Source organism: Rutilus rutilus (genome assembly GCF_951802725.1).
Source record: "Rutilus rutilus genome assembly, chromosome: 16".
NCBI lineage: Eukaryota > Metazoa > Chordata > Actinopteri > Cypriniformes > Leuciscidae > Rutilus > Rutilus rutilus.
In genome coordinates this window covers 20,467,344-20,581,985 of record NC_140224.1, presented here as the reverse complement: position 1 = coordinate 20,581,985, position 114,642 = coordinate 20,467,344, and the positions used below count along the sequence as shown (strand labels likewise).

General features: G+C 38.6%; 6 protein-coding genes across 8 annotated transcripts; 4 read left to right on the top strand and 2 right to left on the bottom strand.

Moving 5' to 3' along the window:
• Window positions 1-12,995: 12,995 nt before the first annotated feature.
• Window positions 12,996-20,139, top strand: ercc4 (excision repair cross-complementation group 4). The gene is made up of 11 exons (XM_084435044.1): window positions 12,996-13,472; window positions 14,612-14,792; window positions 14,898-15,093; window positions 15,199-15,406; window positions 15,560-15,740; window positions 16,340-16,462; window positions 16,568-16,675; window positions 17,295-17,871; window positions 18,118-18,210; window positions 18,312-18,424; window positions 19,109-20,139. The coding sequence occupies exons 1-11, from the start codon at window positions 13,296-13,298 to the stop codon at window positions 19,837-19,839; spliced, it is 2,688 nt and encodes an 895-aa protein (XP_084291170.1). The 5' UTR covers window positions 12,996-13,295; the 3' UTR covers window positions 19,840-20,139.
• A 247-nt stretch (window positions 20,140-20,386) lies between these two features.
• On the top strand, window positions 20,387-52,460 carry mrtfba (myocardin related transcription factor Ba). The gene is made up of 16 exons (XM_084433459.1): window positions 20,387-20,558; window positions 33,624-33,838; window positions 40,139-40,204; window positions 41,345-41,400; window positions 41,669-41,744; window positions 42,541-42,702; window positions 42,796-42,965; window positions 43,090-43,227; window positions 43,476-43,726; window positions 44,209-44,377; window positions 45,217-45,999; window positions 46,092-46,211; window positions 47,646-47,813; window positions 47,894-48,013; window positions 49,876-49,936; window positions 51,303-52,460. The coding sequence occupies exons 2-16, from the start codon at window positions 33,703-33,705 to the stop codon at window positions 51,794-51,796; spliced, it is 2,970 nt and encodes a 989-aa protein (XP_084289585.1). The 5' UTR covers window positions 20,387-20,558; window positions 33,624-33,702; the 3' UTR covers window positions 51,797-52,460.
• A 4,135-nt stretch (window positions 52,461-56,595) lies between these two features.
• LOC311305649 (uncharacterized protein) lies at window positions 56,596-66,431 on the bottom strand. The gene is made up of 7 exons (XM_084433460.1): window positions 66,120-66,431; window positions 62,249-62,399; window positions 61,779-61,910; window positions 60,803-60,898; window positions 60,658-60,690; window positions 60,368-60,509; window positions 56,596-57,629 (listed from the first exon to the last, which is right to left on the bottom strand). Exons 2-7 carry the CDS (start codon window positions 62,385-62,387, stop codon window positions 57,521-57,523), a joined length of 651 nt encoding a protein of 216 aa, XP_084289586.1. The 5' UTR covers window positions 62,388-62,399; window positions 66,120-66,431; the 3' UTR covers window positions 56,596-57,520.
• Window positions 66,432-83,148: 16,717 nt separating this feature from the next.
• On the bottom strand, window positions 83,149-95,394 carry ubald1a (UBA-like domain containing 1a). Its single transcript, XM_084434527.1, has 3 exons — window positions 95,150-95,394; window positions 94,571-94,630; window positions 83,149-84,774 (listed from the first exon to the last, which is right to left on the bottom strand). Exons 1-3 carry the CDS (start codon window positions 95,255-95,257, stop codon window positions 84,475-84,477), a joined length of 468 nt encoding a protein of 155 aa, XP_084290653.1. The 5' UTR covers window positions 95,258-95,394; the 3' UTR covers window positions 83,149-84,474.
• A 916-nt stretch (window positions 95,395-96,310) lies between these two features.
• On the top strand, window positions 96,311-109,010 carry mgrn1a (mahogunin, ring finger 1a). Of its 2 annotated transcripts, XM_084434526.1 has the most exons (17): window positions 96,311-96,721; window positions 97,036-97,154; window positions 97,242-97,330; window positions 97,445-97,591; window positions 98,461-98,578; window positions 98,740-98,806; window positions 98,899-98,942; window positions 99,714-99,761; window positions 100,087-100,155; window positions 100,302-100,461; window positions 101,158-101,270; window positions 102,075-102,286; window positions 102,380-102,494; window positions 103,073-103,118; window positions 103,340-103,456; window positions 107,133-107,175; window positions 108,160-109,010. In XM_084434526.1, exons 1-16 carry the CDS (start codon window positions 96,634-96,636, stop codon window positions 107,168-107,170), a joined length of 1,590 nt encoding a protein of 529 aa, XP_084290652.1. In that variant the 5' UTR covers window positions 96,311-96,633; the 3' UTR covers window positions 107,171-107,175; window positions 108,160-109,010. The 2 variants fall into 2 exon arrangements, with proteins under 2 accessions (XP_084290652.1, XP_084290651.1); XM_084434525.1 differs by lacking the exon at window positions 107,133-107,175 and having other exon boundaries at window positions 96,316-96,721.
• Window positions 109,011-109,907: 897 nt separating this feature from the next.
• Window positions 109,908-114,380, top strand: foxj1b (forkhead box J1b). Of its 2 annotated transcripts, XM_084433518.1 has the most exons (3): window positions 109,908-110,124; window positions 110,265-110,856; window positions 112,931-114,380. In XM_084433518.1, exons 2-3 carry the CDS (start codon window positions 110,305-110,307, stop codon window positions 113,729-113,731), a joined length of 1,353 nt encoding a protein of 450 aa, XP_084289644.1. In that variant the 5' UTR covers window positions 109,908-110,124; window positions 110,265-110,304; the 3' UTR covers window positions 113,732-114,380. The 2 variants fall into 2 exon arrangements, with proteins under 2 accessions (XP_084289644.1, XP_084289643.1); XM_084433517.1 differs by having other exon boundaries at window positions 109,908-110,856.
• The last annotated feature ends 262 nt before the right edge of the window (window positions 114,381-114,642 follow it).

Here is a 114,642-nt window from a genome sequence, read left to right as displayed (position 1 = left end):
CAGATTTAATAGAATTAGATTTTGAATTCTGTACATGGTTGTATTTTTGTACTGTACTTTAAATAACAATATAAAATGTAATGCTTTGTTGTCTCTATTTTCTCTGTTTATGATTTGAATATAGGGCCCCAGAACGCAACTACAATTCACATATTCAAATGTGCCTGAAATAAATATTTGCAGCAGTCGTTAAAAATCTAGTCGCCACTAGCGAGATTTGGAAATATTTGTGCATCTGGATAGTTGCCATAGTTACTGTGATACACTACTGGGCCAAAAATGACAAAATATTTAGGTCCTTTAATGGTCTTAATCATTTTAATCGCATATCACTGGTCAAGAACTTAGCAAGAATTACATTAATACTGTAGATAAAGTAACTTAACACAGAATATCCTTCCCCAACTTGCAGACGAAGAGTCAGTGTTGTTGCACTCAGTGTAATGGCTTCAAACAGTTCATGAGTAGCTGAAAAATGTCTCCCAGTTCAATTGAGTTCATTTGAATATTCACTTTAGGATTTAAATCTGGACTCTGACCCGGCCAAAACATGAACTTGTTCTCAAGCCACTTCTTGGTTGTCTTTGCAATTTGGGCAAAAGCGTTGTCTTGTTGAAAAATAACATCCGATCATTCCTCTTTATATAACATTATTCAGCAATATTCTCCTGTACTACAAAGCATTAAATGACTTTTCACAGTGAAGCAGCTCACCAATACCAATAGCTAAAAAGGCTCCTCGAACACTCACACCTCTTCCTGTGGTAGAGATGCATTTATTATTATTTCTCAGCAGATTTTTGAAGACACCGCTCTGGATCATCACCATGCAACTCGTGCTTCATTGTGATTCATCACTCCACACATAACTTCTCATATTCTGCCAAAAACTTCATTCTGTCTGGGCTTTTTAAGTAGTGCATTCGCTTACATTTTGCTTTTTCATACCAATAATTTGTAGTTTAGGAGTGTACAGCTAAAGAGTCTGCACATGTAATGTCTGATTCACAAAGCTTCAAACTGGCTTGTGAGTTTGCGATTTGAATCAGACTCACTCGCTTAATAAATAATTAGAGCTGTTACTGAGTTCACAGCTGACTCCCTTACTGAACGGGTCATTTTTCATTCATGTCAGATTGAAATTAACCAGAAACGGTCACTGTCTTATGTAAGACTTAAATTATTCTATTTCCTGACTTCTTGTTGACTTGACACAATATAGTGGCAATATATCAATGGTCAAGACATTCAAGACATTCTTTTTACTAAAAATATTTCTGGTCATTGCTTAGAGAGGTCCAATGGTTGAAAAGAAAACCTTGGTTTGGGAATAAAACTAAGGTAGGTGACATGTTGAAACACAATATTTCACTTTTTTATTCCAACAAGCAGGAATATTGGTAACACTCTACAATAAGGTTTCAATTGTTAGCATATAACTACATTAGTTAAAGCGGGGCTCAGTAGTTTCGGGATTTCTTCGCTGTATTCTCGCTTTTTGCTCGCAGGTTTCTCTCTAGAGCTCCCCCCACAGCTTCGGAATAGATATTTGACAACACCGTTGTAAAAACTCGTTGGCGATTCTCAGACAGCAGAGGCTAGTAGATCAACGACATCAAAGCAGATGGGACATTCTTTAAAACGTCTTCTTCATTCGGGTTCGAACAGCGTGAGGGAGCGCAATAATGACAGCATTTTAGCAGATTTCTTTTGGCCGTAAAGCAATTGTTTACATCGCGAGACCTGATATCACGCGATACTTCCTGACGCAGCGGCCGACGGCCCGCCGGCTCAAAGTTGCAAGTGCGGATTTTCTGCTCACGGGCACCAGGGGGGTGCGAAACGACCACCATTCAACCCGAAATAAGTAATACAACCATTCCAATGACTCCGAAGCTGTTCAGTTAAGGTAAAAAAAGTTACTTAGTTCACCTTTAACATGAACAAACAATTAAACTTCTCCTGCATTTTTATCTTTATCTTAATGTTAGTCTCAACATTTAGCCAATAATACATGTTTAAGATCCAAAGTTGTATCTGTTAACATTAGTTATTACACTATGAACTGGTGATGGGGACGAGACCGCCTATGCCGAGTCCGAGTCAAGACGGAGTCTTTGAAGGGCCGAGACCGAGTCAAGACCGAGTCTTTGAAGGAACAAGTCCGAGAAAGCAGAAATCGGTCTCGAGACCGGTCTCGGACTCGAGTACTACATGAACTAGCAAGAACATGAACATTTTTATTAACAAACATTGACAAAGGTTGATCAATGCTTTATGACTATACTGCACATTGTTAGTTCATTAGTCAATACATTAACTAATGTTCATGAGACCTTATTGCAAAGTGTTACCAAAGTATTCTTATGATGATATAATTATATTTAAATGGCACAAATACAATCAAGATCACACGAGTGACAGAATCAAATTGGGGAAAAAATTGTCCATAAATGAATCGGCAATAGAGAGAAAATACGTTTCAGTGTTTCATCCATTACCAAAACAAACTTTCCCGTTGCTAGTAGCAGCTCTACAAAGACCTGATTCAGTGAACCTAGGCATAAAATGTCCCTTGTCATGTTTCCTTATGTTCTCTCCAGCTTCTTCCTGTAGCAGCTGTTGTATATTGAAAGCATCACCCTGTGCTTTTTGTTTTGATCTCAAGCCCGAGGGCAAGTAATCAGCATGTCATTCTAAGATAGCATGCAGTACTCAAGGATGTACAACATAATACGATTTGTCCAGGTCAGTGACTACAGTCGTAATGCCCTCTGTTCTTACATCGATAATTTGGATGTCACAGTAAGTCAGCTGTAAAGAGTTGCACAGGTTTCTCTGTTACGGAGTTTTTAACTTAAGAAATGATTAGGCCATTGTCAGTTCCTAAAGCAGTTTTTCTTGCCCGTCCCACTTCTGACATAGACAGCATTGCATGTAGATGAATTCAGCTTTAGAACAGGAGGACATCTGACATTTAGCAGGTTGGTTTTCTTCACACAGCAGAATGAACTCCTACACTGAGTAAATCACAGGGCATCAACAGCCTGACATATAAACCACCAATAATAACCACCTGCCGAATGGCCAAAACTGGCTTTATAGCGGCCATATTGAAGAGTAAAATATCCTTTAAACAACAGTTAATTCCTGGCCTGCTAGACCAATCAGATTCGCAGAAACAATTACATTTGATATTAAATCCATCAGTTTGTGAGATTCTAATTTGTGACACTTCTGCAGGTTACAGCAGACGCCAATAGGTGTTGGCAAGTGAATGGCTGTCCAAAAATGTCAGAAATTCACAGTATTGAAAGATTTTGTATTTTCAGTCATCAGATTCATTTACATTGTGACTGCGTATCAGATGTAATCCACTCTGTCTGTGTCTGCAAAGGTGTGTGCCAAATGGCCCATACAGATGAATGGCCCATAGAAACTGATTGGTGTGAATGAATAAAAAGAATCAGCATTGCTCAGAGTGGATTAGCAAGTTAGATCGATCTCCTGTGGGAGGTCCTAATAGGTTTCTATTGTTTGTAGCCCATAGGCTATGTCTTCATGTATAAAGTTTTGTCTCACAAACAGAACTTTGGGTTAAGATTGTTGAAGACATGCTAACATCGCTGCTGAAGGACTGCTACACTACAAACCTTCAATATATTCTTCTCCCTACAAGAACTCTGGTCAAGCTTACTTATTTTATGTATTGGAGAAATCTAATACATTGGCGAGCCACCCAAACCACTGCTCGGCCAAATACACCAAAATCTAACAGTATTCATAAAAGAGTAGGCAAAAAGTACCCGGATGACCTACTTCTTCCATACTACTACACACATTCATACTATAAAGAACGTACTTTTTTAGTGGCCATGAAGTAATTATTCAAAATAAGTACCTACTCAAGAGACTATGCGATTTCAGATGCAGCCAATGTCTTTATGAGCGAGTTACTCAACTGATTCGTTCGAAACACTGATTCAGAACACTGTCTTTATGACTGAGTCAGTGAATCATTCAGACAGATTATTTAAATTCACCATGAAATCAAAAATGGACAATTCTTGTTTTTTTTTTTATGAAATATCGCAGTAGTTTAGTAATTCTAAATGATTTATCCGTTTACCTTGTAATCTTTAATCAAAATAACTTTCCCTCCCTCTTGCAACGACATCTCTTCTCTGATGACACGTTTACTGGTGCGAGGACGGGACAACCTGTCACTCACATGAGATCACCGCAACAGAAAATGACAATCCAATAAATTCCCGATGGTACCGCTCTACATTTGTTCTTGTTTGAGAAGCTGTTTCACTTAGATATACTTCACAATAGGGACTAAAAGACTATTGCAACCTCCATTTCATGCCAACTTTAAAAAAAGCAATGATTAATTTAGGTATGAAGTGAAATATGAGTCATCATTAATTGAAAAAATGCTGATTCAAAACAACACTGTATGTTGCTCTGAAACGTGCAACAGTTCTATTAATGCTTAATGCTAAAGGAGAGGAAGTTATTTTGATTAAAGATATAATCATAATTTGATTAATATAAAAAAAAAAAAGAAAAAAAAAAAGAATAGTTAATTTTGATTTCATGGTGATTTCAATACCTGGAAAAAGCCATCCTTTAGCATTCTCATTCAGCCAGCCAAACCTTGACCCCTCGTTGTATTCTAACTAAAATTCCCTCTTTTCCATCAAAATAAAGTTTCTGAAGCGAGAACTTTCCACAAGCCAACACTTCAGGTTGTCAGTCAGCCCCTCACACAGAATTTGACAGATTGCTGCACTGTCTGCCCATCTGCACACGCTATTTCAGTGGAGTTGGACAGTAATAGAGTCATTTTCAGTATGCACATTAGCAAAAACACACAGACACACACTACATCATTAAGATGCCTCATTGGCATTGCAAAATGACTTGGCCTATAAATACCTGTCGAGATAAGCCTAGAAAACCCTATTCATTTTAGATGGATTGAGATGTTTAACCTCAAAACGTGCTTCTAATGCTGTGGAATGTGTGAACTTAAATGTGACCTTGTGTATTTATCCTTCTAAGCTCTGTGATTAATGTTGTATATTTAATTGGAATTTCAACTCATTTTTAACACAGAAATGACTTGTCTTATTCAAGCAGAAGGTTTCTATATTTTACATTGTATGAACATTAATCCCTTTCTTACTGGTTCTTTTAAAATCCAGTAAGAATGTTAATGCGGATAATCTACCATCATATTTTCTCACACCGGGCAGCCTTGATTTTCATCCTCTGCCTCAATTAGATTACACATGATATTAATATTTGAAATAAAGGGAATTGCAGAAATGAGCTAATGTTTTTTATAAGCGCCTCTAGACTTATCAGCCACACTGCAGTTTGGTTTCAACACTAAGAGCTCTGTTTTTAAATTCATTGGCACAAAAACCGTCTCATCAAATGGAGCAGCTGTAGTAATTTGTAGAAATACGAAATGTGTTTCCACTTTCAACCACAAACTATTTTGTGTTTTTATTTGTTCTACTGAAATGCACTCTCTCTATTAGTGACTCACAGCAGTTCATTTTGAACGTGTGAGATTTTCCCCAAAACACTCTGTATTACTGATCATTTATCATGTAACTAGCCATGGTGTATTTTGTATGAAGGCTTAAATTCCCACGGGAATTTTCCCTCAGTTGTTTTGGAGTTTACTTCATCAGGATCGCACTGTTCTCACTGTAACTTCATTTGGTGATGTGCAAACCAAATATACTGCAGTGTTATTCATGCACCTTGGTGACTTTAATCCAGTTTGTAGCAGACTCTGTCTTAAAGTTGATGTATCCTTTCAACTGACTCTCAGTCTCTCCCAAACATTTAAAGAGAAAGTTCACTCTAAAAATGCATATTCTGTCATTATTTACTCACCCTCATGTCTTTCTAAACCTGTATGACTTAGGGATTCAATGTTATTTTGGACCCCATTGACATCTTGTATGGACAAAAACCTCTTCATTAGGTTTAATCTTCTTTTATGTTCCACAGAAGAAAGAAAGTCATACAGGTCTGATTTTTTTTGGGGTGAACTATCCCTTTAACCATATAAAGCCTACTGTATCATATTTGATACGCAAATATCTAAGGCCTCTAAATTATCAACACGATAAAAACTTTGCTGAAAAACCTGCAGTCCGTAATCTACTACATGCCTTCTGTTGTCTGATTGATAGTTTATACTTTTTTAGCAAGCCAAAGGCCTTTTAGTATAATTCTAAAAACATCCTCTGTCGGGTCATGGCATGTGTCTTTTCGCTGTGAAATCAGTAAATGTAGGAACAACTTTTATATTGAAATATTTTAAGATGAACATTTACTGGATTGAAGCAATTTACAGATGTGTTGGCAGTGACATACATGTTGTGTTCAGTTGTTGTGGCATTTAATCAAATTGTTTCTAGGTTAGTGTGCAGAGTGCAATTTTAAATAATTGCAAAAAGCTTCATTGGCAACTTTATCACAAAAACACAAATTTACCCTGGCACAAAATGACCAGCTAACATAATTTCACTAATCATATAATCAGCACATAGGAAACTGTGAACGAGTACTGGTCAGGAGAAATTGCTCTATCATTCTGACTGGATTACAAGAACAGAATGACTGCTATAAATGGAGGGAAGAAGAGCTTCCATTTCACTGTGTTAGCAATGGTTACCTCCAAAGACAGACAAGCAGGGAATATCGCTTTGCATCAAAATGGCCTCACATGCAAAGAATATTGCACCTGAAAAAAACATTTATCGGATCACCGAGAAGAGAGGTTCAACTGCAGTGAAGAAGGCTTCAGGACGTCCCAGAGTGTCCAGCAAGTGCCAAGACCGACTCCTCCTGAGGTGTCTGAGGATTCATGTCACCACCAGTGCAGAACTTGTTCAATATTGAAAGCAGGTGTGTGTGAGTGCATCCGCATGACAGTGCTTTTATGTCAAGAAGGGCAGTAAAGAAGCCTCTCTCCAAGAAAAACATCAAGGAAAGACTGAAATTCTGCAGGAAGTCCAAGGATTGGACAGTAGAAGACTGGTGCAAAGTAATTCTTTTCTGATGAAGCCTGATTTTTTTGTGACACGTGGAAAATTGATTGTCCGGAGAAGGAAAGGTGAACGCTACTATGAGTCCTGTGTCGTGCCAACAGTGAAGCATCCTGGGGGGCTTCATCCGAGGGAGGCTCTCTTACAATTCTGCCATGAATAAAGACTGGTATCAAAACGTCCTGCAAGCGCAACTTCTCACAACGATCCAGAAGCATTTTGGTGATGATACGTGCATCTTCCAGCATGATAAGGCACCGTGTCACAAGGCAAGAGTGATAATGAAGTGGCTTAGAGATCATTATAAAATTTTGGATCTGTGGCCAGGCAACACCTCGGATCTTAAACTCATAGGCTGTTCCAGTCTTTAGACACGCACTATATGTCCCTAAGCACTTCCCCTCGGGGGAATCCCTGCCGCCATTTTGAAGTGCGTTCCACTTCGTGAAGTGGACGAGGGAAGTTTATATGGACAAATACAAGTACAAATACTGAAGCAGCAAACTTTGCGAAAGACAAAATTGATGTCACTGCCAATACTTTTGGCAACAGCTGTAGGTTTATCTTATCTTTTTAATATCTTATCTTATCATACACTGTAAAAAAAATTTCAATTGGCCCAAGTGAAATTCTTGTTGCAATAGTCTGTTAACATTGGCTCAATGAGAAATAATACGTCAGACTAATTGAAAAATTTTGATGTTATCAGTCACTTGAAATTTTTGACTTGGGGATGTAATTTTTTTTTACAGTGTATTAAAATGTATAAAATATGAAACAATTAATAATAATAATCATATTCTCCTACATCATAATGAGCCATAAAAGCCTGGTGTATCAAATATGATACTATATGATCCGGGCCGTTTCCAGATCATATGGTGGATCTGCGCCTAGACAAGAACACAACGCATCCCTGAAGTGTCAGCAGAGATTGTGTCAACTAGACTCTCCTCTGTGAAGGCCTCATCGACACGACAGCCATCAGCACTGATCCTCAACAAACCCGTCTCCATACCGGCGTGATGACTCCGATCTTCAACCAGATGGAACTGGATAATATTCTGAATGTTCCATTCCAATCTGACTTCTGACCTGTAATGCTGCCTGAATCAAAATCATACACTGTTCGTTCGCTGGCCAGAGGAGAACAAGGTTCTCACAAGGTTTTTGATTTAATTTAATATTCAACAATAATATTGATCTGCCTGCATTGACACCATTATGAGAACTGAACTTAGCTGGACGATGACATCACGGTTTTCTCCAGAGCAGCTATATATATATATAAATGAACTAAATTAATAACTTGTGTACAACAAAACTGAAACATCACTGAAGCTGGACTGTGATGCTATTTTCTTCTTGAAACAAACTTTGTTGCATTATTTTCCTGTTATCTCTGTAAAAGCTGCTTTGAAACAATCTGTATTGTAAAAAGCGCTATATACATAAATGTGACTTGATAATAAAAAATAAAAAAAAACACATAAGCAGACTTTTTAAATATTTTGTCTAAAGATTCAATAAATTGTTTAATTTCAAAAGATTTTTCTGTTATTTCATACGTCAGGCTTTACAGGGTTAAAGCGGCAGAGCAGGAACCCTGTTTACAGTGAGTGGAACATTTGGACTTGTTTTTAATGAGTCATTGACATAACTCTGTTTAAGCAGCGCACCTCATGTCACCCTTTGAAAAGACTGATAAAATCCAGCTGCTCTCCGAGCCGCCGTCTTTTCCTGCCTCCACTAATCTCATGCTTCTTGACATGACCAGTCAGTCACTGCAATGCTCCACTACTGATTGTTTGTTTGCTTCTTCTCTCTCCCCTCCACCTCATCATTCTGACATGGTTATGCTTGAGAATGGCTCATATTAAACTTTGAACCAGGTGGAATAAACGGTTCATCCTGCCTTACTTGCACTTCCACCATTAGGGCTTCCTCTCCTCGAGTGCTTAGTCAGTGACCTCAAAAAACAAAACAAGCTCTCTGAAAAGCGGGACTCTTATTTTTTGCTTTCTGCCCCTCAGAACACCCAGTTACACAAAAATGGACCAGTACTCTTTCATGTTATTTGAGGTTACATTTCAAACAAGAAACCAGAGCACTTGATGAGATAAGGGCTTCCTGAGACACATTCTGTACATGTTTTCCCCTTTCTATTCATCTTTAACAAACAGCAAATATGCCAAATAAATAATGAAAGTGTCAGGCTGACAGAAGAATGCACTCAAGATTACTTGATTAACCTTGAGAGATGCAGACCTGGAATCCACTATTATTTTCACTTCACCATCTATCTTGACAAGATATCAATATTGAAAACTGAATGTCACACCTTTACATTTGCATGGATAAATACTGTATGAGTCTGGCATGTGTGATATAGCGGTTATACATTTCACATTCCTAAAAGTGTTCAGAGAGGCATGGAGTCCAACTGGAGTTGGTGGATATGGAGAGTTTCTAACTAATTCATCTGTTTGCATAGGTTTTCTGTATTTGCTACAGCATATTATTGAGTAATTATGTTGACTTGATAGCAATGTGAAAATCTTTTTCTCTCTATTTTCTCTGAATGGAAAAAAAAATAAAAAAAATCTATAAAAACATCCTGGTACATGCTATACTCTTCATAATAAATCTTTAAATCCATTTCCTATTTATTTTGAAGCATGCCCCACTTAAACTGTGATAAATACTCTTTCAGCAGCCCTCTACACAGAAGTGCTCTACTGCTCTCTCAAGGCCATTAAGTAGCAATGCACACACTCATAGTGATTCATCATGATTTCTTCAGCCTTCTCAAATATTTGCAGGGGAATAGACTAGACTAGACTAGACTAGAATAGAATAGAATAGAATAGAATAGAATAGAATAGAATAGAATATTGCAGCTTTGGGACATACATGAGACATATAGGGTCTGATGTACAACATACTGAGACATACAATAAATGCTTACTATATAATCCGGAGAGTTGGTGGGGTGAATAAAGAATATTTAAAATAAACATAATAAATAAATAAATAAAAAATCGTGCTTGGTAAATCATAAGTATGACATAAAAAAAGTTAGTTAGTTCTGATAAAAATGTCATAGTTGTGACTTACGTAAACTTTTATGTCAGATGATGGTTTTATCTATTATTTTTACCTCATAATTATTACTTGTTTTCTCATAATTTATGTGATAAGGTGATCAATTATCTCATATTTGACTTTTTATGTCAATGTTGACTTTGTTGAATAATTGTGCCTTTTTATGTAATAGCCTATTTTAACTTTCTCGTAAGTTTATGACTATCTATAAAGTAGGCCTATCTATTTTTCTCATAGCTAATTTCGACTATTTATCTCACAATAATGACTTTTTATGTCATAATTATGATTTAGCAACGCATGATTTTCTTTTCTTTCGTGACAGTAATAGGCTTGCACACAGAGCCTAAAATTAACACTAAAATCGGAGTTGGCGAGTATATGAAACTGCAGTCGTCAGTTGGTAACACTTATTTGAAGTGTAATGCTGTGACAACATGAACGTGATCAAACCATGGGATGAAAAGTGCACGACGCTCTCTACAGTGTAAGTTATGTTTCAGAGTGCTGCGTCATCATGAAAGTTTCAGCCTTTCTAATGTAAATATTCAAGAGCTGGAACACGTTACTCACGTGCTGTGTGGGAAGTTTAACATCCGAAGCGCGCTTGAAAGCCGAGTCTCTCAGACAACGCGTGAAGTTGAGCTCTCTTCCATGCCTTCCTGCGCTTTAATGGACAAATTCACTAAAAATTTCGTCAAAAAATGCCCGTCTTTCCGAGTATCCTAATAAGCATAGTCGGTTATGTCTTAGGTGAACACGTGAGTGCATTCGGTCTTAAAGTGGCAGCATCCTAATAATCCTATACTGTCTGCTTTTTTAATGTTAATCAAACAACAGTGAGAAAAGGGGGGATATAAAGACCATGCAGTATTAGATTAGCCTACTTTATATAGCCTAATTCTGGTACCTGAAAACTAAACCTTCCTGAAGAGCACTGTTTATTTAATTTGTTGTATTCATTTGTTTCATTTGTTCTTTGTTGTATTGTATTTATGTGTGCTTTTGCTTGTAATTTGATTTTGTTCTTATTTTATTAATGACTGTTTACTTGTCTTTAAAAATGTTGGCTATTAAATGTATATTAGTTAAGCTAATAGTTTTAGCTGTGGTATCAAATTGAAATAGAGGATTGTGAATTTTCTAAACTTTTGGTGTCGTAACTGCCTGAAAGTGTGTCATGGCTGGTAAAACATATTTTTGGCCGGTATTGGCAGGTGTGGCAAAAAGTTTAACCCTGCTTGCATTCATAGCAGTACTTTAGGAGTAAAAAATAAAAATTCCAAGCAGGAGGCCATAAGCACTTTCTATGAAGTTCAGGGGACTGCAGATGAAAATTAGGCTTTGGCTAACTCTTGTACAATGCATGAAATGGAAACATTTATGTAAAAAATTGTACACGGTCCCTTAATAAATAAATAAATAAACAAATAAATAAATAAATAAATAAATAAATAAATAGATAGATTTCGGCTATGGGATTGGATCAAATCCTGAAAATGGATTGTTCAAAAGAAAAAAAGGATTCTGAAAATTGGATTAGATCACAAAATCCAATCTTTGATCGGGATCAAATTGTCAGTTTGTGTTGTTCAAAACTTTTTAGTAAGATGATTGGGATACCTTTGATAATAATTATAAAAAAAAAAAAAACAGGATTATCCTAATCCCAGCAGAAGGATGGATTTCAGTGACAGAAATGTGATGTAATTTTTTTTCATTCATACATATGAATATGTATATATTTTAAAATATTTTGTATTTTATTTTGATTAGTTTAACTGTTAAAGTAATAATGTAGAAGTAGACATTAGGCTAAGCCTTTCAGTACAGTAAACTGAAAACAAAAAATTATTTTGGCCCCATAAAATAATTACCCAAACAGGCAGCTATCAATATCAAACAACAAATATTTAATTTTAAGTGTTTTTAATCATTAATTGATAATTTAATCATTAATAGTCATGTATTCTGTAGGCTATATAAACTACATTAGCACAATCTTCAGATATGATCTAGTCGAAAGTAGTTTCTAACAATTGCATCCCTTATTGAATGTAGCCTTTGTTTGTTTTTGTTGCGGGTCATATGAAACTCTAAGGTGATGATCCACAGGGCAACTTTTTGAGCAATGTTGCTGGGCAATGTTGCCGTCAACGGGCAACCAGATGAGACACAGGGCCCACGACTGATCTAAATTATCCAGATAGAAATGTATTGCCCATTTTCAATGGGAAAGTGCCCAAGGCAGCAACAATCGCTCGGCAAGATTGCCCAGCAACATTGCTCAAAAAGTTGCCCTGTGTATCATCACCTTAAAGGGACATGGTGGTGGGAGGAAAAATATTAAATGGGAGAGAACATTTATTTGAATGCTTTTGCGTTCAAGGGAAAATTGCTTTTGTGTTCTCTCGCAAATGTTTTGCGTTCCCCCAAGAAACTTTGCATTCACTCTCAAAACTTCGCAAATGAACATCTCTTGTGGGAATGCAAACCTTTTGCGAGAGATTAAAATATATTATTTTCTCCTATGTCATTTTAGTGGCTCCGTAGGGGTCTGATTGTTTAAAAGAAATCGAAAATGCAAATGTACACACCCACTGGTAATCTGAACAAGAGTGATCCACTTTCTATTTTGCTTTGAAAAATCGACACAAAAGTAAGATGGATAACCTGGTCCTGGATAGCAAAACATGATACAGATTAAACTTTTTGAACAACTGGGCACTAAACGCAAGAAATAACTGCCATTTTTGTTTGTTTTTACCTCCAGTGCAGCAGGTGGCGCTACAATAAAACAACATTCTAAACAGCGCGAAATCACGTGACACAATACGCTTTATTTTGAAACCGTATCGAGGACGAGTCAAACTTGTGTGATGTAAAGTAATATTAAATAAAGTAACCAAAATACGTTTTGCTCAATTCTTTTTGTGCGTACTACCGGCAAAATATAAGCAGTAAATAGTAGGTTTATTCCTCGGCTCGTCCTGTTAAAATGCAGTAGATGAACTGCAAGGAGTAACGTTATGTCTTCATGTCACCCAGCATACCAGACAGAATCGGTAACGTTATTTCCGTACTTGAACTCTAGATCATTGCTTTAAAACGATGTCGAGTTCGCTGCTGGAGTATGAGACGGAGATGTTTGTGAGTGTGTTCAGCACAGACGGGCTGCTGATCTCAGCTGAGGGACTCGGGATCGACCGCATCCTCTTACACTTCATGAGGGTGTATTCAGAGGAGGGCAGTCTGGTGCTCTTATTAAACACAACCACTCCTGAACAGGTGCGACAGGCCGATTTATCCTGTTATACTGCTACTGATCTACAGAAAGAGAGGATAGAGTTTATTGTTATGGCAAATCATGAAGTGACAGCAGTGTGGTGCACGTATTTTACATTTAGCTAATTCTTTTATAATATATATGCATGCAGTTTTATATCTTCATAAGTGATCTGTAAAGAATCTAAAAGGTGATACAAGTGATTGTATTGAATGAAAGGTTAGAAAAGTCTACAGTATACACACTAACCATTTTCATTATATGCACTGCATTGTTGTACTTTAACACATTACTTAACCCTGACATATGAAATAACAGTTTTTAAAATCTAAAGAAAAGTTTGAATATGATCACAGCATCTGCTCAGGCCTAAATATGATACAGTAGGCTTTATTGGGTTACATTGAATGGAGAATATTTAAAAAAAAACATAAGAAATAAGAAAACAAATCATGCTTGGTAAGTATGAGATAAAAAGGCATAGTTATGACTTAGGCTATGTCATAATTATAACTTTTATGTCAGATTATGACGTTTTATCTCAGAAATTCTACTTTTATCTCATATTGACTTGGTTTCTCATAATTTATGTCATAAGGTGGCCGATTGTCCCGTATTTGACTTTTTATGTCAAAGTTTACTTTATCTCATAATTTCGCCTTTTTATGAAAAAATTTTCATTCATAATTATTACTTTTTATATCATAATTATGATTTAGCAAAGCATGATTTTTTTATTGTTTTATTTGGAAATAATAGGCTTGCATGCATACATAACAGTACTTTTTAAATGAGTTTTAAATAATCCAAGCAGGAAGCCATAAGCAAATTAAGTAGCCTATCACTTCATACAGAAAATGCTTGTATTGAATGAAAGGTTAGAAAAGTTACAGCGTCTACAATATACACTAATCATTTTCATTATATGCACTGCATTTTTGTATTTTACCCATTACTTAACTCTGACATATGAAATGACAGCTTGTAGAACCTTTGGACAAAATATTTGTTTTTAATGTAAAAAAGTTTGAATATGTTCACAGCATCGGTGCTCGGGCCGTAAATATGATACAGTAGGCTTTATAGGGTTAAAGTGATCCAATAATAATGATGAATGCATGAATGTGTATGCCTGTTGAAGGAGTATTTTACAGAGCAGCTCCGTGCTGAAGGAGTGAGCCATCTTCCCCAGACTGTGACCAGTGATGTGCAGAGCGCTGACAGATATAATGTATACACTAAAGGAGGAGTTCTCTTTGTGACCAGCCGCATCCTAGTTGTGGACTTCCTTACGGACAGAATTCCTTCTCACCTCATAACAGGTCAGAGGAAGGTTGTTGGGAAGATGAAGCTGTTTCCATTACAACTGAACTATAAAGAAGTTGTGTTTCTGGACTGAATGATATTATTATTGTGTATTTGCACAGGAATCTTGGTGTATCGCGCCCATAAGATCATTGAGTCTTGTCAGGAGGCTTTCATTCTAAGACTTTATCGGCAGAAAAACAAGACTGGGTTCATCAAGGCCTTTACGGACAAGGCCACATCCTTCTCTTCTGGCTTCTGTAAAGTCGAGCGAGTCATGAGAAACCTGTTTGTGAAGAAGCTTTTTCTTTGGCCAAGGTATGATGGCTTTATTTTTTTATTTTTTTTCATAGAGTATTTATGATTTTTGGAAGTGAATGTTTTCTAAATCTTATGTATGTGCAACATGATTTTATTTGCTAGATTCCAAGCCTCAGTAAACACAACGCTAGACAAACACAAGCCGGATGTGGTGGAGCTGCATGTGTCTTTGACTCCAGCGATGAGAGCCATTCAGAGCTCTATTTTGGACATCATGAATGCCTGCTTGAAAGAGCTGAAGCGCTACAATCCTACTCTGGAAGCAGAAGACCTCTCTCTGGAGAACAGCCTGGGCACTTCCTTTGAGAAAGTGAGAAATCCTCATATTAATTTTGTTTTCTTTCATTTTTACATTTTTGACTCTATACCTTTTGATCTTACATCTTAAATGATGACTTTGGATATTAATAATGACTATACATAAATATTCTAAATTACAATAATCATGTTTTTCCATATGTAGACAATTCGTCATTACCTTGACCCACTGTGGCATCAGCTTGGGTCCAGGACCAAGTCTCTCGTTCAGGACATGAAGATTTTAAGAACTCTTCTTCTCTACCTCACTCAGTATGATTGTGTCACCTTCCTCAATCTGCTGGAGTCTTTGAGAACCAGCCAGAAAAGCTTTGGTAGTAATTCAGGTACAGTCAGCTGATCTGTTGCTCTATAGCCCCTTTCACACAGCGCTTTGTACCCGGGAAATTGCCGGCAAATTGCCAGAGTGCCTTCTGTGTGAACCCAAACACGACCCGGGATTGATGCCGGGATCGATGCCGGGTTGGGGACCTAGTAACATTGCCGTGTTCAGTCCCGGAACGCGCGCTGTGTGAACAAAAGCCGTAATAATGCCGTGTCGTAATGATGACGCTGAAGTGCGCGATCGTTCGCCAGCTGTGAAACGGTACGTAATGCGCAAGTTTATGATCGAATCAGAGAAAAAAATGCACAAGCGTGGCTCATAAGCAAACTTAAGACGGTGCTGACACATTACAAGTCACATCGATGTCACGTGTCTTTACGGGATTTTTACAGGTTGTGTGTGAACGCACTCTCTGATTGCGGAAAATCACTGGCAGTGTGAATGAACCAAAATCAAACGAACCCGTGTCAAATCCCGGGTCACTTTATCCGTGTATTTTCCGGAATCTCTGTGTGAAAGGGGCTTATTTGAACCCTTCGGACATGGAACAAATCATAGTCTGAAAAGTCACCTGATTCTTTTTGTTCTATTCTGAATCAGGTTGGTTATTCCTTGACTCAAGCACATCGATGTTTGTAAATGCTCGCAGCCGTGTGTATCGCATTCAGGAGTCAAAGAAGAAACTGAAAGTTGGAGAGACTGACCAGAAACTAAGTGCCCTAGGTACAACATGTTTGATGTATAATGTTTCTTTTAAAAGGTGTTTACATATTTCCATTTTTAAACACACATGCTTGTATCATCTTTTCTATTTGTGTATAAAACTAGCCCCTCCAAAAAGAGAGCTTGTTCTTGAGAGAAATCCAAAGTGGGAAGCGCTAACAGAGGTGCTACAGGAGATTGAGAAAGAAAACAGCAGCTCTGAGCGTGAACCAGGTAAAATCATTTAACAGTGAAGCATTTCATGACTAGCGTTCGTATGCAAAGCATCAAGGCCTTGTTTACACCTGCTATTAAGATGCATTTTGGTTCCAGTGTAAACGGGGTCTAAAGCGTTTTGAGCTTGTCCGCTTTCAACCACTCCCAGAGGATTTCGACCGGATTGCTTTCGTAGTGTAGACGCTTTCATGTGGTCGAATGCGTTCGAACAGCTACAAAATGACCTAATGCGTAAACATTATGGGAAGCGCGCAGGCCAGACGAGATTTAAACTTTGTCGGCCGAAGACCCAAGTTTAGTTTGAAGACGAAAAACATACCAAGCACAATGTTCTCTCACCATTCCTGATTTCTAACACGCACTCTCAGAGTTCAGTGTGGTCTTGCGGTTTTCAGAGCAGCTGCTGCTCTCCATATGTTTTTCTACATATGTTTACCCACCCATAGACCCTCCCCTCAAAGAAATCAGGACAGAAGTGGTTGAAAGTGGACAAAAAGAGACATCAGGAGTAATTAGGAATGTGTCTCCCTCATATCCTTGTGATCCGACTGACCAAATTGCATCTTAATACCAGGTGTAAACAGGGCCTAAGTCAAATTTGTTCTCTGTACATCAGGCCGTGTGTTGATATGTGCCAGTGATGACCGAACATGTGCTCAGCTGAAGGAATATATCCAAAAAGGAGCAGAACACCTACTGAATCGCCTTTACTCGCGCACCATTGGGAAAGAAGATCCTCATCCTGATCTATTGAAGCTTGACAAAGGCTGGCCCAAGAAGGACTGCGCTAAGAGCAAAGGGAAGAATGGGCGGCCGAAAAAACCCAGAGCCAACTCAAAGAGACCAACAAAGATCGAGAGACCGTCGAGAGTCTCTCAGATGGAGGGGCAGGAAGCTAGAGCTGAAAAGGACCTGATTGGAAACAGTGAAGATGAAGGAGGACTGGCGGAAGAGGTGGAGGAGGAAGAGGAAGAAGAAGAGATTCTTCTCGATCTCTCTTCGGATGACTACTATGGAATTCTTAAAGAGCCTCTGACTGTCATTCACCCACTGAAGGGTTGCAGCGACCCCTACAGTTTGACACGGGTGTTGCATGAGGTTGACCCCATGTTTGTTGTTTTGTATGATGCTGAACTCAGTTTTGTGCGGCAGCTGGAGATTTATAAAGCTTGCAGGCCAGGAAAACCTCTCCGGTGTGTATATTGGCATGGAGCAAATGAATATTCTGCAACATTATAAATGTCTTTACTGTCACTTTTGATCAATTTAATGCATCTTTGAGGAATATAAATTAAAAAAAGTATTCATTTCTTATATATATATATATATATATATATTAATTTAACTGGTTTATTTATATAAATCAATTATATAAAAAATATGTACTATTTATATAAATGTAAATAAATATTTAACTTGAATTCTTTTTTTCCTCTTAGTGTGTATTTTCTTATATATGGAGGCTCGACAGAAGAACAGAGGTATCTTACAGTCTTGAGCAAAGAAAAACAAGCATTTGAGCACCTCATAAGGTTAGCTGAATATATCCTGTTTTCATTGAGAGTTCAATGCCATTCGTATCTTTTTTTGACACCACTCATTTTAAAATCTGCTTTTTTTCTCTTTAAAATAGGGAAAAAGCCAGTATGGTTGTGCCAGAAGAGAGAGAAGGTAGAGAGAACACCAATCTAGATCTAGTCCGCAGTCAGGAACCCGCCAGTGCCGCCACCAACACCCGCAAAGCAGGTAAACCTCCACCATTCAACCTGAAATATTCACACAATACATTATACTATACATAATGCTGTGATGCCTAAGTTCATTTGTAGAATTTTTTACATTTTATTTAGAATTAAAAGGGGTCATGAATTGGAGGATGAACATTTTCCTGGATCCTTTGACATGCAAGAGTCATTGTACTATAAAAACTCGTTTCGGATTTTGTCACATTATAACGTAATAGCGCACTGAAAAAAACTCTCGCCAAAAAAGGTTTCGAGAGAGTTCCACATGTAATACTTATTTCATATGCAAAGATGTTAGCCAATCACAGCAGTGGGCGTTTACATTGAAGTCTCACAGCATACACACTTTCAACATAGCGTTCAAATCAGAGGACTAAAATCAGGGTTGAAAATTGCCTTTTATATCTAAATTATGACCATTTTTGATGTACAAATCATCACATAACATTATAAGTGCACCTCAGGAAACATTATAAAATCATTTTTAAAAAATGCCGTTCATGACCCCTTTAATTTAGACAAAATAGTCAAGAAGAGAATTGGAATAGAATTGGAATCTCAACCATTTATCGGTTATGGGCCAAAACATTAATGTTATTATCAGATTATTGGTTCCTGCCAGAATAACAATTGTGCATGCTTGAAGTTGAATACCTTTTGCAAACATTTTTTCTTCTTTAATTAGGGGGTCGTGAAGAGGTTAAAGAGCCTCATCGAATCATAGTTGACATGAGAGAGTTCCGCAGTGAGCTCCCTTCCCTTCTGCATCGACGTGGTCTCGACATTGAACCGGTCACCTTAGAGGTCGGCGACTACATATTGACTTCTGAGATCTGCGTAGAGCGCAAAAGTGTCAGTGACCTCATTGGTTCCCTGCAGAGTGGGCGTCTCTACACACAATGCCTCTCAATGTCTCGATTCTATCGTCGCCCTGTGCTGCTTATCGAGTTTGACCCCGCAAAGCCTTTCTCCCTTGTGGCCCGCAGTGACTTTCGTCAGGAGATCTCTGCCAGCGACGTCACCTCCAAACTGACCCTCCTCACCCTCCATTTCCCTCGCTTGAGGCTGCTCTGGTGCCCGTCTCCCTATGTGACAGCAGAGCTGTTTCAGGAGCTCAAAAACGGCCGCCCAGAACCCGACGCCGCTGCAGCTCAGGCCATTACGGCGGAGTCGGAGACCGTGACGGAGTCAGCAGACCTGTACAATCCCGGACCTTACGACTTCTTGCTTCGTATGCCTGGAGTCAATGTAAAAAATTTCAAGAGCCTTATAAAGCACGCTTCCTGCCTGGCTGATCTTATAACATTTAGCCAGGAAAGGCTAAGCGAGATATTGGGTAGTAGCAGCAATGCCAGGCAGCTTTATGAATTTCTGCACAATTCCACGAATGTGGTGCCTGTTCAGAAGAGCAAGTAGACATTGTAAAAAAAGAAAAGAAAAGTATTTTGCTCTGTATTCTCAAGTTTGGTAATTTTGCCTTGTAAAAGGGGTTTTATATTCATATTTATTATGAAATTGTTGTAAAAGAAGCAGTGAATGAATTATTGTATTCCTGAATATTTAAATTTTCAATTGTAATTTTGTAATGATTTGTGATGTAGTATGTAGTTTTAGGTGTGTACTGTTGATAACTAGACAATTTTGGCATTGGCTGGAGGGTAATTTCTACATATTTCCACACTTAGAAAATTTTAAAATAAAGTATTTCTGCAATTATTTCTGTGTAGTCAACATGTAACTTAGGTATAGTCCAATTCTGCCATTTACTCGTCTTTGTCTTTGACTACTTTCATATCAACTCACTATTTATATACAAGAAAAGTTTAATAATTTTGGGGGTTAACTGTAACTTTAATTAATATTATGTTAATGAACATATTTGTATTATAATACATTCATATACATATAACAATAGCGCCCTCTGATGGTGACTGGCTCTCACACCTCTGTTTTGCGTCACTGAGTTCAGACTAACATACCAGCAGCGGCCATCTTACTTCCTCAAAAAAAAAAAGAAGTCCCAAAGAAAAACAGAATCAATCCTTGGATACATGGGTGACCACATCAGGGACAGTTATGGAGCATTAAATCAAGGCGCTACGACAAGCAAGCTAGACGCAGCTATAGGGAACAGGGTAAGAAGCGACATCTTTTGACAGTAAATGGTTTAATGTGTAGCGCTGGAGTTTTCATGATAGCCTGTTTGATGATGCGAGAATTGAGCCATTGACACGTGACTGTAATTTAGTGATATACACGCGAAAACAAAAACATTAACGCGATAATAGTTTAAATATTCCTGGCTGAGCTTTAAATTACTTGTATATCGCGAAATACTGGATACTTGCAGTAGGCTAGTAACTTAGCATGCTAACTTACAGTATAATATTGTCTGTAAACATTGTGCTGTGATGTGTGTAGATCAATACTTGATGTTTAAGGTAAGACAGTGAGGTTTACATGTTGAGCACTTCAGTGTCAGATACTGCAGGCCCGGGAGGAAAGGTCTGTTGATGATGATAACCATCTGCATGTCAGAAAGGTTAAACAGATTGCAAGTTTCTGCATCATGTTTATATGTCTTTGACTCTCTCGGTGAAACTGGAACTCTTGAATGAGCGTAAACAACCTGGCTGCTAATCATAGGTGTCATTTACACTGGGGACGCTGGGGACATGTCCCCACCACTTTTTGAAATGGCTGATTTTGTCCCCACCACTTTTTGAAAGCATTTGGTTAAAATGTTCTGAAAAATGAAGCGAACCAAGAAATGTTAAAGGTTTATTTATCAATTATCACTTAAAATATTACTAAAATCCATATTGCTATCACACGAGCCAATGGCAATTAAATGCACAGATGCATAGTCAGATTAATGATTCACGAACAGAATATTGTATTTGACTTATGCTGCATACACATACGCAATGACAATTATGCCTACTGTAAATATAGAGTTACAACTATGATTAGAGTTGTTTGCATAAAATGCACCGCAAACATTCACATGTTTGCCCTGTGATAGGCTACGATTTATCTCCATAAATACTATTTTCTCAATTCTGCGCATATATTTTTACTTTCATCAATTGCTCGATCAATATTATCATCACATATTTTACATTTACATTTTTTACTGTAGGTAGGCTACCTGTAAACAATTTAATATAGGTTAATAAAGTTGTAACCTTTAATATAGGTTACAACTGTTTAACTCCCCCAGAGTTAAACAGTTGAGTTTTACCGTTTTGGAATCCTTTCAGCCGATCTCCGGGTCTGGGGGTACCACTTTTAGCATAGCTTAGCATAATGAATTGAACCGGACAGGACCATTAGCATCTCTCTCAAAAAAATGAACAAAGAGTTTCGATATTTTTCCTATTTAAAACTTGACTCTTCTGTAGTTACATCATGTACTAAAACCGACGGAAAATGAAAAGTTGCGATTTTCTAGGCTGATATGGCTAGCTATACTCTCATTCCTGCGTAATAATCAAGAAACTTTGCGGCCGTACCATGAGTCCAGCAGGCGTAATGATATGACGCAGCGCCTGCCGCCTGATAATAGGCTACCGAGCTGGGGACTATTTTCAGGCGCTGCGTCATATCATTACGCCTGCTGCACTCATGGTATGGCAGCAAAGTTTCTTGATTATTACGCAGGAATGAGAGTATAGTTCCTAGCCATATCAGCCTAGAAATTTTTTGACTTTATTGATTCTGCTTTTATTCGTAACGCAATGGACCGGTCAACGGGACATAAATTAATCCTTAAAGGATGGGACATTTGCACAAAAATAATAAATAACTTACCGTAGCCTATTTTATAAGTCGCTCCAGAGTCGCATATCAGTCAAAAAATGCATCACGAGGAAGAAAAAAACATATAGGCCTATAGCTTAAGTCGCACTGGACTAAGTCGCATTTTTTTTAGAAATTTATTTCACACAAAAAAAAAAAAATTTTTTTTTTTTTACAGACAGTTCTCCATTATGGACGTGAGCGCGTCTAAAGCGGCACTAAACGAATGTTTTAAACTTTCACAGAGACCTCAAACTGAAAGCACAAAGCCTGTCTTTACATTTAATTTCGTTTTGTATTAATTGTATCTTAATTTTAATCGATGTTTCATCAACAAATTGTCTGGATTTAATAAGAAGTAGCTAAATATAGGCTATTAGAAAATAGATAATCAGGACACGGAGGCGCTGGCGAACCTGGAGCTCGTCTCATAATCAACCGAAACTCAGCGTAGGCCTATAAGGTAGCCTATTGCCTCACAGACCTGAGACATAGATAGCTTGAAATGTCTACTTTTAAGCAGAACAATTCAAAACGAAAGAAAACAGACTGCGCTGCTTATGTAATTCGTATGAAATGTGCATTTCTCTCTGGCGCTGCGAAGATCGCGATTCGTCAACTTCATGGATAGCCGACACTGACATAAAAAAAAAAAACTGTTTTATTAGTAAACAATTAAAATGTATCCTGCTATATTTTACATATTTGCCTGTTCCTTACAAAACACTGAGGTTTTTGACTTTTTTTTTTTTTTTTGCAGCTGCGGACAAATTCTTTCACACACACACAATACACTCTGCGCTTATGTTTTAAAATCATAATTTAACATATATAACAATTTTTAAATAGCCCACTTAAAGTGTTTATTACAAATAAATTACTAAATGCAAAAAAATATATATATATTTAATGAACTAACATATGCGTTGCATTTACAATTCTGTGAAAACGGCACCCCCACTTCCCGCGTCCCTGACTCTACGTTGTTAGAACGTGTTAGAAATTCCATGGGACTACCGCTCCTTTCCAGCTTCATGGATTTGCGCTCTGGCCTGAGCAGGAATGGATGGACATGATGTGCTACGTTCAGACCTCGAAGTGTAGGGGAGGAGGTTTCATTCATCCATGTCTTAGCCAGCTAACATCGTTAGTTCTTCTTGAAAAATTTTCAACTTTAAGAGAAGATGTTGATCAACAGTACAGGGGAGTTTTTATATAGCATATATTTGCACTGTGATTGATTTAGTTAATTGTAGCCGATTAAGTAATTTACAGATCAATAAAAAAAAAATTGGCTTTGTGTGTGTGTGCATGCGAGAGAGAGGGCCTGCGTGCCATCTTATAGTTTTAAAATAGTTTGGATGTTAGTGTTTTTTTTTTTTTTTTTTTGTGGCATATGACAGTATTTGTCTGGCCTACGCTATGCCCATTTTTGATGCGCCCTTATTCAATATTTTTCCCGTCCTGCTGTAATGTTTTTTCATCAGATTTTTTGTCCCCACCACTTTTCAACACAAACTGACGCCCCTGCTGCTAATAGATCTGCAGTCTTCAGACAGCTCGTGAGTCATACACAGCAGGTGTAACTTCATACGGGAAGCTCTGTGTGGACACTAGACTCCTAACATTCTCCACTTCATGCCATCGCAAGTGATGAATGTCTGAAATCAATTTCTGTGGTACTGATTGACTGTATGCGAGACTTATGCTCTTGTGAAGTGTTTTTGATTTGAAATGAATTGTCGGCAACCAAAACAATATTTCATCAGTGACCAGCTAAAAATGTTTCTATGATATATATGCAAATGTTGTTAATGCAATGCAATGTGGTGTCTAGCATTTCTTTATACTTTTTTTTTTTTTTTACCAATTACTAAAAATGTAACTAAAATGAATATATATATATATATATATATATATATATATATATATGATTAATAGTATATATTAAAAATATTTTAAAAAGCATTTTTAAATCCAACCTAATAATCTTTTTTTTAGGTTAGCTTTTTCCCAATGGTTTTAATTATTTTGTATTCCAGTGTGTTCTTTTGTTTTTTGTACGCTTTGTATTTCTGTCTGTGTATTTTATATATATATATATATATATATATATATATATATATATATATACATATATATATATATAGCCTAATTTTTTTATTTAGGCTATTTTTCTCTTTGTATTTTTATTGTGTAAAGGGCCTTGAAAAGCTGCTTTAAAGGCGCTATATAAAATAAAGTTTATTATTATATATTTAATACTAAAACAGCACTGATTTTGCTGCAGTTTAGCTTTTACTTTGGCTTGGGTAACTTGATTTATTTTTGTTTCATTTGTATTTAAATTTTTTCCAATAGTTTGTGATATAATAAATGGCAGACCCCCATCAGTACCGCAATGGAGCCCTTGGCTTTTGACCTCACTTGACTTTGGGATGTGCGCTGTGGCAACTCAATGTAAATTGTAGATTTATACATATCTACAAACAGCTAGGACTGATTGCCAAAACTTTTTATAAACGTTTCATTGATTCCCTACACAGGTAGTATTAATGGACCATTTGTAAATAAGTAATCTTAAAGTTTGCCATTAACCTTTTTTGAGGAAGTTGAGCACAAGCGCTTGGCTGAAGTAAACTAAACATTTATCCTGTTCCAGCCCACCTTGTTACTTTCCTTTGATGAACACATGGAAGTCATTGCTCATGTTTCCAGCACGACACATGAAAAGGATCAAGCATCTGGGTTTGCTTTTTAATTGGAGTTTGATATTTTCCAGAGTATTTAGTCATGGCTCATAGTATGCTTTCTCAGCAGAATCAGATTTAGATCCTCGACACTGAAGGAGAAGCTAATGTGCTAATAGGTTGAATGAGGAACTAGTGCTCCAGGGCACACCTTCTTAAGGAACACCAAGAGTTTTGTAATTTCCTTACTAGAACAATGCTTATCGCAGCAGATATGAAACAAGAACTTGTTTAGTTATTAAAGTCACTTTGTGGCCAATTGATGTTTGATCAGTTTGTTGGTTCAATTGAAAATCAGAAATCATCAGGCTATGATATATTTCATTGTTGTTTTTAACAGTGTTGTGTTGAACAGTGTTCCTGACATTGTTACACTGGTAGTCATGTAAAATATAATCCACTTTAAACTCAAATTTAATCCCTGAAATGAAACGTTGAGATTTAGCAATGGCAGTTTTTTTTGGTTTATATTTTTGAATGGTGGCACTGGCTATGTCTCACCCTCATGTCGTTTCAAACCCATAAGACGTTTGTTCTTTTTCCGAGTGCAAATTAAGATAATTTTAATATTTTCTCTTAATTTTGTCCATCCGTTGAAAGTACATGCACACGCTACCAAAATTTCCAGCTTCATAAAGACATTGTAAAAGTAATCCAATCAGTCTTTTATAATTTAAGTCTTCTGAAGAGACACAGTCAGATTTATTTTATGCTTTTATTGTCATAAACATTGATCAACCGACATATAGAACTCATCAAATAGGGTAAAGATGGAAGCTCAAACATGCTTGCTTGACGCGCAAAAAAACAAGGTTTGTTCTCCATTATCAAGTATGGTTGAGCAATGTCTTTATGTACTTGATACTTTAAATTTTGGTTATGTGGACAAAAATGATGAGAGAGTGTCAAAAATACTCAACATTTCTTTAGTAGAATACATTTGTTTTCAGAATATGAGCAAAAGTATGGAACGACTTGAGGCTGAGTAAATGATGACAGAATGACATTTTTTGATTGAGCTATAAACGCAACTACTCTTTGACATGTCCTGGCGTAATTATTTTTAAGTTACATGTTTTTTATTTATATTAATTTGTATTCATTTATTGTATGTTTGATTTCTCTTGCTTTAGATGTTTTGTGAATTTTTAGTTGACTATCTCTGTTTACTTGCTTGAAAATTTAATTTATTGCCTTGCTCTTGAGTTTCTTAAAATGCTTGTTATAAAAAAAGAAAAAAGAAAGAAATGTCCTGGCGTCATTGTGAAGTCTGGTCATTCTCAGTGAGGTGCCATTAGCATGACATCTCTGAGTGTTTGGCATGAAAATGGATATGACAATGTTTAGGGCCCTATGATTTCCGTGAGGCGGAAAATGCAGTAAAAATCTACTGTAATGCGGAATTTGTAACATTTTTGAGATATAGCCAGGGTTGGGGAGTAACGGAATACATGTAATGGCAAATCATTTATTAATGATTATATATTGAATAAAAATCAATTATTATTATTTACATTGTAAATCAAATCACGATATAGTCTGTGAATATTAAACCACAAAAATACTTTTTTAAATATGAATTCTGGATGTTCTGTTTGTCTCTGTGTGAATGAGTGTTTTCATTTCCCACACACACACTGAAGCACACGTGACGCTCGCTGCGTTCTCAGCGTCTGCCGTCTCACTATATGAGGACACAAACTCTTTCTTACACAAACTCATCGCTTTGCTTCAGAAGGTCTTTATTAACCCCCCGGAGCCGTGTGGAGCACTTTTATGATGGATAGATGCACTTTTATGGACTTCAAAACAGAAATGGCCATTCACTGCCATTATAAAGCTTGGAAGAGCCAGGACATTTTTTTATATAACTCCGACTCCTACACCTGAATTGAGGGTGAGTAAATTTTTGGGTGAACTATCCCTTTAAGCTAAACAAAGTTGAGAAATGTTGCCTCAGCAACTAGCTGAAATAAAGTACGTTTTTTAAATATATATATTTTATTTCAGTTAATATTTAATTTAATTATCTGAGGTAATGAAAAAAAATTTTTTAATGATGTTTTAGTTTTAGCTAACAATAATCCTGGGCCCGTATTCTTAAAACTTCTAAGAATCCTCTCAGAAAGCTCCTAATTTAGCTTAAAAACTTCTACGTAGGAGTCTTAGCTTAAGAGCGATTCGGGACCGATTTGAGAGCAACTCTGAGCGAGGAAAAGACAACGTTCTTTTATCTTAGTTAGGAGGCGGGGCTGACCCCATTGCTACGTATGACACAGTCTTTTGAAGATTGTTATTAGTTGGTTTTCCAAGAAGAAGGGGAAAAAAAGATATCTTTTAAGTAAGCCTTCACTTTGAAATTAAAGGCGTAATTTTTCCTGTTTCATTGTACTCACACACGCACACACACATTATATGTAGGCTATATGAAGAGTTCAGATGCAAAAGCCTCTATCTGAAATTTTCTTCTAGAATGATCGTTTGTATCAAGCTCGCAGTAACGTGCGGTGAAATCTTGTCATGGGTAGGCTGTGACCTATCAATGTGGCATATATGTTTATATATTCATTCGGTTAATGTAGCAACCCAAGTTCATATCAGGCATCATCACGCTGCCTGCATACAGCAAAGTCAGTCATATGTGAGGCTAATGCACAAACAAATCTAATAATCAAATTAATGGACACATCTATCTTATGACTTATACAACAAACAAATGTTTTGTGCGGGAACCCAGTTACGTTAAGAGAGGGAGGCGGCGCGGTGTCAGCGAACTGACAAGCAGCCTAGTCACTATTGTAGTTTGTATTAATGCCATGGTTCAACAAATAATGTAAAGGTTAAATAATAATTCACTTAGACTTTATAAGAAGCAATTGCGACTTTATTTCACACAATTCTGACTTTATATCTTGCAATTCTGACTTTATAACATGCAATTGCGACTTTATTTCACGCAATTCTGACTTTATATCTCGCAATTCTGACTTTATAACACGCAATTGCGACTTTATTTCACGCAATTCTGAGAAATAATGACAAGATTGCGAGATGTAAACTCGCAATTGTGAGATAAAAAGTCGCAATTATCTTTTAAAATGTTTTATTCTGTAGCGGAAACAAGCTTCCATACCTCCTGGCCTCTTCCTCCCATCCATCCTCCCTGACGCGTTAGTAGGGCCGGCCCAGCTATCGGTAGGCGCCGGCGGTGCCGCGGTAGCCTACTCCTGAGAAAACGTTTTGGAAAAGACGGGCTATGGACCCAACCAACTCTATAGGAGGGTAGGGGAGAACTCCCTCACATGGTACAACCCATGCAGAGGCTGCGCGCTGCGGTGTCAGAATGCGGAACGTCCGAACGTGTGTAGCCTAATGTAACTAACGTGACAAATGTGAAAAAAGAAAATTTAAAAGTGAAGCGGCCCACCGGGAATTCTCCCGATTACCCACCCCGGGCCTGTTGACAGCCAACGCTAGGCGCTGCTAGATCGGGAAGCGCGGATTGAGTGAGAGCGAGTGGATCACGTGACATGAAGCAAGCTCGGTCTCTGCCTCAATGTTGATAATTCAAGACAGCATGAGAACTGACTGCGCATGCGCAAACCTACATAAACTACGTTCTATGGACCAAAGAGGCACTGCTAACCTCTGCCTCAATGGCCATTGCCTTGCATTTCCTGCATGAAACAATGGTTTTAGGAGCAAACAATGGCAAAATGAGTATATTATATGTGTATTCCTGAAAATTTTTGTTACAAAAATTAATATTTGGAATAAAATAAATGCAATTAATAATGTGGTGAATTAATAAAGTTCTTGGAATTAATAAATGTAATGTCAACATTTCCTTTGGTGAGGCACTGCCTACCCTGCCTACCCTGACCGCACGTCCCTGCAAGCTCGTATATTTAAGTTCAGTAATTTCACTTAAATGGCAATGAAAATGACCTTTTAATTGTCATTTAAGTGAAATTACTGAACTTATTACTATATGAGCTTGATAAAAATGATCATTCTAGAAGAAAATTTCAGATGGCACTTAGAGGCTTTTGCATCTGAACTCTACATATATTCTTTAGTTTTTATTTACAATGTTGTTAATGTCGTACTTAACGTTTTTGATAGGAAATGAACGAAAAAGTACTGTAATTGTTTGTGTGATCACTTTGCTTATAGAAGGTTGTGACAACCAAATCATCACTGCTGTAGGCTATAGTTGCATTTTTCCAGTTGCCAAATAGCCTATGTTAATGTAGTGATTACTTCCATTTCGCTATGGCATTTCTGCGCTGTGTCGGAGATGTTAGGTGTCTCTAAGATCGGTCACAAATATGATCCCTGCACAATCTAATATTTAGCATCTCATTAACTCACTGTCATGCATTGTGCGCAAGCGCAACACATTTCTTCTTCCTCTTCACGTTTCACCCATTTTCTCCGCTGCTAAAGAAACCTCAAGCCTCTTAAAACAAGTCCTCGTCCGTAGGCTACTCCTAATTTTGAACCTTAAGACCTCTTTTAAGGGTTAAGGTGCTTTCTGAATTACTTTTTTCTTTACTAGGATCTTTTCTTTAATTTAAAGAGTAAACGCCCACATTTCTAAGAATATTCTTAGAAGTTTGTCACTAGGAGCTTATCTTTGCATTAAGATTTTTCATGAATACCAGCCCTGGTCTTTTGGGTGAACTACTACACCCTTAGTCATGATAATTACCTTTGATAACTTTACTGAATCAATTTTGATAGATAGTTTGCCATTCAGTGGTAAAGTTTGATGTGTGTGTGGTTTGAGGCTTGAATGAGAAATGGTTTAGCCATGAGCTTGCCAGAAACAGCAGACCACAGAAGTAGCACAGCCCCTGGCTCTATTCTTATGTAAGATTTACATTGTTATTGTAACTGTCCTTAGAATGGAGAGATGAATTTGTATCTCATAGATCACTGTACCACACATGTAATGTGGTGTAAGCCAGATGTGGACTGTTTGGATGTTTTTCTTTGACGCAATGGATCCACAGTAATTTTAAGCTTTGTTTAATGGCCTGGGTTGTATATGGTGGATGACATGCTTTTGTACAGTGCCACAACTAAAATATTTCTATTATGACTGAAGAATATACTGATATTTATTTAATTTTACTTTAATATACACAAACATAGGCCCTATGTTTTCTTAGAAACAATAGTGTAAAGGTCAATTTTGCCATGGCAAATTCACAGTTCACGGTCAGCTTGTTGCTCTGTGTTGCGTCACCGTTGCTCTTGGCAGTGGATATGCCACAAATTAAGCTAATCATATGCAAATATTCACATGTGACATTAAATAATTTGCTCATAAATGCAGTATATATTTTTTTTATTTTAAAATAAGCAGCTACACACAATATTTAGTATGACATTACAAATGAACATCAAGTTAAGAGATTAGAGATTAATTAATTTTAATTATGTGACAAGTTACAAAAACATAAATAATATTCTTTACCAAGTCATCAAGAGTTGTAGAAATTTATATAATATATTCACAATGATTTCATTCTAATAACTGTTAAGCATCATTGTGAATCTCGATATGCAAAATGAAACATTTTAAATCTGTTAGAAAACAATGGCTGGTTGGTCAAAAGGATCGTTCCTCTGAGAAAAGTTTTGAGATTGCAATTTGAGAGCAAATACATTTAAATGCAGCAAATATTGTGTTTTGACTGAATATTATGGAAAGTTTGAAAATGTAGGTTTTTTAGCTCTAACACCCAGCCCTATGTACAATACGGATATATATAAAAAATGTTGTACAAAATGTTTTTAAATAATGAAGCCATTTAGTCTGTCAATACTTTACTCATCTGCTAAAATAATGTAATGTTTGATATAGTTAAAATACGTTAAATAGAAACATTTCCTTCTTTGTCAAAAGTGTTACAATTGTTTTTTGCTTAAAGGGGTGGTATAATGCCCTTTTCACAAGATTTGATCTCAAAATACCCCACAGATATATTTATATAGCATGTTAAAATTGTACATTTTTGAGGTTTTTATTTTAGGGTGCGTCAGAACGCACCATTTTGTGACTGTTCCTTTAAATGCAAATGAGCTGCTGCTCCCGGCACAGAGGGCGGAGCTTCAAGAGCTTGCACTCACACAGACATGCACTGAAAATTTCAAAAACTTTTAGCCTTTTATGTTCAAATCGGATTCAGACAATGATGGAGAGACTCGAGAAGAGGTTACAACATGTAGAATGCAACAGGACGTTTCTGAATGGTTAGTTGATGAATTTATGTAGCTTATGTGTAGTTAGTCACTGATTAGCATATTTTGTCTTGATAATCTATAAATCGTGTTCAGGGGGCTGATAGTCACTAACCCTGGAGGAATGTCGTGTAGTCCCTACCAGCCGTTTGTTGTAGTCCTTAAAAAGTGATTTCTTTAAAAGCAGATATCTCCCTTTGCTTTGAACTTTGAGCGTTGTAACGTTACAATATGTTGTTTATTATCATAATCAACCACCCCTTTAATCTTTTATGCATACATATTCAAATACACGCTAAACCTTTTCAATGTAAGTTTATATTTGACCCTGTCCTATATGATTGACTGATCACTAAACAGTGTACTGCAGAGAGAGAGAGAGAGAGAGAGAGAGAGAGAGAGAGTGTGTGTGTGTGTGTGTGTGTGTGTGTGTGTTTATGTGGGATGCTGCTGTATCCTAGCAACAGTGACAACCAAGGACTAATAGCAGACTTCATTACACATGCAGTGTGTGCTGAATGTTGGCACACTGCCTTTCAAAACATAATCAATTTGTGTATTGTGTTGTCTTTCAACCAAAAGATGTTACAGTGTTGAGAGTGTAAGAAATTCAGAAATAAAGAGGATGAGTAGATGACATTTGCTGGTGTGTTATGTAAGAATACACTGAGGCATGGCCTGGTAGTGTTGTATCCGCACGGTTTTGTGTGCAAGTGTTTGTTTGTAGTATGTCATGTTCAGATACTTGGTTTATCTCGATTTGGGTCATTACTCATTATGTATACTTAGGGTGCTGTGTATTTTATTTTTATGCACATGGATAACATCCTGTTTTCTCATATGGAAAGATTTCCTAATGCAAACATTTATTTTGTTAATAAAAATACGAGCAAAGTAGCAAATTGCAAACAATAAGACTAAGATAAAAATCAAATAAACAATGCTTTTCAGATAGGTATTCAGGTACAGAATATTACAGAATTTGAATATTTCAGTTTACAAGTTATTTGGTTAATAGCAGTGAGTGCTTTCTCTTTTTTCCTCTTTTTGATTAACAGAAAGGGCATGCAAATATACTTTGTGTGTATTTGACCATTTAAACGCAATAAGCCGCAACTGAGAACTCAATTCGGGACTGCAGGCTGACAGACGGGTTTCTGTGTGTATTCTTTTTCTCGGCTTGTTGCGCTTAATAACCCTCTTTAACATCATCATGTCCCACTCTTTCTCATTCATGCATGTTTCTTATCACTTATGTTTCACTCTAACTTTAGGTAGTACTATTATGACACTTTTGTGATCATTCTACAATTGGAAAATGGAAACTTTTTTTGACCGTTGAGTTGTTTTTAGTCAGCGATTGCAGAATCAAAAAAAATGGGAGGACTGGTTAATAAGTATGCTAACGTTCTCTTTACTTTAGAGAGGTTATATCAGGCCATGCTGTTTTCTTCCAATACTATCCGTCTCCATGTACAAACATGCTTTTGGATCTTTATTAGTTCAGTGACCGCATGTCCCACAATGTTTTACTCAATACATTTTTGTGTAAATGGCCTGAGTCATTGATAACGCAGTAAAAACAGCTGGCATTCCTATTTAAAAGCCTGCTTTTCCCTTTGAAAAGCTTGATCAGATCTTATATGCAGCTGAAAGGGACAATTATCTGCAATTTTTATTTATTTAATTATTATTTCTTTTGATGGGGGTTGAATTTAGAAACCTCATTGCAAAATAGAGTTCGTTAGCTAAACAAAACCCATCACAGTTCCCTTGTGTGGAAATATTCCTGCATTTTATGTTTGAGATCAGTTGCTGAATTAAACTGCCACTGAAATTTGTATTTGTTAAATTAGCAGCAGAAAAATTAGCCTGTAAATTTCCCATGTGACTGGAGGTTTTGAATGTCGGATGTTTCATGGGAATGAATGATTGTGGTTTGTGCTGATGTGGTCTCAGTGTATTCTGGCATTTTACAGCACCATGGTGAGCGCTGTGTTTATGTTTTTATTGGCTTCACGTCTAAACCACTGGGATGATGTAAAGTTGAAGTAATGATAGGCTAGCAAACACAACGTCCATTCATTCACCGTCTGTGGGAGAGGCTCATTTTTATTATTTGTTAGCACTTTGATAGATGTTCAACAGCAGCCACTGTATATGCCGTAGATTCAACACATCCTCTGTATTTTCGGTTGTTCCGTATGGCTAAAGTGATATTGCAGACCTTACCACATCCTTGACCTATTACATCGTTCCCAAAAGCTCCATTCCAGTTATGTTTTCAAGTGTTACTAATACACAGCCTGCAAAGCTTGGACCGAGTTCCTTTTGTAACTTTTTAGCTGTTCACCTTTTTCTTCTCCTGAATATATATACTGAATTTGTCTTTTGCAGAAACTGAAGTGAGGAGCTTCCTGTGACCCCATCTTCTGCTGATCCCCAGCGAGACCCTTGACTCCTCACTTGAGGAGGCATGGAAGTCCAGGGAGATGCTGGGATTGGGGGTTTGTTGGCACCCAGCCCACAAAGTGAGGCTGTAACCCACGAGATGGGCGAACTGACCCTGCACCCCGGCCAGAGGCTGCCCCCCCTCAATGAGCGCAAAAATGGTAAGTAAGCTGCGAAAAAATAGTTGGATTGAGTCTTTTAAATGAATTAGGGATGCACAATATAGCATTACCATTTTGGTTATTAGCCAATGTTTAATACATATTGGCTGATATTGAATATTTCATTGTGCATGCTTGCCGTCATCAACGCTTATATAAATGTTTAAAATCTTAAAAACGCTAATAATTTAAAGGCGTCATATAATGCTTTTTAATGTTTTCTTTTCTTGTTTAAAGGTATAGCGGAGGATTTTCCCGAATTTTAGAAAAGAACCGCCCTCTCCACTTTTTGAAAAAATGCACATGCGCAGCACTCTATTGCCTACACCTATTAAACGTGTGCACGAGAGAGCATGCACGAGCCTAGTTCTCCTCGTGCACGCTCTGTTTACAAGTTGCTGTTGGCATGGCTCATACAAGCCTACTTTCCTTTACCTGTCGAGTAGAAACTTCGCGACTGAGGCATCAGTGGGAAGCCCAACCTGTGCTTTTAGCGCACGCCAGCGTGTGAAATATTCTCCCAAAAACACTCTAACTCAAAAACATTCATGCAAGACAAAATGTCAAATGCCCTTCCGTGTTTTATTTACTTATTATACTGATCGATTGAGTGAGGACTCAAGACATGATCTGCAATGGAGAAGTAGCTTGTTGCATTAGTGTAATAAATACTATGTGAACACAGTGGAATTATCAAAAATGAACACACAAGGTTTTAGAACATTTCAGCGTGATACCTTTTACCATTTGGGCATAATTACCTTAGACAAATTGAGATGTTTACCGTGTCTGCGCGGTGCGTGACTTGTGCCAGGGCTAGCATCGCTAATCATAGCTTACATTAACTTTTACTAGCAGTGATTTTAAATGGATTTCTCCAAATAGCATGCCAAACTTTACCTGTCGAGTAGAAACTTCGCGACTGAGGCATCAGTGGGAAGCCCAACCTGTGCTTTTAGCGCACGCCAGAGTGTGAAATATTCTGCCAAAATCACTCTGGTCTTGTTTCTTTCTTCAGAGGCCTTTCTCTTCTTGTCATACAATTCGTAGACACTTTTTCTCTTGCGACCCTCAGACATTTTGAAAAAACCCGGTGAGAACGGGCGAGCTTCAATGAATGGCTGAAACCGCAGCTCACCACACACATACACCCGAAAGTGCGCATGCACAGAAAGCGAAAACTACCTAGGGATGAGCACGTACGACGGCCTTATGTAAACATATCACCAGAATGATTGACAACTAGGAGGACCAATAGTCTTGATGATCCACCCGGAAAAAGAAAATCCTCCGCAATACCTTTAATGTATCTGTGCATGCATACGAAGCTACAAAGCTCATAGTCTCACACAAAGCGATTTATTCTATCTAACACTGATCCAGACCTGCCTAAAACGCCTCGATCGAAGTCCATGCAGGTATTACTTCCTCAAACGTCCATGTCCCAATGTGAAATGTTAGCATAATGCCCGTCCAAAGGCATAAACAAAGAAAGAAGTTTAGGTTTTGGTGAATTCAGATGTTGTCATGTCGCAGAGACGCTGTGTGTTTGGAAGCTAAAGCTTGTGATTATGGTAAGGGCCGTTAAATTTTTGACACAGGCTTGAAGTGTTCGGCCAATCACAACACGCTGGGTCAGCTGGCCAATCAGATCACTCTTGAGTTTTTCCTGAAGGAGGGGCTTTGTGGAAATCAGAGCGTTACAGACAGACTGGGAATAGAAGAGCTTTACATTAAAGCATGTTAACCTGTTCTGTTACACCCAGTAATCAAAATAATGAACTTTTGAAATAGCATCATATTACTACCCCTTTAATAACACTGTTAAATGTAATCCTTTCGCAAATCTCAAAATAAACATTTTCAGACTGTTTATTATAGTGTTAAAACAAAATAATTGATTTTATTTATTTGTTTGTTTTTGTTTTGTTTTTTATACACTCGTTCAGAAGATTGGGGTCAGTTTTAAAATAAGTCTGATTTAATCAAAAATATTTCAATTCAAAGTATCTGTTTTATATATTTTAATATATAAACATATAAAAAATATGTATCATGATATTTCGGATATCATTCTAATATGCTCAAGAAACAGATTTTTATCACAGGTGAAAATGTTTGTGCTGCTTTATATATTTTTTAGACATTTTTCCAGGATTATTTAATGAATAGAAAGCAGAACAGCATTTCGTTTTTTGGGAATATTCTTTTGTAACATTATAAATGGCTTTACTGTCATATTTGATCAATTTAATGCTGCAAGGATGCTGAATAAAAAAAAAAAAAAAAACTTTTAAACTGTAGTGTATATTTAGACAAAATAGTATAGCATTTTAATATCAACTTTTTATCAGTAATAATGTGAAAATAAAAAACAGGTGGTGGAGATATTAGTTTACCTACAGCTCAGACAAATCAGTATCTTAAAAAAAGCCTGTTTTATTCTTGGCACATCTAAAACTGGGAAATGGCAGGCTCCTGAATATTTACTAAGTTCTTTGTCGGCCAACAAAAAGATATTTAGATGTCCCTCTTGGCTAAATGTTCATCGTCAGTGTTTTTTTTTTTTTGCCCATTTTTGGTGAATTTATTGTGAGGATTAAAAGTTGCCCATGTTCTGAAATGGTATTCATTTGCCCAGTTGTAATCACATTCTGCATAAATTCCACTATTTCATTTTGGCAATTCACGCCACATCCTGTTTAGTTTTGCCTCTATTTCCAGGTGATTAGATAATGTTTTATTTCTGTACCTGTTGAAAAAGAGAAGCTATTTTTCCATTCTGTCACCCTCAGTCCTCCGTGCACAGAAGCAGCCTCCACAATCCTGACGTTTCTTTGCCTCTTAGTTTGGGTGCAGACATTTGATTGACATGTGAAAGGTCACAGGACAGCGCTGTGTGCATGCGGTGGCTCGCAGCTCAGTGAGGGCTGCTCCTCTAGGTCTCTAGCTATGCTGAGGTCACACCGTCACAGTGAGTGGAAATGTAAACCAGTTTGGCAGAGCATGGCCCGTGTCAGTTACTCATCCTCTGGTTGTCTGTCAAACAAGATGCTTACTGTTATTTGGGTTTTTTGCTTCTTTCAAATCTTAAAAATAAAGCATTCATGATCCATTTGACCTTATAGAGAAAGTTAATTGTTCTTCTATAAAACTTTTTAAAAAGAGAGGTGCACTTTTGAATGATTTAGAAATGAACTTTTAGTGGCAGGGAGGGGTTAAACCTAGCCTGGTCTTTGTGCTCCCTCCTTGCTGCTGGTAGAGCAGAGATGTTGTCTTTTCTGAGGGAGCCCCAGTTTCGCTGGAGCTACTAACGGTGAATGGAGAGTCCTGAAGAACGAGGTCCTTGTGCTTTTTTCACAAAACTCTGGTGCCGTCAGGAGCCCACGCTGAGATTCTCTGAGCGTACGGCGGGACGGGCGAACGGCATGGCCTGCTTAGGACTGGAGGCTCACAACACCTGCAGAGGAAACATCATATCAGGTTCTGCGGCTTGCCGCTCGACTCTGAGAGGTGGTTGTCATCCTGTCGCTGAGGGCATATAGGTTTAGTTTATTTTGATTAGCTTTTACTGGCTTCATGATGCTTTGTTTATTAAGCTTAGGTCTAATGGAAATTTGCATGATAGCGTTAGAAAAAAATAAAGCTAGAATTGATTGGCTGTTCATGAGAGAACTATGGTAATTTCTCTGCGGATAATCAAGGTTGAGTGCCCATCAGATGCACAACAGGGAAGTTAAGAAATTGTTCTAGATAATGGCATCTTCATCTGAGCATTAGACCCGGCATAGATTGGCACGATAGGGATGTATAAAGCTACTTATTTTCGAAATCAACAAGTTGACTAATAGGTCTTAAGGAAGTCCTGTATAATTTGGCTGGTTTCACGTTCCCCTGAGTCTGATTGGATGCATTTCGTAGTGGTTGTTTACATAAGATGTATTTCTTAATTGCTGAATGGAGTGCAGGAGTCTCGAGATGAATCATTTTTCACGTGACGCTCAAAACACCGCATTAGATGTGATGCGACAACCAAGATGTCCGTCTGAATGTCTGTTTCTGTAGTAAGGATTAAGGAATGAATGTAAAGAGGGTTTTACCATGCAAACTGTCTAACAGGTAAAGAACAGTACACTGATTAAACAACCACACTAAAGATATCAATATCAGGATTATTAGTTAGTCCCAGCAGATGTATCAGCTATATCCTGTCTTCAGTGTCACATGATCCTTCAGAAATCATTCTGATATGATGATTTGGTTTCCAAGAGACATTTATTATTATTATCTTTGTTTGCTGCTTAATATTTTTGTGGCAACCATGACACGTTTGTTTTTCAGGATTTTTTTTATTAATATAACGTTCAAAAGAACTGTATTTTTTTTTTAAATGATAAATGTCTGTACAGTCCCTTTTGATCAACTTAAAGGAATAGTTCACTTAAAAAAAAAAAATTGTCATCATTTACTCGCCGTCAAGTTTGCTGAACACAAAAGAAGATATTTTGAAGAATGTCGGTAACCTTCGTAAGTTGATGAGATTTAAAAAAAAAAAATTTTTCCGGTAACTCTTTATTTCGATTGTCCACTTTAGGTATTCGACTAACTTTAAGTAACTTTGCAATTACATGTCAACTAACTCTCATTAGAATATTAGTTGACCTGTATGCTTAATATCAGCTAACACTTTATTGTGATGGTTCCCCAACAGACATTCTACTGACTATAAGTAACTTGGCAACTACAAGTCAACTTATTCTACTCACCCGAACCCTCACACCTAACTGTAACCTAACAGCCTACTGACAGTCAACTACAGTTTACTAATACTCTAATGACAGTTAGTTGACATGTAGTTGCAAAGTTACTTATAGTTAGTAGAATGTCTAAAGTGGCCTATTGAAATAAAGTGTAACCCTTTTTCCTACTATGGAAGTCAATGGGGTCCATCAACTGTTTGGTAAAAGTACTAATTTCTTTTGAAAACAAAAAAATAAATCTTACTGACCCCAAACTTTTGAATGGTAGCGACATATATAATATTGTCCCTGTTTTCAAACCACCGAGTCACTTTGTTTGCCATGTTTGAACAGACTGTCAGAACTAAACAAATCTTTGAAAGGATCTGAAACTCAAGAAAGTATGATCTCAACCCTCTTTCAGATCCCTTCAAAGATTTACACCAAGATGATGTAAGATGTTTTGCTCATCATGTGGAATAACCCAACCTAAAAAGCTGCAATGTTATGCTGTGCAGTCAAGATGATTTTTGCTGTGCCCCAAGTGTAGTCAGGGCACCGGGAATGCAGAAGGCCCCATTATTATCTCCTTCATGGTACATTCTTTCTTCCTCTCAAAGCTGAAGTGTGTCATATTTTTTTTAATGCAACATACTTTCTCAGTCATACAAAGTATTTATAACTATTAATACAGTCATTGTTTATACAGTTCCCTTTGGTGTCACAAGTGGTGCAAAAAGTTATAGTGCAGTTTCATAGTGAAAATGATTGACTTCAAATGATGTGTCCTCAGCTCCCTCCAGAGTTTCGTTTGCTCGACCTCAGCTGACCTTGTTAGCAGTTAACTGACTCATAGTGGGTGAAAAAAAATATTTTTCAGTCAGACTTAACCTCTCTGTTCCTGCATTTTCATTTGACATTTATGCATTTGACACTGGCAGATTTAAAGTAAATATTTTATCAGTATGCATAATGTATGTGCATGATGTTGCTAGTGCCATGTTGAGCTACAAGAACTGTACATTAACAACAACAAAGAATTGTTTAATCTTTGACTAAAATTATATCACGCTATTGGCACGTGTGACGCGCAGCTGTGTTGCACCAGCCGTCATACATTTATAAATTCTCAGCTAATGGTGCTCATGATTCTTGATTAATGTCAGACGTTATCATGTTGCCTTTCTGACCAATTTGAGCTGTTTTTATAATCAGCCAAGTAAATCCGGGAGGCTCAGCCAAGAAGGCAAAGAAAAAATGTCTTGAGAATTTTCCCAGGAAGTCTTCCAAACAGCACCCTTCAAAAAAGGGTCGCTCAAGAGCCTTTTGTTTTGGTAGCAGGAAGAACGTCTAGTTTTTTTTAATGGATGCTCTTATGTAATGCTAGAAAGGAAAAGTGTGTGATTTCAGTTGTGCAAAAGGTTAGATTTCCCTTTGTTGTCTATGTGGGTGTGTAGTTGTGCTAATCAGGTGGAAAAGTCCCATTCTGTGTGTAGTGTTGACAAGCCTGTTCTAGAGGTTGGGTCAAGAACATAACACTGCTTCTGTTTCTCTCCAACAGTTCTCCAGCTGAGGCTACAGCATAGACGCACCCGCGAGCAGCTCGTTGATCAGGGCATCATGCCACGTGAGTACAGCCCCTGCCATCTTGCACTGCAGCGTATACCAGCCTAGAAGGGAGAAGATGATTCATATTAACCCTTTGATGAAAACTAATTCTAAACATCACTTGTTTAACTACATATGTTAAAATGTGAACGTTTAATGCCCTGAAATGCCATTTTGCTGCCCATTTTTCCTTTATAATCAGAAAAAAGATTATGGTGGACTTAATTTTATCCATCATGAATTCATTGGATTGTGAAAAGTGGGTGGAAAGTAAGAGGCACTCATGACATCAGCTGAAAAGGACACTTTTAAAAGGCAAAGCATTACATTTTTATTGCAGAAAGTTCACTTTGGCAAGTTGTTTCGAACTCCCGAAATGAACACTGAACGAACTTTGTTTTGGCCTGATTTGTTCGAAATGACATCACACCAGTTCGTTCTTCGATTTCGCTTGAAGTATATCGGGCCTTAAATGTGAATTTTCTTTTCACATTTATTTAAAATTATTTAAAAGTGACATGTTACTCCTGATCAAATTTTGAAAATGCTTACTTAAAAAAAACATGCTTTAAGTCGTGTGAGTAAACCTTCCTGCTTTTGTGTTTAAGAGAGGAAATCAGTTGGTGCTGTGGGTTTTTTTTTTTTCACCACATCTGCTTTTGAATCAGTTGTTTATTCTCGCTCATCATCGTAGTTCTCAGCCGGGCATGGCTGACCAATGCACATGGTATTTTTGCAAACGCTCACCTCAGCTCATTGTGTTATTGCTCATAACCACTTTTCCGTTCAGCTAAGTCACTGAGCAGTGTGTGAGATCTCTCACACTCAGGCTGAACATACTTTTTTTTTTTCTGGCCATCTCCGAGCTGATTGATGGGATTACACTGCATTCTGTCTCATAACTCAGTGTAATATCAGGCACAGATTCTGCTGGGATTAAGAGGTAGCTGTCTGACCTGAACGGCACAGTGTAGTCTGTGTGCTAATCTCTGTGTGGGCCCTCCACATCCTTTCTGAGTAATATATGAGACAAGGCGCTGCAACTTTTAGAAAGACTGGGGGAGATGAAAGAGCCGTGTCTGTTTGAAGTGTGTGGGTGATGGCTTTGTGTCCTCATGAGACTGATTCTCTTCTTGTGTGTATCTGTGTGACTTTACAGCCCTGAAGAGCCCTGCGGCGTTTCACGAACAGATCCGTAGCCTTGAGAGAGCCAGGGTAAGAGCAGGGCACCGAGCCCCAGTCCTCCTCCATTTTCCTCAGCCATCTGGGGTCTCTGATCCTCCATGAAACCTCTTCAGGGGTTCCCCAGCTCTCAGTAATGGGACACATGTGAAACCTTTCAGTTGATTTGGTAGCTTAAGCCTTCTGTAAATGTGTTTGTTATTTGCAAAGCACAGAGGAGATTATTATAATGGTTACTTTGTGATCCCTGAATTACAGAGGGGTTTCGTTTTCTGAAACTCTGTATCCTTTCTTTCTGTAGACTGAAAATTTCCTAAAGCACAAAATACGCAGCCGCCCAGAAAGGGCCGAGTTGGTCCGCATGCACATTTTACAAGGTAATCCTCCATTCATGAGACATGTAATGGCTGCTAATCTGCATGCTGGGAATGTTTTGTTGAATCTATTATTTTCTAAACAAAGCGGTAGCTTGTTAGTAGAGCCAGGCATCAATACAATTAATTCAATTCTGAATCCATTACTATTGATTCAGTTTGATTTTAGCCATTTCTGATGCATTTGGGTATATTTCATTTATATGTCCATTACAAGTTATGAATACGTTATGATTTTACTCTAATGCTGATATATATATATATATATATAATATATATATATATATATATATATGAAGAACAGTAACACATCTTTTTGAAATATTCATTAAAAGAATCAGTTTATAATTGTCTTTTGTTTCAGGTCTCTGGTTAGCAGTGGCTACACTGGCTGCGTTTGTGAATAGTGAATATTGAATAGTGAATGTTTTTGATTCACTAAAAGGAACTGCAAAATGTTTCTTGCCATTATTTTGTGGATTCAACAGCAGTGGCATACATTCAGTAGTTGTGAGAGTGCTGAAACTGATACAGGGAGCCTAACTTTATGAGAATTATGAAAATATTAATTTCCCTAAACTATGCAGATAAGTTTGTTCAGCATAAAGCTGTGAGAAAGCAGCCTAATTTCATGAAAGCAAGAAGAATTTATGTTCAAAAGGGTCAGCCAGGTTCAGTACGTGTCTTGTTTACTGCTGTGATTGAGTTGACCGTTGTGTGATTGTTGTGGTGTTTGAGGACAAGTGTGGGTTTGAGTGATTGTTGCACTGATTGTCATTGGTTTTTGGTGGTTTGGCAGAGACTGTGGCGGAGCCTTCTCTGCAGGCCACCCAGCTGAAACTGAAGAGAGCTCGATTGGCTGATGACTTAAATGAAAAGATCTCTCAACGCCCCGGCCCCATGGAGCTGGTGGAGAAGAACATCCTACCTGTGGACTCCAGCGTCAAGGAGGCCATCATTGGTGAAAATGCACACTATGATTAAGGAATTAAATTGGGGGTAAAATTGCATGTTTATGAATTATGCTACATTTTCCTTTGTGTTCATCGGGTAGATGGTCAGATGCAGTACCCCAGAACTCTAGAGGAACAAGCAGATGAGGACAGTGGAGATGCGTTTTCACCCGAGCAGCCAGGAAGTCAGGAGTCCCAGGGTTCTGCAGCCTCACCTGGGGAGGTCCGGACCATAGAGGGGTCTTCACCAGTGCCCAATAACTTTTTACAGGTAGTTCTCTCTCCCTTCTTTTGACTTCAGGGATCGAACACTGGGAGCTCATGATGCAAAAATACAGAATTTGGTGATTCAAGGTTTGCAGTATACTGAGATTCATTATTTGTTTTTTTCACAGCACTTTCCTGCAGTCGCCACCACTTCGACAAATTTCTTCAAGCCTTTTTCCAGCAATGAGCAATCATTTAGCCCTCCAGCATCCGTGCCACAGCTAGTCACCGTGGCCCATGTGAAGTCTGGGCCCACCCTAGTAAAGGTCAGTAAAGAACTGTGGCTTTTATAGTAAGGGAAAAACAACAAAAAATTATTAAACCCCCTTGATCAGTGGATCTCAGCCTTTTTTTACTTGTTTAACGCTTGTTTTGCCTGGTTTTAAAGTATTTTAAGTCATCTTGAGGCCCCATTTGGCAGTTTGTTGAGGATCCCTAGTGGACCCTGGCCACATGGTTGAGAACCACTGATTTAGATGTAATGCATAATGGGAAATCTCTGTTTAATCTACAGCAGAGTCAGCCTAAGCTACCTGGGGACAAGAGCCGTAGCAAGAAGAGCAAGGAGGCCAAGCCACGTGTGAAAAAGTTGAAATATCATCAGTACATTCCCCCAGACCAGAAACAAGAACCCGACCAAGCCCCGATGGACTCTTCATATGCTCGATTACTACAACAACAGCAGCTATTTTTGCAGCTACAGATCCTGAGCCAACAGCAACAGCAGCACTACAACTACCAGACCATCCTTCCTGCACCTCTCAAGTAAGCAAAGAAATCCAGTTCTATGTGTCTGTAATCTGTGTATCAGGCTCTGTTGTGTTCGCTATGTACTGCTTTGCCAATTGGTGAATCTGAACCATTTGGCAAAGGTCATATTTTGCTTTTGAAGCTAGCCAGGATGTGTTTTGTTAACCATTAGTATAATGACTGCACTAGAATGGTTTTAGGTGGAAAATGTCTAAAAACATTTTTGTTGCTGGTGGCACTCAGGACCATTACCTGTTTTCCAATAACAAATCCTGTTTAGTGATTTACATTAATGGTAGGAAGTCGATGAGGTTATTCCTCTGCTTCCTTTTCCATCTCTTGTGCAAGATTTATTTTAACTGTCATTGTTTTCTGCTGCTGCTTTGTTCAGTGGTGTTTATTTTTTTGAGAGCTAAGGTCAAAGAAACAAATTGTTTCTGCTGTGATGTTAAGTGTTGTTCCTCCCCTCTTTTCCCTTCTGCTTCCCTCCTCGCCAGGCCTGTGATAGATGGCAAAAACAGCAGTGCCACAGTCGCTATTAACAGCACCAGCAGCCTTCCTGCCTCAATCGTGTTGTCTCTGCCCACAGCAACACCTGTGCGGCCCAATAGCACCCTTTCCAACCGCAAGGCTGGCACGCTACCAGCCAACCTGGAGGAGATGAAGGTACCGAGAGATTCTAATTATACACAAAAAATATCATCAATAATAAAAACACTACTGTTAAAAAAGTTTGAGGTTGGTACATTTTGAAAAGAAGTATCTTATGCTCATCAAGGCTGGATTTATTTAATAAAAAATGCAGCACAACAGGAATAATGCGAAATATTACTACAATTTAAAATAATTGTTTTCTATTTTAATATATTTAAAAATTTCATTTCATATTAGAATGATTTCTAAAGGATCATGTGACACTGAATACTGGAGTAATGGCTGCTAATTTTTTTTTTGCATTTTCAGCATCTATTACTCCAGTCTTCTGTGATTTGATCCTCAAGAAACATTTATTATTTATTATCAATGTTGAAAACAGTTGTGCTTTTTTTTTAATATATTTGTGGAAACTGTGATTTAGTTTTATCAGGATTTTGATGAATGCAATGTTTAACAGACCAGCATTTATTTGAAATTATAAATAAAATTATAGATTTCTTCACTGTTAGTTTTGATACATTGAATATACCCTGCTGAATAAGAAGCTTACTAGCCCCAAACATTTGAACGTTAGTGAATAGTAACTAAAAGTACAATAAATATTTAATAATAATAATAAATAAAAATTAAAAAGCTAATATGACTTTTCCATTATGCAAAATTTTATTCAGTTGGTTTGTCTTTGTGTAAATATGCATCTTATTTATTAAGTGTGGTGGAATTCTAATTATTTTGAACAGTTTAAATGGTGATATATTTGGTAATCCAAAAATTACTTTATTTTCTGTATTGAGCTAATATTTTTAGAGCTAATAACTGATGTATTAATAATGGGTGTATTTTGGTAGGTGGCTGAGCTGAAACTGGAATTAAAGTTACGTGGTCTTCCAGTGTCGGGAACGAAAACCGACCTTATTGAACGACTTAAGCCTTTCCAAGAACACCCTGTCACTACTTCACCCAACAACTGCAAAAGACCTAACACACAGCCCTGCAGCACACCTATGGAGGTGTCCAGCACCACTACAAGCCTCTCCCCCATCCAGCAGCCCCTTGAAAATATGAGCTCCACTCCGCCTGTGTCTCCTGTTTCTTCAGAGCTTCATCGCAGAGAAGACACATCCATGCAGGGACAGGCAGAGGCCCAAAACCACAGTTTAGTAAAGGCAGCTCCTGTTCCTGAAGAGCAGGACCGGAGACTACACGAAAAGGAGCGACAGATCAAGGAACTGCTGCGTAAACTGGAGCAGGAGCAGAAGCTGGTGGAGAAACTGAAGATGCAGCTAGAGGTGGAGAAAAGGAGTGGACAAGTCATTCCACCTGCAACAAATGTTTCCAGTCCAACCACCATGTTGGCATCTGTCAAAACAGAAAACACTGTCCCTCCCAACTGTACACGAGGTTCACACACTACACCAACTCTGGTGAAGCTCGAGGAAGCCCACCCCAGCCAGGTGACAGCTACCCCTCTCCGTCAGTTCATTATCAGCCACCAAGGGGTGCCACAGGTCATAGGGCAGCCCCAGACTCTGCTAACCACTCCGCATGGGGGCACTCAGATCCTTCTTCCAATGCCCCTGGCGAATAATACCACTACCATCCAGCTGCCCAACACTAATGTCAAACTACAGGTAACAAAATACATACAGACTGCTTTCCATATGTTATATACTTTATAAACTTATGTCAATACTAAATATAATTTCCATGTCTTTTTTTGTAGCCAGTCTTGCAGGCTGTTTCTCCACCAGGCACAGGTCTAATTCAGACCCCCCAGCAACAGCCCACCAAAGCAGAGAGTCCTACATCACAACAGATGCTCAGTCACAACCACTTAATTCAGGTCAGTCTCATGATTGAATGTAAAAATGTAACAAATATAAGATAATTATTATTATTATCTAATATTATTTATTTTTTCTATTATATAATTTGTAAATTGAAAGTGTATCACAGTTTCCACAAAAAATATTAAGCATCACAACTTTTCCAGTTAGAAGAATAAATTACATTTTAAAATATATTTAAAAATAATAAGCAGTTATTTAAATAATTTCACAAATTATATTCCTGTTTTACTGCATGCAGGTGAGCATAAGAGACTTTCAAAATATAAAAAATAATACAGACCCCAAACATTTAAACGGTAGTGTATGTGTAATTTTTATAATTTATTTTATTAACTTACTTTACTTTTTTATATTATATTATATTATATTATATTATACTATATTATATTGGTAACACTTTACAATAAGGTTCATCCTTAGTTAACATGAACTAAGAATGAACAATACTTCTACTGCATGTATTAATCTTAGTTAATATTAATTTCAACATTTACTAATACGTTATTAAAATCAAAGGTTGTATTTGTTAATGTTAGTTGATGCACTGTGAACTAACATGAACAAACAATGAACAGCTGTATTTTAATAAATACTGTAACAAATGTATTGATCATTGTTAGTTTATGTTAGTTAATACATTAACTAATGTTAACCAATGAACCTTATTGTAAAGGGTTACCATTATATTATATTATATATTGTTAATTCATAGCGTCATATGAACATAATTTTATGTGGTTGAATCTCAGTATAATTGAGCTGATATATCTACAAAATGTCCAACCACTTACCGGACAAAAAAGTAGCAGACACTGTTGTCAGTGATGTTGATCTCAAAATTACCAAATGACAGCCAATTAATCATCCTGGCTAATATATCACAACTTTTATCCACACTACAGAGTTTGTTTTTTAACAGAGTATTGAATGACTGTGGAACCTGAGTGAGAACAGGATCAGTGCCAGCAGGAGCAATCAGAACAAGTGAACATTATCTGTGAGCTCTGGGATCATCAAGTTTTTGTCTGTCCAGCAGAGTCATTCATCAGCAAGATGGATGGGAGTCACTGCTCTCATTTCTTTCTAGGCTTTCACTCTACTGTAATTGGCCTGTCCTGGCAACAGTGCACCATGCTAAGGTTTCCCAGCTAGATGCCCATTCCTTTGGCATAGTGAATGAACCTGGCCTGATTCCTGGATGACCAGAGTAACTAGAGCTCATTGGTTGTGATGAGCTGATAACATTTTTATTGACAGCTGTGCAGTACGGACACATGCCAACATGACCTGAGGTGGCTTGTTCTTGTACGGACCAGCCTCTGATTAAGGGCGGACAGAAGATTATAACATAAACCAGGCATATGCTCTCTATGATGCTAGTGGGTGTTTCTGAATGCTCATGGCCTATTGGTTTACTCTTCACACAGACTCTGCCTGTGAGCACCGCCGAGAGGTCAGGTTTCCAGCACGGTACCAGTGAGAACCCAGCAGGCCTGGAGATACCTCAGTGCTTCCTCAGCAGCTCCCCAGAGAACAGGATCTCGCCTCAGACGTCCCCCACCCCATCAGCCCTTATCAATGGGCCACTAAGCAAGGTAGCACATCCTGCTCTTATTGAGATGTTTAGTCTGTTGCTGTTCTGCTCTGCCTTAAATGTTCATTCACTTTTTTTTAGTCCCAGACCTACATCCAGCAGTCCCTAGTTTTCAACCAGACGCCCAAGAACAGAGAGCCGCCCCGCTATGAGGAGGCCGTCAAACAGACCCGCAGCCTACAGAATCACGCTGTCTCAGAGGTGATGTTTTCTACACATCTTAGCATTCTCGTACACATACTGTGTTGATTGCTTGGTTGTTTCAGCAGGCAATCTTATACCTCAGCCAATGATTAACTGTATTATTTTCTCAAATTCTCATGCAAATGTCTGATCCTCTGTTTTTCATACATGGTTTGGGGATGGTGACACTTTCAAGCTCCAAAACATAGAAAAAAAGCACAGTAGTCCATGTGACTCATGCGCAAAAGGGTCAGGTCATCTCAAGGGGTTCTAATGGAGGTTGCTTGACCATTTTTAACCCTTTCATTCGGAAATGTAAAATATTCTAGCATGAGTATTTTAAGATGATTATTGTCACATTACTTTTAAGGCTGGTAATCTTTATGCACCTCACAATCTGATTCAGAATCAAGATCCGATTCTGAAACAATTGTTGTTTAATTTGAATTTGACTTTGAATATCAACTTTATGATTTTTATTGCATTACTTATATAATTACAAGTACTTTTTAAAATAACTACAAATTAATAATAGATCAAAACAATTGAATGTCAATAATTATTTCAAAGGGGAACAAAGAAACACATTACAAGCAATAAACAAAAAGTTCTTTCAGTATCAAATATTGTTTTTAAGTATCTGAAAGTTTTCCAGATGAGGGCAATGAAGGATTTTCCCAGCAATATTGGCGTTTAATTTTAATGCACAGATCTGTTTTAAAATATCAGTTTTGTCCTGTCTTTAAGACATGACTAAAGTTTTGACACATCGCAGCTACAATAGCTTTGTATGACTTTTTTATTCAAATTTTATTCAAAATATTCACACGCTTGTTGACTAGATTATGAAATATCTGATATTACGATTCTCAAATATTTGTAAATAAATGTCTTTTTTCTTTTAAACACATTTATAATGATCATTTTAGTTGATCAGCACCGTCATGTTAATTTACACTTCAACGCACTGTGTAGAATCAAGAGTCTGTCGGATTTACAACAGGTAAATTCGCCCACTCCTCCCAAAAGACATGAAATGAATTGGCCTTCACAATAATATTCTGACAAAACACAACATCAAATAACGTTTGCAAGGTTTTTTCCCCCCAATTATTTGCTGTAGAATTTCTGCTTCCATAGACATCAATGTGTACTTTCTTTTCTTTTTTTTTTGCTAGTACTTGTATGTATTCAAATGTCTGAAACCTAAAATAAACATTATGTGGTTGAAAATATTGAACGGTGACATATGCCAAGCGCTAGGTGAGTCTCTCTCTGGCTCAACACCAGTCAAAGTGTGAAAGTAGGTTTGAATTTAGCAGTTCTAATCACACTGTCTTGCGCTCCAGGGACCAGGGAATGGAAAAGTGCAGTATGTAGTGTAGTAGTGTAGTCTACCTAAGCTCTCATTTCTCTCATTTTCTGTTACTTGGAAGAAAGGAAATAATACGTGGTCAGAATGAAACGAAGATGAGTTAAGGTCTTGTTTAACCATTTATATTATATAGGAGGACAGGAATAAATTACAGAAGATAAAGAGATAAATGAACCAATATGTATGAAAATATTTCAAAGCATAAGGATCTGACATTAATATTATTTGAGTTCAGTTTTATTTTCATATTTAGTTTTTTCTTGTGTACTATCGTATTATTGTATGACGTTATGGTTTCTGTAAAGAATTCTGTTAATGCTGGTAAGGGTAATACTTTTTATTTAATGAGAACTGTCCCTTTAAGACTCTTTGTTTGCATTTAACCAGAGGCACTACTGTACTTGTCCATTGTTTACTGCTGTAATTTAGTTAATCATTTGTTTGCCCTTTCTTCCGTGCTGTCCTTGAATTGGAAAGTCATATTATTATTTTTGTCGGTCCACAGATTCCCACAGCGACAAGTCAACAGATGGATGATCTCTTTGACATTTTAATAGAAAGTGGAGGTGAGTTTGTCATATTGTTGCAGACTACTTCCATTTCTCCACAACTCTCACTATAAATCCAGATTCAGATTTTTTTGGGCAGCCACATTTCCCAGAAGCCCCCTTTTCAGCGCCGTAACAGCCTGACGTCTCCAAGATTCAGGGCCAAATAGACTACCATTAAAAAGTTTGAATAATATTTTTTTGGGAAGAAATTCATATTGTTATTCAGGATAATCAAAAGGATGCATCAAAGTGACATTAAAGGATGCATTAAAAGTCTCATTAAAGATATTTGTAAGGTTCAAAAGATTTTTATTCTAAAAAATGCTGTTTTTTTTTTTAACTTTCCATTCATCAAAGAATCCTGGAAAAAATGGATCACAGTTTCCACAAAAATATTATTCAGCACAACTGTTTTCAACATTGATAATTAATCTTGAGCACCAAATCATTTTAAAGGATCATGTGTCACTGAAGACTGAAGTAATGGCTGCTTAAAAATTCAGCTTTGCCATCACTGCCAAAAAACTATATTAAAATAGAAAACAGATATTTTAAACTATAGGTATTTTAAAGAACTACCGTTTTCTTGTATTTTTGGTCAAGAGACTTTTAAACGGTAGTGTATGTGTAATTTTTATATTGTATTTTATTAACTTACTTTACTTTTTTAGATGATATTATATTATACTATATTATATTGGTAACACTTTACAATAAGGTTCATCCTTAGTTAACATGAACTAAGAATGAACAAGACTTCTACTGCATTTATTCATCTTGGTTAATATTCATTTCAACATTTACTAATACGTTATTAAAATCAAAGTTTGTATTTGTTAACATTAATGCACTGTGAACTAACATGAACAAACAATGAAGAGCTGTATTTTTATTAACAAACATTAACAAAAAAAAATTGCTCATTGTTAGTTCTTGTTAGTTAATACATTAAATAATGTTAAATAATGAACCTTATTGTAAAGTGTTACCAAAACGTTTTGAAATCTTACTGAACTTAAACTTTTGAATGGTTTGATGGAGATTATCTATTAAACATATTTGTAAAAAAAAAAATATATATATATATATATATATATATATATATATATATATATATATACAGGGTGGGCCATTTATATGGATACACCGTAATAACATGGGAATGGTTGGTGATATTAAAGTGCTGTTTGTGGCACATTAGTATATGTGAGGGGGCAAACTCCTCAAGATGGGTGGTGACCATCACATATACTAATGTGCCACAAACAGCACTTTAATATCACCAACCATTCCCATGTTATTACGGTGTATCCATATAAATGGCCCACCCTGTATATTAAAATGTCAACATTCTTGTTCCACCCCATTTTGTTTTCTGCAGAGATTACTCCCTTTAGTCAACAGGACCCATCTGTGCCTAAGATGATGCCCGTCACGGCCAACATCACCACCCTGCCTATCAACACCGCCCTGTCCCGACCGCCCGCCCAGGTGCAGATGGCACCCCCTCCGGCGCTCATGGTGGAACCCCTGCCCAGCCTCGCCTCCCTGGACTCCGACAACCAGTTGGAGGCTTTGCTGGAGGGCACGCTGGTTGGGGACACAGAGCCGGAGCAGAGGACTTTGGGCCTGTTAGAGGAGCTGCAAAACCAGATGCTGGAGCAGCCAAACTCCCCAATGGACACTTGTGAGCTGGGTTTCACCGACCCGCCTCCGCCTTCCTCCTCCGCCCTGTCCTTTAGTCTCCAAGACACCTGCCTGGACAACATGGAGTGGCTGGACATCACTATGCCCGGGTCCATAGGTGGACTCAACCCACTGGGCATCACCTCTGAATTCCTGGACACTCATGATCTGCAGTTGCACTGGGACTGAGAGGAATCGCTTCAAACACGATTATGCTTTCACTCGCACAACAAGCCGTTTGTCTTTGGGGCGTACAGTAGGGGAAGTAGGGATCATCTTTGTGGCAGTGGTTCACATCTGGCAGCTTCATGTGACTAGACTACAGCTCAGCTGTACACTTCACTTATGCTGGTTCTATGTTCACCATCTGTTCTTGTTCACATTAACGCTCTTGTTTGATCAGAATAGACACAAGAGCCTTGTGGGTAATGCTGGCTAGGTCCTGAATGTGCTCTCTTTGCTGTGCCATACTGAGAGGGAGCTGCTTTCAGGCAGATTGAATTCTGCTGTACTGCTAATTTGTTTAGATTTTTATTCATGTGCCATTGACATCAGATTGGTTGCGGTCAGTCTATAAATATGGCTAGTTATAAGGAAGGGAAGGCAGTGGATTCCAGACACAGTAGACTTTGCTTTGTTTGCACAAAATTGAAAATGACCTTGATCAACAATGCCATTATTATTATTAACAATGCCCCTTTTTCAGCGCTGACTGCAAGATTTGGTGGCAGATATACACTACCGTTCAAAAAAAAAGAAGAAAAAAAAGATTCAGCAAGGGTGCATTAAATTGATCAAAAGTGACAAAGACATTTATAATATTGCAAAAAAAAATGCTGTTCTTTTGAACTTTCTATTCATAAAAGAATCCTGAAAAAAATATATTTATATATCACAATTTCCACAAAAATATTAAGCAGGATAACTGTTTTCAACATTGATGTTAATAAGTTATTATGCATCAAGTCACCATATTAGAATCATATCTGAAGTATGTGACACTGAAGACTGGAGTAATCACTGCTGAAAATTCAGCTAATTTTTTTTAAATTACATTTTAAACTATATTACTAGAACTATAAACTATATTGACCTGAAAAAAATCACAATATTACTTTTTTTACTGTATTTTTGATCAAATAAATGTAGCCTTGTAGACTTATTTTAAAACATCAAAAATGACCCTAAATGTTTGAACGGTTTTAGATTTTCCCAATCTTTTTGGGATTTAATTTGAAAGACAATCACATTGTTTGAAGGATGATTGACTGCAGACCAGATAAATCGATTCATGATTTATGTAGCTGGAATTGCAGATTTTCCTTAAGCATGAATGGCCAATCTTGGATGAGTTTGCAAAGAGCATTTGGCTTGAAATGGATTGAGATTCATTTCTTCAGTCCTAGACACATGAAAACTTATTTTGAAGACTTAATTTGTCACGGATCAGCTCTCGATTTCAGCCAAAAGAAACAAAAAACAACGTCCGATTTTGATTAACAGACGATAAGTTATAAACTGTTGTGAGACAGTCTGAAATCAATCAAATTTTATGTAAATAATCTATGTGTGTATGTGAATTGTGAATTGTGAAGTTTGTCTGTGTGTGATTGTTCGTCACTTCAGTGGAATGTGTGTGCGTGTTGAACTCAATTGATTTTAGGTGCATCATACTGTAAGGAAGTTCCTGGTTTTTCCCACACTTTCTCAGTTCGGTTCGCACAGTGGTCACTATATTTTGCGTTATTTGCTTATTCTTGATGCCATCGAACAAAGTTAGAGGCTGCTTTTAGAAATGTAAATTAAGCCAACAGAAGTGACAACTGACACTACATACAATAATCTCACTATTTGTTGTGTATGAACATACTGTTTATTCCTGTTTAAACCCCTCTCTGGGGTTGTTTCACAAGCAAACCGGACAGTTTAAGACTGCATGTTAAATGTCACTGGCAGCTTAATAATTCGTTTGTTGAGGGAGTCTGAGAACGATCCGGATTTGTTCTGAAGTTTTTAGCAGGTTTTGCTTTGTCAGGTTCTTGTAGTAAATATCTGTGTGGGTGCATGTGTTTGTATGCTGGAGTGTCTCTGTCTGTTTTACTGCTTGTTATCCTGTTCAAAAAATAAGACCATCCAAATGAAATATGTGTAAACGAACAACATTATGTATATATGCAAATATCTTGGCAGCATGTGAATAATCAAATTGATTTGATATATTTCAGAGAAACTTCCTCTTGTTTTTCTTCTGTTTAGCCCTTTCTGATTGTATCTATGCTTTCCTTTGCAAAAATCGTTTTATTCATATGTATATATCCTGCTCTGACGTGACTCCTTTCCGTTCAGCGAGGCAATACGTGTCCACTGGCTTTGAACTCGCCTCTCTCAGATCCAAAGGGGGTTTCAGTTATACGTGTTATTTGTATATAAGCACTTTCCTGCCGCAGTGATGAACTGCTCATCACAGTGGAGCTTTTAGAAAAGAAAAAAGCTTCAGTTGTACGCGTTGTCTGCTCAGAAGTCGGACGATTATCGATGCCCATCTGCTTTGTTTTTAAGGCTTTGTACTGTTTGCTCTGCATACTGTCCAAATTGTGGCCTCTCCAGGGACGAAAAAATGCCAAATACTAGTCTCAACTAGTATAATCATTCACTGCTATAGCTGTGGGGACAAATGTAGTCCGATAAGGAATAATGCATTTGTCTGACTGTTCAGAGGCGTTTTTGGCATTACTGACTGCTGTTATAATGCAGTCTGATGCAATTATTATGTACCCTATCATGCTATTATTCTGACAAGCAAGTGAAGGAGAAAGAATAGGATACACTGACCTAGGTTTCCATCATGTGATGCCTCTTGTGTTTTAGAGCTTCTGTGGGATTAAAACTGACCAAAGAGGCCAAATATTGTACTATGCCACTTCATGTAGATAGAGACACTACCTTCGTAAGTTTGGGGTCAGTTTTTTTTTTTTATAGAAATAATACCTTAATTCAGCAAGGATGCATTAAATTGTTCAAAAGTTACAGTATGAGACATTTACAATGTTACAAAATATTTCAAATACAGACCCTTTCCAAAAAAAAATTAATATCATGGAAAAGTTTATTTATTTCCATAATTCCATTCAAAACGTTAAACTTCCATAGATTATAGATTCAGGGCCCACAACTTAAACGATGTCAAGTATTTAGTTGTTTATTTGTACATAATTTGGGCTTCCAGCTCATAAAACCCATGAAAACAGGATTTCAAAAAATTAGAATATTACATGAAATCACACAGTAATTACACAGTGATACCATGGTCATTGAACCAGGTTTTGGTTCTTTTGGCAGTGTGGGCAGGTGCAAATCCTGCTGGAAAATGAAGGAAGCATGAAGTGCTCTGAAAAGTCCTGGTAGACGGCTGCGTTGACTCTGGATTTAATAAAGCACAGTGGACCAAAGTCCTCTTTTCTGATGAGAGCAAATTTTGCATCTCATTTGGAAACCAAGGTCCCAGAGTCTGGAGGAAGAATGGAGAGGCACACAATCCAAGATGCTTGAAGTCCAGTGTGAAGTTTCCACAGTCTGTGTTGGTCATCGGCTGGTGTTGGTCCACTGTGCTGTCCACTCAACGCAGCCGTCTACCAGGACATTTTCAGAGCACTTCATGCTTCCTTCATTTTCCAGCAGGATTTGCACCTGCCCACACTGCCAAAAGAACCAAAACCTGGTTCAATGACCATGGCATCACTGTGTAATTACTGCGTGAGTTCATGTAATAATCAAATTTTTTGACATCCTGTTTTCGTGGGTTTTATGAGCTGGAAGCCCAAATTATGTACAAATAAACAACTAAATACTTGAAATCGTTTAAGTTGTGGGCGCTGAATCTATAATCTATATCTGTTTAACGTTTTGAATGGAATTATGGAAATAAATAAACTTTTCAAATTTTTTGGAAAGGGTCTGTAAATGCTGTTCTTTTGAACTTTCTGCTCATCAAAGAATCCTGAAAAAATCCTCAAAAATATTAATCAGCACAACTGTTTTTAACTTTGATGATAATGCCAAATCATTAGAATGATTATCATATCCTGAAGGATCGGTGACACTGAAGACTGGAGTAATGCTACTTTGCCATCACTTAAAGTGATTTAAAATAGTAATATTGTGAAATATTATTACAGTAAAGGCTGATCAGATAAATGCAACTCCTGTGAGCAGAGGATACCTCTTTGAAAAACATTGAAAAATCTTACTGATCCCAAACTTTTTAGGTTATTGTAGGTGATTATTGTTTTTTTTTATCTGTATTGAATTTAGTTGATTGTAAAAAGGTTAGAGATGAAGTCAATACAAGTGTCCCTTCTTCTGTTTAATAGTGCAGTTGGAGAGTAAAGCAATAACTTGCATTTTATATACAGTGCTGTATTGTATACAGTATATGCAGTAGATGAGATGTCAGAGCTTCACTTCAGTTTTACACCGTCTATTTGCATGGACGCCTGTTGCGGCTGAGATCTAGAAACCCGTGGCTTGTGTTTTTGCCATTTAGGATGTCAAAGCTCAGCTCCTGTCAAGCTTCATGTAGATTTAGGATTCCTAGTTCCTCATTTTCAACAACGTCTGCTGGACTCATCTAGATGTCATGCTCTTTATCAAATATTAAATGTATATTATGTATCAGTGGTGATGACACTGGGCGATATTTCCCGCCGCCTTTTGAACATCCTCCAATGCGGGAGATCAATCATCATTTGTATGCCATATGTTTTGCACATTGTGTATATATTTTAATGGATGTAATACATATTTTTATACATGTCTGGCGCATCCATGAGCTATATTTTGTGAATCGTTTTAAAGATATGAGTATATACGCCATCACGTGTCAATGAAAATGTATGTATTGTGAAAATACTGTCATAAAGGATGTTTTAGAGTCTCTTAAATATATCAGAGGAATGACATGCAGAAACTGTGTCTGTTATTGTTTATTTGCCACAAGATATGGTTTTCTATTCTGAATATATAGGCTGACACATCTTTTCAAATTGTAATTGGACTCTTAGGGTCTTCCTTTATGTATTTAGAAAGTTTCATGTACAAAAAAAAGTGACATTTAATACAATATATTTCCTATAACTGTCCTTAAGGCTCATTTAGCTGACTATTACATAAATGAAAACTAGTGATATATTAAGACCATTTCTATTTGAATATATTATGCTGTTAAAAAAGACATTAGGTTGATAAACATCTAATGTCTCAAGGGCTTGGATTGTTATCCAGATCATTGTTACTGTCCACATTGTTCATGCCTGTATATATTTCAAATATTGGTACTTTAGGAGTATTTTAATTTTGGGGAAATTTTTAATGCACTACATTTAAAAAAAAATGAAATGAAGAAATAAAGACCCACTCCAAGGCATGATAGTGATGTTCAATTGATTAATGAATCTTTTCAACTGGTTAAAGCGATTCACACTAAGTTTAACCCATTCAACTATATAATAGCAAACAACTCTGTTTCAATCTTTAGGAATGAGTCTTGAGTGGTTAAAAAAACATTGATTTGGTCATACCTGACTCAAAATGAGCCAATATGCTACACAACTTGTGTACTTCTTCCATACTCCTGACTGACTATATCACCCTAAAAGCATGTCTATTGGAAGAGGTTAATACAAATGACTGGTGGCCATTAGCACAGTTATTAATTGCTTGACTACGGCTGAATTCATTTGTATAGTTTCGCCACATCTCAAAGCCTACATTGACTTCCCAAACAATTCTGTCAATAGAATAGATATAAAAATCCCTTTCTCTCAAAAACAGGCTCAAACAGCCCTGACAGTGTCTTGTGCTCAGGCTCTTCTGATGTCTTTACAGTCACGGTATCACAGATCAGGAACATTATGCTCAAAGCCTATGTACTGCACAGATGTCTTTGTGGCAGGACGGACACATGTGGGCGACATCTTTGAAGCGATTCATACAGAAGGGGATCAGGCAACATCCGGCCAGACACCTGGGCCAGAAACAAAAAAAGGACAATGAAAATGTTCTTTACTATTCTGGCATTGTAGAAATTTTGTTAAATTGCCTGCTTAGCAGATCCACTAGAGAGGAACTCCTTGAATGATGAAGAACAGTTATTCAATAATGAACAAAACAACTTGTACATGTGAGGAATAACAACAAGAGTATTGGTTCTTGAATCAGATTCACACAGTTTGTGTTTCGAACTACTGTTTCGGAGCCAGATCAGTGTTCGGAGCTTGTATCAAACTGCAAAAGTCATGTGATTACAGTAAACAAGGCTTTGATAGCTTTAGAAACCGCACTATTTTACTTTGTATCACTCTGCTTGTCTGTGTTTGCGTTCCGGACCGACTGTCAGTCTGTCCATCATCAGTGATGGGGATTTTTCATAATTCTTTCTGCTGGTTACATTGATACATAAGTAAGTGGTGACAAATAAGTCGTTGAATCATGCATCAGATCGATTTGTTCAAGAAAAACTGATTCATTCAGCAACAAATTAAAGGGATAGTGAAAAGAAATGAAAATTCTGTCCTCATTTACTCACCCTCATGTCTTTACAAATCTCTTTGAACATCTTCATTTTGTGAAACATTATTTTAAGAATTGTCTGTTTAGTTACCCAGATTTTTAACAACATTTTTTCTTTTGTTTTCCACAGAAGAAAGTAAGTCACATAGGTTTGAAACAACATGAGGGAGTGATGACACAATTTTCATTTTTGGGTGAACTATTCCTTTAAAGGCAGGGTAGGCAGGTTTTTTCTAAAAAACTTTTTCCCAAATTTGTTTAAACTGTCTTTATATACCAATACATAATTAAAATGTAAGTACTCTGAAAAAGAGAGTATAAAAATCGAGTGTCTGTAGTCCTCTCTGGGCTGCAATAAACACAGCTACTTATTCCATTCACTCCCACCCCCTCCCTTCTGGGCTCCTTCCAAAGCCACGCCCCCAAAACACATGAACGCGCGATGCGGACCGCTCAGCTGGAGGAGGACGTGTTTGCCAGCGCCGAGCGGAGAGGAGCGCAGTGCATGTAGTGACATCATGTCAGAATCACATGCAATAAAATACCTAACTTTAGCATTATGACCCTTGAGGTCCCTCAGTTGTCGCCACCGCTGGAAAGCCACGCCGATGTTGACTCTCGTCTGACTTCTTGCTTTATCTAAAGACTTTTTGGTCATAGCCTTTTTCGAATACTGACTGTATATGCAGGTACTGGGAATTTTGACTGCTCTTTCTCTGCCATAATTGTGATTCTTCCTAGCTTCCGTGCCTCTTCCCCTCCTCGAGTCAAATGGGTGCGCGCATGTGGGCAGCTCCTGTAGCAGCAGGGGTGCGAGGGAGAGTGACAGTCGCCCGGCCAATCATTTCATTCGTTCCGAATGGAAATAAGTAGCTGTGTTTATTGTAGACACTCGATTTTTATACTCTCCTTTTCAGAGTACTTACATTTGAATTATGTATTGGTATATAAAGACAGTTTAAACAAATTTGGGGGAAAGTTTTTTAGAAAAAACCTGCCTACCCTGCCTTTAAAGGGATACTCCACTTTTTTCGGAAATATGCTCATTTTACAACTCCCCCAGAGTTAAACAGTTGAGTTTTACCGTTTAAGAATCCATTCAGCCGATCTCCGGGTCTGACGGTACCACTTTTAGCATAGCTTAGCATAGATCATTGATTCAGACGAGTCCAGTAGCATTTCTTTCAAAATGACCAAAGAGTTTCAATATTTTTCCTATTTAAAACTTGACTCTTCTGTAGTTAAACCGTGTACTAAGATCGACGGAAAATGAAAAGTTGTGATTTTCTAAGCCTATATGGCTAGGAACTACTCTCATTCCTGCGTAATAATCAAGGAACTGTGCGGCCGTACCATGGGTGCAGCAGGCGTAGTGATATGACGCAGCGCCTAAAAATAGTCCCCAGCTCGGTAACTTCTTCCAACGTGACCGGGACTAAGTTTGTCTAACCTATTAGACCTATTTTCAGGCGCTGCGTCATATCACTACGCCTGCTGCACCCATGGTACGGCCGCACAGTTCCTTGATTATTACGCCGGAATGAGAGTAGTTCCTAGCCATATAGGCTTAGAAAATCGCAACTTTTCATTTTCCGTCGATCTTAGTACACGGTTTAACTACAGAAGAGTCAAGTTTTAAATAGGAAAAATATTGAAACTCTTTGGTCATTTTGAAAGAAATGCTACTGGACTCGTCTGAATCAATGATCTATGCTAAGCTATGCTAAAAGTGGTACCGTCAGACCCGGAGATCGGCTGAATGGATTCTAAAACGGTAAAACTCAACTGTTTAACTCTGGGGGAGTTGTAAAATGAGCATATTTCCGAAAAAAGTGGAGTATCCCTTTAAGTGACACTGTTTATGAGTGAGTCGTTGAATCATCCACTCGATTTGGATAAAAACATTAATTCAGCCTGTTTGTGTTGCTCTGCGTCGGCGATGTGATGCACAACGTTTACTTCTGCTGTGTTTTTTTCCCCCTGTCTGACTATTTCCATTGACGGAGCAAAAATAGACATGAACTGGCAAACCTGAATAAAACGTGAGTTATTACCTTACATTAAAACTATATTACATTTGCAGTCGTGCTGTTACTCTGAATATCAACACGACTGTTATTACTTGCTATATTCGGAACAACAGCGCTCTTGCTCGGTCAGGGATTGATTCTTCACTGTAGAGTAGATACTCACCCCACCACAGATAAGAGACAGCAAAAGAGGAAGGCATTACTGCCCACTTTATAGCGAATCTCAGTGGTGACAGTCTTATGGCAAGAAGGGCATTTCACTTTGGCAGGAGACAAGGTGACATCGTCAAGGTTTACTGTGGTCTCTGGGAAAGCGAAACACGTTAATTCTGTTATTTTTCACCATATGCAAACAAATTCTATGGCCATCTTAATCCAAGACATTTGTCAAGAGGTATTTGCCCTGCAACGTGTCAGTTGTGAAGATTGTGCAACATAAATGTATTTTCTTACCTGTGTTTTCTTCATTGATAGAGGAAATAGTTCCTGTAGGTGAAATGGTAAGAATGTAGTTTGTGGATTTTGGAGCTTTTCCATCTGACATAGTGAGTATATCATACAAAATAATTCATGTTACATTTGCAACATATTATTTTACCTGTTTTTTCCACTTGCAGAGCAATGACAGGAGACATCATTTCTGTTGGAGAAATGGGAAGAATGTAGAGTCCTTGGACTGGAGTCTGAATCGGATCTGTCACAGAGAGTATACCATACAAGAGAACACAAGATAAATAACGTTACATTTGCATACTAATGACTGGAAATGATCCATAAAAGAAATAGTAACATAATGATTTTTGTGTATCTAGTGTACCTTTTTTTTTTCTTAAAGGGTTAGTTCACCCAAAAATGAAAATTCTGTCAGTAATTACTCACCCTCATGTTGCTCCAACCCCGTAACACTTTCGTTCATCTTCGCAACACAAATTAAGATATTTTTGATGAAATCTGAGAGCTGTCTCACTCCTCCATAGGCTTCTATGGGATCGAAACTTGCCGGCCCAGAAAAGTTAGTAAAGACATCGGTAAAATAGTCCAAGTGAATACAGTGGCTCAACCATAAGTTTATCAAGTGACAAAAAAAAAAAAAAAACTTTATTCAACTATTCATTTTCTTCTGTGTGGGCCTCAGAGTGAGTTCACGCAGTGTAACAGTGCAGCGCTTCTGTGTTGTACGTCAGAACGTAGGCTCACTATTGGCCGACGCTGGTCATGTGTGGTGATGCGGGCCAATAGTGAGCCTACGTTCTGACGTACAACAAGTAGCAAGTTTCGATCCCATAGCAGCCTATGAAGGAGTGAGACAGCTCTCAGATTTCATCAAAAATATCTTAATTTGTGTTCCGAAGATGAACGAAAGTCTTACGGGGTTTGAACAACAACATGAGGGTGAGTAATTACTGACAGAAATTTAATTTTTGGGTGAACTATCCCTTTAAAAGCATACTGTTTCATTAAAATGTCCAATGTTCTGAATATGTATATGAATATAAGAAATCATGAGATTTTGCACAAGCTTGTTTCTGCCTTTCTGTTTTTAACTTTATTTTTAGTCATCTAGAGACACATGCCATTGTCTGTGATCTGTGTTGTGAAACGTTGGCTTCTTTTCCGAACAAGATCCTTCTGTTTTAGCTCCAGTAACTTCAACTCCTCCTCTATTTTGTCCAGTTCTGAAGGGCCCTCTTCGTTTGCAAGGTTTCCTAAAAGCAAAAAAAAAGAAGAAAAGTAAAACAACCAAATTTTTGTTTTTACTAACTAGTCAAATGTAAGTGTAGATGAATAACAAGGGTGAATTCATTGCAATTTGAATGCTCATTTCCTGGCAAAGGTGCAGCTCCTTTAGTATTAAGAGAGAACGAGTAATTGCACTCCATTGTTTGCATGTTTTATTGCGCAGGGAAAAAGCCACATGTTGATGTTCCTATTCTGAATACCTCCAGTAATTTTCCCATTGATCAAACTAATCAAGGTCCAATTTATTGTTATTATTTAAAGGTCAGTCGTTTCTTCGTCATCAACATTCTTTCTAAAGAGTTACCTTCTATTTTGGAGTTCTTCTTTTGGATCTCCTGTAGAAACTGAAGCCGGTTTTGGAGGTGTTGTCGTCTGAAGAGGATGTTCCACAGGTCTGTGGTTTCTTCATCCTGTTCAGTGCCCTGTGGCAGCACTGTGGTCATAGTATTGCCTCCCTGCAGGCCAAATTACATCTGTTTTACAATCTAATTTGTACATATTTACATTTTGACATAAGAGAACGACCACAGAGTCCAACTGTTCTTCATTTGCAGCCTTCTGTGGATTTGCAGCCGCAATAATAGATTAGCAAGCCATTTAAAATGATCTAGATTTCTGCATTGTTTACTCCCCAAAAAAAAGTGGTCTGATTTTAATTTAAGTCACGCTTGTTGACAAACACAATATGACTATACTATTAACACAATTGTTAAGTAAGTGAACCCTTGAATTTAGGAACTTGAGGATCCTTCTTCAGCAGAAAATCCTCCTTCAAACACTTTTTTCCTCTAAAAAAAGGGTTGTGTATTTTTGCCAAAAAGTTCAGCTTTCATCTCCACATCTTTCAAGTCCAAAGAACATTTTCCCAGAAGCATTGTGGAATATCCAGGTGCCAAACTTGAGACACACCTGCTTTAGACTGCAGTGGTTTCCTATGTGTTGTCCTTTCAGTGTTTTTTCTGATGTTGTTGGACTCATGAACAATGACTATAGAAGTTTGTAGAGTTTCTGAAGGTCTTTTGCTGTTGTCCTTGGATTCTTTCTCACCTCTTTCAGGATTGTTCATTATGTTCTTAGTGATCTTTTCAGGATTCCCACTCCTGGGGAGCGAAGCAACAGTCCAGAATTTTCCACATTTGTTGACAGGGATTTATGAACTCCCAGGTCTTTAGAAAAGCTTTTGTAGCTTTGTGTTTTAGGGTTCTGTGTTAAGCACTAGCCAATCTTTCTTGAGAACAGATTTATTAGTAACCTTTTTTTGTGCCTTTATTTAAATGGCAGGGCACCTGCGTGACCAACACTTCCAATCTCATCTCCTTAATTTACTCCAATTTACCTTTTGGAGGTTACTTTTGGTTCACTTATTTTCTCCACCCTGTATTGTGAATAATCACCCAATGTCTGTTTGTGTGTATTAGTAAGTCAGATTGCGTTTGTCTTTAAGATCATATTGCATTTTATGAGTAATTACTAGGGCTGCACGATATTTTAAAAAACTGACATTGCGATTTAGTTTTTCTGCTATATATAGGCTATATTACAATTTGAAAACAGTTTCACCAGATAATTGGAAAAGCTCTATATGGAAAGAAATAATCATTCTAGAATGATGAGGTGATTTTGTAGAAAAGTGCGTCTGTGTAGAAAATAAAAAACAAAGTACAACCATGAGATAAATGCAATAAAGATACAAATGAAATAAACAGTGCTTTAAGTTTTTCAGTATTCATTGAATAATCAAATGTAAAATAACACTGCATAGTCTTCACTGTATTAATTAAACAATTCATCTTTGTTAACGCAACAAAAGTGATTTTTGATTAACATTAAAGTCCGCGTGAACCGGAAGTTGCAAACGACTTTTCTCCAGTGCTGTGACGTATTTCCCAGTGAAAAGGAATATTGAACAGAGGGCAGGGTTTTACTCTAGTGCTCCTCCTCTCCATCTCTGCTCATAGCAGACTAACGATTTGAGGGGAGTGGTTAAGCGTTTCTCAACCCAAGCCGTCAAGCATACGTCATCAGGGAAGGTCCTCCAAGGCAGAGAGGAGGGGCATTTTCAGATTTTGATTAAAGATTACGAAGCCAAAACATTTTTTTCCGTGTTTTAACTTGCACGGATTAATTGTTCACCACAAGACTAGTAATATGCGCTAACAAAGTAAATAGGGTCCATTTTGATTTCAGTTGGACTTTAATGACAGACAGCAGCAGGTTTATTAGGCTGCTGTCACTTTAAGGCTCTTAATCCAATATATTGATACGCATCCGTTTTCTTTCTCATTTGTTTCCGTTCACGTAAGCCATATGTGACTGTGTTTACGAGGATACTTGCTGAGACGGGTATTTTAATATTATTTTGCGTGTGTTTGTCCGTTCAAGCAGAAATAGAGGTGGAAGAATACCGAATACTGAGTCCCGAAATGAGTTTTCTTTCATGTCTTCTTGCGCTCCGATGGTTTTAAATGGCTTGAATGGACCTAAACCATGTGCAAATGATAAACTTTCACAACATGATGGTTAAACTTTGCAATTAACCCAAGAATAACGTGCATTTCGAACCTTGGTGCCTTGTCCGTACAGATCAACTATCCCTATACTTGACATCGCACATAGTGATATAAATCGATTGATCGTGCAGCGCTAATAATCAATGCAGAAATCCACACATTTTCAAACTTTAATATTAATATTAATACTAAAATGTTAAAAATATAACCTCTGATTTATTAAATATTGCTGTCTCAGATGTGGTAGTGATAGTTCACTTAAAGGTGCATTGCGCAAGTCTCTGAGTTTTTGCAGAACTATGCCCCCTTCTGGCGACACGCGAAACTGCAACCAGAGTAGTGCACGCGGTTACATGGAGTTTGCGTTGGGGTTTGGGATGAACTAGAAGCCGGTCTCTTTGAATCCATCTTCTACTTTTGCAAAAGTCGCTTGAGTTGTCTTCGCTGATGCGGATAATGGCGGCGAATACACAAACCTGCCAGACATAGCCAGGTGAGCATGAACGCGCATGACGTCACGCTCGCCCAGTCGATTCCGACCCGAATCCCTCTTATTTATTTTACTGTACAGGATTATAGAGGCAATCGCAGTGATCATAGAAGGGCTCATTCAGCCCATCAGGCAATTGTTTAAGCATGTATGGGTTAGAAAAACGGGTATTTTTTACATGAAAAGTTGCTTAATGCACCTTTAAATATATATTTAACTACACACATACAGCCTACAAGACTTTGGAATCTAAAGTGATATTTTATTCAGTGAAAATTTGCTTTTGCCAAACAAATATGCCACAAACATTTCCCGGCCAAATTCCTTTGAATTCTTTGCGGTTGTGTGATATAGATCATATCTGAAGTATGCAACCCAAGCTTTCTCATCATTGCCTTCACTTCACCGCTGCTCAAGAATGTACAGTAAAGGGCAAAAATATGCAATCAACATTTTGATCTTCTATGTAATACATGGTTGCTATTTTTAGTCAATTGACGTTCTGTTGATCATAATCATGCTTACCGGAAATGTCAATGTCCCTTTAATCTGCAGCAGACAGACTTTTTTTTTTAATCTTTGAAGAAATTAGAACATTTTGTGATTACATTTTTATGAAATCTGTTACTTAAATATTATAAATGCACATTTTTAAATTTGCCAGGATTGTGAAAGTGAATATATATATTGTTTACATGTTGCACTGAATAAAAAAAAAAAATAAAAAAAATAAAAAAAACCTTAGATATTGATGTAATTTTCACTTTTTTTTATAAAGCAACAAGGTGTTTAGGCATTTGTGTGCGTCATTACATTGTACAAACAGTATGTGTATATGAAGAGTTCAGATGCAAAAGCCTCTAAGTGCCATCTGAAATTTTCTTCTAGAATGATCATTTTTATCAAGCTTATATATTTATGTTCAGTTATTTGACTTTAATGGCAATGGAAATTACCTATTAATTGTCATTAAAGTGAAATTACTGAGCTTAAATATACGAGCTTGATAAAAATGATCATTTTAAAAGAAAATTTCAGATGGCACTTCAGAAGTCTTCATATATTTCATGTTCAGTTTTCAGTACCAGGCACCGTTTATGATGGACATAAGCACATTTAAATGATAAATAAAAAACATTGATATTAATATCTAAATGTTGGGCACATCACATTACCTGTAGGCAATAGGATATTGTGTTTCTTTGGCGAGTCACAGTCCAGCTCCAGTCCTGGAAATGTTGAAGCCGTTTTTTTTTTTTATTCCTCTCTCAGTCCTTCTTCAGCAGTTCTCCTTATGCTGGAGCATTTTGCAGTCTTTGAATATTTCCCCATGACTCCTTATGCCTTCATCCTCATATTGGTGTGAATGTCAGTGATAATATCAGATGACATAAATAACAAAAATAAAAAATATTGCAGAAAGCTACACAGCAAATGACATCCAATCGTTCAGATAATATTCACCTATCCTTCACCGTTTCTGTTGTGAGAGCTACAAGCAACGATACGATTTTCATATTGGTTTGAATGAATTTTCATAATCAAATATGCAGTAAGGGGTGACGTTCTGACTGTAAACTGGTTTGTATGTGTATGGTAAATGGTTAAATGGTTAAATGGTATGCTTGTAACATGAATATGCTCTTCCTTATAGATTTATATGTTTGTTTGACTGTGTCTGGTTTAAAAGCATTTTGAATTGATGAGGAAACCCATGAAAAAGCACGAGCACATCATTTATTCTTAGGTCATAACATAAATTATTGTTTCATTTTTACAATTTATTTCAGGTGCTTTTTAATCGACATCTTGTTACCTTTAATTAGGACACACTTCACTGAAAAGTGTTCCAAAAGAAGTTGACTAAAATAAAGAGTTGATTCATTCTTTCCTGTCGGTCACCTGTAGAGGTCAGACTTTCACAGTGACAGAGTAAAGGCTGTGGTGAAAGAGCTGTTCTGGACTGCTGATTTCATTTGAATTTGCAAATTTGGTTTTGAATGTGAACTTGAAGAATTATAATTAAAATAAGTATAATCCATATACAAATAAAATCTGCTTTAGCGGCTATTGATTGTTTTGACAGATTCACTATCTTAGTTTAGATAAATGTGTCTAAAGCAGTGTTATTTTTGTCAAGTCAAGTCACCTTTATTTCTATAGTGCTTTTTACAATACAGATTGTTTACAGTGATAACAGGAAAATAATGCAACAAAGTTTGTTTCGGCTACAGAAGCTCTAGAAGATAGTGTAATAGTGATGGTGTAAAAGATAGTCAATAGTGTCATTGTCCAGCTGAAGTCAGTTCAGTGTTGATTCATTTCCGTTGTAAAAATCATTAGTTATTAATTTAGTTCATTTATCTATACATCAACTCTGAAAAATACAATGCTGTCATCGTCCAGCTCAGTTCAGTTCAATTCTCATACAATGGTGTCAATGCAGTCATATTAATAATATTATATTAAGTGAATATTATTATTATGATTAGTATCATTGATATATTATTAGTTTTTGTTAATATTTTTATATTTTCTGTTATCATTTTCATTTTAGTTCAAATTGTACGTAAAGTTTAGATTTTTTGAGTTATTTTAGGCCTACTTCAACTTTAAACGTATAAGAAATGTTGCCTGAAATATATATTGTATATACATGAATATATATATTGTTTGTTTGCTTTCAGTACATGAATGTGTTTGTTTGTGTTTTTTTAAAAAATGGTTTTAGTGGTAGTTTTAATAGTTTTAACAATAGTAACCCTGTTGAGGATATAAACAAAAGTGTTGAGGATATTTCTAGTAGGCGAATCGATCTGAATTGAAAGGTAGTAATTGATTAAACTCTGTATTCCCAATGATGGAGTCATTGTGAGCTCTGTTCAGGCGGTCGATGTGTGATATGTGTGTGTGTGTGTGTGTGTGTGTGTGTGTGTGTGTGTCCAAACTCCAAACATATGTCCATTGGTGCTCATTGAGCATGTCTGTGAAACATCGATATCCACTTCCTGTTTAAGAGGAAGCAGCTGGAGTTGAGCCGTGAGTGGGGATTAGGAATGAAAGACCTGACACATGAGACGGCACTGTAAACCCCTGTATAACCCTTCCTTCTCCCTCCATTATTAACAGTCTAAACCTCCTCCCCACCTCCACCGTTTCTCTTCCTTTTGTCCTATTATCCTCGGATCTATCATATTATTTCAACTCTCTTTCTCTGTTCTATCTATAGAATTGCATAATATGTCACAGACAGACCCCTGCTGCAGGCACATGTGCTAAATGTGATCTAGGATGATGACATCACCAGGGGTGGGTATGGGGGGTGGTGCTTGAACAGGCAATGGGATGAAGTGGGGTGGGAGGGGAGGGGTGGGAGTGAGCAAAGGAACAGAAAGAAATTATGCAAATATTGTTGCACTGCTCGAAGTTGCTGCAGTCTTTATTCTGTCTGGCTTCACAAACAGGATTTAGATTAAGGCAGGAGTAGACCTTAGTTCAAATGAATCTTGAGACAAAACAATGGCACTGTCATGTTTTAAGATATGACAGCGAAAGCTGCTTTCAGTTAAAACAGCTCAAAAATGCATTTTATTCTGGGATTAGGCTTAAAGGGATTGTTCACTCAGAAATGAAAATTCTTTCATTAATTACTCACCCTCAAGTCAATGCAAACCCGTAAGACTTTGGTTCATCTTCGGAACACAAATGAAGATCTTCGATGAAGTTTGAGAGCTTTCTGTCGACAGCTATGCAACTACCACTTTGATGCTTCAAAAATTCATAAAGAGATCGATTGTAAAACGAATCCATATGAATTGAGTGGTTTAGTCCAAAATTTTCTGAAGAGACACGATCACTTTATATGATGAACAGACTGAATTTAGGAATTTACTAAATCAAGTAGCCTAGCCTACAGCCCTATTTTTTCTTGTTCGAGGAGCCGTTTCTCCGCAATTCGCTGCTGGTTCTTTCGCGCTTTTCCTTTGGAGTTTTTTATTTTATTTGTAAAATAAAGCCTGTGGTAAACATAACTTGACTATACTTTGACGTTTTGTTCTACAATGTAAATTACACAGACCCATAGAGAAAACGTTAATTTTGATGCAGTTATGTTCATTTTTGAAAACGTAGCTTAATTGGGGTGTGAGTGTGTGCATTGTGCGTTGTAGAACAAAACGTCAAAGTATCGTCAAGCTATGTTTACTACAGGCTTTATTTTACTTTATTAAACCATAAATTTAGTTTTTCCTCTTTGTCGCCATCTCTGTTCGAAATCTGCAATTGCAGTTATTCACGGAATTATCAGCTTTACGTGGGTTGTGCCTCGGCACTGCACAGCGCGGATTAATTAATGTTTTGAGGAGAATGTGCGGCTGTCAGTCACCGCGCCGGTGTGGATACTGTCATTCACAATCACAGATTCTACTTTTTGGAAGTATGACCATTGACCAACATAAGAATTTTCACCGGAAAATGTCATCTGAACAAGTAACATCCACTTTTGTTCTGACCAACTAAGGGTAAAAAAGCATTGCAGTAAATCGCGCTGATGTAACGATCGCTTATCATATCACGTTAAAACGTGCAAATTATACTTCTCAAATTGTTAATGTAAACAGCTTTGAGTGACAACATTTAAGGTGTATTAGGGCTACCTGTTACAGTAGTTCAGTTTCCATTTCTGTGCAATCTAATTTCTAATAGTCATAGCAACAAATAAAGGTAGCCTACTATACGGTTATCCGGACCACACGTGACCACACGTAAATGTACTATACAGTTAACCTAATCCTAACCCTACCCAAATAGGTGTGGTCCGGATAACTGTATAGTTCATAAAACAAATGTTCCCGGTTTCTCTTTGAAATACAAACATATCTGTAATCAGATGCATATTTAAAACTGAAATATAATCTAATTTTTACCTTACAAAAGCCCTTCCGATATGTTTCCTTGTTTTCCAATGGGCCCGGTTGCAGTCTTTTTTTTCTGTAGCCACTCCGAACTCCGAAGTCCGAAGTCTTTCGCATTTTACAATGGGTGAATCTCCAGTTGTCGCCGGTGATTGTTGTTTGAACCTTTCTGGATCCGCCATCAAATTGATACGTTTAATTGTATCAAGTGCTGTAAGAAAAGGCTATAAATCTCAACCTCCAACATCCTCACACGCAATATAGCCTACTAGCCGAGACACCTTCTTTATGTGTACAGATGTGATGTAATGACGCAAAGACATGCTCGAATTTCCCGCGGAAATCCACCAGTACCACTGGGACTAAAAACATTATTACAAACTTACCGTTTTTAATCGAGCTAAGGCAAGCACATAGTTTTGAACACTGACTGGTTACTTGCTCAAAAAATTATTTTGGATAATTTTGAACCCAAAAAAGTTACGGACTGCAGCTTTAACTTGTTTTAGTTTCTGTGTTTCTGGAGTTGAATAGTCTGCAGCCTGACGGATGGCAGACAGAATCACTGCAGACAGTGCTGTGAGCGCGTGCTGGTCAGGCATCTGTGCTCATTTGTCTGTGACGTTGTTCTAATCTGCTGCGAGCGAGTGAGTCGGCGCAAACCCTCAGAAGCCAGGAGGGCAGAAGGGAACGGACGTGTGCGTATGAACATGGGGGAGGAAGAGAGCGGACAAATCAGAGAGAGAGACAATAGATCATTACACCCATCTGACCAAACACAAACTCATTTGTAGCCCACACTCAGACGTAGGCTACTGTAAACCGACTCTGTGTTAAGCAAGCATATGCTCTCTTGAGATTTAATATAATTTTTCCTATGGCTAAAACAGAGCATGGCGCTAGCAAGGTCAGGGTCATGGGTTTGATTTGTGAAAATTGATGAATCACAGAAATGTTTTAAAATATGAGAAAACAGCAAATTGTTACTTTCAGTTGTAAGAATATGTCACAATTTTACTGTTTTTATTGCATAAATAAATGCAGCCTTGGCATGCATAAAGAGACTTCGTTCAAAAGCATTTAAAAATCTCACCGACCCCAAACTTTTTAAAGCGGTATAGTGTAAATTATTTCCAAATGTTCTCTTAAAAATTCTGTCATAAAGCAAATATTCTTGCAAATATATAAAATTGTATCATTCTTTGTGGTGGGCCATGTTTAATGCATGAATTGATTAAAAACAATGTAGGCCTTGAATGCCATGTCAGTTGCTTTGCATTAAAGCTTTTCTGCATAAATGTAATGTAATACTTATTATTATTAATATGTTTTGCATAATGAGAGCGTATACTGCAGATGTTTGTTCTCTTTCAGTTTTCTGTCTTTTCAGCTCTGTCTGACTTTGAGTAGTTAACATGATCCAGTTAGCCGCTGATGGTAGATCAGATGTATTGTGACCACCTTTAAAGGTCACGCGTTTTTTTTGGCCAAATTGTTTTTGTCACATACAGCAAACATCTTCTCACTATCCGCTAGCTGCCTGTCCCCTGAACACACTGTAAAAAAAACACGGTCTCTGTAGACAGCCCAGGCTCCACAAACTACAACAAAAACAAACTGGCCCAGCCTGGACCACGAAACATAACAAACAGTGTTCCAGCCAATAACCGACAAGAATGATTTGCGGTTGGGGGGTTAGTGCGCGTGCACATGAAGAGGGGTGTGGGGAGTGGAGGAGAGAGAAGCATGAAGAGGGAAGTTAGCTAGAGGAGAGATGTCCTAGACAACGACAACGACTAACGTTAAAAATTTATATTCTTGAGAATCTTGATATGGCAGACACACGACCAAAGAGACGACGTTCCGATGAACAAATAACAAAGAAAAGGGAAAAGGACAAGGAACGTGCAAAGTTCCGAATTTACATCGGAAAAGCGTTCAAAAGGTGGCGAGAACTCCGCCGGCTGAAGGGCTTCCAATCCGACATTCAGGTGGCTCTGTTTTTGCTGGACAGGTGGGTAAATCCAGTTTGGTTTTTCTAAATGGTTCGTGACTGTTTCAGGAAGCACCTGAAGGGAGGGGGGTAGGGGGGATGAGGAGGAGGGAGGGTAGAGCTAGCCTCCGTTTTGTTTGACAATACTTTGAGAGTCAACAAGATGTGACGTCACCCAACATCGCTTAGAGCACCTTTAATAAGGATGAGAACGATCACTTGTCAAAATTGTTTACTTGCTCTTTCGGCCCACTTCTGTGTTTACAGTGTCCTTGTTACATTTAGTTACTGTAGTAATAACATTACCAAACCAAACCTCAATCCTAACCCTAACCCTGTAGACCTTATTCAGAGCAGCGCCATGTGCAGTATGTGTTGTCACATAGAATTCCGGCTCTGGAGTTTGGCTTAAAGGGTAACTCTCGGCAAATTGCAACCTAGGGTAGGGTGACCATACGTCCTGTTTAACCAGGACATGTCTGGCCAGGATTTCGAGATCGCCCAAAATGCCCGGGATTCGGCTTTTGCTTTCTACAGTCACCATTCATTATGTTTACATTATTACATTATTTGACACTGACACGTACGTGCCAGCTTTGCAGGTCATGCATTCTGCTTCACACGGATCCCGATCGAGGCGAAAACACAGGAATTTTCTTAGCAATGCTAAAACGCACATCAACCGATCACTTGTTTAGCGTTCATATAAACACTACATTCAGATTCACCAATCGGAATTAATTCAGTCCTACTGAATCAAAAGGTGTGCATGTAAACAAAATGAATGGCGACGAGAAAGCAAAAGCCGTATCCCGGATATTTTGGGCGATCTCGAAATCCCGGCCGGACATGTCCTGGAATATGGTCACCCTAACCTAGGGTCTTTTTGTTAATCTACCCGTGGCAAACTTTCGTTTAAAAGCATAATTAGAATGGAAACGCCACTTTTAAGTTTGACCGTTTTCGGTCAAATTGCCTTTTGAATGGGAGTGCTAGGGGCACGACTATGATAGCATCAAAATAACTATTTTTAAAACACTAAGAAGGCTCGACATAACATGAAACTTTGCTCGAAGTATCACCAGGGGTTCTACACATGAACTCGAGCATTGAGAACATTGTTTGTGTACACAGAGTTTGCTAAAAATAAAGGTTTTGAACAACTGTTGTTGTTTCCAGGGGGGCAGGGTTTTCTATTATTTTGAAGGTACCCCCGGGCGCCGCCATTGGCTAGCGGACCCCCACCTGCTGTTAGCATCCCATTGACTCCCATTCATTTTGGCGTCACTTTGACAGCGAATAACTTCACATCTGAGGCGTTTAAAGACTCCATTTGTCCATTATTTATTTCTAAAGAAACACGAAAATGTATAAAAGGCTTCATTACCTTGTAGCTTACGTTATGGCCCCGTAGAAGCAATTTTTGTAAAAATAGGCTAACGATTGCGTCATAACCACGTGACTCTCTGTCGCACAGTAGAGAATTACCGTATGGACAGGCAAAGTGACAAAATAATTAATCAGAATACATAGCAAACGTTTCTCTTGCTCCTAGCTCATGGACAGTTCCTACTCACACTCTCCGTCTCTGCAAGTTCCGGAAGGGAATGATTCAGATTTCTCTTTGCACAGCTACTAGAAGACAGACGGGTTGCTCACGTCACATCTACGTCGTCAAGCTCAGTTTGAGTCTGCGCAGTATGCTCGACCCCCAGGAAGTAAGAGTTTCTAATTGACTTCACTTTGTCTCCGTTGAATCCAACGGGGTCGCTGTGTCCATTTCTTTTACTGTCTATGGTTGTTTCCAGCAGCCGGCATTTTGACAGTCAAAAATAGTCGATCTCCGAATGCGAATGAACTGACTCTGAATTTTAGTATTGTTTCTTATATGAGGATCCTTTTTCAAATACAAGGTCAATATTGATTTTCACTAACGACAAAACGTACTCGGTTACTAACGTAACCTCGGTTCTCTCTAGAAGAGGGAACGAGTACTGCGTAAGATATCTTACGCTAGGGGAAAATCCTTTTTCCGCGAGATATTGAAGCCAAAAATTATCCTTAATTTTGTAATAATGCAAAACGCGTTGCGGCAGCATGCAGACATAGGCGAGACAGCTCGCGCGCCTATTGGCTGCTCTGCGGCAACTGCAGCAGCCTATCGAGCGAGGCCTGGCGTGACGCCAGACCCAATCAGGGCACTTCGCGCCCGCTGCGTCACGTCCCGCCGAAATGGGCGTGGTCTAGGCCTATAAATACCGCTCGCAGGCAGCTATTATCTGGTTTTTCATCATCGAAGCAACCAGAGCGTGTGCATGCACGGCAAGATACGCAGTACTCGTTCCCTCTTCTAGAGAGAACCGAGGTTACGTTAGTAACCGAGTACGTTCTCTTACGAGAGGTCTCTCGTACTGCGTAAGATATCTTACGCTAGGGGACCCAATGCAAAACGCCGTGCATGCTGAGATCTGACACCAAAGACCCAAGGGCGAAAGCCCGGGGTACATATAGTGCACAATCACTCAGGGAACTCACAGGGAGTCCAGGAAGAGGGAGGGGCGAAGCCGCACTCTTCCACATATGGTAGCGTCGCTGAGACGCGAATTTCATCATACAGACAGGGCGGGGTACGGCCTGAACTGATGGGGGAATGTGGGTCTTACACAGTTTGCCCAGGCACATCTCGTGCTGCTACTTTTTTTACTGTCGAACATTGAGCTGTGCTCAGTAGACGCAGCATTCTGAGCTGACGCATCAGGTCAGATAATACTGGTAAACTTAGACCGACAGCAGCCTGGCCTGCAGGGCGGGAACATCTAGGTTATAAAACCTTATAAATGTAGACGGGGAGGCCCAGCCTGCCGCCATACAAATATCTTGCAAGGCAATCCCACTTGACCAGGCCCACGAAGAGGCCATGCCTCTCGTGGAGTGCGCTCTGACACCCAACGGGCACTGCATGCCCTTGGAGGCGTATGCCAGCGCTATAGCATCAACTATCCATCTGGATAGGCTCTGTTTCGACGCGGCTAGTCCCTTAGAACGTCCGCTGAACGAAACAAAGAGCTGCTCCGTCTGTCTGAAACCAGACGAGCGAGACATATAAGCTCGTAATGCCCTGACTGGGCAGAGGAGGCTCGCGTCTCTTTCCTCATCAGGGACCGGTAGGGCTGACAGGGAAATAACCTGCGCCCTAAACGATGTGTTGAGGGATTTCGGAACATAACCGTGCTTAGGTTTGAGTATAACTTTTGAGTCATTAGGCCCAAACTCCATGCACGCCGCGCTCACAGAGAGCGCGTGCAGATCCCCTATGCGCTTCACCGAAGCGAGAGCCAGCAAAAACACCGTCTTGAAAGACAGGTGTTTCAAATCGATTGACTGTAAAGGCTCAAATGGCGCACCTTTCATGGCTTCCAGAACCGTAGAAAGGTCCCATACGGGGACTGAGGGAGGTCTGGGAGGATTCAGTCTCTTAGCCCCTCTAAGGAAGCGGATGACTAAATCGTTCCTTCCTATTGACTGACCAAGCGTTGTTTCTGAGAACGCTGCTATAGCCGCCACATAAACTTTGAGCGTGGAGGGGGCCCTGCCCCCATCCAACAGCTCTTGTAGGAAGGAAAGCACCTCCGCCACACCACAGTCTGTGGGTGACACACCACGGGCTGTGCACCAGCCCGAAAACACTGACCATTTCGAGGAATAGAGTCGTCTCGTAGACGGAGCTCTAGCCTGCGTGATCGTGTTTAATACTCCTTCAGGGAGTCCAACATGTACCCGTTGATGGCCCAGACATGAAGGGACCACAGTTCCGGGTGAGGATGCCAGATCGAACCGTGGGCCTGTGAGAGGAGGTCTCTCCTCACTGGTACTGGCCACGGGGCAGTACTTGCTAACTGCATCACGACTGGGAACCAAGGTTGGTTTTTCCAGAACGGTGCCACCAGCAGTACTGAGCATCCTTCTTCCCTGATCCGTTCTATCACCTGAGGCAGGAGAGAGACGGGGGGAAAAGCATAGAGCGGGCGGCGGGGCCACACATGGGCCAGCGCGCTCCTGCTCTTTGAGAAAAATTCCTGACAGTGAGCGTTTTCTTGAGACGCAAACAGGTCTACTTCCGCTCTGCCGAATTTCTTCCACAGCAGTTGGACTGTCTGTGGGTGTAGAGACCACTCGCCTGCCGGAACATTGTTCCTGGACAGTCTGTCCGGTCCTATGTTCAGGAGCCCTGGCACGTGCGCTGCTCTGAGCGAGCGCAGGTTGCACTGAGCCCATACCAGGAGGCGTTCTGCCAGCCTGTACAGGTTCTTGGACCTGAGGCCGCCCTGGCGATTTATGTAGGACACCACAGACATGTTGTCCGAACGGACCAAGACGTGGCGTCCTTTTATCTGGGGACAAAAACGCGTCGTCTACTGCCAGCATTTCGAGGCAGTTTACACCTAATTGGTACCAGTCGTTCGCTCTCCAAGGTTTCAGAGCTGTGACGCACTTCTGATTGACCCTGAGGCGAAGCGAACCGGATGCCCACGCTCTGCGTGGGACTCGCGCTTTCAGCCAAAACTGCAGCGGGCGCATGCGGAGCAGGCCCAGCTGGAGCACTGATGATGCTGAGGCCATGAGACCTAGCATCTTCTGAAATTTCTTGAGCGGGACAGACGCGCCGCAGCGAAACGCGTTCGCTGTGCGCTGAATGTCTACCGCGCGCTGTGGTGATAGTCGCGCTATCATGGACAGCGAGTCCAATTCTGTGCCCAGGAAAGATATCTTCTGACTGGGTAACAGAGAGCTCTTCGCCCAATTGACACTGAGACCCAAATCCTCGAGGTGATCGAGTAAAATGGTCGTGTGTTCTATGAGCACTGCGCGAGATTGCGCTAGAATCAGCCAATCGTCCAAATAGTTCAGCACTCGTATGCCTCTCATTCTGAGGGGTGCGAGCGCCGCGTCCATGCACTTCGTAAATGTACGGGGTGCCAGGGACAAACCGAATGGCAGGACTGTGTACTGATATGCCTGGCCCTCGAAGGCGAATCTCAAATATCGCCTGTGACGTGACGCTATCTGTATTTGAAAATACGCGTCTTTCAGATCTATTGACACAAACCAATCTCCTTGGCGAATCTGCCAAGGAAAGGATTTGTCTGGTCGTGAGCATCCTGAACTGTCGCTTCACAAGCACTTTGTTCAGTTGCCTTAGATCTAGTATGGGTCTGAGACCCCCGTCTTTTTTCGGTACCAGGAAGTATCTGCTGTATAGCCCTCCTTCGCTCTGAACTTGAGAGAGAGGCTCTATGGCCCCTTTGCTCAATAGTTTCGTCACTTCGGCTCGAAGTAAATGTGCTACTTCTGTTTTTACCGTGGTCTCGACGCGCGCCACATAGCGGCGAGGGCGTCGGCGAAACTGCAGCGAATAGCCTCTTTTTATAATGTTCAGCACCCACTTCGAAACCCCGGGCAGCTTTGCCCATGCGTCTGCATGGATAGCTAGGGGTTGAATACGAAGCGCGCTCCGCTCGCTCAGTGATGGAGAGGCTTCGGCGTGCTGCAACACAAGCATCGCGCTCGTGACATTTGAGGCATGGGGCGCGCTGATAACAGCGGGCAGATTGCCCGCGCTCGACTCCTCTGCGGTGGTCAGCCGCGAGGGGGAGGGCTGGGCGGTTCCCGTGGGAACTGTCATGTCTATGTGTGGATGTGGGCACGGGACAGCGGGCCCGGACAGCAAAAGGCGCCGGTCTGGACGCAGGCGAAGCGCGCTCCCCAGGCAGGAAAAATCCATCCAGCCGATTGTGAGCGGGCTGCTCAGGCGAAGACCACTCGAGGCCGAGGCTCGCCGCGGCCTGTGCGAGTACTCGCGTGAGCTCCGTCTCGATGGACGCTCTCTTGCCTGAAGACATGCGGACAGGGGGCGCGGGGTCCTCAGAGCCCGCCCAATCCTCACTGCCTGACGCCAGGATAGAGCAGGAATCATCCTCTCCCAGCAGGGCTTCCTCATCCACGATGTCAACGGAAGCGGCGGCAGACGGCGGCCGCTGTCCGTCAGGAAGCGAGGCTGACGAAGCCGGGGAAGCAAGCGGGCGAACCGGCGAGCTTTGGCGGCTGAGGGAGGGTTCCGGGGCCCGCTGGGCACGGCGCTTTTTACGGCGCGACGCCGTGGCGGGCGGGGGAGCAGTCTCGGTGAAGAAGGCTAGGCGAGTCCTCAGAGTCGCCATTGCCATCAGCTCGCAGTGAGGGCAGCCGCCGTCAGTGAGCGCGAGAGCTGCATGTTCCTCACCCAGGCAGGAAACGCAAATCACGTGGCGGTCCCCGTCGCTGAGTGTGGCTCTGCACGAGCCGCAGGAAGGCATCTTTAAAAAGACGCTAGCTCTTTTAGAATGTGTGTCGCGGCGGCGACACACACACACAAAAGTACAGAGTAATAAAAAGGATATAAGCACCGGAAAGCGCAGCAGGAAGGCAGGAAGGCAGGAAGGCGGCGCGGCCAGCGACTTCAGTGACTCGTCCCGCTGAAGGTGCTCTCTCTCAGACGGCGCGGCTTCTTCTCCGGCTCCAGCGATGCGTGTGCTTCGCTTGAAGGATGAAAAATCAGATAATAGCTGCCTGCGAGCGGTATTTATAGGCCTAGACCACGCCCATTTCGGCGGGACGTGACGCAGCGGGCGCGAAGTGCCCTGATTGGGTCTGGCGTCACGCCAGGCCTCGCTCGATAGGCTGCTGCAGTTGCCGCAGAGCAGCCAATAGGCGCGCGAGCTGTCTCGCCTATGTCTGCATGCTGCCGCAACGCGTTTTGCATTATTACAAAATTAAGGATAATTTTTTGGCTTCAATATCTCGCGGAAAAAGGATTTTCCCCTAGCGTAAGATATCTTACGCAGTACGAGAGACCTCTCGTAAGAGAACAACAAATTATCCGTGAATTTACATGGAACTAAGCTTTAGGAGCTTTCCATCTTTACTCTCCTCCCTGTTACATTGCATTCGGAGATCGACTATTTTTGACTGAAAATGCCGACGGACGGAAACACTAACTGATAAAGTGAGTCGTACAAAAACTTTCTTTGTAGTAAACTTTGTGTACACAATGCTCGAGTTCATGTGTAGAGCCCTGATACTTCAAGCACAGTTTCATGTTGTGTCGAGCCTCCTTATTGTTTTAAAAATAGCGATTTTGATGCTATCACTGTAGTGCCCCTAGTACACCCATTCAAAAGGATTTTTGACTGAAAATGAAAATACGGTCAAACTTAAAAGTGGCGTTTCCATTCTAATTATGCTTTTATATGAATGTTTGACTCGGGCAGATTAACAAAAATAGCCTAGGTTGCAATTTGGCGAGAGTTAACCTTTAAAAACAAAAGTGCTCAGAACTAACAGCCATGAGCAAAGATGAAGGTCATGGGAAGGAGACATGCTTCCAGTTTCCAGATGGGCCACTGAGCTGAACGAGTGTTGTAGGTGTTAATGCAGCTATCAAATCTTTTACCCATAATATCCTGTGCTGACTCATGCCCACTCATTCATTCCAGCCTAAACTCCTGACAGGAGGCACAGGCTCCTGGAGTGGCAGTGTGAGTCATCTGATATCAAACCTTTTCTGATTCATAAGAAGTCGCTTATGCTCACCAAGACTGCATTTCTTTGACCAAAATACTGTAAAAACAGTATTATTTTGAAGTATTATTATCATTTGAAACAAGTGTTTTCTACTTTAATACATTTTTAAAATGTAATTCATTCCTGTGATGGCGAAGCAGAATTTTCAGCATTCTTTAGCATCACATGATCCTTCAGAAATCTGATTTGGTGCTCAAGAGACATTTCTTATTATCAATGTTGAAAACAGTTGTGCTGATTCATATATTTTTAAAAACCCTTTAGGTAAATTAGGTAAAAATTAAGTATTAGAAATTAAGTTAAACATCTTTTTTCTTTTTTAAAGGGGTCATATAATGGCATTTTTGTACAAGCTAATACGATTCTTTAGGGTCTAAATTAAAAGTTTGTAATATACTTTAATAAAAAATTCTCATTAGTATTGTAAGTAAACACTAATTTTACCTGGTCAAAAACAGCTCTGTTTTCAGCACGCCGTTTAAGTGCATGTGTCTTTAAATGATAATGAGCTTTGCTCACCCCGCCCCTCTGTTCTGTGCGTACACCGTTTGTAATAATAACACAATAACCATAACGCGTTGTTCATTATAAACGTGGGATTATGAATTATATTGAGAACGTCGTACATAGAAAACATGCCGTAATGCACCCTGAGTGTAAACAGCCGCATTCATCGTGAAGCGTGCAGCAAGCAATTTGCAAAGATTAATATAAATATTAATATAAAGGTTAATAAAATGTTACACTCACTTTTTCTTCTGGAGGTGCAGCAGGAACATGAATAGTTGGTACCGATCCTTTTTTCAGGAGCAGCTTCTTAGCAAAACCAGCTTTATACTGACCCTCCTTTATAAAGCAGTCTGGTGAAATGATTCGCGCAAACATGAAAGCATTGCTGTTGATCGTGGGGAATATTCCCTTCGAAAACAAACTCAGCCACTGCGTCTTCAGGGGTTCAGATTTAGGAACATCAAAATGACTGATGTGTTCCTTATTACACCCAAGAACAGAACACCACAATCGCTTAGACGCCATTCTGCTCATAGACAGTGCTCCAGCGCATCAACAATGACCGCGCGGACTATGATTGACAGCTCGCTCACGAGCGAGGGCGGGTCTGTGTTGAAACGCTGCTGTCAATCAATAATCGTGGGAGGGGCTTGATTTGAGACAGGGGAAAACATATAATAAGATTTAAAAAAAAAACACTGGATGGATTTTTCTCATTTTATGATGGTTGTGTACAGGCACTGCCAACACACATTTTAGTACAATCAACTTGTAAAAGTGCATATGACCCCTTTAAAACCAGAATGCCTAAACCTTTTCTGATTCTTTAAGATGCGACCCCTCCCCTACCTCATCGTAACCTTACCACAAACTCCTTTTCAAAATGCAGCACGATGTTCACACTTAGCAGGAAGACATCTGCGCTTTCCCTCTCCCCTGCTATGAAGAACATTGGGCTTTGAACTTCGAGCTGTGCCAGTGATAACATGGGAACAGAACAGAGAATGGGCGACCATTTCAGAGGCCAAAATAAAGAGTGCTTTAGTCAGTGCGATCGGACTTTACATTTGACTATAGATCAAAATCAAGATGGCTGATGGCTCCAAGTTTGAGGGCCTATGCCAAGGTTCATCTGGCAAACCACGGCACCATGCTCGCTAACGCCGGTTTACTTGGCAACGTTTCGGTTTCCAAGTCACACCCTGAAAAACACAAACACAGAGAACAGTAGCGCCGTGCTCTCTCTCTGTCTGATTCAGAGGTGAAACAAGGACATCCAACTTAAGAACCTGCTGACCTCTCCACACTCCTCAAGTGGCCATGAGTTAAGCAGGCGATATTGTCTCTCGAAATACCTGCTGTAGCTTTATGCTTAGTATATCATATATTTCCATGTAATCCAAATGGCCATATTCATTTTCGTAAACGGTAATTTTTGCTTTTCTTTTTAAAAATGTAAATTTGTATATTTAAAAATAAGACATGTTTGCTTGTAATTTATTCCTATGATGGCAAATCTGAATCATCAGCATCATTACTCCAGTCTTCAGTGTCACATGATCCTTCAGAAATCATTCTAATATGCTGATTTATTGTTTCTAATCAATGTTGAAAATATTTTTGTGGAAATTGTGATACTTTTTTTATGAATGGAAAGTTCAAAAGAACAGAATTTATTTCAAACAGAAATACTTTAATAAATTATGTTATAACGGCCACTTTTGATCAATAATGCATCCTTGCTGGCATTAATTCGAAATTAAGTATTATAAATTAAGTATTCATTTCTTTGACCCTTTTGAAACTGTTTAAAGATTTTTACTGGAAAACCAGAATATTGAATACGAAATACTGATTAAGAAAACTGATGATCCTATGTAAGGATTTATTGCCAGTTCATAATGTTGTGATGCTTTGACGCCTTTAGAGTAAAGGGAAAATTGAAAATAAAATATTTTTCTCCGATTAGGCTTAAAATCCTCACTTCAAGTAGAAAGAATAAGAATTCAAAAATAATAATAATAATAACAACAACTTAATAGACTTAAAGGGCACCCATAATGCCCCTTTTCACAAGATTTGTAAAATAAGTCTCTGATGTCCTTAGTATATGAAGTTTTAGCTCAAAATACCCAACAGATAATTTTTTTACAGCATGTTTAAATTGTCACTTTTTAGGGCTGAGAAAAACGCACCGTTTTAGTGTGTATCCCTTTAAATGCAAATGAGCTGCTGCTGCCGGCCCAGAGGGCGGAGCCTTACGAGCTCCCGCTCAAAGTCTCACGGAATGATATCATCATCAATACAAGCCTGCTGTACCGACCCTGTCCGAATGATGGCCAAAAATATACTGATGAGTTTAATGAAGTTTTTTATACATCACACAAAAGATGAAGCGTCAGTTTTACTCCAGAAAGAGCTGAATAAACACAGTATAAGAAGTGCGTATTAAAGTCTTATCCATAAACTCTCTCTCTCCCTTTCTTTATCATCAACAAACACAGTGAATTACACAAAACACTTGTTACAAATAACAGTAAACAAATATATACACACCTTTTCAGTGGGTGCTTAATAAACTGGTAAACTTTATATCCGTAAAACAACTCCTTTGAACTGTAATAAAGTGCGCGCTCTCCCTTCCATTACTGCCGCACCGGAGAATGTAAGCTGGGTCACGAACAATTGGTACAGAGTAAAGGACGACTGCTATGTTCATTCTTACAACTTATAACAAAACACCTCAATCGCTTAGGAGACATTCTTGTCTACCGCTGCTCCAGCGTCGAAACAATAGCGTACAGCTCACTCAGGGCGGGTCTTTGCTAAAACTGCAGTGTCTGTCAACAGTCGTGGGAGGGGCTTGTGCAAAAGTACGTCACATTGCCCAGAATCTGAGAACGGGTTGTTCTGAGACACTGCTTATGATTTATGGGGATAAAAAAAAAAGAAAGAAAAAAAGCACTGGGTGGATTTTTATCATTATAGGGTGGTTGTGTACACACTCTGCCAACACACATTTATGTTCACCATGTAAAAGTGAATTTTGAATAATGTGGTAATATTACTTTAAGTAATATTTATATTAAACTTCTTATAAACTGACCTGTACAATCAGAGTATCACAACAACAAACAATGGACAATCAATCCAGGAACAGAAGTCACACCATAGGACATACAATATTTATTCAGGAACACAAACAATGATAAGTTAATTATCAGGTAGTCCACAAATATTGTGGGAATGGTATCAATACAGTCAAACAGGGGAAAACATACATGGAAAACCATTTGGGAACAAGTGACCCCAAAAGAAAAGTTTGATCAGAAATTGGTGCAAATGGAAAATAAAACAAATTTTTAAAATAGGTTACTGACTGCTTCTTGATAATGATTTTTCATCCAATAAGAAATTAAACTTTATTTTAGATGTATAATTTTTTACATAAATAGAAATACAAAAGAAGATGGGGCCAGGATTACGACTTGAATAGGAGATACTTTTTCTATAACTGTTAATGAGACAGAATTCCCGAAAAGCGTTCATGTAGAATTCCCCCAAAAAGCAAGAAACTACAAAATATGATATACATATGAATGCATCATGCAAAGTGGCAAGTCTGCTTACAAACATGTTGTATAGTAGTCCGTTTTAATGTAGCTTTAGCGGCATGGATTTACTCTCCCCAACTAAGAAACAACACACCTAAACCAGCTAACCAGCTCCCCCAAAAACAGATTTAAATAAAACTGTGAACCATGAGTATAAAATATCCAGATCTTTCAGAATAAATTTTCAGACCAATCTTTACAATCTTTGAGGACATCAATGAGTTACTGCATAATGGACAAAGCAAAGCATCATGGAAAATCCGTTTCGAGTTCGAAAAAAGTGTGTTCAACTAGTGAGATTCCCTGATTGGTTGAGTAGAGTCAGATGACCAGTGAGGTACGAAAAAAGTCCCATTATCCAACGGGGAAAGAGAAAATGTAAGTCCGGTACACAATGTTTAAGTGTGTGAGTCTCACACACTGTACACATGAACGCTTGCATTACTAGTTAGTTAAAAACCGCAAAAACAGATCGCTAATCCACATGCAACGTCTTGCATAAAGAACATCAGATAAAAGGATAAAAAGTAAACCGTGAGAAAAGTTGCTGCCTCAGATGCTAGACGTCCATCTTTGAGAAAATACCAGAAATAATCCAAGGGCGCAATGATCATAGTCCCATATATGTTAAACTACTTTTTTATTATAGAAAAAAAAAATTCAGTTGCTTTCTTTCTTAGTAATACAATGTGCGCTTGTTTCTTTATTTCTCTTATTACCTTTGTGTTGGCTTTCGCTCCTCTTCTGTAAATGTCCATGTTGCTTGGTTATTCTTGGTTGCGCTCTCTCCCCCTCTATGTTTGGTGAGTGAAAGAGAAAAACCAGTGCCCCTGACCCTCCCCTGACCCTCGCTCCCCTCCCGTGGGCCGTGTAGTCCAGGCCCTCATCTCTCGGCCTCCATGGCGACGCTGGCCTTCTGTTCGGTTGCCGCTTGCTGGTTGACAGCCGAGGGCCAGCCTGGGGGCGGGTGGGCCTGTTGCGGGGAAGGCCCCTGAGTCCATAAGCCCTGCTGGTTGGGCACGGGTGGGGTCATGCCCCAGCTGACCGGAGGTGGAGGGGGCGAGGTGGCCATGCTGGGACTGCTGCTGCTGTTGAAGCTTTCTGAGGCTTTGAGTCGCGAGAACATGGTGAGGGCGTCTGGGAAGTTTGGTGGCGTCGCGGGTGTGTTGGCAGGAGTACACATCTGAAAACAAACGGATGAAGAAAGAATCACAAATGTGTTCTTTGATGATGCACATATGCACAAAACTTGTAAAGTTTGGGGTCGGCAAGATTGTACGGTAACACTTTATTTTAAAGGGTTAGTTCACCCAAAAATGAAAATTCTGTCAGTAATTACTCACCCTCATGTTGTTCCAACCATGTAAGTCTTTCGTTCATCTTCGGATCACAAATTAAGATATTTTTGATGAAATCTGACAGCTGTCTCACTCCTTCATAGGCTTTCAGAGGGACCGAAACTCGCCGGCCCAGAATAGTTATTAAAAACATCGTTAAAATAGTCCAAGTGACTACAGTGGCTATACATTAAGTTTATCATGCGACGACAATACTTTTTGTGTGGAAAAACAACAAAAATAACGACTTTATCCAACTATTAGTGTTCTTCAATGTGGGCCTCTGACGAGAGTTCACGGGAGCGCCAGGACGCATGCGCGAGAACTGAGATTACGGCGTTCTTCTTCTACTACTAACTTGTTACTGGCTGCTCACTCCTTGGGAGTATTACCGCCATCTACTGTACAAGATGACGTCCCGACATTGCCGGAAGCGCAAAACGGTCTGTTTATAAACAGAGGAAGACGCGCGCTGTATGTAAGCTATTGAATTCGACACTTATTGTGATTTAGGTCTCGATGATGTCGGGACGTCATCTTGTACAGTAGATGGCGGTAATACTCCCAAGGAGTGAGCAGCCAGTAACAAGTTTCGGTCCCTCTGAAAGCCTATGGAGGAGTGAGACAGCTGTCAGATTTCATCAAAAATATCTTTGTGATCCGAAGATGAACGAAAGACTTACATGGTTGGAACAACATGAGGGTGAGTAATTACTGACAGAATTTTCATTTTTGGGTGATCTAACCCTTTAATGTCCCTTTTACACATTCTGTTAACTAGACGTAACGTTGCACCTATATGTCTACTAACTCATATTAGAGTGTTAGTAGAGTATTAGTAGACTGGCAGTGTTAGGGTTAGGGTTAGAATAAGTTGACATGTACTTGCAAAGAAACTTATAGTCAGTAGAATGTCTGTTGGGGGACAATCACAATAAACAGTTAGCAGATATTAAGCAGACAGTCTATTAATAGACAGTCGAATGACTCTAGTTGACTCATAGGTGCAACGTTACTTACAGTCAACAGAATGTTCAAAGGGGACCATCAAAATAAAGTGTTACAGATTGTACAGTAACAGTTTGAATATATTTTAAAAATGTAATTTATTCAAAATCTGATTTGTTGCTCAAGAAACATTTCTTATTATTATCAATGCTAAAAACATTTGTGCTGCTTAACGGTTTTGAGATACATTTCTTTAATATCATTTCTGATGTATCATGAAAATAAAACGTATTTATTCATCTTGCTGACCTCAAACTTTTGAACAGGTGTGTATATATATATTTTTTTATTTTACTTTCATACACTTTAATCAAATTAAATCAAATCTTGCTCCACCTCTAAAATGACTTTCCTTTTTGGCTGATGTCACAAACCCGTCATGTGTATTTTGATATCCAACATGACATCATGACTTTGCGTAAACATACACGCCACTTTCAAGTCAAGTGGCGTGTTATCTATACGTATTTTGAGCTATCCGCGTGTATGTCCACGCCGTCATCTTCCGCGTGTATGTCTACGCCGTTAAATGTCCGAGTGATTCCGCTTATGTCTACGCCGTTAAATGTCCGAGCGAAACGAAGCAAAATGTAAATCTACATCTGGGGAGCGATATTTTTTTACTAGGATGGTAGGGGAAGACTCATAAATGGTATTAACCCCAGTGACGGGTAGGTTTAGGGACAGGGTTGGGGTAAGTCATATAGATTTATATAGAGAGTAATTGTAACGTTAAGTCAACGGCGTTGATAAACACGCTGAAAAGCGATTATGCGTGTTGATAGCACGCCAAAAATGGAAATACGAATTGGCGTGTCATACATACGCCATTTCATGAGATCAGTCTGTGATATCACAAAAATACCGCTTTCCGTGATCTAATCAATTCCTGATGGATGCAATTAGGTCCCATCTTTTACAGATTACAGAAGTAAATTAAGCTGCGAAAGCATTTCATGTTGAACACATTCTAAACTATCTGACAAGCAGCTTAAATATTTTACAGTGGCAAAATTAAATTCTGCTAAGGTGTCCCAGCAGATCATCCCGACATTCCCTCCCTTCCTTCGCATTCTTGCTGCCTGTGCTAATTGGTGCTCTTCGAACAGTTCTACTTCCTGTTTCTCATCTATGCTCAGGCATCACCGGCTCTGCCTTCCTCTGTGCGATGTTCGGCCGCTCCATTACCTCGGTGACCTTCCCATTGTCCTATCTAAACTCGCTGTCCTCTGTCCACAGCAAAACTCACATTTACAGAGGTACACAATAGGCCTCATGAGAGCACCCCCGCCATCCTGCGATGTTTTTGGCGGGAGAGCAACATCACCAGAATAAACAACATTTCAAAGGCTGCCACAAATGCGCACATGAGCAGTCTGTGGGTTGAATTAGGACTAATATGTGGGGGGAAATCTAGAGATTTTTGTGAATGAAAGCTAAATGAATGGACAGCGTTTCATTGGGATACTTCCTGATGTGCCCTTGTATGAGAAACATGCTCATATTGTCTTACTGCAGCGATCAAATCCATATCCGTGTCCCATCCTGTCAGCAACCTTGAATCCTGCCGTCTGCAGTTTTTATTGACCCATCAGTAAGGATATCTCGCCAAAAACCACAATCACCCCATTGTGGCTGGTCAAAAGTCTCAAATGGACTTCAGTGTCCCTAGATGGCTTTAATTCACAAAAGTGTTTACAACAGGAAGTCTGAGGGATAAAAGAAAAATCTATGAAGCTGTTACTAGGCTTCAAATGGCACTGAGGGGGCGTTTTTGAGAGTCACACAAAATGGCATCTAATAATGCATCAGCCGTCAGGACAGCTGCTGCAGATGTGGAGAAGGTCAGTGGCTTAACGCGGCCGTCAAACCGAGAGCAGACGCATCTGCAGATCCTCCATAATTCAGAAACATCGACAAGAGAGGCAGTGTACATAACAAACACGCTCTGGTCAACAGCTGGGTTGCTGTGGAAATATTTTGGTTGCGAGGACAGATCTGTTGATGAGAAATGAGGTCAGAGTTGGCGTAGAAAAACAGAACCTGTGGTGCACAGCCCAGTCCACTTTGTTACACTGCATTTTTTTTTTGTTACACTTCATTTACTTGGAAACCTAGTGAATGTTAAACTGTTTTTGTCTGTTTTGGGACACTGTTAGTGTTAAAGCTGTGTGTTACCAACAGAACTGTAAGAAAATATGTTTTCAAACCGGCTTCTAAACACACCCATTGTCTTTCGCTGGTTGGACAAAAAGACAGGCCAGCCCCAAACTCACGCCATTGGATGAGCCGATGTTGCAGTTTTGCTGGTTGGAATTCTAAGAATGTTTAGATAGAAATAAGATTTTTTTTACAGGTATTTTAAATTGCGCATTGCATTGTGGTTTGGTTTAGGGTACCTAAACTTAAATTAGCACTACTTTTTCCGGTTTTCAACATATTTTTTTGTACAGACCCACATGTTAATTCTTTTTTAGAGAAATCCACTAACAAACGGCCTACATAGGCTATATTTCTCTCTACATATTAAATTCAATCAAAAGTTTTTAACATTGAAAATAATAAGGCGTTTGAGTGACTTCTGTTTTAAAAACAAGACCAATAGAGCGCAACAGTGCTAGCTAAATTTTTTAGCAACCTTGGTTCTGAAAGTATTTTTCCCATAAAGAGTTATAACCATGAACCAAACCAACCAGCTACAAGGTGAATCAAAACAATACAAACTTTGATTTGAAGTGAAAAGGTATTTTAAAATCGGTGAAAATGACAAAAGGTACAACACTGCTTCAGTGACAGAAATAACTACAATCCCATTAAGCATCGTTAGTAACAATTGAATTAAACACGATCGAAAAATATAATCATTTGCTATATCCAGCAAAGTAAACTATCATTTCTGCAAGCTTTTTTCAAGATATATATGGGTGTCTTTCCAAAAAAGGACACCTAATAACCAAATGATATGAGGAGTCCATATAATTCATACATTTATGCACACCAAAGCGCAAAATAAAAGACGGAATTTAGTGTACAGTATGTATACAGTTCAGAGCTGGTTTAAAGCTTGTTTACATTTCTAGACATGTCAATTTGCGATACCAAACAGGACCACATGGATATATACCACAGCATATACCATCGATTAACAAACTCGTAGCTTTAGATTTATAAATTATCGTTAAATGAATGGGATTTTTACTTCCTGAACCCAACTGTTGGACTCTATAAGACATTGACAATGATCCAGGCCAAATGTGGGACTTGGAAAAAAACATAGTTTTGAATCAATGTTTTGACTCCAAAATGGACATAATCGTGTTGTGTGCCCATTTCCAACATGAACCAATGCAAAAACATGTGTTAAACATTATTATTCCAAGCGCATCCGTAAACATTGCATGGGCATCATGAAAAATAAATGAAGAGCATCAATTATGTTTCCCTTTGTATTGTTCAAGTAGCCAGACTGGTCCAATCCAGAAACAAGCAATTTACGGATTTCACGTGAGCTTGAGAAAAACGCTCCTCCATTCCACTGGAGTAGCTGAAAATGTTTAACGTAAAACAAAGGAAAGCTTTCAAATTCCTTTGAACTGAACCAGTGAAACTGAATTCACTGTAGCTCGGAGGTTCTACTACAACCACTGTTTTACATCCTCACGCATGTATACATGACTCAGAGCTGGAATTATGGAAAGTGATAACATTGTTAGCAGATGGCGTATGAAATATGATAATAAGGTTAGTAATGAGATAATTGACGGTTCACTGCAGTGTTCCATTGTAACAGAACTGCACTGCCTGATCTGCTGTAGGCATATCTGTGAGTCTCTGAGAGAAAGAGAGAAGCTGGGAGGTGTGGATAATGCCTTCAGGAGCTGCTTTGATTTTTAGAACTGTAATTTGTAATCACATACTGCAGAGATGCAGAGGTTTTTCCTGATCTCTGCACTCTATTATCGTGTGTGTGTGCGTCTGTTCAAGTGTTTGCACATATGTGAGCAAATGATCTCTCCGTTTGAGGCTTGATTATTAACCTGAGTGTTGGCACAGTACAGAGGGATTTCAGAGCAAAAAATAATAAAAATAGACAAATATTGTCTGAAAATTGATGGTTTTTAATGGTGAAAACAAGACTTGACACTTACTGTATGCTCAAATCAAGGACATGACTGGCCAAAGCTGGCTGCAGTGTCCTCTGCCAAGTTATGTGCATCGTAAAACAGCTAAAGTTGTTTAATCAGAGCGTTTTAAACGGCGTCCGACTGAAAGACATCATGGAGAGTTATGACATTCTTTTTTTCAGCACGATGAACAGAAGTAGCGACAGATCTTTTCTTCCGTATTTGGATGTACATCCGAGCGTTTATCAAACAGCTTATTGAAAAATACAAATGCACTGGGACTTGGTTCTATGTTAATTGGATTGTGAGATGTGTGTGTGCATAGGTTAACTGTTTGTCCTGGAGTATGTGAACAGAAATACATGAAACAGAAAGGCATGGATGTTTGTACTATAACTATGACAAAATACTCTATACTTTAATGGCCTGTTCACACCAAGAATGTAAAAATAACTATAATGATAACTCCACGTCCACACCAACAACGATAAATTACAGTTAATTTTAAGCTTGCACGTGATGTTATGTCGTCTGTCGCTTTAAACACACGTTATCTTTCAAATCAGGTGGATTCTGATTGGTTGTCAATGTTTTTATCATTTTTTTTAAATCAAATTCATTCCAATGATATTATTCTTCTGCCACTAATGCTATAGCAGCGGGGGTGGAGTTCCACAGTGATAGGTTTCAAGAGCATGCAAGCATACAAGAAAAAAGAAAAGAAAGGAGAAAAGCTAGCATAGCGTGTGTTTTTAGAGGTTTTGATTCAGGGGAATGGAATCCTACACAACAACGGCCTCTACCAACAGGGGTAATTTGGGCCAAGGGTTGCTAACCTTCCAAACCTTGATGTCTTGGTTTGACATGTGCATGACAAGTTACTTCTTGTTCGCACATTTGCAATGCATGCTGGGAAACAATGCCTGTAAATGTGGTTTACTCTTTCTGGCACCCTAATAACACAAAGCATGAAATGCCAGATGCTTCAGTTCAAACAGAATCATTGTCTCAGAGTGAAATACTTTGCATACATTGATTTTTGACATTCCAGCATAAACCCCCCCCCAAAAAACTTCTTAATTTTTTTCTTTATACTGTTTCACAAGGTCTGATTATCTCACTTCCCCAATTCACAGCCTCCACAAGAGAGAACATCTGCTCTCTTTTATTGGCTACATGACTGTAAGGTCATCAAGATAAGGAGCTTCGCTCCATGATCATTTTAATCAAACTGTCCTTTAACTGTCATAAACTCGTCATTACTCTAACCTTTTCTCAACTCTGTCTACACTGCAGATTGTATCTAAACATTTTAATATTGCCTATTCTTTCTTACAGTAGGTCACACCCAGGAACAAACCACAGTTAAAGTTACCAGAACTTGTACCCCTCCCTCTCAGTCCCAATGCCAGGAAAAGAGCCTTTTCTATTCTTTGTGTGTTAAATCCTGTTTTAATTACTGGAGGTGACTGCATGGTCAGAGCTTCACTAACAAAATTCCTTGGGAAAACGTTATTTGTCAAAATGTGGATTTTTACATTTGTATCCTTTGGTAATGAACCACACATTCTGCTTATGTTTGATTTCAAATATATTTTACCCGATTATAGAAATCAATAGAACAGATCTATATCTTTGTTTAATAATTGATGACCTAAATTAAATTAGAATCTTCAATTGAAAAAACACTAAATATTTGGTTAAGTCGCATCCCCTGCAATGGCACTACTGCCCTGAGTGCTGTAATAAGAAAAAAAATATTTTGTAATATAATAAATCATCAGAAATAAATCCTTTTATTTATATAATATTCATACTGTTTTTGTTGTGAATTATTTTACTGTGAATTACTTTTTTGTGTGTTTCAAAACCCAGATTTCATTATAATAAATTCATAAATAAGTTTTTCAGTGTGACATCCAAATTTCTTTTTTGAGTATTGGGCTCAGTGTGCGAGTTATGAGTTAACGTGGTCAGCAATTACTGTAGGACTACAGCCGCAGGGTCACTCTAGGAGACAAACATCTAACATTACATCTGTCCAGAGCATGATCTCAGCCCTTGACGACTTGCCCATTCACAACAATCACTTCCTAATAATTAACGTTTATTAGTAAAATGAATGAACAGCAATGCATTCAGATGTTAAGCTTCAGGGAGGCATGAACATGTGGTCAACTTGAATTGCGGCTGTGATATTGTGCTTTAAAATAAACGCTTGAATGAGTAGTTCATGCAAAAAAAACTCTCATGTTGAGTAAATGATTTTATGTTAAGACTACAGTCAAAATCAGTGATTAATTTACAACAACCAATTCTGAAATCCTGTTTACTTAGGAGTCAGGACCCCTCCAAACAAGACTGCAGGACCAAACCAACATAAAAGAACACTCTGTGACGTAAGCACACAAGTATTTTTTTAATACACTTATGACTTCACTTTCAATCAAAATTAATGTGCCAGCGCAAGGGAAATTGTGGCGCAAACTTGATTAGGAGAGCATAACTAATAATATTAGTAAGTGTTGGTAGCCATGCCACAAAAATCACACCTCTGCTTCTTGTGTTTTTTTCACCTGGATCTATTTCAATTATGAGGCAGTGGACAAACTATCCTGCGTTCAGACTCTCAAGCAATGATCCATAGGTACTTTTGTATCCCCCATCCCATTCTCACATCAATAAACCTCAAACAAACATGGGGTCAACTGATATCTGAAATATTGCACAACATTGTGTATGTGTACTGATGTGTAATATGTAACTGAACATCAAAGATTGTCAAATTTTAATTACATAATAATAATAATTATTTTTATGAACCAGCCTGACTGCCATTAAAAATAACTGACCCAAAAGAACGATTCACTCACAATTCGAACGTTTCTATGACTTGCAAGCATGTTTTGATCTACACAGGAACATTATTTACTAGATGAAATATCTTACAGCAAAGCATAACTAGAAAAATATATCTTCACTATAGAAATTTGCATCACTTTTTAAACATTTTATTAAGTTCCAAGACATTTCCCGGTCTGAACAACACCATTTAAAAATGTAAACACTTTATAATAAGGTTACATTTGTTAACATTTAGTAAACTACATTAATTAACATGAACAAACAATAACAATTTTCAATGCATTTATTAATCTAAGGGTAGGTTTACACGACAACGTTGTACTAAAAACGGAACAGTTTTCCCCTTGCATTTTTGGCGTAGCCCCTACGGACGACAATGTTGTCAAACGATCCCTGTTCACACAGATCCACAAAAACGACTAAAATCGTTGCATTATACATGCCAAGCCAGTAGTTGGCGATGTCACTCTGTAAAGAAACACTTATAGACTGAACACATAATACACATGCGCATGATGTCATCGTTTTCACAAATACAAGTATTTGTAGTTTAAATGGAGATGATAACGGTAATAGTGTAGTTTTCAAAACCTATCACTTTGAATCACATTTCTGAAATACATAACTTGGACACAGTCACCTCTGATATCAGAACACTCTAAATTGTAATGTAGACATGCATTTTCTGTAAAGCTGCTTTAAAACAATATGTATTGTGAAAAGCGCTATACAAATAAATGTGAATTGAATCCCATTTTCAAAAGTTTGTGTATTCAGGCCCCCAAAACACTGTTGTCATGTAAATGAACGGCCAAAAGGCATAACAAGTTTTCCGTTTTTAGTTTCGTGTAAGCTGCCCCTAAGTTCAAGTTAATTTCATAATTCACTAAAACATTATTAAAATCAAAAGCTGCATATATTAAGATTATTTAATGGACACCAGCTAACATGAACAATGAACAGTAAACAGTAAACTAAACATTTACTAATAGCAGTGGCGTAGGTTTGATTTTGAAATTGGTAGGGACGGGGACATCAATATAAATATATTTTAAGTTTTGATCGAAATTATTGCTAAGGATATATCAGTGTCACTGGATATTGGTAGGGACACGTCCCTAGCGTCCCTACTAAATTCTACGCCCCTGACTAATAGGATCTTGTTGTATTAGTGTATTGGGACCTTAGTGTTAATACCTAATATTTCAAGGTTTTTCAGTGACAGTAGGATATTACAGAACTCCATCATCATGATGCACATATGATAATGTTCCCTTTTAATAAAGGAGTTAAACACTAGCCCTAGTCAAGAAGACCCGATGAAATCCCACATCCGTGATACTTTAACCTTGCGGCCATTATTTCATTTCAGTTGCTGCAACAAAGAAATACTGCCTACCTCGGCACACTACAGTAATAACAGTGAACACAGCGCCTGTGTGTGTCAGTGTGTGTGTGTTTATTTCTGGAAGCCCCGTCTCTCCGCAACATGGCCGACACTATGGCTACAGCTTTACATTGTTATTGTTGCAGCCACTATTTAAACTGAGCTCGTATATTAGCATAACAAACACGTGCAACAGAAAAAAAGTTAAATTCATTAAAGTAAACGCTTCTAAACAGAGATGGCGGCTTTCTTACTCACCATTTGATGATGGTGACCGTAGGGTATATTTGTCTCTTGAAAGAAGGCACTAAGGGCTGTCTGTGAGTGAGAGATCATAACACAACATTACTTCACATGCTGTATAGTAATATTTAAACATTATTCATATCACGCTATAGCCTACTGGGGAACTGATGGGGTTTCACTTATTTTTAGCGAGCTGAAACGAAAGCTCAACATCGATACACTCTGCTGTAGTGTAATCTGTCAGTGGTCATCTTCATTGCATAATAGCAAGGGAAGCTAGTACACTGTGTCATGGGGAAGGATTATAGTATTTAATCTGGAGTAAACTCTAATTGGATAGTAGTCTATCTTTGTTGAGCTTTTCGCAATTGTTATAGCCGACTAAAGGGGTGTATTTAAGTGCCTTTTTATCTAAAAAAATAAAACACATTCATAGATTTGAAATGCCCAAGGATGAAAATAAAACTGGTTTGGGTCATTGTTGATAGTCATTCCTAGAAATGGCAACTAGACGCGCGACAATGTATACAGTGCATCACATAAACAATGCACTGGCGTAGGCATGCATAGTGTGCTGTCCATTGCGCTCACCTCAAACTGCCAATGTGCCGCTTGCAAAAGCTGTTTCGCCTGGTCTGCGGCACATCCAGCTGTCAGGACGAACTGGTTTATCATAACTTGATGCTTGAGTTCATCCATATTCGCTGGTGTTTATTTCCGAGCCACGAACAATAGTGCTTTACCCGGGACAGGATTTTTGAGATTTAGTCTCTCCGCTTTTCTCTTTCAGTCGTCCACCATTACAGCCGGTTGAGCAAACACAAATATTTACTGTAGGAGCGCTGGCGTAACGAGCGCCAGATGATTGACAGCGTGAAGCAGCCAATCAGAGAGGGGCGGAGGTCATGGGAATTGTATGCGTAAGGATTCCACGTTTGTTGTGTTTCTGATGATACTGCATTCGTTTGACGTGTGTGTTGAAGCGCTCGAGATATATGTTTACGATTTTGATTATGCAAAGTTAAATCATCATTGTTAAACAGAGAAAAAAATGCATATATGAACTACACGACCAGGATAATAGTGCGTGTTTAAGTTGCTATTTAAATACCAAAACTCCATATCCCGGCATGCAACGCTTTGTTTGTTAAGTTCTAGAAGGCAGAATTTATGAATGACGGTCGCTCCCGTCCAATTCCCATTCGAGCTATGCCACTACTTTCCCAAATATGGTAAATAAATCTTCCAACACCAATTAAATCACTTGCATCTTTATAGAAGACCATCTGATGTACTTGGGCACAGTCCTTTGTACTGTTAATAGTAAGCATATGACGACAACTTTTACATGACGTTGCTTTTACTTTTTTACTTACAAAATTATATGACTGAAAAAAACACACACAAAAAAAAACACGCATCTTCAACACAAATACTGAATAAACAAAATATATACAAATTCAATCGTGCTCGCTCCATCCATGAAATAAGTTTAGGTGTTATAAAATAAGATTTTAGACAAAAGGCGAAAATTACCATTTGTCAGCAATGGCATTTGAATTTAAAAACTATCACGTGAATCAAAAACATAACTCAGTGTATGTACTTAACAGTAAATTAAAAGAGCATTAGTGTCGAATTAATGTTTCTTTTGTGGCGTGCATATCTTCTGTTAAGTCAGCTGAGACCAGGCTGAGACTACGATGGACGGGACAGGTACAACATATCCCAATATCCTTTGCTCTCAGGAAAATCCCATCTCGCGAGAATATGGGTTCTTCAGGAGACAGTTTTTTTCCTATAGTCTTGTTTTTGTTTTTATTTTGTTCACCGTTGAAACGTCGATAATTTGACGTCTACTTGCGAGTTAACATATTTTACACAAGTCAGTCTGATTTATCAGAAGAGCTAGAACGTAAATACGGAAGTTGATATCTTTTGTTCGCAGATCTTTTTATCGCCAGAGATGGGAATGTTTCCATAGCGGAGGGAGAAAACGGTTTCCAGCTAACTGTCCAAAATAAACCTTCTTTTATCTTCATATAGCAGTCTTCAACAGCCATTTACACTTAAACATGGGTTCAATACTGAGTCGAAGGATTGCTGGAGTTGAAGACATCGATATTCAAGCCAATTCAGCGTACAGATATCCCCCAAAATCAGGTAAAATGTCACTTAAGTAAAATGTTAACAGACGTTAGCTTCATTACAAAGTGTAATATGGGTTGTATCTTACTATTCTTGTTGTCACTCATAGACCTACCTATTCTTTATGTTTGTTACATTTTGTACTTTTACATCTCCAAAATGTGTTATTTTCTGTATGTCTCATGTTTTCTACTTTTGAAATCTACTTTGGCAGTGTTTGACTATTATCTAATGTGTGTAGAGAAAATATACTAATTTAATTTAATGTCAACTCTTTCTAGTGGCCACATCCATCCTAGATAATAATCTCCTTAATGTCTTTATTGCAGGAAATTATTTCACCAGTCATTTTTTCATGGGTGGAGAAAAGTTTGACACACCCCATCCAGAGGGATATCTTTTTGGGGAAAATATGGATTTGAATTTCCTTGGCAACAGACCTGTGCAGGTGACCAAATGAAACTTCCGCCTAAAACTTTCAAGAGTCTGACAATTTGTCATCCTCACACATAGGTTTTTGTCCTATTTTCCACAGTTTCCCTATGTGACGCCAGCACCACATGAGCCTGTCAAGACGCTGAGGAGTTTGGTGAACATCAGGAAGGATTCTTTACGTCTTGTCAGGTTAATTGTGAATATATTCATGGCTTTAAGGGGTTGCTGATGACGTCACAATGTAGACTATTTGCTGAAATAAGAGAGCCGTGACAACAAACTTTTGCTTTTCAAATTTTGCAGGTATAAGGATGATTCTGACAGCACACCAGAGGACATAGGCGATCCCAAGGTCCTTTACAGTGTTGAATTCTGCTTTGATACTGATGCCAGAGTGGCTATTACATTATACTGTCAAGCCTTTGAGGAGTTTGCCAATGGGATGGCAATGTAAGTTTCCACTGAGTAGTACATTGTGTAAAGTTTCTGCAGAATGATGCTAAATCAGCGAGTCTGTTGTGCTCACTTTTGTAGCTAAGTGAATTTCTTACAGGGAAAAAAAATTAGATGATATGTAGAAACTTGAGTGTCTTGTGTGATTGATAGCCTCAGTTGCTTTAAAGTCCCATTTAAGCCATTTGATCCCAAAGAAACATTGCCTAACCCATTGGCATCTAGACAGCAGCTTTCTTGAAAACAGTGGCACTTGGTCTAAATTCAAAATCGTTTGACCAATCTTTTTCTCCTTGGTCTAAATACAAAAGATTAACCCATACGCTGTTAACACCTTTGGCTAAAAATGACCAGCCTTTTAAAAATTGCTTGTAAGTCGCTCATTATGCTATATTATCACCAAATATTGCATTATTCAAAAAAAAATCGTTTTGTCAACTTATTTTCTTTCAATAAGAACATGTTTTGTATTTATTTTTTAAACTGACTGATTGCAGGCTTCATTGATCTGAGGATAAAGTTAATCTCTGTGAAAAAAAAAAAAAAAGCCTGTAACACTCAAAATTGTTTGTTTGTTTGTTTACATGAACGTGTGTGTGTGTGTGCAAAAATAAAAGTACAAAAATTATCCAAACATTTTGGGAAGTAGTTATACCCTGTGTGAGCGAAGTCAGTACATTTTAATCCAATGCGATAACATTAACATTCTCGGGAAAAATAAATAAAACCATCTCTGGGTCTCTCATCTCTGAAAACAACATAAGTTTACATTGGTCACCATGTTTGAAATGTACATTACTAGTACCTGATACCCTCAGTTATGCTCAGACTTGTTGGTGATAATCACTACAATTTTCTTTTTAAAGATACAGCCCCAAGAGCCCTTCAATGGTGTCTGAGACGGTCCATTATAAGAGAGGGATTAATCAGCAATTTTGTCTGCCATCCTTCAAGATTGATTTCACCAAATGGAAGCCTGAAGAGGTGATTGTTTTTGTAGAGACTCATTTGCATCAGTACCATCTCATCAAGGCCTTTCTGCTGTATTGATTTGAAAAGAACTATGTTTTAAAAAAAACAAAACAATTGTGAATAGTTAGGTGTGTCATGAATTTTTAGAATTAAACATTCATATTTATCTGTAGCTGAACTTTGATCTGGACAAAGGCGTTTTCCCTTTGGTGATCCAAGCAATAGTGGATGATGGAGATGGTTGGTGAAAAATGTTGATCATAAAATAAAATCAGTTATAATTATGTAATATCATTACTCACTGTTGTCTCTCATTTTATTTTCTGTTACAGATGTTACCGGACATGCACATGTTCTTTTGGCAGCTTTTGAAAGGGTGTGTATTTCTTGGGATTTGTTTTCTGCTCAAGAATGTCAGCTGATCTGAAAGCATTCGGTCATGTTTTATAATATTGAGTAAGTCATTAACCAGGCAGACTTTTATGGAGTCGGTTTGAGATTCATGAATCTCAACCCTGGACACATGGAATTTAAAAATTGTGATTCTTCTTCAGGCCTGGAAAAAGTCATGTAAATTTATAAAATCTTGAAAGTCATGGTCAAAAGATAATTGATCAAAAGGAGTTGTGGAACCCTGGAAAATGCTTTGTAGCCAGTGTAGAAAATAAAAGTAGACTGAATCAACATAATTTATTTAGATTTATTGCATAGAACAAAAGTCCACATAGTACATCATACAAAGTTTCAGACATTTTTATTAACACAGAATAGTCAGACTAAAATATAAAGAGCTGTTTAAAAGTAGTGCATTCATCTGTCTTCACAGATTTAAGAACTATTAACTTCATTCGAAGAGATTTGATTCAACTTTGCTCAATTTTAATCACTTTGCTGATGTAAATATGATGTTAAATGTTGTCTAAGGTGAAAAACGTTGTTTTTCCGAACAGTACTAATATTATTAATGGAAATATGCACATATTTCTCAATTAGCCATCTCCCAATAAGATAAGATAAAAGGTTAATTTTGATCTCTCACTCTCTTGGTGCACAACTTTTGTTTTCTTCTTCTTCTTTTTTTATTACCTTGCCAGCTTGTTCTGTTGTTTTTATTATACTAATACTATATGTATTCCCTCATTTACAGCATGTTGATGGCAGTTTCTCAGTGAAGCCTTTGAAACAGAAGCAAATCGTAAGTATTTTGGCAGCTCATATTTCTAATTATTAAATGTAAGGGTGTGATATTTGTGCCTTGTAGCTACAGAACAATCTCACTTTCCAATATGTCTGTGTTTGTGGCTGTATGATTGTGCTTTTTAATTGGATCCCTCATTAAGCAGACAGATTGAAAGCTTGAATTCATTTACTCATTCATTCTTATCCACGCCACATATGTGGAAGCAGTAATCAGGCCATGTCACTTCATGAAAAAGATAATGATCATTTTGATCGGTGATGTGGTGTTTCCCCAGCCAGTAATCTGCATTTCACTTGCGTATCGCATGCTCATCTTTTAGGTGGACCGTGTGAGCTATCTGCTGCAGGAGATTTATGGCATTGAAAACCGGAACAATCTGGAGACAAAGGTAAATCATGTCACTACGTCAGAGAATTTAGGGCAAATGAGATGATGTGCCTGACTGGTTCCTGGTAATACAATATCCATCCTGCCATTTCCTGTGTCTGATTTCATGTACTATTTTACTATGTTTTCTTTGTCTCCTCTCTTCAGTCCACAGAGGATGAGAACAGTGACAACAGCAGTGAGTGTGTGGTTTGTTTATCAGACCTGCGTGACACACTGATTCTCCCTTGCAGGCACCTGTGTCTGTGCAATGCCTGTGCTGACACACTGCGTTACCAGGCCAACAACTGCCCTATCTGCAGACTGCGTAAGTGCTCATTAATCAATGCCTGAGCTTTCTTTTAATGCTCCCCCATTATTATTCAGATTTGTTCCACTAAATGAGTCGAACCTTTAAAGTGGGTATGGCCATAAAGATAAAAGGCTGAGTGATTATTTTTTTTTTTTTAATCTGATATGGACTGATTTACCATTGTGCCTTTATTCCCCTTTTCATTGTTCTTTTTAGAGATGAATAGTCAGTCCCTAGTGCATCATTGATCTCGCATGCAGTGCAGATCATATGACTGTAGAAGAACAGTGCCATCTGCTGGGGTTGTCATGTAATAATGATTATTAGGTTTAGTATTATGGGGCTTTTCTTATGTGAAGTTATAGAGTGAGGAAAAGTAAAAAACACATATCCTTGCTATATAATTTAAGCAGAAACATGCTAATAAGAAACTATATATAACAGGACTGCTGTGTCTTGGTCAAGCTTTTGTGTACTTGTGTAAAGGATGTTGCTGCTCTATAGAGCTTCTGGACTGAGAGAATGTGCAGTGATTTTGCTTTAACAGTAAGACCAGCTGTGCAAATATTTACCCCCTTTTTGTAGCCAAATGAATCCGGTGACACTTAAGCATGTCTATGTGAAGATGCAGCACCTGTGTTTGTTTATGCACACTGCATTTGTGTCATTTTTCCCCCCACATGACCGTCCTTTCTGCTGTCACTGCCCCAGCATTCAGAGCCCTGCTCCAGATCCGAGCCGTGAGGAAGAAAACAGCCGCCGCTCTTTCCCCGGTTTCCTTTAGCCCAGTGCTGTCCCAAAGCTCTGACCATACTGAGCATTCGGTAAAATTCACAATCATATTTCATCCTGTTCTCAAATTATTAATACTTGATGGATCCATTTTAACTGCGTTACTACAGAAGTATTGATTTTGTCCAGTGGAATTTTGCTTCGCATTTGACTCCAGTACAGGTGTTTTAGGTTTCAGTGGCACATAAACCAGTATATTGGACACATTTGGTTTCCATTTTCTTGGCATATGGCGACACTTAAACCACCGTTCAAATGTTTGGGGTCGGTAAGATTTAAAAAAAATGTTTTTAAAAGAAGTCTCTTATGCTCACCAGGTCTGCATTTATTTGATCAAATATACAGGAAAAACAGTTATATTGTGAAATGTTATTATCATTTAAAATAACTGTTTACTGTTTTAATATATTTTTTAAATGTAATTTATTACTGAATTTTCAGCATAATCACTCCAGTCTTCAGTCACATGATCCTTCAGAAATCATTCTAATATGCTGATTTGCTGCTCAAAAACACTTATCAGTGTTGGAAACATTTGTGCTGCTTAATATTTTTGTGCTTTTTCAGGATTCTTTGATTAATAGAAAGTACAACAGCATTAATTTGAAATAAAAATAAAATAAAATAGTCTTTACTGTCACTATTGATCAACTTAATGTACAATTTATATAATAAAAGTATTCATTTCTTAAATAAAATAAAAACTTACTGACCCCAAGCTGGTAGGTGAGGTGTATGTTGCCAGACAAACTTCACTCTTAAAAAAACAAAAGCACTAAATCGTTTGAATTATGTATGGAAATAAGTCTGAAGTTTACTTTCTTATTGAATCTCAGAATGCCGACAACATCCCTCCCGGCTATGAGCCCATCTCCCTGCTTGAAGCCCTGAATGGGGTGCAACCCATGTCCCCTTCAATCCCATCAGCACCTCTCTATGAGGAGATCCAATTTTCGGGGGAGATGGGAGATCCCCTCAACCTGACTGGGCGGCAGCAAAACGCAGATCCCGCATCAATGAAGGGCAAAGGTAGCAAGTCACCAGACGGGTAAGTCACTATTGTGAAAATACTCTCTGAAAATGCTCAAGTAATGTTTTTTTTTATTTTTTTCTAGTGATACTGTATGTTTGATGTTTCCAGGTCTACACGTTCTCCCTCGTCCCCCATACAGGAGGAGGAAGATGAGGAGAGAATGTCAGAACTCTCTGATACCCAGCCTCAGTCTGTTCTGCCTTGCAGTCTCAGTCCCACTGAGGTCAGACACTATCACTTCCTTACCTGCATTTGTTAAATGATGCCCTCTGACAAGCCAGTAAATGGTAACACTTTATTTTAAGGTGACGTACAGTAGTTAAACGTTACATGAACTAACGTATAGTAAGCAACTAACCCTAAACCAAGCCCTAACCCTATAGTAACCCTACAGTAAGTACATGTAGTTAATTAATATTACTCAGTGCTTTGTAATTACACTATAACAACGTCACCTTAAAATAAAGTGTAAGCCATTGAGCTAATGGCTTTTATTCAATAGGAAAGGCAAAGAGGAACTACTATATTTTACGAACATAGGTTTCATGACCTGTCTGAGGGTCTGTGACATAAACACTGTACAATGGTTTCTTTAAAAATGTATTTCCTGTAAACATTTGTTGCGTATGTGTGTGACTTCAATGAGCTGATCATGGAATGCTGATCATTAGTTTTGCATAGATCTGTTGGTTTTATTTAACTGTTGACATCTGACTGATAAAGAAATGCAAACTAGTGTTGTGTTAGTATATCATTTCCCATAACCTATACAAACTGCTCATTTATTTTATTTCCTAAAAGGCCACAGCAGAGGGTGTGTCCACCAATCCTGGTTTCCCAAATTCAGGTAAGCAAACTCGATGTGCAAATCTGTATTAAAATGAAGCATTTCATGTCAGTACTGCAAGCTCTCAAATAACATGGGCAACGGTAATGCGGCAATACAAATAAAATATATAATATAATATATACTGTATGATATAAAATGTATAATATGAACATTCTGACTGAAGCTTGTCAGGCTTTGGTGTTGGAGAAGAAACCATCTTAATCATGTCATGCTGGCAGGTTCAGACAGCAGATCACTTGGGGTGTCTGTGAGTGAAATTCTACAGGACTGCCACAGTGAGCGCAGCAGCCTGAGCCGGACAGAAAGTGACCCCTCAGCAGATCTGGCCCTGCCTGGTGAGCCACTAACACACACTCCGTACTCCACAATCCTCACTGACACTCTGAGTTAGTCTGCCAAAACTCATATTATAGGAATAGTTCCTTGAGTCCACTTTCATGCTCTGATAAACCCTTGTAGTGTTGACTTTGAGAAAATGCAAAAGAGCGAAGTTGGAGAAGCAGGTTTTTTTAGCATGCTTGGCAGAACTAATGCTGTGCTGTGTGAACCTTCTCTATTATTGCTGCTGCTTTGCCCAGCAATTTTTACCCAGTAAAGCATCTCTTGAAATGCATTTTTACTGTTCTCTTACAGCAGGGATAGGCAACTCCGGTCCTGGAGGGCCACTGTCCTGCAGAGTTTAGCTTCAGCCCTGATAAAAACTCACCTGCCTGTATCTATCTAGTAATCCTGAAAACACTGATTGCCTTGTTCAGGTGTGTTTAATTAGGGTTGGAGCTAAACTCTGCAGGACAGTGGCCCTCCAGGACCGGAGTTGCCTATCCCTGTCTTACAGTATCTACTTGCCTTCTAACACTAGCAAATTCTCAAGTGAATTACTTAAAGTTCCCCTGTAGTCAATAACTTTATCCCTTAAAAAAAAGAAGTTCTTCATGCCTTGTTAAGATAGCTTAAATGTAACTACACCCCTGCTTCATTTAATATACACGGAACCATGAATATGCTAATTAGCCCCGCCTCCACTCACTCACAGCAACTCAGAGATTCACTTGCTCAACTTACTGAGGTAAACGTTGCACAATGGTATCGCTCTTTTTACAACATCGGACACATAACGGTAATTAATATGATTAGCCTTTTGCTTGACTATGTTATCAAACGGCTAATAATGCGTTGCTAATGTTACTCAAACCATGTTCCCGTTCGCATCTCAGAGTCAGACAGCTGCCTTCTAACCATCAGCATCGTAGAAAAGCTTTGAACATCATAGAACGTCAGTAGAGAAAGGCATATAGTTCATCATATTATCATTAATAAACATCATGTACATAATTCACCTGCTATATTGCTTAATCTACCCGATTTTGTCATATTAACAGAAAAATATACCGGAAATAATTATTTGATCCCCTGCTGATTTTGTAAGTTCGTCCACTTTCAAAGAAATGAAGGGTCTATCATTTGTATGGTAGGTTTATTTGAATGGATAGAGACAGAATATCAACCAAAAAATCCAGAAAAAACACATTATATAAAGGTTATAAATTGATTTAAATTTCAGTGAGTGAAATAAGTATTTGATCTCCAAGCAAAACATGCCTTAGTACTTGTGGAGTACCACTCCTCTTTACAGATACTCTCTAAATCCTTAAGTTTTCTTGGCTGTCGCTTGGTCAAAGTTTCAGTTCCCTCCACAGATTTTCTATAGGATTAAGTTCTGGAGACTGGCTAGGCCACTCCATGACCTTAATGTGCTGCTTCTTGAGCCACTCCTTTGTTGTCTTGGTGGCATGTTCTGGGTCATTGTCATGCTGGAAGACCCATCCACGACCCATCTTCAGTGTTCTGGCTGAGGGAAGGAGGTTCTCGTCCAAGATTTTACGGTACATGGCCCCTGTCCATCAGCCCCTCGATACGGTGAAGTCGTCCTGTACCCTTAGCAGAGAAACAGCCCAAAAGCATAATGTTTCCACCTCCGTGCTTGACTGTAGGGATGGTGTTCTTGGGGTCATAGTCAGCATTTCTCTTCCTCCAAACACGACGAGTTGAGTTGATACCAAAGAGCTTGATTTTGGTCTCATCTGACCACAGCACTTTCTCCCAAGCCTTCTCTAAATCATTAGATGTTCATTGGCAAACTTCAGGCGGGTGCAGGGGGACCAGCATTAACAAGCTCCTCCCGTGTAGTTCTGGGCTTGATCCCTCACCTTTCTCATGATCATCCTTACCTCATGAGGTGAGATCTTGCATGGAGCTACAGACGCTACAAGGGCGTATGATTTTTCATTTAGTATTTCTTCCATTTCTGAATAATCACATCAACAAGTCTCCTTCTACCATAAAAATTATAGACCCTTCATTTCTTTGTAAGTGGGCGAACTTACAAAATCAGCAGGGGATCAAATAATTATTTCCCCCACTGTAGATGTTTTAAAGAGAAAATACTCTGCAGTGATGTTTGTTGACTTATGAATTTGCACATGGTTTGTCTTAAAGCAAATTAAAAACACCACATAGACTGAAATGAAAAATCATTAAAAACTTGATTTTCACCACAGGGGGATTTTAAGATGTACTCAATAGGGTTGTTAATATTTCCTCTGACTATTTGTGATTCTTGATGTAAAATCGTGAAATCTGAAATGTTATCAGTTCTAATAGGTCATTTTAATTTAAAATAAATTGTTTAAAAATGTTTCATACACAAATGTAACTGGAGGGGTAATTAACCACATAATGGAATATTATTTGAAACATAGAACGCAGTGTTTGCATTTTCAATAATAATGAATCATTTTTGTTTATTATTTTAGTATTTGAATTTAATTATTATTAAACCACATTAAGTTAAATAAATGCTTTGAAATTTTCTTCTTAAAGGGTTAGTTCACCCAAAAATGAAAATTCTGTCAGTAATTAGGCTACTCACCCTCATGTTGTTGCAACCCCATAAGACTTTCGTTCATCTTCGGAACAAAAAATTTAGATATTTTTGATGAAATCTGAGAGCTGGCTCACTCCTTCATAGGCTTCATGTAATTTAATTCTGCCGGCCCAGAAAAGTTAGTAAAGACATTTGTTAAAATAGTCCAAGTGGCTCAACCTTAAGTTTATCAAGTGACGAAAATACTTTCTGTGCGCAAAAAACCCCCAAAATAACAACTTTATTCAACTATTCATTTTCTTCTGTGTGTTGATATTGAAAAGTTGTTATTTTCGGGGGTTTTTGCGCACAAAAAGTATTCTCGTCGCTTGATAAACTTAAGGTTGAGCCACTGTAGTCACTTGGACTATATTAACAATGTCTTTACTAACATTTCTGGGATGGCAGATATCGATTACCTAGCAGCCTATGAAGGAGTGAGACAGCTCTCAGATTTCATCAAAAATATCTTAATTTGTGTTCTGAAGATGAACGAAAGTCTTACGGGGTTGGAGCAACATGAGGGTGAGTAATTACTGACAGAATTTTCATTTTTGGGTGAACTAACCCTTTAAGGCATCACTTTTCATGATACCCCTAGTAATTTTACATGTAATGAAGAAGAATATCTCTGGTGCTATGGAAGTCCATTTTTAACACATAAGGAAAAAGCAGCTTTTGTAAATCATAACTATAACATAAACAGTCATAATTATGAAAAAATATCTAAATCATGAAATACTAAGTCATCATTATGAGAAGTTAAAATTAAGTTATGAAATAATGGAAATTATTACTGAAGTTGAAAGGTAAATTGACAGTCAATTATGACAGAAAATTGTCATCACTGACTTTTTATATCATTAATTTAGACTTTCTATCTCATAAATCTCACAATTACTTAGTATCTCATAATTTTGACTTTTCATGTCATAATTATGATTTCCCAAAGCATGATTTCTTTACCCCTTTATGTGGCATAAACGGGCTTCCGTACTTGTACTGTGTGTCTGCATGTCTAATGCTGTGCTGTCTCTTAATTCTCTCTCTTTCTTACTCTAACTCGGCTTTGCTCTTAACACACATAGCGTCTGAGTCATGGTCCACTGCTGTAGAGGAATGTTGACTCTGGTAGGTCATCAATGAATAATTCACTGTTGTTTTCCTTTTTTCTTCTTCTGCCAGTCACTTTGTAAGAGTCAGTTCATAAGTTATTCATAAGTCACATTTAGAAAAGTTTGGACACACCTTTCATACTTTACTTTTACACATTTTAGAATAATAGTAGACTCAATAAAACCATGAAATAGCACACGGATCTATGCGGACATGGTTTTGTAAGGGTGTGTTTACACTTGCCGCAATTGATCTGTTAGTGCGGTTCATTTGACCCCTGAAAAGATGGGTCTCAGTCCAGTTTCAAACAAACTCTAGCGCGGTTCGACTGAAATATGAACAGAACACGGACCAAAGACAGGATGTGATGTCACAAGATGCAACCCTAAAAAAGACAGAATGCTCGACCACACCTGTTTTTTCTCATCATAGTCACAATGTTGCCCATCACAGTTCAGTACAGGCATCAGAACCACGTCTCCTCGCTCCAGATCTTCTTGCAGGAAATCCTACCGCTGGTTTGACCTCTTTATGTTTTCTAAGCTCTTCGTGAGTCCTCAGCTGGTAAAAATACCATCATATGTACGCACATTCATTATCGCATTTAGCCCAGCACATAGCATTGTCTTGGATGTACGTTAAGTTCTGTCGTAAAATATACATCATAAAAGCCATTTTATTTTTGTTCATTTATTTGTTTTGTATCTTAAGGTTCGGTTAGGTTTCTTTTTTGTTCCGGATCAAGAGAACCGAACTACAAGTGTGAACACACCCTAAGTGTCCATCTATTAAACACACTTCTACACGATCTGGCCCAACTCATCCCTTTTAAATCAGTTGTAATTAAAGTTGTAAAGGACTCATTTGTACCTATAAAACTAATTTCAACCATAACCTTTTGATTTTGAAAGTGCTTTTCATGAGAAAAACAAATGTAATCAAGTGTTTCCAAAAGATTCTCTGCTCATTCTCACGCCTCCTGTCTTCACCCTTCCTCAGGGTCATCAGAGTCCATAGAAAGCCTGAAGAGTCAGAGCACCAGCAGCTCCAGTCAGCCTCTGCTCTGCCTCCCCAGCACCCTCCGCATGGAAGATGAGCGTCTCGCTTCATAAACGCCCCCTGCTGTGCCAGTTTCATCAACCCGCTGTCTCTATCTCCTCTACGCTATTCAATCTGTTCCCAATCCAACACGCCAATTCAGACGATTACTTCTAATCGTCACTATCGATTAGATAGACACTATCACTATCAAAGTCTTATGCTGAAGAGTCCAAGACATTTCTCTGTGAAGTAGAAACATTACACAGGAGTTTAACGCACTAGCTTCTAGAAAACTTTATAAAGAAAAGACGTTTATAGGGCCGTCATAGCTTTTGCTGTGAGAGTACAAAACGTTTGAATGGTTCAATTTCCTTTAATGGATACCCAGCTTTCTTGAAGTATGCAGCTTCATGGTGTTTTATGACTGTGTACTTGATACGTTTTTATTGTTTTCTGTAATCAGCAAATGAACACTAAGTGCATCAGATTGCAGTCTGATACTGACGCATAGTATGATCAGTTACCCAGTTGAAGTAATCATCTATGTCTGTATCTTATATATTTGTTTTGTGCCTTACAGTACTGTGTTGGCTGTCCCTTCGTCCTCCCGTTGAAACATACAAAGTGGGAAGCTGTAGCACTTTTTGAAGCTTTAATGAGTAGTTTATAGAGGGATCTGCCATCATTTACAGTGACATATCTGATGCTTTTTAGTGAATTCACTGCTGCTTATCTATGTCAGGCACCTTTAAAAGTTATGTATATTTGTATGTAGTCAAATCGTTTTATCATAAAGTGTTGTGCATTAATACGAGTCACTGTGGTTATTTTTTTCTTCTTCTATTTTTTTCATGATCCTGCTGTTCTGGCACAAACCCTAATTCCAATAGCTACGTCCAAGAAATATTAAAAATGAAGCAAAGCTTAATCACTAATTAGGCAGATAGATAGATGGATGGATAGATAGATGAATTGTAGGGACCATGTTTGGCCAGATGATGGCAGTGTATTCACTATTAGTAATACTCTCGCTCATTTAGTCAGACGAAACGGCATTTAGTGTTGACACCAACATTTTTTAGGTGTATTTATACCCAAATACAGCGCCCAACTTTGTGTAGGCGTGCTGAGAGAACGGTTCTATGACAATGTGGTATGTAAGCTGGACTTTGTGAAGAGAGGGCAGGTCTCAGGCGGGATGAGTGGCGCGCTCCTTTCGTTGCGCGTCACTGTTTTCATCTGTGCGCCTTTCTACTACTCTTGGCGCGCGCGTATAGAATATAACCAACGACTTTTTAACGACTTACCCCTGGCATGGAGAAATGTTAAGAGGAAAATTGAGTTCGCGACAGATAAAAAAAAAGAATAAAGGCGATAATAGTAGATAGAATGCAAAAACAGTTATAAATGTACCAGTTCAGACTGAGGCTACATTTTAATCGAGAGACATTTATCAATTCACAAGGTTTAAAATCACAATGATTTAATAAATGACTATAATTTCAATAAATGATCACCTGTCCTGTCACATTTCGCGCGGATCTGTGGTTGAATACACTCCTCGCGCAGGAACAATGACATGTTCAACTCTGGAGGTCTCAGCCAATCAGAGGGCGTCAACATTTAAAGGGCTATTAAGAATCAGGCAAAACGGCGGAGTGCAAAGCCCGCATCTCATTTCTATCGTATTCATTCGCTTACGAGACACTAAATTTGATCCTACATGGCTTTTTCTAAGACGGGATTGAAATGCTGCTTTTCGCAGTAGATATCAGGACATGTACGATTTTGTGGATGCGTTCGTTTATCTGCTGCACTTGTTGCTCTAAGTCTAAGGCAAACAGACGGAATCTAACGGACTGAGAGATAGGCTATTCATTCACCGCTACAGACCGACGAAGTCTACGTGTTTTCATTTCGCAGGTAGGCATTTCATTTGAGGGATTTAATTGGCCTAACCCTGTGGTGGATTATACCGTTATAAAAAAACAAACACTTTTTGCTGTTACGTTTTTATCAGCCGTTATTTTTGAATTCTCAAGCAACGTGTCTGTGCTTCACAGAAACTGTTTCTTCGAAACACCAAATAAAGTCGCGTCCACTATGCCAGTGTTAATGAGTCCTGAGATGGCGAATAAATTCAAAGAGAGATGGATGATGCTTCATCCGGAGGACCAGGACAATGTCAGCGGCTCTGTTCACTTTGACGACAGTCTCACCAGTCTGCACTGGCTGCAGAACTTCTCCATCCTCAGTGCCAACTTCGAGAGGACTCCCAGCTCCGGCTGCCACCCGCAACACCTCTGCTACCACAAAAACCAGCTGGGGGGCACCGACTCGCCCTCCAGCCCGCCTGCAGGAGATACCGCCGCCACAGGGATGCCACAAACACCTGGGAATCCCACAACGTCCAGCAGCAGTTTGGCGAATTCATACACGCACCAGCAAGCGGGACACTACATAACGGCGCAAACAAATCCTTCGGAGGAGATCGACTACAAAACAAACCGCCACGTGAAGCCACCTTATTCATATGCCACTCTGATTTGCATGGCAATGCAAGCTAGTAACAAAACCAAAATCACCCTGTCAGCCATATACAGCTGGATCACTGAGAATTTCTGCTACTACAGATACGCGGAGCCAAGTTGGCAGGTAATTTCACCGATCGTTCATTTATCTTTGAGAATCACTTGATGTTTTTTTTTCTGCATTGAAATTCAGTATCTTTAGATTTTCACAGGAGAGATAGAAAATTGTCTCCTTTTTGGTGCAACAGGTGCACCTCTTACATTCAGGGGGGTGGGGGGTAGCCTACTATTGAAGTCAATGGGGTCCATCAACTCTTTGGTTACTGACATTCTTCAAAATATCTCCCTTTTGTGTTCAGCAGAGGAAAGAAATTCATACAGGTTTGGAACAACTTGAGGCTGAGTAAAAGATGACTGAATTTTCATTTTTGGGTGAACGGTCCCTTTAACGGTCCCATAACGATTATTTTAGTAGCCTATGAGTGCCATTCTTTGTATTAAAATCTGAAATAATCTTATTCAGACTATTGTTAAATACGATTTTCAGATTTTAACAGACAACAAATCATAAAGTAATTTAATAGCTCCTCTTTAAAGAAGTGTTTACTTTTTAAACTTTTTTGGAATCAAACATAACGGTTCAGTAAGGGAGTCGAATTAATCCACTATAACTGCTCTGACCAATTCATTCAATTTCAAGGATTTTGATTCACTAAAAAGGGCCGACTCTTAATAGTCATTAGCAGGGGAATCAGACTGTAAGTTAGCTCTGTACGTTCGTGATTCACTAAAAAGGAACCAGCTCATAAGATTCATTCGTTTGAAAATCGGACATGTCTAAACTCTGTATGTTTTTGATTCATTAAAAAGTAACGACTCATAAGAGTCATTTGTTAGGGAATCGGAATACACTCAGCTCTGTATTTTTCTGATTCTCACTAAAAAGAACAAGCTCACAAAAGTCATTCTTTTGGTAATCGTCCCTCACGTGCTGTATGATGATATGTGTCTAATACACCCAAAAGGACCAATTCATAAGAGTAATTCGTTCGAGAATCAAATTAACAGTATTAGCTGGTGTCAGTCAACCATAGTCTGTCAATACAGCACTATCAACATTAAACCAAATAGCAAGTAGCCAGACCTGTGCACTCATCTGAGATGTGTTAAGGAAGGGTGACTAATGATGAAAGCTGAGACCACTGTACCCAAAAGCATAGGTTTCCTGAGGCCTTCTTCCATAATGAGGGATCCTTAAGGGAGCCACTGATCATGTGAATCTAGGCGTGCTGCATTACTAGAGAGCCTTATTCACAGCATTTCTTCTCCTGTACACACAATATTCCCCTCCCCCACTTGTCTCTGTCACACACACACACACAGTGAGCCAATGAAACAGGACACCTCTACCTGTTGCACAATGGGATTTTATAGGAGCCTTTTTTACGCGTTGTCTTCTTCTGCCTCTGGAAGTTATTGCATTTATGTTCTACATTCTAATCTAAACCATAATGTTGCTCTATATTCAAACAGCTTAATTTAATTTGCATAAAAATAATGTTTTATAGTGCACATGAAATAATTACCAAAGGATAAAAGCGTGAACTAGGAATAATTATTTAGACGTAGCAAGTCACTTACGTCACGATTCGTTTCAAATCACAATACTGATCTCACAATGCAATATTCTCTCAATACTTTTAACAAAAGAGTTAAAACGGTAGTTTTTCTTTAATTATTACTTCTAAGATATGATTAACAGTAAACAAAGAGCTCAAATTTAATTTGGTATTACATCAGGAATGGACTTGAATAAGTTGGTGTTTGCATTTTTGATGTTCCATTACCAAATCTGATGCTAAATTAAATGTCTAAAACCATATTTATAGATATGGTTGCTATCCATACACATTGGTAACGAATTATAGTTAAACTGTGGTAACCACAAATTAACCATGGTTTTGCTGATCTTACCATAGTTTAACCATGGTATTTGTGGTATTTGTTGGTTATACAAATGGTAATCAATTAGCCCCAAAAAATAAATAACATGGTTACTACTTTTACTATAATAAAGCCATGATTAATTTTCACAAGGGATTGTTGCAATTCTTTTATTGCGATATATCTGTGACATGATGTATTGTTAAACCTATAAATAAATATTAAAACTTGCTGATTTTTCTCCTTTCTTTCAGAATTCAATCCGCCATAACTTGTCCCTAAACAAGTGCTTCATGAAAGTGCCCAGGCAGAAAGACGAGCCAGGAAAAGGAGGCTTTTGGCAAATCGACCCACAGTACGCTGACATGTTTGTCAATGGCGTTTTCAAACGGCGGCGAATGCCTGCCACAAACTTCAATACCCAGAGACAGAGCAAAATGTTATCCTCCCCCAGCTCCTCGTACGGCTCTCAGTGCAACCAGACTGGCCAACAAATGGGAATGGGCCACTTCCAAGGACCTGTCCCGGGAAACAAACGCAAGCAAGTCTTCTCCAAACGAGGCAGCAAGCTGGCCAGAGTCTCCAAAAGCCCTCTGTTAACCGCCGACATCAAAACTTCAGACATACTGAGAGGAGATTTTGACCTGGCGTCTGTTTTCGACGACGTGCTTAGTGGGAATGACAGCACGTTTGAAGATTTGGATATCAACACAGCGCTGAGCTCTCTGGGGTGCGAGATGGAGCTATCTTCACAGAACCAGCACGGGTCTGTTTACAGCAATGAGGACGAGCAGGCTTGTGCTTACCTAGAGGCGAACGGCATGATGGGATGCAACATGGAGGACTTTCACCAACAGCACCAGCAGCCAGTACAGGTCCATCCGCAATATTATGAGGGAATGTTCTCAGATCAGGTTCACCAGCATCAGCAGCACCCCTGGGAGATTAAAGAGGAAGTCCAAGTCATCCCAGTTTCCCTGGATCATGGCTATGGGCTTTGTGAGGGATTCTTCTCTGAGATGCAACTCTGGGAAAGAGCAGAGTCATATCTGTGAACATGTCTTTGCTGGTCTGAAGACCTACTGACTTTTGTTTTGCTACATTAGCATAATGAATTACTGAGGATGTGGAAGGTTATATGTAATTGTTTCCTTGTACTTCTTTTGCATTTTTAAGACCCTATTCTGATTCATTTATAATTACCCTTGATTTTTGAATTCTTTTTTTTTTTTTGATGATTAAATATTGCTGTGGGACAAATAGTTATTTAGGATAGTGGCATTTTGTTCCTGTATTGATTAATCAGTCTAATATATTCATTTTAGTTTACTTGATATTTTAGGCAATGTTATGCTTTATATTAGTCTAACAGAAAATACAAATACATATAAATCACATATTTGTGGGAAAAGGGATGCAACCAGCCAAAGTGCTTCGCAAAATCATTTCCAGAGAGGAAAAAAAGGCACAAGCACTTTGAAACATTAGCTCAGTCTGTTGCCCAGTGACTTAGCCTCATAATTTATTTTCTCTCTTTTATGCTGATATTCTACAAAAGTACAAATTGTCCCACAAAAGCTCTTCAATGTTTCAGAATGTAATGTAATTAGTCTAAGATTTACTATGAATTGTGGGTGGCAATCTCACGAGGCAATGACTGTTCTAGAAGTGTACTTGTATCGATTCTTTGAGAAATGGACTAAAACATGCAACGTGAAACAAAATATATTCTGTTCTTGAATAAAAAGATCAATCTGCTATTGATTTTTGTATATTACATGTGAGTTATTTATATACAATTAATAATACATGCATATTGTTTCTTTAGCATTCATGTGTGCATTTTTCAAGTTAGAATAACTATTTCATTCAAAATTCCATATACAAATAAGTTAGTGATCTACAGTATAAAGCCATTTATGAAAACAATAAGCATTCTCTATGTTCAAACTTATTTCCAGTCATT

What these genes read in the sequence shown, in the direction of transcription:
- ercc4 (XM_084435044.1), top strand. Translation starts at nt 13,296, where the DNA reads ATGTCGAGTTCGCTGCTGGAGTATGAGACGGAGATGTTTGTGAGTGTG. An exon ending in ACACAACCACTCCTGAACAG is followed by an intron (nt 13,473 to 14,611) that starts GTGCGACAGGCC and finishes TGCCTGTTGAAG; the next exon opens with GAGTATTTTACAGAGCAGCT. An exon ending in AGGCCAGGAAAACCTCTCCG is followed by an intron (nt 17,872 to 18,117) that starts GTGTGTATATTG and finishes TTTTCCTCTTAG; the next exon opens with TGTGTATTTTCTTATATATG.
- mrtfba (XM_084433459.1), top strand. Translation starts at nt 33,703, where the DNA reads ATGGAAGTCCAGGGAGATGCTGGGATTGGGGGTTTGTTGGCACCCAGC. An exon ending in CCGCATGCACATTTTACAAG is followed by an intron (nt 41,745 to 42,540) that starts GTAATCCTCCAT and finishes GTGGTTTGGCAG; the next exon opens with AGACTGTGGCGGAGCCTTCT. An exon ending in CCAACCTGGAGGAGATGAAG is followed by an intron (nt 44,378 to 45,216) that starts GTACCGAGAGAT and finishes GTATTTTGGTAG; the next exon opens with GTGGCTGAGCTGAAACTGGA.
- LOC311305649 (XM_084433460.1), bottom strand. Translation starts at nt 62,387, where the DNA reads ATGACCACAGTGCTGCCACAGGGCACTGAACAGGATGAAGAAACCACA. An exon ending in GAAGAACTCCAAAATAGAAG is followed by an intron (nt 61,911 to 62,248) that starts GTAACTCTTTAG and finishes TTTTGCTTTTAG; the next exon opens with GAAACCTTGCAAACGAAGAG. An exon ending in TCTGCAAGTGGAAAAAACAG is followed by an intron (nt 60,691 to 60,802) that starts GTAAAATAATAT and finishes TTTCACCTACAG; the next exon opens with GAACTATTTCCTCTATCAAT.
- ubald1a (XM_084434527.1), bottom strand. Translation starts at nt 95,257, where the DNA reads ATGGATGAACTCAAGCATCAAGTTATGATAAACCAGTTCGTCCTGACA. An exon ending in CGGCACATTGGCAGTTTGAG is followed by an intron (nt 94,631 to 95,149) that starts GTGAGCGCAATG and finishes TCTCACTCACAG; the next exon opens with ACAGCCCTTAGTGCCTTCTT. An exon ending in ACGGTCACCATCATCAAATG is followed by an intron (nt 84,775 to 94,570) that starts GTGAGTAAGAAA and finishes GTTTGTTTTCAG; the next exon opens with ATGTGTACTCCTGCCAACAC.
- mgrn1a (XM_084434525.1), top strand. Translation starts at nt 96,634, where the DNA reads ATGGGTTCAATACTGAGTCGAAGGATTGCTGGAGTTGAAGACATCGAT. An exon ending in TTGGCAACAGACCTGTGCAG is followed by an intron (nt 97,155 to 97,241) that starts GTGACCAAATGA and finishes TATTTTCCACAG; the next exon opens with TTTCCCTATGTGACGCCAGC. An exon ending in CCAAATGGAAGCCTGAAGAG is followed by an intron (nt 98,579 to 98,739) that starts GTGATTGTTTTT and finishes ATTTATCTGTAG; the next exon opens with CTGAACTTTGATCTGGACAA.
- foxj1b (XM_084433518.1), top strand. Translation starts at nt 110,305, where the DNA reads ATGCCAGTGTTAATGAGTCCTGAGATGGCGAATAAATTCAAAGAGAGA. An exon ending in ACGCGGAGCCAAGTTGGCAG is followed by an intron (nt 110,857 to 112,930) that starts GTAATTTCACCG and finishes CCTTTCTTTCAG; the next exon opens with AATTCAATCCGCCATAACTT.